General features: G+C 42.7%; 6 protein-coding genes across 12 annotated transcripts in view; 5 read left to right on the top strand and 1 right to left on the bottom strand.

Moving 5' to 3' along the window:
• Positions 1–23,243: 23,243 nt before the first annotated feature.
• On the bottom strand, positions 23,244–44,688 carry LOC311133309 (WD repeat-containing protein 1-like). The gene is made up of 15 exons (XM_084166810.1): positions 44,566–44,688; positions 43,677–43,798; positions 43,375–43,465; positions 42,940–43,087; positions 42,076–42,256; positions 34,939–35,016; positions 34,329–34,409; positions 31,809–32,042; positions 31,206–31,293; positions 30,515–30,671; positions 29,373–29,460; positions 29,069–29,179; positions 25,195–25,368; positions 24,779–24,923; positions 23,244–24,171 (listed from the first exon to the last, which is right to left on the bottom strand). The coding sequence occupies exons 1-15, from the start codon at positions 44,579–44,581 to the stop codon at positions 24,065–24,067; spliced, it is 1,821 nt and encodes a 606-aa protein (XP_084022936.1). The 5' UTR covers positions 44,582–44,688; the 3' UTR covers positions 23,244–24,064.
• Positions 37,016–38,866, top strand: LOC311133577 (neuroepithelial cell-transforming gene 1 protein-like). Its single transcript, XM_084167085.1, has one exon. The coding sequence runs from the start codon at positions 37,142–37,144 to the stop codon at positions 38,807–38,809; it is 1,668 nt and encodes a 555-aa protein (XP_084023211.1). The 5' UTR covers positions 37,016–37,141; the 3' UTR covers positions 38,810–38,866.
• A 2,414-nt stretch (positions 44,689–47,102) lies between the features above and the next one.
• LOC311133949 (isocitrate dehydrogenase [NAD] subunit beta, mitochondrial-like) lies at positions 47,103–58,332 on the top strand. 2 transcript variants are annotated; one of them, XM_084167577.1, is made up of 11 exons: positions 47,103–47,173; positions 47,976–48,155; positions 49,509–49,629; positions 49,743–49,803; positions 50,866–50,998; positions 52,095–52,228; positions 52,328–52,430; positions 52,517–52,663; positions 52,786–52,880; positions 52,963–53,023; positions 57,907–58,332. In XM_084167577.1, exons 1-11 carry the CDS (start codon positions 47,129–47,131, stop codon positions 57,982–57,984), a joined length of 1,158 nt encoding a protein of 385 aa, XP_084023703.1. In that variant the 5' UTR covers positions 47,103–47,128; the 3' UTR covers positions 57,985–58,332. The 2 variants fall into 2 exon arrangements, with proteins under 2 accessions (XP_084023703.1, XP_084023702.1); XM_084167576.1 differs by lacking the exon at positions 57,907–58,332 and adding an exon at positions 54,234–57,411.
• A 4,705-nt stretch (positions 58,333–63,037) lies between these two features.
• On the top strand, positions 63,038–112,090 carry LOC311133213 (receptor-type tyrosine-protein phosphatase alpha-like). 5 transcript variants are annotated; one of them, XM_084166699.1, is made up of 24 exons: positions 63,038–63,394; positions 90,119–90,165; positions 90,453–90,543; positions 90,824–91,261; positions 91,400–91,420; positions 93,463–93,547; positions 95,047–95,120; positions 95,718–95,854; positions 96,269–96,359; positions 96,969–97,045; positions 97,270–97,326; positions 97,450–97,486; positions 97,854–97,951; positions 98,317–98,436; positions 99,477–99,643; positions 99,804–99,939; positions 100,499–100,648; positions 100,984–101,077; positions 101,238–101,314; positions 101,886–102,020; positions 106,774–106,899; positions 107,458–107,609; positions 107,697–107,832; positions 111,923–112,090. In XM_084166699.1, the coding sequence occupies exons 2-24, from the start codon at positions 90,145–90,147 to the stop codon at positions 111,995–111,997; spliced, it is 2,595 nt and encodes an 864-aa protein (XP_084022825.1). In that variant the 5' UTR covers positions 63,038–63,394; positions 90,119–90,144; the 3' UTR covers positions 111,998–112,090. The 5 variants fall into 5 exon arrangements, with proteins under 5 accessions (XP_084022825.1, XP_084022824.1, XP_084022823.1 ...); XM_084166698.1 differs by having other exon boundaries at positions 98,281–98,436; positions 100,987–101,077; XM_084166697.1 differs by having other exon boundaries at positions 98,281–98,436.
• Positions 112,091–123,054: 10,964 nt separating this feature from the next.
• Positions 123,055–124,237, top strand: LOC311133356 (progonadoliberin-2-like; the record flags this gene model as incomplete). The annotated part of the gene is made up of 3 exons (XM_084166857.1): positions 123,055–123,192; positions 123,299–123,382; positions 124,199–124,237. The coding sequence occupies 3 exons, from the start codon at positions 123,055–123,057 to the stop codon at positions 124,235–124,237; spliced, it is 261 nt and encodes an 86-aa protein (XP_084022983.1).
• A 1,411-nt stretch (positions 124,238–125,648) lies between these two features.
• Positions 125,649–141,529, top strand: part of zmat1 (zinc finger matrin-type 1) — a 16,689-nt gene continuing 808 nt past the window's right edge. Inside the window, exons 1-7 of one of the 2 annotated variants that reach the window (XM_084166771.1) lie at positions 125,649–125,805; positions 128,953–129,056; positions 129,338–129,412; positions 129,722–129,869; positions 139,859–140,128; positions 140,359–140,449; positions 140,593–141,529. The exon at positions 140,593–141,529 is cut by the window's right edge and continues 808 nt beyond it. In XM_084166771.1, the coding sequence (XP_084022897.1) occupies positions 125,664–125,805; positions 128,953–129,056; positions 129,338–129,412; positions 129,722–129,869; positions 139,859–140,128; positions 140,359–140,449; positions 140,593–141,529 (1,767 nt within the window). In that variant the 5' untranslated portion in view covers positions 125,649–125,663. Of the gene's footprint in view, positions 125,806–128,949; positions 129,057–129,337; positions 129,413–129,721; positions 129,870–139,858; positions 140,129–140,358; positions 140,450–140,592 lie in introns of both variants that reach the window. The other variant, XM_084166770.1, reaches the window with a different exon arrangement.

Here is a 141,529-nt window from a genome sequence, read left to right as displayed (position 1 = left end):
GGCAGACCTTAGTTACCCTATTCTTGAACCCTCTATGATTAGACCTATAGTACAGGACAGTCATTATAATGCTGCCATGATATTGACATAGTACTAGTAGGTCGGTGTCATAAGCCATACTGTATACAGCTGAAATGAGCTATAGCGGCTGATTTTACATTGTCAAGACACAAAACACAAAAAGAGGCTGTCCTTACGATGTACTTGGTTGAGAGAAGGTAGTTAACAAAGCCAGACGACAGACTTTGCTTCTGTCAATTACTACTACGTTGTGTGTAGGTAGCTTAGTGGGTAAGAGCGTTGTGCCAGTAACCGAAAGGTCGCTGGTTCTAATCCCCGAGCCGACTAGGTGAAAAATCTGTCGATGTGCCCTTGAGCAAGGCACTTAACCCTAATTGCTTCTGTAAGTCGCTCTGGATAAGAGCGTCTGCTAAATGACTAAAATGTAAATGTGTGTGTCATTTCCTTCCCTCTACAATACAAGCCTGTAATCAAGGCTGACACTGATCTTTGGTTTTCTCAGGCCCAATTATCAGAGGAACCCCACTATTCTGGGACAATCAGGAGGTGCCTCTTGGGCTTTCTTTCATACTCTAATTACTCTATGATGTTTCCTGTTATCAAGGAAATTAAAAGGTATGTTTGCACCACTGTATCTAAATTAGCAGAGGGAAGCTGTTAAATAGGGCCAATATAATGGCGCCGGAGGGGATGGCTGCCGTTTTATGGGCTCCTAACGAACTGTGCTATTTTGTGTGTTTTTTCGCATTGTTTGTAAGTTATTTTGTACATAATGTTGCTGCTACTGTCTCTTATGACCGAAAAGAGCTTCTGGATATCAGAACAGCGATTACTCACCTCGAACTGGACAAAGATATTTTCTTTAATGAGTCCGACACGAAGGATATACTGTTTCTCCAAGACCAGGCCCAAATCCCTGTCATTGGCGTGAAGAAAAGACGGAGGTACAGGGGGCGGAGATAGGGGAGCCTTGTGAGAATTTGTCGGCGAGTGGGTAACCTGCCTCTACCATCCGTTTCTATTGGCCAACGTGCAATCACTGGAGAATAAACTGGGTGAGCTCCGTTCGAGACAATCCTACCAACAGGACATTAAAAACTGTAATATTTTATGTTTCACCGAGTCGTATCTGGGTTTTCCATGCATCGTCAGGACAGAACTGCCACGTCCAGTAAGACGAGGGGTGGTGGTGTGTCAAGGTCAGGGTGAGACCCAGGGGTATTCTGGCAAGGACAGAATTCCCTTGACAGAGAATTTTAGTGCTTTAAAACCAACCATCAGGTCAAGTCATTGCCAACATATGGATAATAAGCACATGTGCAACGTGACAAGGGTTAGGTTCTGTTGAGTAGACAGATCTACAGTACTGTATGTCTAGAAGACTAGAACATTGCACTGTTATATTACTGTCACTGTGACAGAATGCAGTGTATCCCCATAGGGATGATCAAACCTTGCAGCTTTTACAAACTAATTCAGTTATAGCTAAAAATATTTAGTACAGTTATAGCTCTTCATTATATTGTTATCTCAATTTAATCAGTGGACCATTACATCAAAACCTTTTGGTTGCTTATTCATTCTGGGTAATCTACTCCTCACAGCCATATTTAAAATCCCCATAGAGATTAAACAACTAAAAACTCAACCTAACAATGCATGTGGATAAATCACTCTTTTGATTATAGCACATGTACAATAGATTGGTGGCTATATATTTGTCTACAAATCACACAAATTACAAGGTTCCTCACAGTCATCTGATCAGCAAGTGAAACCCCAGAGAAATGTTTGCAGGAAAGCAAATCATTGCCCCTCTCTGTTTTTGGCTGAATGGATTTCTGACATCTTCTTCAACTCCAAGAGCAATACTCATCAAGTGTATGAGCAGAAATGTATCTGAATCTCAGAAGGATGAAATTAGGAATTACATCCGAACCATGAAAGGGGGACAAAGGAAGAGTGCTAACAAGTGCGCTTGGGCTAATCTTTCAGTTGGATCTGACAGAGACATTCTAGGTGTGTATGGAATATGGAATTCCATTACATTCCGATAGACATTTAGAATCTGTATTTTTTACATTACAGTGAACTAATTTCTTGTGAAAAATGTTGCTTAGTTCTTGTGGTTACACTTGAGTTAAGCATAGGGCAATTGCTTCACTGCAACATGGGAATAGATTTTTCTAATAATTTTTTTTATCTCTGCTTGCTGAGGGAGAGAAGTTGAAATACACTATACAAAAGTATGTGGACACACCTTTAAATTAGTGGATTTGGCTATTTCAGCCACACTCGTTGCTAATAGGTGTATAAAATCGAGCACACAGCCATGCAAACATTGGCAGTAGAATGGCCTTACTGAAGAGCTCAGTGACTTTCAACGTGGCACCGTCATAGGATGCCACCTTTCCAACAAATCATGGTTCGGGCTAAACAGTAGCTTAATGCTAACAAAGGAGCTAAAGAATAATAGTATAATGCAGTATAATGCTTCTAGAGGGAAATGGACAAATGCATAAGGGAAATAGAACGCCCTATTCTAAAATAGGGCCTAATGGCAGATTAGACAGTGTGTGCGTTCGTGATGAGTGGACATAAATCCACATTGTCACAGTCACAGATAAGCATTTTTTAGGACCTTTCTTCTTATCTTTTTAACAACATATTATAGAAACACACTGTTTTCACATAATGTAGACACTGGTTTGGTGCTGGAGATAATGAATATGAGGTTGAAAAGTGGCGGAATTGCCCTTTAAATGCTGTACATTTGGAAAGAATAATAAACTGATGGTAAAATATACTCTATTTTGTTTCAAATGGCATCTTGAACATGTATTTATTTCACAGTGGGTTACAGAAATAGAGTCCATTGTGCTTTCTGTAAATGGCCATAAAATATAATGGATGCTAGTGTTTGACAACAAATAAAAGTCGCTTTTGGAAGTGTCGAGAAAAGCTTGCTTGACAAAGCAAAAGTTGCATGCATTCTGAAGAAGGCCAGAAAGGCTGAAACTTCAACGCTTTCCATTCTTTTTGAACGGGAGTAAGTATCAGACAAGAATACATGCATGCAACATTTAAAATGACCAAATTGTTACTGGGTGATGTAATTATTATATCCTCGATATCCAATGAATTAGGGTATATTCACTTTATATCCACTGAATGGTACTGCATGAATTGACCCTCACAACTGGCAAAGATGGCGAGCAGCAGGGCACGTAGACTCATGCTTCCTGCTTGAAATGCTCTAAGCAACACGATTCCTCTGGTGGAATCAGCACTTTGAACTTGTACATCAAGGACAATCTGTCTGTTTCCGTCCGGATCAAACATGGTAATATAGATTCTTAGAAGAACAGGTGGGGTTACAGTGCTTTCAGAAAGTATTCATACCCCATGACCTATTCCACAATTTGTTGTGTTACAGCCTGAATTCAAAATGGATTTTAAAAATATATATATATAATCTCACATCTACACACAATACCTCATAATGACAAAGTTAAAACGTGTTTTTAGAAATGTTTGCAAATGTATTGAAAATGAAATACTGAAATATCTCATTTACATAACATAAGTATTCACACCACTGAGTCAGTACATGTTAGAATCACCTTTGGAAGCGATTACAGCTGTGAGTCTTTCTGGGTAAGTCTCTAAGAGCTTTGCACACCTGGATTGTAAAGTATCTTCAAACTCAGTCAATTTGGTTGTTGATCGTTGCTAGACAGCCATTTTCAAGTCGACTTAATTCAAAACTGTAACTAGATCACTCAGGAACTTTCAATGTCGTCTTGGTAATACACTCCAGTGTATATTTGGCCTTGTGTTTTAGGATATTGTCCTGCTGAAAGGTGAATTTGTCTCAGTGTTTGTTGGAAAGCAGACTGAACCAGGTTTTTCTCTAGGATTTTGCCTGTGCTTAGCTCTTTTCCGTTCCTTTTTACCCTAAAAAACTCCCTAGTCCTTGCCGATGACAAGCATACCAATAACATGATGCAGCCACCACCATGCTTGAAAATATGAAGAGTGATGTGTTGTGTTGGATTTGCCTCAAACATAACGCTTTGTATTCAGGACATAAAGTTAATTTCTTTGCCACATTTCTTGCAATTTTACTTTAGTGCCTTATTGCAAGCAGGATGCATGTTTTGGAATATAGATATTCTGTACAGGCTTCCTTCTTTTCACTCTGTCATTTAGGTTAGTATTGTGGAGTAACTACAATGTTGTTGATCCATCCTCAGTTTTCTCCTATCACAGCCATTAAACTCTGTAACTGTTTTAAAGTCACCATTGGCCTCATGGTGAAATCCCTGAGCTGTTTTCCTTCCTCTCTGGCAACTGAGGATGCCTGTATCTTTGTAGTGACAACAAAGGGGTTGTCAAAAGTTTTAGAACACCTACTCATTCAAGGGTTTTTCTTTATTTGTACTATTTTCTACATTGTAGAATAATAGTGAAGACATCAAAACTATGAAATAACACATATGGAATCATGAGGTAACCAAAAAAGTGTCAAACAAATCTAAATATATTTTATATTTGAGATTCTTCAAATAGCCACCGTTTGCCTTGATGACAGCTTTGCACACTCTTGAATGAGTAGTTCTAAAACTTTTGACCGGTAGTGTATATATATATATATATATATATATATATATATATATATATATATATATATATATATATTACTTGTGAAACAAAATCTCTTTCTCTGAGCAATTGTTTTAGCATGCAATACAGCTCAGCATTTCAATTATTTATATTATACAGTCATTTTTATCAAGCGTGTCAATAATTTCCTACCCCACTGTATGTATGGAGACAAGCAGTATGGTAAGGAAAGTTATTTTAGGGAAGTAGCTTGTGACTTAACATGGGAGTTTAAATGTGCAAGATTAGGTGCAAGAAGTTTCTATTCAATCAAAGCTGGAAGTTTCTGGGTGAAGATAAGCTGCAAGCATGCACAATTTAATCAATGTCCTTCTAAAATAAATTATTAGTATGTGCAAGAGGAACAAAAAGAAACTCAACTGGATACTAACTCAAATATGATCACTCACAGCATGGGCTGAAGAAAGAATATTGAGCTTCCCTCATCCTGGAAACGTCAAGAAGCCATTTTTGATTTAACGGGATCTGTAGTAGTGGACTGATGATGATCCATATCAAACTACCTAAACTGTATAACACGGTTCTAAAAATAGCCAACTGAACCACACAGTCCCTGGTTGCTCAGTGGTTGACAAGGAATGGATGAAGAAATAGAGGTAAAGTCAGTCTGCCATCTGGTGGTGGACATTATATTTCACTTCTCAGAGTTCCTTACTTTCTGACAGATTGTGTGGAATGTATTCATGAAATTGGGAGGTATAAGATGACACACCTCCCATGGGAGATATGAGATGACACATCTCCCATGCTGCTTCCTATTACTTTAGTGTAAACTGAAGAACTGCCATCTTATGGGACGTTGGATTTTGATGCACACCCACAGCCGTCTTAACACCCATGCATATAGACAGCCTTGCATGTTTTACCACAACTCTAAATGCAAAAATCTTTACATTGATACTCAGACAATAATTATTCATTGGATATAATAATGTAGGCTACTGTAGGTCCCGTCCTCAAAACCCTGACAAGACTATGTATTTAAGATAAGCGACAGCGGAAATACTTCAAAATATAAAACACGTCTAAATAACATGTCTAAATAACTGATAAGACTAGGAAAATAATTATGCAGTTACTTTGAACTCCGACCTACATTAAACAGAGGGAATGATAGCCAATGGTAGGCATTCGCTCAGGAGGTTTGAGTTACAGTGGGGAGAACAAGTATTTGATACACTGCCAATTTTGCAGGTTTTCCTACTTACAAAGCATGTAGAGGTCTGTAATTTGTATCATAGGTACACTTCAACTGTGAGAGACGGAATCTAAAACAAAAATCCAGAAAATCACATTGTATGATTTTTAAGTAATGAATTTGCATTTTATTGCATGACATAAGTATTTGATACATCAGAAAAGCAGAACTTAATATTTGGTACAGAAACCTTTGTTTGCAATTACAGAGATCATACGTTTCCTGTAGGTCTTGACCAGGTTTGCACACAGGATTTTGGCCCACTCCTCCATACAGACCTTCTCCAGATCCTTCAGGTTTCGGGGCTGTCGCTGGGCAATACGGACTTTCAGCTCCCTCCAAAGATTTTCTATTGGGTTCAGGTCTGGAGACTGGCTAGGCCAGTCCAGGACCTTGAGATGCTTCTTACGGAGCCACTCCTTAGTTGCCCTGGCTGTGTGTTTCGGGTCGTTGTCATGCTGGAAGACCCAGCCACGACCCATCTTCAATGCTCTTACTGAGGGAAGGAGGTTGTTGGCCAAGATCTCGCGATACATGGCCCCATCCATCCTCCCCTCAATACGGTGCAGTCGTCCTGTCCCCTTTACAGAAAAGCATCCCCAAAGAATGAAGTTTCCACCTCCATGCTTCACGGTTGGGATGGTGTTCTTGGGGTTGTACTCATCCTTCTTCTTCCTCCAAACACGGCGAGTGGAGTTTAGACCAAAAAGCTCTATTTTTGTCTCATCGGACCACATGACCTTCTCCCATTCCTCCTCTGGATCATCCAGATGGTCATTGGCAAACTTCAGATGGGCCTGGACATGCGCTGGCTTGAGCAGGGGGACCTTGCTTGCGCTGCAGGATTTTAATCCATGACGGCGTAGTGTGTTACTAATGGTTTTCTTTGAGACTGTGGTCCCAGCTCTCTTCAGGTCATTGACCAGGTCCTGCCGTGTAGTTCTGGGCTGATCCCTCACCTTCCTCATGATCATTGATGCCCCACGAGGTGAGATCTTGCATGGAGCCCCAGACCGAGGGTAATTGACCGTCATCTTGAACTTCTTCCATTTTCTAATAATTGCGCAGACAGTTGTTGCCTTCTCACCAAGCTGCTTGCCTATTGTCCTGTAGCCCATCCCAGCCTTGTGCAGGTCTACAATTTTATCCCTGATGTCCTTACATAGCTCTCTGGTCTTGGCCATTGTGGAGAGGTTGGAGTCTGTTTGATTGAGTGTGTGGACAGGTGTCTTTTATACAGGTAACGAGTTCAAACAGGTGCAGTTAATACAGGTAATGAGTGGAGAACAGGAGGGCTTCTTAAAGAAAAACGAACAAGTCTGTGAGAGCCGGAATTCTTACTGGTTGGTAGGTGATCAAATACTTATGTCATGCAATAAAATGCAAATTAATTACTTAAAAGTCATGCAATGTGATTTTCTGGATTTTTGTTTAAGATTCCGTCTCTCACAGTTGAAGTGTACCTATGATAAAAATTACAGACCTCTACATGCTTTGTAAGTAGGAAAACCTGCAAAATCGGCAGTGTATCAAATACTTGTTCTCCCCCACTGTCAGTACATACACACAAAAAGTAGGTCACATGGGGAGAGGCTTTGTGCCGTGATGTGTTGCTTTATTTGTTTTTTGAAAGCAGGTTTGCTGTTCACTTGCGCTATATGAAATGGAAGGGAGTTCCATGCAATCATGGCTCTGTATAATATTGTATGTTTCCGTGAATTTGTTCTGGACCTGGGGACTGTGAAACAGTGGAGGCTGCTGAGGAGAGGGCTCATAATAATGGCTGGAATGGAGTCAATGGTGTGGTATCAACGACATGGAAACCATGTGTTTGATACCATTCCATTGACTCCATTATTATGAGCTGTCCTCCCCTCAGCAGCCTCTACACAGTGATGATTTTAGCATGTAAATCTTAGTGGGGTAAACTCAACATTATTTTACTTTTTTTGATGCATGCCAGCAAAGCCACTACACAACACTAAACAATACATTAATTGCACTATAACGGTGACAAACAGTGCCCACAAACTGTTAGGGCCTACATAAAGAGCAGAGCTTTCTTTTCAGTACCATGGCTGGCAGCGAAACAGTTAATTCAGCCTCAAATCAAATCAAATCAAATTTTATTGGCCACATGCGCCGAATACAACAGGTGCAGACATTACAGTGAAATGCTTACTTACAGCCCTTAACCAACAGTGCATTTCTTTTTAACAAAAAAAGTAAAAATAAAACAACAACAAAAAAAGTGTTGAGAAAAAAAGAGCAGAAGTAAAATAAAATAACAGTAGGGAGGCTATATATACAGGGGGGTACCGGTGCAGAGTCAATGTGCGGGGGCACCGGCTAGTTGAGGTAGTTGAAGTAATATGTACATGTGGGTAGAGTTAAAGTGACTATGCATAAATAATTAACAGAGTAGCAGCAGCGTAAAAGGATGGGGTGGGGGGGCAGTGCAAATAGTCCGGGTAGCCATGATTAGCTGTTCAGGAGTCTTATGGCTTGGGGGTAGAAGCTGTTGAGAAGTCTTTTGGACCTAGACTTGGCACTCCGGTACCGCTTGCCGTGCGGTAGCAGAGAGAACAGTCTATGACTAGGGTGGCTGGAGTCTTTGACAATTTTGAGGGCCTTCCTCTGACACCGCCTGGTATAGAGGGATGGCAGGAAGCTTGGCCCCAGTGATGTACTGGGCCGTACGCACTACCCTCTGTAGTGCCTTGCAGTCGGAGGCCAAGCAGTTGCCATACCAGGCGGTGATGCAACCAGTCAGGATGCTCTCGATGGTGCAGCTGTAGAATCTTTTGAGGATCTGAGGACCCATGCCAAATCTTTTCAGTCTCCTGAGGGGGAAATAGGCTTTGTCGTGCCCTCTTCACGACTGTCTTGGTGTGTTTGGACCATGATAGTTCGTTGGTGATGTGGACACCAAGGAACTTGAAGCTCTCAACCTGTTCCACTACAGCCCCGTCGATGAGAATGGGGGCGTGCTCAGTCCTCTTTTTTTTTCCTGTAGTCCACAATCATCTCCTTTGTCTTGGTCACGTTGAGGGAGAGGTTGTTGTCCTGGCACCACACGGCCAGGTCTCTGACCTCCTCCCTATAGGCTGTCTCATCGTTGTCGGTGATCAGGCCTACCACTGTTGTGTTGTCGGCAAACTTAATGATGGTGTTGGAGTCGTGCCTGGCCATGCAGTCATGGGTGAACAGGGAGTACAGGAGGGGACTGAGCACGCACCCCTGAGGGGCCCCAGTGTTGAGGATCAGTGTGGCAGATGTGTTGTTACCTACCCTTACCACCTGGGGGCGGCCCGTCAGGAAATCCAGGATCCAGTTGCAGAGGGAGGTGTTTAGTCCCAGGATCCTTAGCTTAGTGATGAGCTTAGAGGGCACTATGGTGTTGAATGCTGAGCTGTAGTCAATGAATAGCATTCTCACGTAGGTGTTCCTCTTGTCCAGGTGGGAAAGGGCAGTGTGGAGTGCAATAGAGATTGAATCATCTGTGGATCTGTTGGGGCGGTATGCAAATTGGAGTGGGTCTAGGGTTTCTGGGATAATGGTGTTTATGTGATCCATGACCAGCCTTTCAAAGCACTTCATGGCTACAGACGTCAGTGCTACGGGTCGGTAGTCATTTAGGCAGGTTATCTTAGAGTCCTTGGGCACGGGGACTATGGTGGTCTGCTTGAAACATGTTGGTATTACAGACTCAGTCAAGGACATGTTGAAAATGTCAGTGAAGACACTTGCCAGTTGGTCAGCACATGCTCGGAGTACACGTCCTGGTAATCCGTCTGGCCCTGCGGCCTTGTGAATGTTGACCTGCTTAAAAGTCTTACTCACATCGGCTACGGAGAGCGTGATCACATAGTCATCCGGAACAGCTGGTGCTCTCATGCATGCTTCAGTGTTGCTTGCCTCGAAGCGAGCATAGAAGTGGTTTAGCTCGTCTGGTAGGCTTGTGTCACTGGGCAGCTCGCGGCTGTGCTTCCCTTTGTAGTCTGTAATAGTTTTCAAGCCCTGCCACATCCGACGAGCATCAGAGCCAGTGTAGTACGATTCAATCTTAGTCCTGTATTGACTCTTTGCCTGTTTGATGGTTCGTCGGAGGGCATAGCGGGATTTCTTATAAGCGTCCGGGTTAGAGTCCCGCTCCTTGAAAGCGGCAGCTCTACCCTTTAGCTCAGTGCAGATGTTTCCTGTAATCCATGGCTTCTGGTTGGGGTATGTACGTACGGTCACTGTGGGGACGACATCATCGATGCACTTATTGATGAAGCCAGTGACTGATGTGGTGTACTCCTCAATGCTGTCTGAAGAATCCCGGAACATGTTCCAGTCTGTGCTAGCAAAACAGTCCTGTAGCTTAGCACATTTACTGCCTTTAAAAAAAAACATAGCTGATATGGCTGACTTGCTTAAACAAATGTGGTTTCTACTGACAATTGAGATGTACAAACTATGGCATAAAGGAACGATGAGCGGATAAGAGGCAATCCATAATTTCTATTAAGATATTGAGTGAGCTAAATACGGACGTAGTCAATATAACTATTTGTTCAGCACTTTTGAAATGTACAGTGACAGAATTCAGAAAATGGGCCGTTCTTACAGTATTCTCCCTGTACACCAAGTCAGAACCGTAGGATAAATAAAGGGGACATATAAGCAGACAATGAAAGCTCTTACAATATTCGATGATGACATTTCTCTAAAACAGGCTATAGGCTACATGTGCACCACCAAGTCAGAACAGTAGGCTAAGTTATGAGGGTGAAAGGGACCAAATTATTAGGGTGAGGCACATGGGTTACTAACAGCTTACTACACAACATACACTTAGTATCATTTCTTAGCTACAGTATACATATCTCCCTGGCATATTACATCATTTATGCAACAGCATATAAGACATTTCTGGACTCACTGTTGTTCTGTGCTCACTTTAACAAGAAGGTGGCGTAGTGGTCCTTCTTGTGGGCAAATTTTGTCATGAAACTTTGTCATCAAAGTCTGGCATTCTCTGGAACAAGGTCGAATCATGACGTCAGTGATCTTCAGGTCGAGGCTCTAGAAAGAGTCCAGAGTTCTCGATTTGGAATTCCGAGTTGGATGACCGTTCAAAACCTATTTTCCCAGTCGGAGCTCGTTTTTTTTTCAGAGTTCCCAGTTGTCTTGAACTCACTGAAGTCAGAGATTCCCAGTCCTGAGTTTCCAGTTGTTTTGAATGCTTAGAAGTCATGCTGATTGACAGCATGGCCAATGTATTCAACCTTTTCTGGCCCATGGTGTTGCGTCTGAATATTTATCCTTTTAAGCTTGGAAAAGAGACCCTTAACCCAGACTTGGACCACACACCCTCTCCACCGAATAGCACGGGAAGCAAAATAGGGATTGCTTTGCATAGTTTGCAGTTAGCCACTGATTCCTTCCAAACCACTCATTGTTGAATTTGCGATTTCCAACTTGTGTAATGTTTATGTCCAATGGCCGATGAGCACCAATACCTGTTATCTATCATTTCTCTTCATATGACAAGGGTTGAAAAGGATTTGCTAGTAGATTGTCGACTTGATTCATGATGATGACTGCTTGTCTAGCTTGCTAGCTAAGATTTTGAAAGTATGATGTTGACATGATCAGTCCAATCAAAGCTACGGTAGATATAACGTGATTTGACCTCATTTTATCTGTGGCCAATGACCTTGAGCCTTCTTAGATGGGCACTTCTAATGTAAATCTATGGCAGCACCCAATAGGACTTGAACTTTCTAGCTCTCCCTGTAGATTTTGCGGTGATGTAGTGTCTCCATGAGTGACAGAACACTGAGCCAATCACGGCGCAACTAGAAAAGATTACCAACCCCTATGCTCTGTATTTTCCGCTGGCTGCCCCACCACCACAGAAAGCACTGAGCTAGGCTGAAACACCTGCATTTTGGAGCTGCCTTACTCAAGAAAGCAAAAAAGAGACCATGTTTGTATGCGGCTTTATTAAGTCAATATATTATTATTTTTACATTGTTTGCAAACTGATATGTGACACGTATTAATGCCAAAATAACATGCAAAACAGGCAACAAAAAAATAATAAAAAATTTGATTTTTAAGCTAAACAGGTGGGGCTCAAAACAGGTGGGCCACCTGCCCTGAATGACGGTTCGCCACTGCTAAGTTGGTGTAGTGTAGCTTGTTCTTTATTAAATGCCTTTATTATAGCTAATAATTAGGTTAAGGAAAGGCCAGTAACACTTCATTAAGAAAACACAAATAAAGTGTTACCAAAAAGTAATTCGGCACAGAGACTGTACCACACCAAGCCACAAAATATAACTTAAGACAAGAGGCTATTTTTTAGGAAATCTGATTTGTTGGTAACATAGGCCCTTTTTCAATAATGCAGAGCTCAAGGCATGGCGCTCATCCCATTCCTCGATGGTAGCTAGGTGACTCCCTGTTGGAGGTCTGAAAGGTCAGCAGTGGGATAAAAGGCTGGAAATTGAATTTACACACAGAGACAGGTTGGATGTATTGGCCAACCAGCTCAGGGAATTCAATGACACTTGCAATAAACAACATACTCACAAAGCCACCAATATAACCTCTGGTCCAATATAAACCTGGCTTACTTCAAGTCCCCGGGAAGGGGCCCAGTGACCACCACATGATACTAACGTTAGCAGTTTATGTTATTCTTCAATAACACAGACCCCAAAGCAAATCAGGGGGAGAAAAATATATTTATTCAAAGAGAACAAATCATAGTTGTTATGCTGGGAAGTAGATGGTAGATGTTCATTATTCCCTGTTCTCAATGTTTCTCCACTGAACAAAGAGACAGGACAGGATGTACTTTATAGCCTCAAGCCTAGCATGTGGCTGACCAATTAGAATTCCTTGCAATAAAATTGGGCCAATGGCCAACCCCCCAAGTATCCTGTTTCAGGCTCAATGTATAGACCATTTGGATCAATGAAAACCTGCCACATGTAGCTATGAATCCCCGGTTGGAACCCCTACAAAGATTCTAAACAGATGTTGAACTGAAAAACTACTATTTCCATTGATCGTTAATTCCCTCTTGACCTCTATTGACCAATAGTCCTCTTGACCACTAGTCCTCTGCGTTGTGTGTATTTATCTTCTAATATTATTACACTAACTTGTCCATCCGCTACATCTACTGCCGCGTTCAAGGCAACTCGGAAACTCCAAGTAAAAAGTTGCATCTGTTTTTTGCGATGAGCTTTCTATTGGTTGATTCTGATACTTTAAGTGGGAAACTCAGACCTCATCTTTCTACAAGTTTCCAAGTCAAAAATGTCCGTTTCGATATAATTTTGGGATTCTGTCTGCGAAAGAATTACCATGATCTTAGAGTTATGGTCATACAGCTTATTGCAAATGCACTTTTGACTTACTTCTACAGGGATAAATAAAATCAAAACAAGTCACATTTTTCAGCCAAAAATGTTCCTTAGCCCAGGACACTGGCATGTAACAACCCCAGAAAAAGGAATAAAAAGGAGCACTCAGTGTTTGATCTCAGTGGAATAGATCAATATTGACAGATAGCGTGCATGCCAAAAAATATATTCTTACCGTATTTTTAAAAGGAAGGCATCCCAAACTTTGTCCAGGTTAACAGAATATGTATTAGAAATGCTAATGTTGCATAGTAATGGTTGCATAGTAATGGACATTAGTCCCTCCAACAAAGGTGCTTCAGAAGGAGCAAAAAGCTGCAGTTCAGGCACTTCCGAAGTGGCATTTTCCATCTGTCTGAAAAGGGTATAATTTGATATAAATATTTGTTTTTGAAGGCAGTCTGAGATTGAATTTAAAGGAGTAGTTTTTTACAACTTGATGTTAGATGGTTTCTCACCCTGAAAGTAGTCTATGGGCCAGGAGAAACTAATCCATGTTTCAGAAAGGGTAGAATTAGAGGCTGAAACAGTAAAACTCTTAACTACAGGTTTTAGCCTTGAGAATTGTCACAAAAGATTATAAACCTTTGAGTTGACTATCACAGTGGGGCTTATACAATCATGAAATGTGAAGTTGACAATGATTAAGAACTGCTTTAGTTATCTTTTAAATACAATACTTATGTGTGATCACAGTCCCAACCGGTGCAGTTTCCAGCAAAACCATAGTTATCATACCAGCCCCTGATCTGATGATTACATTGATGTAGCTACTGATTAAGCAGCAAACACATTTACATACTTCATAAGCAGCGATGAAAGTACTACCCTTGGGATAGTGGGCTAGCTTAATTTCCATCCCTGTTCATAGAGTAAGCACACACACAACATGCTACAGACTTCTACTTTTCCCAATCTGAATCCTGCTGAGAAATCTCTCTTGGACAAAAAAGAAATCCACCTTATTTAAATCCCAGAATTCCTGGGATCCTGATTAAATTCCTTATTTTTTTTTATATATATTTTTTTTTGTCATTTAGCAGACGCTCTTATCCAGAGCGACTTACAGGAGCAATTAGGGTTAAGTGCCTTGCTTAAGGGCACATCGACAGATTTTTCACCTAGTCGGCTCAGGGATTAGAACCAGCGACCTTTCGGTTACTGGCACAACGCTCTTACCCACTAAGCTACCTGCCGCCCCCTTATCCCTTTTGGTCAACTTTACAGGTGTCATTAGCTCTTCCCTGCAGTCAATTACCAAAAGCGCCCTCTTTGGCCGAATGTTAATATTTTTCATCAAATCAAATTTTATTTGTCACATACACATGTTTAGCAGATGTTATTGCGGGTGTAGCAAAATGCTTGCGCTTCTAGCTCTGACAGTGCAGTAATATCTAACAAGTAATATCTAACAATTTCACAACATATACCCAATATACACAAATCTAGTAAGGAATGGAATTTAAGAATATATACATATATGGACAAGCAATGACAGAGCGGCATGGACTAAGATACAGTAGAATATTATAGAATAGAATATAGTATATACAAATGAGATGAGTAGTGCAAGATATGTAAACATTATTAAAGTGACTAGTGTTCCATTTCTTAAATAAAGTTACATTTCATAATTAACAAAGGTTTGTTTAACAACAGAAATCCAGTGTTTCTAACCGTTTTGTTATATTTCAATCTTCTGTGATGTATATAAAGTGTAATATTGGGATGCAAACTCAAAATAGAATACATTTCAACTCTCTCACATGGTACAGGTATCTTTTTTTAAGCCCATTACCACGTGTGTGAGGTGTATACTTTTAAACAAATCTACTTTGAAACGACTACCAAGAATCACTCTGTATGACCCTGATTTTGCCCATATCCTAGTCGCTAAGATTCTAATAGTTCGCTTAATTTCAGCTTGTGACAAAATAAGCGTAGTGTAGCGATTCATTGTACCATCTAAACCGTTGTGAAATGTATTTTCAGCTGTTTGAAGCTGGTGTACAAAATCGGAAGTAAAAGACAAAAACTAAACTGAATAACGGGAATCATAGAAATAGTGCACATAGAACAGATCTACCGCTTCTTAAACTTGATTTCAATGAGAATGACAGATCTACAGTATAGCACACTTATGTGAATTTGGTCGAGTCACCCAAAAAGTTACATATTGCAGCTTTTTCACCTAGTGGTTCACCCAGTGATGTCACAGAGCAATTGAAAGAAACCAACTGTTTTTCAGAATGTCTCTGCAAATGCACATCAAAGTAGTTAAAATTTAATATAATATAATATATTTATTACTTTGGTTGTTAATAGGCTACTGGGCAGTTGAGTTGTTTTGTAACAGTTATTTGGCCTGTTAAAATGTTTCATACACTCCCTTTAAACAAGTCAGATAAAAACTTTGTATGAAATCTTAGTCTACCTCTGCTATAATTTTTTTTAAAATCAGAACAGAAATTTCTACCAATCAAATGATGTCGCTGTTTTAGTAACCACATCAACTACATTTTCTCAACCACAAAGAAAAATAGACAACTGATATTTGTTCCACTTTCCCAACAAGTCCGTCAAAAACTTAATGTATGTAATCTTGGTCTACTTCCCTGCCATTCAAATCTGAAATCAGAACATAAATATCTACTACCAATCAAGAGGTACAGCGGTTTTAATAACCACATCAACTACTTTCATTAAGCTAACTTCCCACTGTTGAATTAAATGCCATTGAACTTTCAGGAATTTCAAATTACAGCACTGGGGGAGCACATTCTAAGAATGAGACAATTAGTAAACAATGACTTTTGACACAAATCAGCTACTTTATTTTTGTCTAACTTGTTGGGAAAGTGGTCAGTGTATGAAATCTTAGTTTACTACGCATGGGCCTTTGTAAAAAAAAAATACAATAAAAGCATAGTGTGGGTGTGGGCACAAAAATCAGAGTGCTGAATTTGCCATCATGTTGAAAGAGCCTGCATGCTGGCCGCTCGGATGAACTCTCAATCTGCCACTCAAATCAAATCAAATTGTATTCATCACATGCGCCGAATACAACAGGTGTAGACCTTACAGTGAAATGCTTACTTACAAGCCCTTAACCAACAATGCAGTTATAAGAAAGAATACCATTTAATTTTAAATACTATATAAAATACAAAATAAAAGTAACAAATAATTATTATTATTATTAAAGAGCAGCAGTAAAAATAATAGCGAGGCTATATACAGGGGGTACTGGTACTGAGTCAATGTGCGGGGGCACCGGTTAGTCGAGGTAATTGGGGTAATATGTACATGTACAGTGAGGGAAAAAAGTATTTGATCCCCTGCTGATTTTGTATGTTTGCCCACTGACAAAGTATTGATCAGTCTATAATTTTTATGGTAGGTTTATTTGAACAGTGAGAGACAGAATAACAAAAAAATACAGAAAAACGCATGTCAAAAATGTTATACATTTATTTGCATTTTAATGAGGGAAATAAGTATTTGACCCCCTCTCAAATCAGAAAGATTTCTGGCTCCCAGGTGTCTATTATACAGGTAACGAGCTGAGATTAGGAGCACACTCTTAAAGGGAGTGCTCCTAATCTCAGCTTGTTACCTGTATAAAAGACACTTGTCCACAGAAGCAATCAATCAGATTCCAAACTCTCCACCATGGCCAAGAACAAAGAGCTCTCCAAGGATGTCAGGGACAAGATTGTAGACCTACACGAGGCTGGAATGGGCTACAAGACCATCGCCAAGCAGCTTGGTGAGAAGGTGACAACGGTTGGTGCGATTATTCGCAAATGGAAGAAACACAAAATAACTAAATCTCCCTCGGCCTGGGGCTCCATGCAAGATCTCACCTCGTGGAGTTGCAATGATCATGAGAACGGTGAGGAATCAGCCCAGAACTACACGGGAGGATCTTGTCAATAATCTCAAGGCAGCTGGGACCATAGTCACCAAGAAAACAATTGGTAACACACTACGCCGTGAAGGACTGAAATCCTGCAGCGCCCGCAAGGTCCCCCTGCTCAAGAAAGCACATATACATGCCCGTCTGAAGTTTTCCAATGAACATCTGAATGATTCAGAGGAGAACTGGGTGAAAGTGTTGTGGTCAGATGAGACCAAAATGGAGCTCTTTGGCATCAACTCAACGTGTTTGGAGGAGGAGGAATGCTGCCTATGACCCCAAGAACACCATCCCCACCGTCAAACATAGAGGTGGAAACATTATGCTTTGGGGGTGTTTTTCTGCTAAGGGGACAGGACAACTTCACCGCATCAAAGGGACGATGGACGGGGCCATGTACCGTCAAATCTTGGGTGAGAACCTCCTTCCCTCAGCCAGGGCATTGAAAATGGGTTGTGGATGGGTATTCCAGCATGACAATGACCCAAAACACACGGCCAAGGCAACAAAGGAGTGGCTCAAGAAGAAGCACATTAAGGTCCTGGAGTGGCCTAGCCAGTCTCCAGACCTTAATCCCATAGAAAATCTGTGGAAGGAGCTGAAGGTTCGAGTTGCCAAACGTCAGCCTCGAAACCTTAATGACTTGGAGAAGATCTGCAAAGAGGAGTGGAACAAAATCCCTCCTGAGATGTGTGCAAACCTGGTGGCCAACTACAAGAAACGTCTGACCTCTGTGATTGCCAACAAGGGTTTTTCCACCAAGTACTAAGTCATGTTTTGCAGAGGGGTCAAATACTTATTTCCCTCATTAAATTGCAAATCAATTTATAACATTTTTGACATGGGTTTTTCTGGATTTTTTTGTTGTTATTCTGTCTCTCACTGTTCAAATGAACCTACCATTAATATTATAGACTGATCATTTCTTTGTCAGTGGGCAAACGTACAAAATCAGCAGGGGATCAAATACTGTTTTCCCTCACTGTAGGTAGAGTTATCAAAGTGACTATAAACAGAGAGTAGCAGCATTGTAAAAGAGGGGTGGGGGGGGCAATGCAAATAGTCTGGGTAGCCATTTGATTAGATGTTCAGGAGTCTTATGGCTTGGGGGTAGAAGCTGTTTAGAAGCCTCTTGGACCTAGACTTAGCGCTCCGGTACCGCTTGCCGTGCGGTAGCAGAGAGAACAGTCCATGACTAGGGTGGCTGGAGTCTTTGACAATTTTTAGGGCCTTCCTCTGACACCGCCTGGTATAGAGGTCCTGGATGGCAGGAAGCTTGGCCCCAGTGATGTACTGGGCCGTACGCACTACCCCCTGTAGTGCCTTGTGGTCAGAGGCCGAGCAGTTGCCATACCAGGCAGAGATGCAACCAGTCAGGATGCTCTCGATGGTGCAGCTGTAGAACCTTGAGGATATGAGGACCCATGCCAAATCTTTTCAGTCTCCTTAGGGGGAATAGGTTTTGTCGTGCCCTCTTCAGGACTGTCTTGGTGTGCTTGGACCATGTTAGTTTGAGTCATTACTTAAGAACTACAGATGTATGAAGTCAATTAAGTGTTATTTGCATGTGGAAATGTCATGGGATGCATTTGCTCAATTGTTAAATTTTTTGTTGGTGGCCCAGTCTGAGGGTATTCACAAAGTAGCGTGACAACATGACAAAAAACAGACAGTATTTAGATAGCAGTGAGGTCAAATACTGTACATAGCAGCATCTAATGTACATCAGGAACATTGAGTGACACTGAGTGAGGGTTGAGTGACAGGCTGATGGTTGGGCAGAAACCCCTGCAGGCAACAAGTTCAAGTTAAGTTTGTGTCGTGAACACAGTTTAATGAAATGCTCTTGCAGGTTAACCTCTAGACAATGCGACAACAGAAAATAAATAAAAATAGCTCAATGGAATAGAAACAGAATACAAATGTAGAAAGGCAACAAACAAATGTACAGTCCTATATTTACACGTCTGCCGGGAAAGGGGGAAATGGAGAGCAAAGTGTTTTGTGCAATATTTTAGCATAGGAGTCCAATAGCAGCAGTCGTGTAGTGTGTAACTTGTGAAAGTCTACACACCCCTCGTACAGTTGTTACATTTTGCTGCCTTCCAAACAACGCAAATAGAGACTGCAAAGCTGTGGTTGGCTAGCCAGCTAGATCATTGAGACTGCAAAGCTGTGGATGGCTAGCCAGCTAGATCATTGAGGCTGGGCTTGTTTTTATTTTGATTGATTTTATACAACATGCAAAATACAATATGCAAATTACCTGGAAGGTCTCCCGTCCCATCCGAAAGTGAGCCCGAAAGGGGAAAAGGTTGCTTTATGTCGGGATCACCTCCTCCACAAATCTGTATTTTCCCGAACTCATCATCAATAGTGACTGCTAGTAGGGGAAGCAGCGCTTCAATAGAACCAGGACCAAAATAAAATAAAATAAAAATCTGCTCCAGCTGCTCTTCTTATCCATTTCAGTTTTGCCAAGAACAGAAACTAACAGAAATTGAACATTCATGTTAAAAAACTTTCAAAAACATAATAATTGCCATGAGCATTCGCAAACAGAAGCTTTGAATGTACCTCTGGTCTGACAAACAGTGCTGTAGCTCTGCCACTTTCCACCGCAGATACGGAAGGCAGACATTTGCGGATGTGGGGGATTGAGACGCAGCCCATGCAAAAAACATATCTCTAGCTTAAAACAGACACATTTTTATGTTTATTTTTTTCTTGTGCTAGATTGACACAAGGGTGCGAACTAATCCCTTTGAAAACGACCTGTGGCATCGATACGAGTCAAACATTTATTCCAGTGTCAAAATTGACTAAAGTGTAAATAGGACATTTTTTGTCATAAAGCCAGTCATGTCTAAAAAAAAGAGTTTGGAACCTGAGTGCGTCACGAGTAAATGAAGGTTGGGTTTGGATTACAATTATGTCAACAATTCACACACCCTTTTGCCAAGCTCCATGTGCAAATCGCCCCGTCGTCCACTTCGCATCCCTTCATTGAATGGGGTTCTGTTGTTTCATAGCCCCTAATGCATTCAAAGGTTCACGGCTGTTTGAGACTCCGGCTCAACAATGCACGCTTCCAGTAGGATGCAAAGCCAACTATGGTTTGCATGCCCTGCCGAAGACCCTACCATGTGGAATAGGTGGCTGGAGTTCATTGGTCCCCAATGATGGAGAGTATACCGGTAGCTAGACCATAGATTGCTGGTTATGTATATTTTGATAATCATTATCATCACCCTAAGCATAGCTGACTTTCGCTGACCCATTATTTGCGCTGATTTTCTACTTCTTAGGTGCACATAACATCCAGGGCATAACTTAGGCTGGTGGAAACAGCCTGATCGCTATGTTAACCATTCGATTTCACTTCACATTTTATGATATCTTAAGTGAAATAGAAAGGTGAACGCAGTGATATTGGTTGGTTCCACCAGGCTAATCATAACCACCATTGATAATGTAATCAGTGTTGTGTGTGTGTCCGACCTGTATCTTTGATGAGGAGTCAGGAGCTGATCTACGCTGCTATGCCCATCAATGGGGCTCTGGCAAAGACCTCACCTCCAGCCTCACCTCTTGCCTGCTCACCAATGGTCATCAATGGGGAGAACAGAATTACATAGGTTTAATCTGACCTGTTCAAACTTCAACATAGTACCTGTGTCAGATATCACCTATTCTAAATGCCATTGATAATAGAACATTTACTGTGTGTATGTGTTCACAGATACCTGTATGGAGCCAGCACTTGGGAGACTTGCAAGATGTGATGGAGTACAGACTGACAGACGGGCTTGATGCGGATGTCTCGGAATGGAGAGAGACCTTGCACTCAATGAAATTATGCGTCTATTACTTTTCATATTATTGAATCAAATGGTACTCTCAATGGGGAGGAAATGGGACATCATACAGGAACGTATGACGACTGACATGTTTGGCAAGGTAGCCCCAGCACACCTAGACAAACTGTTGATAGGTACATTATCTGTTGGCAAGATGGCGCCGACGGATGTCGCCTCACCCCTACTAAACATTGCATGTTTCAATTTTTTTTCTCAAATTTTCTCACTCAGTTTGTTTCGTGCCACGATGACCACTAACATCCCCATGCCCAAGAAAGGGAAAGTAACTGAACGGCTACAGTCCCGTAGCACTCACCTGTCATCATGAAGTGCTGAGACGCTAGTCTAAGACAACATCACCTCCACCCTCCGACACAAACTACCCTCTCCAATTCGCGTACTGCCCTGACAGATCCACAGATGACGCAATCGCCATTGCACTGCACAGCTTCCTCACCCACCTGGACAAAAGGAATGCATGTGTGAGGATGCTGTTCATCGACTACAGCTCGGCCTTCAATTCATTAGTGCTCTCTAAGCTCACAGCCCTGCGACTGAACTCATCCCTATGCAATTGGACTCCTGGACTTCCAGCGGGCCACCCCCAGGTGGTGAACGTAGGCAACACGGGGGCCCCACAAGGGTGCGTCCTCAGTCCCCTCCTGTACACGCATGACTGCGTGGCCTCACGCAGTTCCAACTCCATCAAGTGGAGTTGGAATTGTGCCAGGTAAAAACAACCTGTCCCTCAACATCAGCAAAACAAAAAAAAGGAGCTGATTGTGTACAACGGCCCCGTTGATGTACTGGGCATGCCCCCATCCTCATCAACGGGCCGTTGTGGAAGATTCCTCAGTGTGCACATCTCTGAGAAGAAAAAAATGGTCAAACCACACGGCCACCGTGGTGAAAGAAGAAATTACACCCAGTCACTACAAACGACACAGGCGTCCTTCCTAACTCAGTTGCCAGAGAGAAATTTTAAAATCAGTTAGAGTTAAATGGCTGTGATTGGAGACAACTGAGGATGGATCAACATTGTAGTTACTCCACAATACTAACTTAAATTAAAGTGAAAAGGAGGAAGCCTGTGCATAATTAAAATATTCCAAAACATGCATCCTTTTGCAATAAGGCACTAAAAGTAAAATTGCAACAAAAAAAATGTGGCAAAGAAATTACCTTCATGTCCTGAATACAAAGCATTATGTTTGAGGCAAATCCAACACAACTCTTCATATTTTCAAGCATGGTGGTGGCTGCATCATGTTATGGGTATGCTTGTCATCGGCAAGGACTATGGAGTTTTTAGGATAAAAGAAACAGAACTAAGCACAGGCAAAATCCTAGAGGACAACCTGGTTAGTTTGCTTTCCAACAGACACTAGGAGACAAATTCACCATTCAGCAGCAATAACCTAAAACACAAGGCCAAATCTACAATGGAGATGCTTACAAAGACGACATTGAATGTTCCTGAGTGGCTTAAAAATCGGCAAAAAGATTATATGGCAAGACTTGAAAATGGTTGTCTAGCAATGATCAATAACCAACTTGACAGAGCTTGAATAATTTTAAGTATAATGCGCAAATATTGTATAATCCAGGTGTGCAAAGCTCTTAAGAGACTTATCCAGAAAAGACTCACAGCTGTAATCACTGCCAAAAGGTGATTCTAACATGTATTGACTCAGGGGGTTGAATACTAATCTAATCAAGATAAACCCCTATTTTTCTTTTACACAAATGTTAAGGATTTTTTCTTGTACTTTAACGTGAGTATTGTGTGTAGATCATTGACATAAAATGACAATTAAATCCATTTGATCTATTTTAATCCCTTTTTAGATTTATTTTAAGGCAGCATAATGTGAAAAATGTTAAAAAGGGGCTGTAGACTTTCTATAGGCATTGTATGTGAAAGTAATTGAGATATTTGAAATATTATCTGAACCCAGGTCTGGTACCTGTTGACTTAAATCATTCCACTAAAGCTAGTTGGCATTGGCTAGTGAAACTACCGCTAACTTCCTTCCTACTGCACGCAGAGACATAAAAATGGTATCCACCATTAATTGCCAGAACCTCGCAGTATCCCTTTAAACAAGAGCAGCACGAAATGGACAAGTTGCTAGAAATGAATATTTTTTTATTTATTATTGTCAATAATATTATGAATCATATCCACTCTTAGGAAAAAGCGGAAGCATCAAAAAAATAACAAGTGAGATACGGGAGCATTGTGAGGCAAAACGAAAAAGTACAGGAGCTTCATTGAATACACAGCATTTCGATTGTACACATGATTAATTTAGCGTTTTAAGTTCCTACATTGCTCCCCCAATCACATCTGTTCCAACTAGAAATCATTCTGAATGACATTGACGTTATGTGTCAAAGAAAGACGAGGCAAAAAAAGCTAAATACTCACTCCCATACAAATGGTAACATCAACCTCGGCTGAAACCATGAACTAATAGGCAAGCACAATCGGAGGGCCATTCATTCTCAACTCAATCCCATTCAGGAATGCAACTGAAACATACCTCCATTTTTCAATTATTTTTTCCCCATAAATATTCTTTCATTCAGAGTTAGAGTTGAGATGAAATGTCCCTCCAACCACACAGACAGGCATTTCAGTTTGAACTGAGATAAGGCTGTTGCCTCTGGAATGTTGAGCTTACAATTGGTTTTCTTGACCAGAATCAATGCTGCTTTTTGGGTTCTTTTTCTTTGTTCGTGCATGAGTGAACCGTTTAAAAGCATCAAAGAAAAAGATTGCGTTGGGATTCTTGTTTTAGATAAGCTTTTCCCTGCAATGACCGACAATTGACAATTTCAGGGGTTGCTGACAAGAGACCATCAATTAGATACATAAAATATTATACGAGTAAGAGGGAGAGAGAGGTCTACAGTAGTCCTTGTCCCTAATGATCCGGTCTTGCACAGATCAGAATTTAAGAGTCCACTGCTTGATGCTGGCGTCATGGGAGGTGGTCACTAGAGTGTGCGCATCTAGCCAGGCCAGGCCACTGACATGGTGCAACCTGTGGGCGTCTGAAAAAGGATGGGAGAACAGTCATTTTACAGTGACACTAGCTATCAAGAGATGTGATGAGACTAAAATTTTTGAATTGGCCGTGAATATACAGTATGTGTTGCTGCTAAAACTAGAGCATGTGGTTTTCAACTGGAGAGTGTGAGCATTTGAATGTATTCCTAGAATAATGGTGTCCAAGCAGGCTACTACCATCTAGTGGTGGTGAAAATAATTACATTTGGGAAAATTCTGCAGCAATGGTAATACAAGATAAGATACTTCATCAATTGTCACAGAGACACTGAAAATGTGAATTTTTATATTTTCCCAATACCACCCCCCCCCCCCTTTTTGTAATGTTAACATTTGCTGTCCTGACAAAAATCTAACTACCCGCACAAAAAGGTAGATTTAGCTACCAGGTCAAAATGGTTGCTACAGAAAGATCAGCAGTTTAAAACCCCATCCCACAGTCGAGTGGTGACACATTATCCCTTCAACACCTTCAGTTTCCATGATTTCAAATATCTGAAAATGATAACAGAGAGGATTTAAATAACTCCAGACACTTCTCTCTGTGTGCGCACACCCCCTTTTCTCTCGGGATGCTATTTTGGCCCTCACCTGGGATCTTCAGCCTCTTGTCTGCGTCATTCACTGTCCAAACGTAGACCATCATGTCCATCCCACCGCTGGCAAAGTGTTCGTTGTCGGGCGACCAGGCCAAGGTGACTACTTTCGCGTGGTGTCCATAAAAATCATTTTTCACCTGTAAAAAGGGGATAAACAGAAATGGATGCAGAATCCAACATGTAAAATAAAAAAAGTCTCCACTCACACTCAAATTGATGGGATGATTGTATGCATTACACTACCACCGATTGATATTGATAAACCCAGATGGCATTTGCTGTTCATTGGGCTTTAGGAATACATTTATTGTAAGATAATTCTAGCATTCAGGACAATCAATATGGCACATGTTAATATTAGGCTCTTTTTGCAAGTTTTGCTTGAGATGGATGCGCGAGACTGCATACCGAGTAATCATCCGCCACTGTGAAAACTGTGACGACCTTCTTCTCGTCAGTGACGGCCAGGTAGGCTCCGTCTTTGGAGTAGGCCATGTCTGTGACTGGCCCCTTGGCCTCCACGCTCTTCCCCTCATCCTTCAGAGTATTGCCTTGGACGGAATACAATCGGACCTTCCCATCCTGCCGGGAGGAAGGAGAGAGAAATACTAAAGGACAAGGGGAGATATTGAGTAGTTGGATCCGACCCACACCTAAATAAAACCAGTGATCAGTTGAACAACAGTGTCAGTTCCGAAGAGTTTCATAGCACTGGTTTATAGTGCGGAGTGGCTGTGGATCCGACTTGTTGGGATCCTTAGTCAGCTGCACTAAAAGATCCGGAGCTTCTGCACATCACGTTAAATGCATGTGTATATCAGGCTACTCAGGCAAACGGTCATGGTGCTCGTTTGAGTCAGCTTTGATCTAACTTGAATGTCTGCAAGATCACACAATGAACACAGTATTCATAACAGAACCAAATAGCATAGTTTAACGTTATTGTAAGACACAGACACCACATTTCACTCTCATTTGGCCAAAACCCAACAGCGCGCCACTAGGCAAAATACTCAGGTAGTCGGCTATGCTACAGTTGTTAACGCCAATCTGCTCTAAAACTCGTTCACTTCATAATTCGAAACACTGTTTAACTCCAAGAAGATCTAAATGCATATCCCCATAAAACTGATTGCGATCAAATGGTTACTATGCAGAATGATGCTGCATGGATGTTTTACCAGCAGAACTTGAAGAATTATCCTGCCCGATTGAATGCGGTGGTGTTTTCGTCTTACATTAACGTAAAACTATGCTATTATATTTGTTTCTGTTATGAATACTGTGATCCCTATTAGAGCTGTAACGGTGACCATATTACCGCCACACGCCAGTCATGACCGCAGTAAAATTGCACATGACCGTTGAGGCCTAATGGCCTGGTACTCAGGGCTCTATTGTCCCTCTAATCACTGACATCAACGCAAATGCAATCAAAAATCACAAACTCTTATCATCAAAACAGTATCGTGCTTTTAAAACTCACCTCACTGTGATGATCAATTTGAAGAAAACATTTCAACAGCAGGTTGAAACAGTGTAAAACATGGTCTTTGTGGATGTTTCTAAAGGTGATGATTAATTCCAAAACAACCATATGCATATTAGAGCTTATAAATAGGCTTACAATTATTAGTGAATTTGTATTTGATTTTGAATAATAATAGGGCATTTAGTATCATTAATTGGGTGACATTACCTTTAGCTACAGAATCTCTCACCACCGTGCGTTTCCATCTCCTCCTTGCTCTCCTTTATTCCTTTATCGAGCGCGTAGAGGCGCTGTCAAAAGTTTAGTGAAAAGTTTAGTTGCGAAAACATCGATGTTCCCGAACAGATTTCACTTGGTTTCCCAAATGAAGCACTGAGTAGCTGCAGGAATAGGGTTGAGATCCCATGGCATAGAGTTTGGGGCGGAATATCACCTGTCGCGCTGCGAGACCATGCTCCTCAAACAGTGGTTAATGCTTATTATACAACGGGTGGGTCTAATCCTGATTGGTTAAAACAGCGTTCCAGCCGGTGTCTATTCCACAAATGACCACCAGCTAAATCTATGATGTTAAAATGCCTATTTACACTGTTCTGTCTGACTGCGCAATCCACTGTCATCAACCCAGTCAGGCACTTTATAAACTTGATCTCCACTATAAAAAGCATCTAGACATTATCTCACATTTCTTTTAGACTAACATTTAGTTTTCAACATTGGAGATTTGTATAAACCTTGCTGTTTGTCTCTCCGACATTTGCAACATTGTTTCAATATTCAAATTCGATCTCCTGCTGTCCCATAGTATTGAACGTGTCGGGAGTCAGGACGAGACAGAAAGGCGTTTCTCAGCCAGTCGAAATCATGAATCAGCTGGCATCATTTTTATGGATATATACAATAAAAATGTCCATTGAAAAAAGGTAAAACAAAAACGCAGCTAATGTGCAGTCTTTCCAGCTTCAGTTTGAAACGATTGTGTTACTGTAGCTGTGTTGTTGGCTAGCTCCTCTGAACAACAGTGTCCTGACGAGTGAGCACATTCTCTATGCCAGGCGAAATCACACCTCATTAGCTCATTGTTATGGATGTATCCAAATAAATGTCACTAGAAAAACAGCTTAAACAAATGCAAATGGAGCAAGCAGGCAAGGGATAAGAACGTTGCCAGCCAGTAGGGCAATGGAACATTTAGAATGAATGACTGGGTCGCGTCTCTAGTAACCCTAGATGTGTCGGGACTATGTCTTGTGGAAGGATGAAATGGTACGAATAGATTAATCAAAATAAAGTTAATTAAAATATGTCAATCATTATTTGAATATGTTGGTAACCCATTGTATAAAAGTGATAATGCCATCGAAGCCGGTGTTTGTTGGATATATTGGCAAGGGTGTTGTTAGGCCCGAGACAAAGTCGAGGGCCGACAAACCGTGCCAATATATCCAACAAACACCGGCTTCTCTGGCATTATCACTTAAGTGTTAAATAAGTGTTCTTACATTTATTTCTCAGCTGCTCATATTAAGCACATGCTCCGCTATAAAACCGAAGAAGCCTACCCAGCATCATTGAAAGACGGACCGGTGGGAATGCGCGCCCCTCATTCACTATTCGAGTGCAAACGGATTATGTATTTTTTCACAGTGCCCCTGTTTCTGCCCCTTTGTTAAGGGGCCATTCTAAATAGAAACACATTTTACATATTAGTAAAGACAAGATTCAATTGAGAATAATCTGTTGGGTGAAAATATAAAATCACTTGATGAGTGAACAGCTGTGCAGCCTGAGGCAAGGAACAGAGCAAGCTTTTTTCTTTGCCTATAGTCGCATCATGCAGCCCATACACGTTTTGATTTCTAAGACATTCTAAGGTTTGTATCATTCACAACTAAAGTTGCTAAATAACTCTAAATCCAGCATATAGGACCTGTTTCAAATGATCACTTACGCTCAACATAGCCACTTCATATGCGCAATCGCTCTGGAATGGGAAAAATATCCTTTCTATTTTATTCAGTTAAGTTCAATTCTGTTCTTCTTACTATAAAACCATATAATATAAAATGGCATGAGCCTTATAAGCATATCTTGTCAGCTAAATGAACAAGCCTACAGCCTATGGCATAGAGCATATCCAGATAACATACAGTAGGCCAACTCATATTCGGTTCTTCTGAAATACATTTTCTTCATATCATAATGTTTCTTTAGACCTGACTACAATAAATAATGGAATTATTGTGATGGTGTATATTACATTTATTTATTTGACCTTTTTTTTTTTTATGTAGATGTTCCAAAGGCATGCGTGGAGGCCTGGAGATGCTAAACGTGTTTATGTTAATTAACAGTCAATTACCATGAGACCGGCAGGCTTTCGCATGACAATAGCCGGCCGACAAGATTATGACCACCACAGCCCTAATCATTATGTGATCTTGCAGACACTGATTCAGCTTTGATCTAACTTTATTAAAAACGAGCACCATTTGCCTGAGTAGCCCATTCTCTGAGTAGAGAACATACACATGTGCAGGAGGGTCAGGAAGCTCAGGTTCTTTGAGTGTGGAGGACTTAAGATGTCGAAAAAGTCAGAGCCGCAGCCAAGGCCTTAATAGCGCCCGATGCAAGTTCTTAAACATAACGTTAGAATGCATGACGAAATATAACTCAGGGCATGGTCAAATAGACCTTGACATTCTATTCTTTCGGATCCCACACTACTTCTGATCCAACACTAAGCTATAATAGTTCCAGTTCAAATGAAGTTGCTATATGTAGACTTACTGCCCCACCCACTGCCACAGTGCTGCCCCCTGGGTGGATGGCTCCCGCTTCCGGCTCGTAGTCCAGACTGTCCAGCGTGAACACCTTCTTCTGGTCCTTCAGCAACACCACCTGACGACCGCACACAGTCAATATTAACACTATCCAGAACAGACAAGCCACAGGCCCATTCTGACAGTAAATGTAATTGTGTCACCCATTTATGAATGACATGACTTATTTATTTTGGACACCCAACACTGTCTACCATACTATGATGCCTGAATGACAGATGAGTTGGCACACATTAGGAGAGGACTTTTACCTGTCCGATGCACACGGCCAATGCGAGCCCCCCTGTTGCTACGGAAACATGTTTAGGCTGGATGTCCATCTTTACCAGGTTAGAAGCACTGCAAAAACAAACTGTTAGTAACCACATTTCCATCCACAGTACCCTTTCCTTTTCAATCAAATGTATTTATAAATCCCTTCATACATCAGCAGATGTCACAAAGTGCTTATACAGAAACCCAGCCTAAAACACCAAAGAGCAAGCAACGCAGAAGCACGATGACTAGGAAAAACTCCCTAGAAAGGCAGGCTCCTAGGAAGAAACCTAGAGAGGAACCAGGTTATTCTGGCTGTGCCCAGTAGAGATAAGAGTACATGGCAATTAAGGCCAGATCGTTCTTCAAGACGTTCAAACGGTCATAGATGACCAGCAAGGTCAAATAATCAGTGGTTATAGAGGGTGCAACACGTCAGCACCTCAGGAGTAAATGTTAGTTGGCTTTTCATAGCCACGCATTCAGAGGTCAAGACAACCGGTGAGAGCGAGAGGTTCGAAACAGCAGGTCCAGGACAAGGTTGCATGTCCGGTGAACAGGCGATGTCAAATACAATGCATTCGGAAAGTATTCAGACCCCTTGACTTTTTCCACCTTACAGCCTTAGTCTAAAATGGATTAAATAAATAAAAATTCCTCAATCTACACGCAATAACCCATAATGACAAAGCGAAAACAGGTTTATAGAAATTTTTGCACATTTCTTAAAAAATAGAAAACTGAAATATCACATTTACATAAGTATTCAGACCCTTCACTCAGTACTTTGTTGAAGGACCTTTGGCAGTGATTACAGCCTCGAGTCTTCTTTGGTTTTGATTACATACATTTTTTCCAGAATGCACTGTATACATGTCACTACTGGTTTACAAATGAACATACTGAAAGTACGACATCACAACTGCTCTAGCTTGTCCAATGACAGTGAACCTTAAAAGGAAGCAGTATTATTACAAAGCTACCCTCACTAGAATTAAGAGAGAACTAAGAAATTCAGAATAAATATTTCAGTGAAATCTCTCATGTCTTTTAATCTCATCAGCATAAGTCCCAAATCCCACACTATGCTAAGTGCGCTTGTGGTCTTCTACCCTAAGTAGAACACTTCTGGACCCACCTGTATTCTTTCTTGGTCATGCTTGTGAAGCGAACCGTGTCATCCATGCTGCAGGTCACCAGCTGGTCGGCCTCGTCCACCACCATCTTGGTGACCAGGTTGCTGTGGCCCTTCCCTGAGAAGCAGTCGTTCTCCCCGGTCTCTGCATCCCAGTAATGTGGAGGCCACAGTTAAGGATCGTCTGACTGACACCAGGAGAGGGCAGCGGAGCGGATCTTAACATGAGCTTAAATAACGCAAGGGACCATAACATTGATGGTGTGGGCCTCTTGTTAATAATAAATAATAATAATATGCCATTTAGCAGACGCTTTTATCCAAAGCGACTTACAGTCATGCGTGCATACATTTTTGTGTATGGGTGGTCCCGGGGATCGAACCCACTACCTTGGCGTTACAAGCGCCGTGCTCTACCAGCTGAGCTACAGAGGACCACATTAAACTAACAGACAAGGACATTAGCAGCAGTTATGTGCACTACATTTGTAGTGGAACCTAAGCAGACATGGCTATTACGTTTAATGTGAGTCTTCATTGTGACCAATTTATTAGCCTCCTTGCATTTCAAATGCCAACCACCTAGATAAGTCCCATTCATTCAGGGGAAATGGACTCTGCAGAAAGCACAGTTCATCATTAACAGGCCTCAGTGTTGACACAGCATGCCTTCATCTTCCCAGTGAAAGGATATTGATGTGCCCGTCATGGCTGCCCGAGTAGATGTAAGCCCGCCCCTCATTTTTGTGAACTGTCAAGGACTGAATGGATTTGCTGTGACCCTGTAAGGCACATAATGAGAGATTTATTGTTTAGCACACTGTCAAATAGTCGAGAAAAACATTAATTCTGTTTGACTCAAAAGCATCGCAGTTATGATACTTTGAGTTTTGGCACGAATTCAGCATTTCTAATCAATTAGAAATTTAATCGGTCTCCAGAAAACTGTCAAATGAACTATTGAATTTTGATGAATGCTGATAAAACCACTTGTATGCCATCTCCTTTCTTGTTACTGAACTACTTGCTTGTGTTGAGTAACAAGTGACCTGAAGACAACTTTATGGAAGATTTTGTGATCAGGATAAAGATAATGTTCATAGATAGCTTATCATGATAAGTCAGCTAGGTACCATTTCTGGACAGAGCGTCAATATCAGGAGATTAAGCCTGCCAGTTGTGTCCAAATTGTTTTTTTTGTGGGGTTTTTAAAACTGGATCCCCAACTCTAAGATGTTCACACTACACTATATTACATTCTGAAAACAGTGTAGTGTGAAAGAAGCTTTAGGCGGACCTTGATGGTGCGGAGTGGCCGGTCGGGGTTGCTCTTGTCCAGGTAGTTGATGTAGCCCGACAGGGAGACGCTGAGCAGGTGGTCCTTCTGCCACAGGCAGCCCAGCTGCTGGTCCATGACGTCGGCGCCCATGTTGAAGGTGGTGAGGGCCGTGCTGGTGCCCACGTCCCACAGCTTCACAGTCTTGTCACCTGAGGCAGAGATGAGCTGGGAGCTATCAGGGCTCCAGCTCACCTGAAGGAGAACAGAGGGAAGGAGTGGACCAGGGTTCACAAATGGGAGGCATCGCGTCACTGTCGGTTATCACAATGCTTTCAGAAGAAACCTGTGCCGCTATAGTTTCTCTTTGGTAATGCAAAATGTACAGTCCCATGCATTTTATTTAGCAGTTGGCTAAGTAAGCATCACTACGGTCTTCCTGAGACCTGAAGTACAGTCACCCTGGAGCTAGACATTCCAACACTGCATTGCAGAGTATGTCATGTTGTGGGTTAGAATCCCGGGTCCGATATGCCAGTGACGGGCTACATTATATACAGTTGAAGTCGGAAGTTTACATACACTTAGGTTGGAGTCATTCAAACTCATTTTTCAACCACTCCACACATTTATTGTTAACAAACTATAGTTTTGGCAAGTCGGTTAGGACATCTACTTTGTGCATGACCAGTAATTTTTCCAACAATTGTTTACAGACAGATTATTTCACTGTATCGCAATTGCAGTGGGTCAGAAGTTTACATACACTAAGTTGATTGTGCCTTTAAACATGTCATGACTTTAGAAGCTTCTGATAGGCTAACTGACATCCTTTGAGTCAATTGGAGGTAGACCTGTGGATGTATTTCAAGGCCTACCTTCAAACTCAGTGCCTCTTTGCTTGACATCATGGGAAAATCAACAGAAATCAGCCAAGACCTCAGAAAAAAAATTGTAGACCTCCACAAGTATGGTTCATCCTTGGGAGCAATTTCCAAACGCCTGAAGGTACCACGTTCATCTGTACAAACAATAGTACGCAAGTATAAACACCATGGGACCACGCAGCCGTCATACCGCTCAGGAAGGAGACGCGTTCTGTCTCCTAGAGATGAACGTACTTTGGTGCGAAAAGTGCAAATCAATCCCAAAACAACAGCAAAGGACCTTGAAGATGCTGGGGGAAATAGGTACAAAAGTATCTATATCCACAGTAAAACAAGTCCTATATCGACAAACTGAAAGGCCGCTCAGCAAGGAAGAAACAACTGCTCCAAAACCGCCTTAAAAAAGCCAGACTACGGTTTGCAACTGCACATGGGGACAAAGATCGTACTTTTTGGATAAATGTCCTCTGGTCTGATGAAACAAAAATATAACTATTTGGCCATAATGACCATTGTTATGTTTGGAGGAAAAAGGGGGTTACTTGCAAGCCAAAGAACACCATCCCAACCGTGAAGCACGGGGGTGGCAGCATCATGCTGTGGGGGTGCTTTGCTGCAGGAGGGACTGGTGCGCTTCACAAAATAGATGGCATCATGAGGAAGGAAAATTATGTGGATATATTGAAGCAACATCTTAAGACATCAGTCAGGAAGTTAAAGCTTGGTTGCAAATGGGTCTTCCAAATGGACAATGACCCCAAGCATACTTCCAAAGTTGTGCCAAAATGGCTTAAGGACAACAAAGTCAAGGTATTGGAGTGGCCATCACAATTCCCTGACCTCAATCCTATAGAAAATGTGTGGGCAGAACTGAAAAAGCATGTGTGAGCAAGGAGGCCTACAAACCTGACTCAGTTACACCAGCTCTGTCAGGGCCAAGATTCTCCCAACTTATTGTGGGAAGCTTGTGGAAGGCTACCCGAAACGTTCGACCCAAGTTAAACAATTTAAAGGCAATGCTACCAAATACTAATTGAGTGTATGTAAACTTCTGACCCACTGGGAATGTGATTAAATAAATCATTATATTATTATTCTGACATTTCACATTCTTAAAATAAAGTGGTGATCCTAACTGACCTAAGACAGGGAATTTTTACTAGGATTAAATGTCAGGAATTGTGAAAAACTGAGTTTGAATGTATTTGGCTAAGGTGTATGTAAACTTCCGACTTCAACTGTACACACAGTCTAATTATGTCGTTATACTGCTTCACCAATTCAAATTCCTGGAAATCAAATATTGTTGGGGCATGCTAAGTGAAATTTCGAGGAGTGATGTTTTAAAATGTGGGGGATACAAGAAAGTCTCGCTTCTTTTTCACAGGAACACATTGCACTTCTAATTTGAAAAGGAAAGCATCCATTTAGTTTGTTTACGTTCAAGTCCTCTAGCAACTGCATGGCAGCTTTAATCTTGACTGGGTGTTCACCCCTCTCAGCAGTGAAGCCTGACGAGTTATGCTGAAGGATCAAAAGACTGAAGTTTCCATTCTCAGCAGGCTTAAGTAAAAAACCCATGACTACAAGTCTCAAACCACCAGGCAAAGTTGAACGAAAAGAGAAACTCCACAAAAGCTGTGGAGATACTTACGGCATAGACTCCTCCTTCGTGGGCCTTCGCACCGCCCAGAGCCCCAATCTTCTCGCCCGTCTTTCCGTCGTATAGGAAGATCTAGGAAAACAGGGTAATGTGACACTTCTAGTAAGAACCAGTACTGTAGGGTAAAATTGCATTTCAACATCCAGGTAGAAACACATCTGTCTACTACTGACCTACAGTCAGCAATTCTTGTGGGTTCACTAGAAAATCTCTGACGTAACGTGCTAATTCACAGCTGATTTCTACTGTACTTCTATTCCCCTCCACCACACACACTAAAATATACTGATCATGCCGTTTAATCAGCTTCTTGATATGCCACACCTGATGGGGTCATCTTGGCAAAGGAGAAATGCGCACAGAATTTGAGAGAATAAGCTTTTTGTGCATATGGAACATTTCTGGGATCTTTTATTTCAGCTCATGAAACATGGGACCAACACTTTACGTGTTGCGTTTATATTTTTGTTCAGTATAAAATAAAATTCTAGAAGAATTGAGACAGGCTGTCAATGTTCTACCGTCGGTCGTGGGTTCTGAGACCACCTTAGTGATGCTGGGTTCCTGACCATGGAGCAGCTCTGGTAGCTATTGGACTCACCTGACCATCAGCGCCAGCCGTACAGAAACGGTTCCCGTCTGGAGAGAAACGCACGCAGTTGACAAACCGGCTGTGGTCCTAGGATGGGAGAGATCGTTAGATACTTTTGGGCTTTTCCAAAACACAGGACTATTACTTAAGCCAGCTGCATAGAACTCTTGATTTTCTGGTTAATTTAAGAAAGCTCAATTTGTAGATTGGTTGTTGTCAAGCAATTATACCAAGTCTTTCTTGAAAATATGAAGTTACATGACTAACTCATTGACCCAGCTTTCTACAACTCCCTTCTCTTTTAAAGAGAATATACACAAACAGAAGGGACAACCTACTTCTGGAGACCCTTAGCGGAAATTCTTCTGTTGTTTCGTTACATAAGGCTCCCTTTTCAACCAGCAGTGACACCCATATAGTAGATCTCATAGAAGTCTCACTTGCCGTGTAGTCTCTGATGAAACTTCATGGGAACAAGCCTACACGGAGCTCAGACTGGCACCAACAAACCCAACAAGTGTTTTCAGCAGCAAGTCGGCGCAGTGCCAAAATACTTGATCTAAACGCAATGCTCTTATGGGACTAGTTGAATTAGATGTGCTTGAACAGAGACTGCAACATTCTGACAAACTGATAACACATTATCTTGCCTTGTTTGACTATTGAGACCACATATTAAAATTACTGATTGAAAGGTGTATCCCATTTGCGTCCTAACTAATAGACCAAATGGTATAATGTTCAGCACTACCATCTCTACAGCAGAAGAAATGTAATCTCTACTAGAGTGAGGTTGTGTGTTTAATAAAGTACCCGTTACAGGGGAATGTAAATGCTTTTTTGGGGGGGCTGGATCATGTTGTTGAATTGTATTGTAGTATGTTTTAATTCTGTAACGTATTGATTGTTGCTGCCTTCTTGGCCAGGTCTCCCGTGAAAAAGAGAGACTCTGGGTCTCAATGGGCTTTTCCTGGTTAAATAAATAATGACAGTAGAGTAAACGGGCCTATGAACAGTGTGTTTGTTTATTTTTCAGCTCATTGCTAGGGTTTCCGTGATTTGTGAATATAGGCCAAAGCCAGCCATTTAGCTCTACCCAAATTAAACAAAAACATTTATTTTTATTGGGGCCGTCTCCCCCCTTACCATATTTTTTGCTAAATTGGCCTATAGGACTAAAATGTAAATTTGTAAGCACTGAATGTGTATGGCTTGGCCCAAGGTGGTAGCCTGTAGCGAACCCAAGTCAAGACACACAGCATTCCAAAAGTTTCTTGCTAAAAAGGGCATTTTGTGGGAAAGCTGACTGCTCCAAAACAGGTAGTGTTTGATAGGCATAATGCACCGAAAAGTTTTCGAAAAGGATGTTTATTTAATAAATTGAGGTCGTAGACTGTACTTCCCCTTTTCACGCTTTCAAAATGTAGGAATGCGGTTGACAATTAAACCCTGATTTTCTAGGGGACGTGGATTATGTAACATGTGAATGTACATAAAACACTGATACTGTGAAAACAAACTGAGAACCATTAAAAAAAAGTAGCCAAGAATATACAGTGCATTCGGAAAGTATTCAGACCCCTTGACTTTCCACATTTTGTTACGTTACAGAATTATTCTAAAAAAAGATATTACTTTTTCCCCCTCAATCTACACACAATACCACATAATGAAAGAAACAGGTTTTTAGACATGTTTGCACATTTATCCCCCCCAAAAAATGAAATATCACATTTTACATAAGTATTCAGACCCTTTCCTCAGTACTTTGTTGAAGCACCTTTGGCAGCGATTACAGCCTCGAGTCTTCTTGGGTATGACGCTACAAGCTTGGCACACCTGTATTTGGAGAGTTTCTCCCATTCTTCTCTGCAGATCCTCTCAAGCTCTGTCAGGTTGGATGGGAACGTCACTGCACAGCTATTTTCAGGTCTCTCCAGAGATGATCGATCGGGTTCAAGTCTGGGCTCTGGCTGGGCCACTCAAGGACATTGAGACTTGTCCCGAAGCCACTCCTGTGTTGTCTTGGCTGTGTGCTTAGGGTCGTTGTTGTTGTCGTCGTTGTTGACCAAAGTCTAGAATGAGAGAGCAGTAGTGTGTGGAGTTTTCTGAAGTCCCATAGCGGAGCAAGAAGAAGAGGAATAGAGGGGGACATCATTTGAAGACTAACTGGATATAGCAGAAACCTTGTTGGATTTTTTAACTCAAAGCTATGGTGGCTTACGATGAACTGGGTAGCTTGGTGACTATCAAACGGACTCTACAAGCTATAGACGGTCAGAACCAAGCCAACAAAGAGTCCGAGGAACCCAGCAACAAGCTTGTCCGTCCTCTCGGCAGGGTGACCTCGCTGGCTAACCTCATCTCCCCCGTGAAGAATGGGGCCGTCCGGCGCGTCGGCCAGACCATCCAGTCCATGTCCTTCCGGGGCGATGGCAATGGTGGCAAGACGCCGGGCGTGCCCCAGAAGCCATGCAGCAAGGCGGCGGCGCCCACGCCGCCCAAGAGACGCAACAGCACGCTGTGGTCGGAGACATTAGACGTCCACCAGAAGGGCACCTTCTCCACCAAGGAGATCAAGAGACAGGAGGCCATATTTGAGTTGACTCGCGGAGAACAGGACCTGATTGAGGACCTCCAACTCGCACGCAAGGCGTACCACGACCCCATGCTGAAGCTGAGTATCATGTCGGAGGAGGAGCTGACCCATATCTTCGGGGACCTGGATGCCTACATCCCCCTCCACGAGGACCTGCTGGCCAGAGCCGCCGGCCCCGACGGCACCGTGGGACAGATAGGACAGATCGTCGTCAGCTGGTTGCCAGGGCTGAATGCATACCGAGATTACTGCAGTAACCAGGTGGCGGCCAAGGCCCTGTTGGACCAGAAGAAACAGGACCGGAGGGTGCAGGACTTACTGCAGCGCTGCCTGGAGTCTCCCTTCAGCAGGAAGCTGGACCTGTGGAGCTTCCTGGACATCCCCCGCTCCCGTCTGTTCAAATACCCCCTCCTGCTCAGAGAGATCCTCAAACACACAGCGCCCGAGCACCCCGACACGCCCCGCCTGGAGCAAGCAATCACCATCATCCAGGGTGTGTTGTCTGACATCAACATGAAGAAGGGGGAGTCAGAGAGCCAGTACTACATAGACAAACTGGAGTATCTGGACGACAGGCAAAGAGACCCGCGCATCGACCAGTGCAAGAGTCTGTTGTGTCACGGCGAGCTACGCAACAAGAGCGGAACAAAGCTGCACGTGTTCCTGTTCACAGAGCTGTTGGTAATGACCCGGTCTGTGACGAGGAACGAGCACCACTGTTTCCAGGTGTACCGGCAGCCAATCCCGGTGCAGGACTTGGTGCTGGAGGACCTACAGGATGGAGACGTCAAGATGGGTGGCTCCTTCAGAGGAGCATTCAGTAACTCCGACAAAGCCAAGAACATCTTCCGTGTGCGTTTCCATGACCCGTCTCAGGGCCAGTCCCACACGCTGCAGGTCAATGACGTCTTCCACAAGCAGCAGTGGCTCAACTGCCTGCGCAGCGCCATCTCCGTCCACCACCCCGCGGACGCCGCTGTCACCACACCCGCCTCCTCCCCGGCAGCCGACGCCCACTCCAAGCGGCGCTCCTCCAAAATCTCCGCCATCATCCACACGGAGGAGACCGATGAGAACTGCCCTCTGACGCCCCCAGGTGCAACGTCCGCCCCCAGTTCGCCATGCGGGGACGAGACCCCCAGCCCCACCTCAACGTCTCCCTCCTCCCGCTCCTCATCCTCCTCTTCATCACCACTATCCTCCCCGTCGCCCAAACACAAAACCAAAAAGGACAAGCGCTCCCTCTGTGCCTTAGGGAAGAGGAAGGAGACCATGGTGTAATTAGAGGAGGGGAGAAAATGGACTCCTGGGCGATCGGACAATATGTTTGTACATAAGGAGGGGGGGGGGGGGGGGGCTGGGTGTCCCCTCCCCGTGGGACTTTTATTTGTGTGTCTGTTTATTATTACAACAGTGTTTTGTGTTACTGTCCCCATTGGCAGCTATTTACTTTACCCTTCCATCCCTCCACTGTTTGGTTCTGTCCACAAAGGGGCTAAGTGCATACCATTCAGTATTCTGGAGAGGCCTGCTTGGCTTTCACTAATTCTATAAGGGAAGCATAACAAGAAGCAAACACACTCATGTTTTGGAGAGAAGTTGTGCATCTAGTCCTGTTTACTGTTTGATTTGTATTAAAACATTATTTTAGAATCATTTTTAAAAATTTAACTTTAACTCCTTTTATTTTATCAATCTGAATCTTACTGTAGCTCTATGTTTTAAAACAGCACTGTTTCTAGCTTTTAGCTGAAGTTATTTAAATGTTTTTGGGGATGTGGAGGTGGATAGAAGGGTAGAGTTCCCACAAAAGATGAGATGCATACGAAACATTAATTTGTTTCTTCCAGTTATTAGAACTGTTAAGGTCCCCTGGATTGATGAGGAATTGAAAAACTGTGTAGTTGAGAGAAATAAAGCAAAGGGAGTGGCAAATATGTCTGGCTTCACATCTGATTGGCAGACATATTGTAAATTATGTGACTAAACTGGGGCCCCATGTAGCTCAGTTGGTAGAGCATGGCGCTTGCAACGCCAGGGTTGTGGGTTCGTTTCCCACGGGGGGCCAGTATGAAAAATGTATGCACTCACTAACTGTAAGTCGCTCTGGATAAGAGCGTCTGCTAAATGACTAAAATGTAAAATGTAATGTAAAATGTTGTCCTGTTGGAAGGTGAACCGTCACCCCAGTCTGAGGTCCTGAATGCTCTGGAGCAGGTTTTCATCAAGGATCTCTTACTACTTTGCTCCGTTCATCTTTGCCTCGATCCTGACTCGTCTCCCAGTCCCTGCCACTGAAAAACATCCCCACAGCATGATGCTGCAACCACGCTTCACCGTGGGGATGGTGCCAGTATTCCTCCAGACGTGAAGCTTGGAATTCAGGCCAAAAGAGTTCAATCTTGGTTTAATCAGACCAGAGAATCTTGTTTCTCATGGTCTGAGAGTCCTTAAGTGCCTTTTGGGAAACGCCAAGCGGTCTGTCATGTGCATTTTACTGAGGAGTGGCTTCCGTCTGGCCACTCTACCATAAAGGCCTAATTGGTGGAGTGCTGCGGAGTTGGTTGTCCTTCTGGAAGTTTCTCCCATCTCCACAGAGGAACTCTGGAGCTCTGTCAGAGTGACCATCGGGTCCTTGGGCACCTCACTGACCAAGGCCCTTCTCCCCCCGATTGTTCCGTTTGTTCGGGCGGCAAGCTCTAGGAAAGGACTTGGTGGTTCCAAACATCTTCCATTTAAGAATGATGGAGGCCACTAGGTTGAGGACATTCAATGCTGCAGACATTTTTTGGTACCCTTCCCCAGATCTGTGCCTTGACACAATCCCGTCTCTGAGCTCTACAGACAATTCCTTCAACCTCATGGCTTGGTTTATGCTCTGACATGCACTGTCAACTGTGGGACCTTATATAGACAGGTGTGTGCCTTTCCAAATCATGTCCAATCAATTGAATTTACCACAGGTGGACTCCAATCAAGTTGAAGAAACATCTCAAGGATGATCAATGGAAACAGGATGCACTTGTGTTCAATTTCGAGTGTCATGGCAAAGGGTCTGAATACTTATGTAAATAAAGGTCTGTTTATTTTTAATAAATGTGCAACATTTTCTAAAAACCTGTTTTCGCTTTGTCATTATGGGGTATTGTGTGTAGATTGAGGAAAAATATTTATTTAATCCATTTTAGAATAAGGCTGTAATGTAACAAAATGTGGAAAAAGTCAAGGGGTCTGAATACTTTCTGAATGCACTGTAAATATATAGGCCCAAGACCAGAGTGTACTTCACCTTGACCACAATATGTTGGTTGCTGTTCTGGAACCCTCTTTAAAGTAGTGATGGGGTAAAAAAAAAAAATACAGTAGGATATTATTTTTGGGCTAGTCGGACGTACCTGCACCAAAACTCCAGTATTTGTCCTTCATAGCTTGCTCTCCATCTTCTTTTTAAATAGTGAGCCAATTTGTTTAAGCACTTTTATTTCCATGACTGATCAAAACTTGCTTTCTCATGGCTCGCTCTTGTCCCTCAGGAAAAACATATGGTGAGCAATATGTTTTGAACAACAAATCGCAAAATAAATGTGCAGTATCGAGTCGCAATACATAGACTTGTGTGAATCGTGATAGTCGAAATACATATCAGCACTAAAGTATCGTGGTAATATCCTATCATGAGGTCCCTGGCAATTTCCAGCCCTACATTAAAGCCTCAGAAATACTCAGCTTTTGTGTTTTAATAGAGAAATTCTGCAACATGTTGACCAGACTAATGCCACCAGCTCAGCACCACGAGCTAAGTGACCGAGACAGTGAAAATCTCCTTTCGCTCTTTTACAAGAAACCAAAGTTGCCTTGACTCCTACACACTGATGCTTCCATGGTCATCAAATGTATAGCTTCCGTCTGTGCTCACGACAGGGCTAACCAAGTGAATAAAGGTACATAGTATCAAAAGGCAATACTCATGAAAGAAAAAGGAAAAAACACTGGAGACCTGTAGGCAATTCTCTCCCAACCACATACCCCGATGGGACATTCAGAACAGATTCCCAAATTTCTTCAGAAACCTCAGACACATTGGCCTTTTCTAATTTGGGAAAAAGTCCGTAACCCGACAACCGATAAGTGGTCAAGTGGCGTGTCAAATAGTTAATAGGCAAACGGAAGACAGTCCTTCCCTCGTCGATAGCCTCCTTTTGGCGAGGAAGCGCAAGTATATCCTACCCGAGTCCTTTTGCGGAAGAGTTTTGAAATCTGCCACACCCCTTTGAAATCAGCGAATCGTAAATGCAAACATTTAAAAACGATATGCTACTAATCCTTTTATCTATAAAAATGTCTTGCACAACTAGCAACATTTATTACTTTCTACATTTATTTTGGGATTACACAATGTAATTTGCCTGATGATGCGCAATTGGAGTAATTTCATGCAAGCACATTTTCGTCCACTTTCCCTCTCCACCTCTGCTTGATTACCTTTTTCTAGGAGGAGGCCAGAGACGCACGAGTTGAGAATATCTCATTGAGAAAAGGCCACTCACTGTGCTTGAGAACTTGAACTTGAAAGGCGGTCCCTCGAAGAAGGCCCCACAGTTGTCATCACTGCCGGTGATGAGGCGGTAGGGGCGAGTCTGCTTGATGTCCACACTGTTGATGATTTTGGAGTGGCCTGAGATCTCTCCCACTGAGGAGCCAGTGTCCCACAGGAACACAGCCCCGAACCTGGAAGGAAGAACACACATTTACAAAGTGGGACAGGACGCGATGAACAACGTGCAGCGATTCACTAGACAGAAGCAAATAATTCACAAGTGTATAGGTGAGAGACATGCACCTTATCCAAGTTTTAGGGGAGTTATGAAAATCTGGGGTGAATGTTGTTTTTGTATTCATCTTCTGACATGTCCTGAAATCTCATTTTAAGGGGGTTCAAGCAATGATCAAGTCAAGTAATGGAATATTCAATTCATGTCAGATACTGGAATGTTCACAACAGGGTTAGCCACTAGGGTTCTGAGAGCTGTAGCTTTTGTTCCAGCCAAGCCCCAACATGCTGGGGACATGTTCAGAAGACACAAAAATGGGAGGAAACAATTTTAACACCTGAACAAACCCATTACGGATGTTAATTTTAGTTTCAGTCTTATGCCTACTGAACAACCCTGATTCGGCAGATCATGATTCCAGAATGTTATTGCTGATGTGGAACAAAGACCTGCACACACTGTAACGTGTTGTTGACATCTGACCTAAAGCTTATACAATCCTCAATGATGTACAACCACTGTTCGCCAAAGTGTAAATGCTGCACCGTTAGCAGGACCAGAGAGCTTATTTGGAAGATAACGGCGCAGACTCCATGTCCCTGTCCTGCTTGAGGTCTGAACTAGGCCCTACAGACTTACTTCTCACGTCCCTCTCCCACACAAGCAATCCTTTTGCTGTCCTCAGTCCAGGCAATGTCCTTGATTTTCCCCCCGAAAGGCTGGTACTCGTACTTCAGAAGGTGCTCCTTCTGGGTAGTGTCCCAGATACGGATCTTACCAGACACATCTGTAGGAAACATTATATTTGAACGTTGTGGATTTGGCATCACTACCATGAAAATGATCTCTGCCCATTTGGCTCTCTGCAAATGAGATATGTTCTCCAAAGAACCCACATGCATGAGAAGACTAGGTACAGGTCACTCTAGGTACAGGTCTTGTCACCATTCACAATTAAGACAAATCCATTACAAATTTACATACATTAACATGTAGTGTCTGTGCGCGGATCTATCAGTTACACATACATGTCAGTACATACACACAACAAGTAGGTCATAAATATCTAGCTACCTCCAGATGCAATATAGAAGCCACTGGGAGCGTACTTGGCAACAGTAACTTGATGAGGGTGCTCGGTGTAGATGTCAGCTATGGCAGGGTTCTGTCAGAGATTAAGGCAAAACTCTAACGTTAGTGCAGGTTCTCACACACAATATAGACTGGGAAAGAGGTTATATCCTTTAATAAATCTGACCAGCCCAGATCACACGTTTTACTGTACATGAACCCACCCAAATATAGGCCTATGAGTTTCAGGTTATCAGCTGCCAACAATGTGTCAGGTGATATGTTCATTAGATTTAAGGACTTACATCTATGTTCCTGATGATGACACTCTTCCCATTGGTGTAGAGGAAGTTGTTGCCTTTGGGATCCCCACCAAGGACTTTGGCGACTCCTCGTTCCATCTGCGGGAGGCTGGCAAATACATGCTCTGTGTGAACGACATGGAAGTGTATTATTATTATTATTATTATTATTATTATTATTGTCTAGGTTAGTCTAGGCATTGACCTATTTGGTTGGTAAATAACCCACACATCAAGATCAGCCTACAGTGGCTGTAAAAACGGACACAAATAAGAACTGTACTTCAATCAATTAATACAAACTAAATTGCACTGTAGCTTGTATTATGTAAGATGCCAGGCCATCGGAATGCATAGCAGACGACCTGTAAATAGCCTTCTGTCTCAAAGACAATACATAGGCCGACATCTACCTCTGCTTTTAGCTGATTAACTATCTACACGTTAGCAGATAAATGTATACTGTAAATTGTGTGCGACTGTGTACTCTACTTGCTAAAAGCACGCACACCCACCCACATTCTGTGACATGTCAACAATGCGTTGCATATTTCGTGCAGAAATTGAGATTTTGTTTATAGGAAATATGGCTATTTCAAAACCGAGTAGGTTCCCTTGCCAGCTCCATCCAATAAGAGGAAAGGCATCTCAATTATGAATGCGTGGCTATTTACCTAGTAACAGAAGAACACTAGCAGCGGCGTGATGTCTCAAGACAAGAAACGAGATTGAAAATTCAGAATGGGCGAGGTTAGTGTTTACACACGTAGTTAGCTAGCTAGCAGTTTCTCTCTGTGGTGAAGTACTTTATTTGTACTGATGAAACGATTAAAATGTCCATCTTTAATGTATATTCTTTCAAAAAGGAAAATAACTAATAAAAACGACTTACTCAATTCATAGGACATATTCGCTGATTTTGTATTAATTCCTCCGAATGAATGAAACGCCAAACCTCCCTTATCCACCGGCTGGTCTAGACTCTGCTAATCGCACAAACACGGAAGCGAACGCCACTCTCGGTATGCCTGGCTTTGCCCATATATAGTAAACTCGGCTTCGACGGGAGCAGCTGTCGCCCACTAGACTTGCGCTCACTTGCCTGTCGAGGAAATGACGTTTACTTGAATAGTCAAGTAATTCAAAGAAGACACCCAACAAGGAAAAACACACTTTACCTGAGGTTATGGAATCAATGTGATGACAAATAGGTAAAAATAATTATTTTAAAACCTAACACACTCACGCAGCTATGCAAGCATCAGCACTGCGGGAATGTGGGATCCCCAGCACAGGCGGCACCTTAATTTGGGAGGACGGGCTCATTGTAATGGCTGGAACGGAATTAATGGAATGGTATCAAACACATGGTTTCCATATTTTACATTTGAGTCATTTAGGATAGGGTCCTGGGGCCCCCCCTGGGTGCACGTTTTGGTTTTTGCCCTAGCACTACACAGCTGGTTCAAATAACCAACTCATCATCAAGCTTTGATTATTTGAATCAGCTGTGTAGTGCTAGGATAAAAAAAACTAAATGTGCACCCAGGGGAGGGCCCCAGGACCGAATTTGGGAAACCCTGATTTAGCAGACGCTCTTATCCAGAGCGACTTTACAGGAGCAATTAAGGTTAAGTGCCTTGCTCAAGGACACGTCGACAGATGTTTAATCGGCTCAAGGATTTGAACCAGCGACCTTTCGGTTACTGGCCTAACCCCTGTTTTCATACTATTCCATTCACTGACCAGTGGAGGCTGCTGAGGGGAGGACGGCTCATAATAATGGCTGGAACGGAGCGAATGGCATTAAACACATGGAAACCATGTGTTTGACGTATTTGATACCATTCCACTTATTCTGCTCCAACCATTACCACGAGCCAGTCCTCTCCAATTAAGGTGCCACCAACCTCCTGTGATTCACTCCATTCCAGCCATTGGTACCCAGCACATTCCAATGTGGGATCCCCAGGTATCCCTTTTGGTACCCAGGCCAGTACTAGCTCTTCTGCCTTCTCCCTACAGTTCTCAGCCATTAGCTTCACCCACGACTGCCTCATGTGAACTACAATCCCAAAGCTGTGTTTTAACGTCAAAAATCATTGCTTGTGATACGGCTTTCATCAGCGAGAAATAATCCTTCAAATAAAAAAACTTACTGTAGCAGTTTTGCACAGATCCATACAGCTATGGATGCCTATATCCGACGAAACTACACTTCCACTAGACTTCCCGAGTTACGCTTATGTAACACAGGTGTTTGGAGCATGCTAAATACAGTGAGCTCCAAAAGTATTGGGAAAGTGACACATTGGTTGTTGTTTTGTCTCTGTACTCCAGCACTTGGATTTGAAATGATACAATGACTAAGGTTAAAGTGCAGACTGCCGCCAGCTTTAATTAGAGGGTATTTTAATCCATATCGTGTGAACCGTTTAGAAATTACAGCACTTTTTGTACGTGTCATTTTGGAGTCACTTTTATTGTAAAAATATTGTAAAAATAATATATGTTTCTAAACACTACTACATTCATGTGGATGCTACCATGATTACGGATAGTCCTGAATGAATCGTGAATAATGATGAGTGAGAAAGTTACAGACACATAAATATCATACCCCCAAAACATGCTAACCTCTCACCATTACAATAACAGGGGAGGTTAGCATTTTGTACGTGTGTTTGCGAGGCAGATGTCCCGAGTTCGAGCTAGGTATGATGAGCCGTATTTGGGGGAAGTGGTACTACTACTCGCTAAGAAAGCAGCGTGATGTCCTTTACAATGGTGCTGTGACCCGGATCTGCAGTTGCGCTCAGATCAACCGCGAGTTTGGGAGGTGAATGTAGCAGATGGAGTGCGGTCACGCGTTTGCCAGGCAGATGTCGAAAGTCCGAGCCAGGTATGAGCCTGATCGGGAGGAACTGGTCCTCGCTAAGCAAGCAGCGTGACGTTCTTTATACGCAGACCATAAGACCGATTACTGCTCCCGAAGGGAGTTATCGTTCTTGGAGCAGTGCAGTGAGTCAGGCTCTGCTGGACCCTAGGGTGCCATGTTCAAATCACGCCTCGGAATCTTACACTGGCTCTACATCATGCATTATTGCAACCCTCCAGGAACAGGGTTGATTACCTACCCTTACCCTAGTGCCAGGGTTTGTGGGACCATAGAAATCTGTTGTGTAACCACATCCCTCTTGGTCTCAAATTTCTGTGAAGAAAGCCAAATATTTGCCCCTACCAAAGAGGTCTCCTTGGCCCTACTAATTTGACTGAACTGTCTACTCTGCTGAAGCTGAAAATATTAGGACGAACTGCAACTCCAATCCACTAGGTGGCGTCTGTATCTCGCTCATAAGGTTGCTCTGTCCAACTATTCCACCAAAGAATAATCAACGTTTGTAGCAGTCAAAGACAAAGTTCATTTCGTCCACATTCTCGTTGGTTTGGTCATCATGATGGCTGCTGCCTTGAGAGGGAGCCTTGTAACATTGGCCAAGGTTAGTCGGTAGATAATGTTTACAGCCATCAAATTGTGGACAAAGTGTTTCGTGTAAAACCTTTCGTTGTTGGTATTGGGGACAACCGTATTGTTAGAAACTGCTTGATATAAATTCATTTCATCACCAATGCTATAGGAATAGGAGGATGATAGCTGGCGTTAGCTAACTTAGCTAGCTAGTAGCTACTGGTAACGTGAATTAACTTAGCTAGCAATCTATAACAATCAAATGTAGTTAACTAAAAGACAGGTTGAAATTGAATGGCTGTAGCATTCACATTCCATTGTATGTTGTATCTAACCAGCAAGGTAGCTAACGTATCAAAGAACCCACTAACTAATTGGCGTCAACGAACGTCCTGTATATACTGTAGAACAATCCAAATCTTTGACACTAATGTTATCTGTGATGGTGTGTTATCAGCTTCAGACCACACAGTGGCAGTTAGCCTAAACCACATGTCTGTGGGCTGTCTTCTGATACGAGAGACCGGCATAAAGTTAGTTAGCGCAAATTGATTATTATAGCCTGTCCCTACATAGTTTAAAACGTTCTGAATTATGTCTCCCTTATCCTATCATCAAGATACATTACATTTATTCAGAATGTTCTTCCTGCCTGAACACGGTCCAGTTTTCTAGTGGAATTGGTGGGGGGACCATGCTTATGGTCTAAGCAACCCCCATTGTCTTGAAGTTGTATTGACACTGTGATGCTAATGGTGATGCCATCAGATGAGACATTCTGATAATGCCTACTTTGTACGGTAGAGCTAATTTACTACTGTGTCCTGTTCTAGTGCCTGACTGGTACTGGCCCGCGGTGGCAGCAGCTGGCTTCCCGGCCCCTCAGTATGACGGCCTGTCTGGGTGGGCCTGAGGCGCCGCCAGCCCGCGCCGACGCCACCTTCAAGGTCACTATGGTGCCTGGGGACGGAGTGGGACCTGAGCTGATGACTGCTGTGAAGGAGGTTTTCAAGGTATGTACAGTATGGGGGCTCCCCTTTCTCAAGGCTGACCAGGAGAGACGATGTGTCTAAGGTTTAGTTCGGTTTCCTGGAGCGTTAGTGAGAATTCTACAAAATACGTTTTGTTTTCACAAGTCTTGAAAATAACCGTTTCAGGATGCGATTTGTGAGATGTGCATTCTACATGACATTAGCAAGCTCGCTTGTTTACAATGGGCAAAAAGTTCTGCGCTGCTGCATCAAAATACCTGGTACTCTGGATCTTGTACCTGCTACTCACGCAGGTCAAGCATTCGTTTCAGCCAGGGTTCGTTTGTGTTTCACACATGCTTTATAGCGCAGATTAAGATGCCAACTGCTCCAGGATCCGGATTATACAGAGATATGTGAAAGCGCCTTAAGAGTGCATTGGTGTGGATGTCTGGTCCCTCTGTTGACATTTAGCTAACTAACTCGTATCCTTGGCACATTCCACTCCAGGTATCCTGTTACTTAAGCCTTCACCGCACCTCACCCCCACGCTCATGACCCTCTCTCGGCAGCCCCCCACCCACACACTCAAGACCGGATGGTCACTTTTCCATCAAAACAGTGTGCAGTCAACACACACATTAGTGGGTTCCGTTCCCACACGGGCCACATATTTTGTTATTTTTTTTTTAAATTTTTAAATTTCACCTTTATTTCACCAGGTAAGCCAGTTGAGAACAAGTTCTCATTTACAACTGCGACCTGGCCAAGATAAAGCAAAGCAGTGCGATAAAAACAACAACACAGAGTTACATATGGGGTAAACAAAACATAAAGTCAAAAATACAACAGAAAACATATATCTTGATATTGCCTGCACATTTACATTTAAGTCATTTAGCAGACACTCTTATCCAGAGCGACTTACAGTTAGTGAGTGCATACATGTTTTTTTTTCTTTTTGTTGTTGTTTTTTTCATACTGGCCCCCGTGGGTATCGAACCCACAACCCTGGCGTTGCAAACGCCATGCTCTACCAACTGAGCGACATCCCTGCCGGCCATTCACTCCCCTACCCTGAACGACGCTGGGCCAATTGTGTGCCGCCCCCTGGGTCTGGATTCGAACCAGGATCTCTAGTGCCTTAGACCACTGCGCCACTCGGGAGGCTCTGTCTGCACCATGCTTCAAGCGTGCTCTGAGCTCAATCCAATACTTTCTGTGTATATTGATAACTGAATATGCAGGACTAATTTATAACATTTATTGTAGCCCATTCATTCGCTCACTCCTTGATTCATACATCTTCAATATGTCCATCCTGTTTCTCGTCCCCTTGTTTCATCTCCTTGTTTCTACCCTTAACCCTGCCTATCCCTTTCCATCCCCCTCCAGGCGGCTGACGTCCCAGTGGAGTTTGAGGAGTTTCACCTGAGTGAGGTGCAGCACATGGACAGCGACGAGAAGCTGGAGCAGGTGTTGGCCTCCATGAAGACCAACAGGGTGGCCATGAAAGGTAACAGACTTCCTTGTCTCCTCTCATTTCCTATGCGGGAGATTTGCTTTTGTCTGCTTTTATCAGATCAGTGTGTTCTGACTGGGTTTTCTTTTCTCTGTGTGTGTGTGTAGGAAAGATTAACACCCCCATGGAGTTCAAAGGGGAGCTGGCCGGCTTTGAGATGAAAATCAGGTAAGGCCATATTAGATCTAACGCCACCACAACTCTTACTGGAGCAAGCCAACATGAATCCAACACAATCAATGCAATTGTAAGGTAATGGGAACTCCTAGTGCATGGGGTACTCAACTACTATTTGGGAAGGTCCAGTCACACAAATGTCCTAGGTGGCAAAGGTCCGCATGGATATTGTCTTTATTGACATGGCAACAAACCCCCACTTCGCGACCCCAAACTGTTCACACCCCCTTTTGTTGGAAATTTTAAAAAAGTGCAGTTTTTAAGCTAATTTCCTGCACTTATACACATTTTGCCATGTCTTATTTTACATTTTAGTCATTTAGCAGACGCTCTTATCCAGAGCGACTTACAGTTAGTGAGTGCATACATTTTTTTTTCTTCATACTGGCCCCACGTGGGAATCGAACCCACAACCCTGGCGTTGCAAACGCCATGCTCTACCAACTGAGCTACATCCCTGCCAGCCATTCCCTCCCCTACCCTGGACGACGCTGGGCCAATTGTGCGCCGCCCCATGGGTCTCCCGGTCGCGGCCGGCTACGACAGAGCCTGGATACGAACCAGGATCTCTAGTGGCACAGCTAGCACTGCGATGCAGTGCCTTAGACCACTGCGCCACTCGGGTGCCACTCTTATGTGTGTTCATATGATACCTGAGTGAATCAACAAAATCAATGTGGGCCCCTATGGGCACATCATCTGGCCATGATAACTACAATATTTAGATAGGCTATCTTGCCCACCTAGGTAACATGGGCTAGTTGATCAACTGGGAATTTCTGACAGGAAATAGCTCTTTAAGGTCTGTCAGTGAATGGCATAACAAGAGGAAACCTGCCCATGCACTAACACATTTCAAAATTGCATCTTGTGCATTCTATTATTACAACTTTCAACCACATTCATTTGAAAGCCAGACTTAAGTTCCCTTCGATTATTAACCCCGTTCTGGTTCCGGATCCGGGCCACGGTCCACATGTTGTATGGCTGTCATAGTGTGTGTGTGTGTGTGGCTGGCTGGTTGGCTGTTCTCATTAGTGAAGCTCTCCTCAGGCGTAGGCTGGACCTGTTTGCCAACGTGGTCCACGTGAACAGTCTGCCTGGCTACAGCACCCGCCACAACAACCTGGACCTGGTCATTATCCGAGAGCAGACCGAGGGAGAGTACAGCTCTCTGGAGCACGAGGTACATCACCACATATTGCCACTCAACCAAACAATGGGTGTGTTTGTTTTAGCTCACCTAGGGCGCCAGTTGGGTGGATTTTGCCCATTTTAGACCATTTCATTGGTAGTGCTGAGCGATTAACCTAAATGTCTGTTATTTTCAGTTTTTTAAACAACTAATGGACCAATGTCAGTAAAAATATTTTAAATCAGTTTTTTTACATTTGTCATTTAACAGACGAACGGTGCGATGTAGTAGGGAGTTGTAGTTTCCAGCAGGCCAATATTTGACAGTTTAGTACAGAAACATGGTAATTAACTACAATGACAATAATCCATTGCGTGCCTACTTATCCAGTCTGTTTCTTTTACGCCTGCTATGTTAGGTTAGTGTGGGCCAGATGCAGAGAGAGGAGACAGAAGAATGCACGATCGAGAGGGATAGAGAGCAGTTGCTTCGAGGTATCTACCTGAAAATAAATGATCTATATGATTGATGGTTGGTATTCAGCAGTCCTAAAAGTATGCCTTATTTACTTTGAAGAATAACTAAAATAGTGATTTTGTCAGACAGCATAGGCAAGCTCTATAGAGGTGAGATGATGAATTGGAATGAAATAAGTCATGAAATAAAACAAATGTAATATTTGATTAAATAATGTGAATAAATGATGGTTAATAAGTGATAAGCAGTAATGGGCAGTCACTACCATCATGGGACTTTTATTAATCGTTTTATTCTGTGTTACAGCATTCAACCCACATAATGCATAGTGATTATTTTTTAAATAATCGAACCGAAACCGAACCGACTTCAAAAAGCACTAATCGCTCAGCACTATTCATTGGTCTTAAAGGGAAATATCCACTCACCCTGGGGGGCCTGGCTAACTAAAGTCAATTGACCTGGTCCTCATGGAAATCTACCATGTTTTTGATTAGTTTGTTGTATGACTAATACACATTGAAATCATGCATAACAACATGCATGAGGCATTGTACACTGGAAAGAACACGACCACGTATGACCACACATAAGCGCTCTAACACCATGGTCAAACCACGGTCTGATGGAAGTTTTTCCTGATCTGAACTCTGTGCTCTCTGTCTCGCAGAGTGTGCCTGGAGTGATCGAATGTCTGAAGATCATCACCAGGGAGAAGTCTCGGCGCATCGCCAAGTTTGCCTTCGACTACGCCACCAAGAAGGGTCGCAGCAAGGTCACGGCGGTCCACAAGGCCAACATCATGTGAGTCTCGGTGCCAGAAAAAACTTATTTTTTTAAAGGCTTCTACACATCTTATCCAACTACAGCCAACTGATTTTGTCTCCTTCTGCCTTTCTACAGGAAGCTTGCAGATGGCCTGTTCCTACAGTGCTGCGCCGAGGTGGCAGAGCTGTATCCCAAGATCAAATACGAGAACATTATCATAGACAACTGTTGCATGCAGGTACGCCCCTCTCTCGCTCTTGCTTGCGCACACTCACACACACTCACTCACACAAACATGCACTCACTCACTGCTTCTCTCTCTAGCTGGTCCAGAACCCATACCAGTTTGACGTGCTGGTGATGCCCAACCTCTATGGCAACATCATTGACAACCTGGCAGCTGGGCTGGTTGGTGGGGCAGGAGTGGTGCCAGGAGAGAGCTATAGTGCAGAGTACGCCGTGTTTGAGACCGTGAGTGTCTGTCTGCCTGAGATCCAACTTAACCAGTCTGCTGCAATCGTACAGTTGTTACATTACAGACCCAAGCATAGGTAAAATGGCATGAGAAGTTTAATGGCCTCTCTTCGTCTCAGGGAGCGCGGCACCCCTTTGCCCAGGCTGTGGGTAGGAACATCGCCAACCCCACGGCCATGCTGCTCAGCGCTGCCAACATGCTCCATCACCTCAAGTGAGTGGGCACCGCTTCCAATGGGATGTGTGTGTGTGTGTGTTTGTGTGCACTAACCTCAACTGACTGTTTTGTGTTACAGCCTGGAATACCACTCCAACATGGTGTCAGACGCTGTCAGGAGGGTCATCAAACAGGGCAAGGTAAGAGAGTGTGACTATATTGAATCAACACTATTAAATCCTGTTGGTTTGTGTGCATGTACTAATTCTACAGTTGGATGGGAGAGCACACGGTTGAGTTTTTGCGATATGTATATGCGTTTTGTGCATCAAATCTAAAAATAATTTTTATGGATGAAAAGTGTAAAAACATACTCTGATCAAAACATAATTTCCTGACCCTCAAATTGCATTTACCAATGAAAATACACCTAATAAGCAATAACCCATATCCTTGTGTGTGAGAGAGCCTTTTCTTTTGATTGTGCATGTTGACGTGGGTGGAATCCTGTACACCACTCTGTGTGTGTCCTGCTGTACAGTGTTCTTGTGACCATAGAAACTGACTGGTAACAAAGATGGACTAACTGTAGTCTGCGCTCCAGCCCGTATTAGGACTAATAGCAGCAGCTCTAACCCTAACTAATACCATGGTTCCTAGGCAGGTGCATGGGCAACACACCATGGTGCAGAGTGAATGTGGGAGAAAATATATTGTTTGTCAATTCACTAGTGCAGGGATGGGCAACTCCAGTCCTCAGGGGCCAGAGTGGTGTCACACCTTTCCCCCGTCCCTAGCAAACGCATGTGATTTTAAACCAATTGCATTCTAAACTGAAGATCATGATTAGTTGATTATTGGAGTGAGTTGTGTTAGCTGGGGCTGGGGCCAAAGTGTGACACCAATCAGACCCCAGAGGACTGGAGTTGCCTATCCCTGCGCTAGTGTCTGAACCTATCCCTGCACTAGTGTCTGAACCTATCCCTGCACTAGTGTCTGAACCTATCCCTGCGCTAGTGTCTGAACCTATCCCTGCGCTAGTGTCTGAACCTATCCCTGCGCTAGTGTCTGAACCTATCCCTGCGCTAGTGTCTGAACCTATCCCTGCGCTAGTGTCTGAACCTATCCCTGCGCTAGTGTCTGAACCTATCCCTGCGCTAGTGTCTGAACCTATCCATGCGCTAGTGTCTGAACCTATCCCTGCGCTAGTGTCTGAACCTATCCCTGCGCTAGTGTCTGAACCTATCCATGCGCTAGTGTCTGAACCTATCCCTGCGCTAGTGTCTGAACCTATCCCTGCGCTAGTGTCTGAACCTATCCCTGCGCTAGTGTCTGAACCTATCCCTGCGCTAGTGTCTGAAGTATTCTCATCCTATTCCCCTGCACCCTGTCTGTGTGTGTGTGTCCCAGGTGCGGACGCGAGACCTGGGCGGTTACAGCACGACCGGGGACTTTGTGCAAGCCGTTGTGGGGAACCTCCGCCACCGACCCACGTACTAAAGAAGACCCTGCCCTTTACCCTAAACTGGACGGCCAACCAAATATAATCTGGATATATTGAACCCCATAGTGCCATATATCCCCTAATAACTTTGCCACAGCTATTTTGCTCACTGTCCCACTAAACTAACACTCCTTACCTCCTTACGTCACTCTAGGCAGCTCTCGTTCCTCCTCACAACACGCTCTGCGTATCCTCTATAAAGTTTTCTGTTTCCTGTTCAAATTTGAATACCCTCGATTCAGCCAAAGCAATTAATTCTCTCTGCATTTAATCTTATTTTTTTATTATTGGTTTTTACCAAATCGTCCATTTATGCTGCTGTGGCCTTCTCTATTTTGTCCCAGTCTTTTCCTTGCGGAACCCTTTCTCCAACTCCATGTCAACCGGTTCTTTTGTACTACCTCTGCTGTTTGCTGCACTCTTCTCTCAGCTAGACTTTTCTCTACTACCTCTCTATAGTGTTCTCTGTATCTGTCGGCTACCACCTCCTTCACTTTACTCTCCAACTCTGCCTTCTCTCTACACTGTTTCCTTGTTTGTGCTGTGGACATGCATATGATTTTATATGAAATTGATCACCGCTAGTCTAGCCTTGCAGTCCGCACTGGTTGCGCTGCAGGTTGTTCAGCAGTATTGGTCAAGCTGGTTTTGTGCCACGAGGGCAATTTACCAACGCCAAAGCAAGTGAAATCTTTATCACTGCATAAGTGGACTTTCAGGTCTTCAATTTCACAGCAATGAGTTGTGGCAGGCCTTGTTCATAACTCTGACTATGTGCAGCGTGTCCATAGACAAAGGATACCTTGGTACCAACTGTATTCCTTAACTGGCCTTTTGCAATAACAGCCTTACAGTCACCTCAAGAAAACCTGTTATTGTTAAAAAAACAAAAAAACACATCTAGACTGGTTTCCACTGAGTCATCATAAACGTGAAAGTGTTTCTCACTAACGCATATCACCGCCACTGTCTTAAAATCAGCAGGATACGGAGGTCATTCCTGAGAAGGGAGAAAATGTTCACCATTTAAAATCAATGTTTTCATATTGTTGTGTTAGCAGGGATGCTAACAAGCCGAACTGTGAAATTGGCTAAATTAATTTAACCTTTCTCACTCATACTCTAGTCATAATCACTAGTTACTAAAAGAGAATGAATGTCTTAATATTCTGTCTGCTGTGTATGCTGTAAAATGCACACAGTGTATCGTAAAGGTCACTATCTTGGGAGCCCTTTGCTGGAGTTGGAGTTCCATTGTGTGTGTCTATTCAAAGCTAAGCTTTTTCAACATTACATTTGACAAACGAACAAGCCAGTGTAACCCGAGCCTATGACCTGCTTTGCCTGAGTTCACAAGGGAAACCATTTGATCATGTCAGACCATTGACTTTTCTGTTTTTGTACTGTATATGCCAAATGTCAGTTCCATGATATATTGGTTATGATGATGATATCAGAGTGGTGGCATGCTACTGGCGACTTAGACTGGCATGCGTCAGCCAGTCATTGGGACTTCAAATATATTGGCTTTTGGTAAGATACTTTTGGTCATGTAGTGTATGTGGACACCTGCTCGTCGAACATCTCATTCCAAAATCATGGGCATTAATATGGAGTTGGTCCCCCCTTTTGCTGCTATAACAGCCTCCATTCTTCTGGGAAGGCTTTCCACTAGATGTTGGAACATTGCTGCGGGGACTTGCTTCCATTCAGCCACGAGCATTAGTGAGGTCAGGCACTGATGTTGGGCGATTAGGCCTGGCTCGCAGTCGGCGTTCCAATTCATGCCAAAGGTGTTCGATGGGGTTGAGGTTCTGTGCAGGCCAGTCAAGTTCTTACACACTGATCTCGACAAACCATTTCTGTATAGAACTCACTTTGTGCACGGGGGCATTGTCATGCTGAAACAGGAATGGGCCTTCCCCAAACTGTTGCCACAAAGTTGGAAGCACAGAATCGTCTAGAATGTTGTTGTATGCTGTAGCGTTAAGATTTCCCTTCACTGGAACTAAGGGGCCTAGCCCAGACCATGAAAAACAGCCCCAGACCATTATTCCTCCTCCACCAAACTTTATAGTTGGCACTATGCATTGGGGCAGGTAGCATTCGCCAAACCCAGATTCGTCTGTCGGACTGCCAGATGGTGAAGCATGATTCATCACTCCAGAGAACGCGTTTCATTTTTTAAATTTTTTGTCATTTAGCAGACACTCTTATCCAGAGCGACTTACAGTTAGTGAGTGCATACATTTTCATACTGGCCCCCCTTGAGAATCGAACCCACAACCCTGGCGTTGCAAGCGCCATGCTCTACCAACTGAGCTACACGGGGCCCACTGCTCCAGAGTCCAATGGCGGCGCTCCACCACTCCAGCCGACCCTTGGCATTGCGCATGGTGATCTTAGGCTGCTCGGCCATGGAAACCCATTTCATGGAGCTCCCGATGAACAGTTATTGTGCTGATGTTGCTTCCAGAGGCAGTTTGGAACTCGGTAGTGAGTGTTGCAGCTGAGGACAGACCATTTTTACGCGCTTCAGCACTCGGCGGTCCCATTCTGTGAGATTGTGTGGCTTACCACTTTGCAGCTGAGACGTTGTTGCTCTTAGACGTTTCCACTTCACAATAAGTGCACTTACAGTTGACTGGGCAGCTCTAGCAAGGCAGAAATTTGACGAACTGACTTTCTGGAAAGGTGGCATCCTATGATGGTGCCACGTTGAAAGTCACTGAGCTCTTCAGTAAGGCCATTCTACTGTCAATGTTTGTCTATGGGTGTGGCTGAACGGGTGTGGCTGAAATAGCCGAATACACTAATTTAATTTAAAGGGTTGTTCACATACTTTTGTGTATATATAGTGTATGCTTCAAAGTGCTGTTCTGGGTACGTAAAAGTTTATGTATAACTTTTATAATGGTTATGGCTATTGTACTGGGATTATAATATTGGATCTTTGAATTAGCACTTGATAACACGCCTACCTGGTTCCCTAACTGTTACAATGGCTGACAGACCTTTTGTTGTTATTAAAGATGTTATCATCATGGTCAAATACTAAAGAAGAATAAAATATGGAAAAATGTATGTTGGCCTATATGTTTCTCAAAAGGGGTAGAATGCATATTTATTTTAAATCAAAGGCATGACACACACAATGTTACATTTTTTAGTGCTTGGATGAGTGGTGGAGCAAAGGTAACTTTCAAAATGCACAAATCCTCCCTATATGATGCATTTTGCAGTTAGGAACAACTGCATTTTGCATCATACGGGGAGGATTTCTGTATTTTGAAAGTTACATATCGAAAATGTGATTGCTGACAAGCAAATCATTTTGGGACTGTCAGCAATGGACTGACGAAACAAAAATGTATTTTTTGGGGTGGAATTTTCCTTTAAGTTGCTTCAAAATAACCCAATATTCCCCTATATTAATATGTCTGAGTTTGGTGGTGAGAAAGGCTCTCTTACACACTAGTCATGTTTGTATGGGTTTGTGAGGCCATTTGCCTGTGTGAATGGACCAGATGCATATGTTGCAGCAGTGTGTGTGTGTAACACACTTTTTATTTGTGGCAGGTGCGCACAGGAGACCTGGGGGGCTATGCTACAAGCGACGAGTTCACCAGAGCTGTCATTGCCAACCTAGCCGTCTGAGCTAGCCTCATACTGGCATCTCTCTGCAGCTCGTAAACGCATATATACACTACCGATATACACTACCGTTCAAAAGTTTGTGGTCACTTAGAAATGTCCTTGTTTTCGAAATAAACAATTTATTTTGTCCATTAAAATAACATAAAATTGATCAGAAATACAATGTAGATATTGCTAATGTTGTAAATGGCTATTGTAGCTGGAAACGGCTGATTAAAACAAATATGGAATATCTACATAGGCGTACAGAGGACCATTCTCAGCAACCATCAGTCCTGTGTTCCAATGGCATGTTGTGTTTGCTAATCCAAGTTTATCATTTTAAAAGGTTATTTGATCATTAGAAAACCCTTATGCAATTATGTTAGCACAGCTGAAAACTGTTGTGCTGATTTAAAGAAGCAATAAAACTGGCCTTCTTGAGACTAGTTGAGTATCTGGAGCATCAGCAATTGTGGGTTCTATTACAGGCTCAAAATGGCCAGAAACAAATAACTTTCTTCTGAAACTCGTCAGTCTATTCTTGTTCTGAGAAATGATGGCTATTCCATGCGAGAAATTGCCAAGAAACTGTACTGCGTTGTGTACTACTCCCTTCACAGAACAGCGCAAATTGGCTCTAACCAGAATAGAAAGAGGAGTGGGAGGCCCCGGTGCACAACTGAGCAAGAGGACAAATACATTAGTGTCTAGTTTGAGAAACAGGCGCCTCACAGGTCCTCAACTGGCAGCTTCATTAAATAGTACCCGCAAAACACCAGTTTCGACGTCAACAGTGAAGAGGCGACTCCGGGATGCTGACCTTCTAGGCAGAGTTGCAAAGAAAAAGCCATATCTCAGACTGGCCAATAAAAAGGAAAGATTAAGATGGGCAGTCTGAGATATGGTCACTAATCATAACCTTTCTATCTCAGACTGCCCATCTTAATATTTTCTTTTTATTGGCCAGTCTGAGATATGGCTTTTTCTTTGCAACTATGCCTAGAAGGTCAGCATCCCGGAGTCGCCTCTTCACTGTTGACGTTGAGACTGGTGTTTTGCGGGTACTATTTAATTAAGTAGTACACAGCGTTGTACGAGATCTTCAGTTTCTTGGCAATTTCTCGCATGGAATAGCCTTCATTTCTCAGAACAAGAATAGACTGACAAGTTTCAGAAGAAAGTTATTTGTTTCTGGCCATTTTGAGCCTGTAATCGAACCCACAATTGCTGATGCTCCAGTTACTCAACTAGTCTCAAGAAGGCCAGTTTTATTGCTTCTTTAATCAGCACAACCGTTTTCAGCTGTGCTAACATAATTGCAAAAGGGTTTTCTAATTATCAATTAGCCTTTTAAAATGATAAACTTGGATTAGCAAACACAACGTGCCGTTCGAACACAGGACTGATGGTTGCTGATAATGGGCCTATGTAATATTCCATAAAAAAATCAGCGGTTTCCAGCTACAATAGCCAATTACAACATTAACAATGTCTACACTGTATTTCTGATCAATTTGATGTTATTTTAATGGACAAAAAAATTGCCTTTCTTTAAAAAAAAATAAGGACATTTCTAAGTGACCCCAAACCTTCGGACGGTAGTGCGTGTGTATATATATATATATATCTCTTTTATTTATTTACCTTCTGTCAAACTAATCTCTCTGTATTGACATCCACGCAACAAATTAAATTCTCCAGACCATGCGCAACAATAGTTTACACCCATGGCAGTATACTCAAAATATATGTAAAATACACACAATGAATTGGAGGACCTGCTATGTAATTGAGAACCCAATATAGGGACCGCCCATTGTCTTATAAGCAGTACCAAAATAAGAATGTTTTCTTATGCGACAGTACAGTCCTATAAAACTTGTAAGTCACATTCCATATTCTGTACCAGTGTTCTTTCTACTTAACAGTTCTTCAATGACTGGACCTTGTTTAGATATTCATACATGTACTATATCAGTATATTTGTTTTATTTATTTGCTTCAAGTGTTATGCATTATTGACTTGTTAATTCATGAGCCGTAATAAACCTATTACTATATCTGATACTCTGTTGTATGGAAAATCGGTCTTAACATAAAATGTGTTGTAATTGAATATATTGAGTGGTATTAGTGCAGACAGTAATGTAATTTGTATTTAATCGTTTTTAATTTATATTGCATAAATATTGAATTGGAACAGTGTGATGCTGGGTTTAAAACTGGTTTGAACCTCCAGTAAAATCAATATAAATCTTGAAAACGTTTGAAGTGATCTGGAAGTGAGTTCCAGAAATGATCCCTTTTTAGAGAAGAAAAAAAAAAAGCTGATTGGGACATTGCTGTTTTTAGATCTTAAAACTTGTAAGTTTTGACAGAGAAACATATGCACCCTTGTGGCTTTGGTAAAGCCTCTTGCAGCGTTTGGTCAACCAAACGGTTGGTCCTCCTGAGTCCTAGACCAGTGGTTCCCAACTCCGGTCCTCGAGTACCCCCAACAGCACACATTTTTTGTTGAATCAGGTGTAGTGCTAGAACAAAAGCCTGCACCCTCTATAGCAGTGGTTTCCAACTCCGGTCCTTGAGTTCCTTAACAGTACACATTGTTATTGTAGCCCCGGACAAACAAAACTGATTCAACTCATTGAGGGCCTGATGATTAGTTGACAAGTTGAATCAGGTGTGCCAGTCCAGGGCTACAATAACAATATGTACTGTTAAGGAACTCAAGGACCGGAGTTGGAAACCACTGCTATAGAGGGTGCAGGCTTTTGTTCTAGCACTACACCTGATTCAATTAAACATCAAGTCTCAATACCTTGATCAGCTGAATCAGGTGTGGTACTGCTGGGTTTATTGGGCTGGAACAAAGCCTGCAACCTTAACCAACAATGCATTAAAAAAAATTAAAATAAAAATGTAAGTGCTTATAAGTAAGCATTTCACTGTAAGGTCTACACCTGTTGTATTGGGCGCATGTGGCAAATAAGATTTGATTTGATTTAACCCAGGACCAGAGTTGGAGACCACCACTGGCCTATGTTGACAGAAAGCCAACTAAATGGGATTGTGTGCCCAGGCAGCCTATGGGCAATTAATAAACACGTCCAATATTCGTCTGTGTATGTAACAGAAATGACCAGATGGTGGACTCGTGGAGTGAGGTGGCAAGGTCTTGACCGACTGAGGGGTGGAGCATGTCGTCTTCAGCGAAAAGACGAGCAGTTGGAAAGGGAGTAAGTCCCGATGATAGTGAGGATAACAGCTTGGATGAGGGATCGGAAGACAATGGTGATTCAGGAGAGGAGGACAGCGGATCAGAAGAGGAGAGCAATGAAGAGGTCAAGGCCGAGGATAGAATAGATGCCGGAAGGGAAAGGAGGGGGAAAATGGAGTCCTTAGAGAAGGCAAGAAACGGATATAGGTTTGGAGAAATGCAGTATTATCATAAGGAGACGTATACTTGGATGAATGAGGAGGAATGGAGGGAAAAAGAGAGGCAGAGGAGGTCTAAGAGAGATGGAGGAAGATTGTGAGTTTGAGTCAGTTAAAAATGGCGGGAAAAATGGAGTAGGTTTGTTAAAGAGTGGTAGGAAATGTAAGCAACGTGAGCTGAAGACAGGAGTAGAAATGGAAGTGAATGAGGGTGATGTATCGGAGGTGGAAGGTGTGGTGAAGTACTCGGAGCCCGAGGATTGCACAGCGGGTCAGGATAAAGATGAGTCTGTGACAGTAGGAGTGAAGTATGTGGAAAAAATGGATCCTTGCCTTTTGGATGATCCAATTGTGGTTTCAAGATGGGTGAAAAGAGCGTTGGGTAAAGTGGAATCGGTGAGGGTAACCAGAAGTGGTCTAGTGATAATTGTTTGTGTTTCTGTTGGGCAGAGGGAGAAGAATTGTGAATTGTTTCGCTCTTAAGAAAAGGGCGCCATTGAGAGGAGTGATTACTGGAGTAGCAGTGAATGTAAAAGTGGATCAACTGAAGGAGATGATTCCCGGTGTGTGTGATGCTCGTCGTTTGGTGCGACGTAAACAGGGTGGCGAGAGTGGGGAAACAGAAGAGTCATTGGCTGTTCTTTTGAGTTTTGAAGTTGAGTCTTTGCCTGAGAAAGTGAGGTTAGGATATATGTTATCCAGTGCGAGCATATGTGCCGAATACCTTAAGATGTTACAGGTGTCAAACTTATGGGCATGTGGCAGCAGTGTGTAGGAGGGAGATTCCAAGGTGTGAAAAGTGTGCAGAAGGGCATGAGACAAAGGAGTGTGAAGCAGTGGGGAAAGTGGTGGTGTGTGCTAATTGTAGGGGTGGCCATGGGGCTGGGGATCAGACATGTCCAGTGCGAGAGAAGCAGGTTGAGGTATCCAGGGTAAGAGTAGAGAAGAAGTTGTCATATGCGGAGGCAGTGAAGAAAGTAGAGGAAGATGGGTCAAGGGGGAGGGATCCTGAGAGAAATGGTGTGAGTAGTAGAGATGTACCAGTACAGAGGGATAAATCAAAAAGTGATATATGGTTCAGCAAGATTGGATTTTTAGCGTTTATAGCAATGGTTATTAATTGTACTGCAGGGATGGAATGCAAATCAAAGAAAATTGAGGTGGTGGTGGCAGCTGCAGAGAGATATTTGGGTGTGCGAGACTTGACAGCAGAAGAGTTACAGGGAGAGTTAAGTGGTGATGTCCCATCAATTCAGGTTGAGGGCATGAGTGAGTGTATTTAAACAGTGGAGAAGGGTGGGGTTAATTATTAGTTGTAGTGTTGAAGTTGTGAGTGTAGTGTTAGATAGTAGGATATTTATTTGCTTTGGTTTATTTTATTTTTCAAGGAAAGATAAGGGAGTTGAACTCCAGTCTAGTAGGTGACGGTAATGCAACAAATTGGATGCCAACCGCCGTTAAAACTCATTGAAGAAGAAGAAGAAGAAGAAGAAGAAGGTGGACTCTTGCTCTTCTGGATAGGGCTGCTGTTGACTCCGTCTCATGACGATGCTCCAGATTCACCGCCAGATGGCGCTGTGGAGGGAGGGGGAGGAGGGGCCTGGGAATTCTCTGCTTCCCATTCCTCTTATTGCAGGCACAACATGGCGGACTAGAAGAGGCGGCCGACTCCCCCGGATACAACGAATAAACTGTGGGACTCACGTCCCCCTATGCCTCGAGGAAGACGGAGAGACACCTTTGGTAACATTGAGGAATGTTTGGGAGGGTTCTAGTCACTCGTTAGGATAAACAGACTTGAGATCTTTTGCCTCCAAATTGACTGTCCCAGATCGTTCCTATCACTGACCCAGCCCCCCCCCCCCACACACACACACACACTCTTGGTTACTGGAGTGTGGAGACGGGCTGGGGTTGAGAACGTGTGAAAAGGAAGAAAGGAATTTCACTACTGTAGATATTCAGGATTGTATTAAACCAAACGGGAGTCGTGGTGAGTTTTGTTTTTATTCTGCTGTAAATTGTTACGGGTAGCGTGCTTAATTTCGTTGTAATAACGTCTGGCTACTTGTGTCACACAAATAAGCACTTTTGGTTTGTCCTACATCATTATAAGAGTGAAGTATTCCACGGCTAACATCGTTTCGGTGATGAGAGAGATAAGGCAGAGAGGGAAGAGGTTGTTTTTATGTAACGTTCCATGGGTATCATGGGAGCGCAACCAATTATATGTTTGTAGCGACACGGAACATTTACAGAATGAGCTTGGAGGCAGGGAGGAAACATTTTGCGAAGGGGGAGAAAGAAGAGTGCTACAACATACATTTTATTAGAAGTCAGTCTGATAGATTTCCTGAGTGTGAGCGTGTTCTGTGAACGCATACATTGTAACAATGAGAAATGGAAACAATGGGAGGTCCAGTGCGTTCTAACTGAAAAGTACATATTGATCATCGCTTTGTTGCTACATGTTTCGAGAAGGTTGGGGTGGGGGGGGATAGGGAGCTTAGTGGGAACAGCCCAGGAATTAGGTCGCTTTAGACAGACGGGCCTTCAAATCATAGCAGATACTCTTTACATTTTTGTCTGACAAGTATACTGCTTGACTCTGCCTCGCACTCCATTTCCTCTTCTCATACTAATTATTCTGGCTTGACTGGATACTTAGTCTAGCCTAAATATAGTTATGCAATGTGAATCTTAGCTAATTATGCACTGGTGTCACAACTGGTGACCCCCTTAACCCTGTTTATAACTATAATGTAATGTATAAACATGGCTTGTGTCCCAGGCAGGCTGGATTCAAAAAGTTTATTTCAGTGCAGGCCCTCAGTGTTTACATACCACATACTGTAGTTGGTGTGCTGTGACAAAGCTCCCTCAATGATTCTAATCAATAAAAGTTAATGAGCATAAAAAATACATTTGGCAAAGCAGGAGTCATCAAGGAAAATGTACCACATTTTGTCAGCTGAGCGATTAGTGCTTCTTGAGGTCGGTTTTGGTTCAATAATTTTGTTTAACAGTAAATGCACGATGCATTATGTGGGTAGAATGGTGTAACAACACAGAATAAAACAATTAAAGTCACTTGAGTTTCAAGTTTTAATGTCACATGCACAAGTACAGTGAATGCCTTTCTTGCAAGCTCTAAACCCAACAATGCAGTAATCAATGTAAGACTAAAAGTAACATAAGGTACAACAAAAACACACAAGGAATAATAACACAAAGTAAGAAGCTAGATACAGGGTCAGTTCCAATACCATATTTACAATGTGCAGGGATACTGGAGTGATAGAGGTAGATATGTATTAGGGTAAGGTGACTAGGCATCATGATGTACGATAAACAGAGTAGCAGCAGCGTAAATGAAGATTTGTATGTGAGTGTGTGTGTGTAGAGTCCTTTGAGTGTGCATAGAGACCGTGCAAGGTCCTGGATGGCAGGGAGCTCAGCCCCAGTGATGTACTGGGCTGTACGCACCACCCTCTGTAGCGCCATGCGACGGTAGTGACTGCCCATTATGCTTATCACTTATTAACCATCATTTATTCACATTACTTTACTTTAATAAAAAACACTGAGTGTACAAAACATTAAGGACACCTGCTCTTCCATGACATAGACTGACCAGGTGAATACAGGTGAAAGCTATGATCCCTTATTGATGTCACTTGTTAAATCCACTTCAATCAGTGTAGATGAAGGGGAGGAGACAGGTTAAAGAATGATTTTTAAGCCTTGAGACAATTGAGACATGGATTGTGTATGTATGTATGCCATTCGGAGGGTGAATGGGCAAGAAAAAAAAATGTATGTGCCTTTTGAACTGGTTATGATAGTAGGTGCCTGGCGCACCGGTTTCTGTCAAGAACTGCTATGCTGCTGGGTTTTTGACGCACAACAGTTTCCCGTGTGTATCAAGAATGGTTCACCACCCAAAGGAAATCCAGCCAACTTGACACAACTGTGGGAAGCATTAGAGTCAACATGGACTAGCATCCCGGTGGAAAGCTTTTGACACCATGTAGAGTCCATGCCCTGACGAATTGAGGCTGTTCTGAGGGCAACTAAATATTAGAAAGGTTTTCTTCATGTTTTGTACACTCAGTGTATATTACATTTGTTTTATTTGATAACTTTATTTAATTCCAAGTCATCTCTATAGAGCTGATGCCTATGCTGTCTGACAAAATCACTATTTTAGTAGTTCTTCAAAGTAAATAAGGCATACTTTTATGACTGCTGAATACCAACTATCAATCATATAGATCAGCATTTCTGACGGGGGGCAGGACAGAGTTTGGGAAACACTGACTTTTAGATCATGTATTTTCTGGTAGAGATACCTTGCAAAGCAACTGCTCTCCTCTCAATTACGCATTATTCTGTCTCTTTTACGTAGCTGGCGTAAAAGACACACAGACCGGATAAGTAGGCGCACAATGGATTATAGTCATTTTAGTTAATTACCAGGTTTTATGCACTAAACTATGTAGAATGTTGGTAACTACAACTTCCTACTACATCGCACAGTTCAGGCGTGGTCTGATTTATCCATAGAGAAACAGCACAATGTATGCATTGAGCTCACAGAAAGAAAAAAACGAACAAAATGTAATTTAAATAATTGAACTGAGCTCTGTCAATTAGTTGTTTAAAAACCGGAAAATAACTGAAATGTCGGTTAATGCTCAGGTCTTCAGACATGATTCAATCATAATGAAAGTAGAGACATTCTATGTATTGGCCTATGTCCAACACATCAAATATGGCCTACATAAAATATGGCCTACATAAAATATGGCCTGCTGCACATAGCCTAGCCTAGACCTTTATTATCAAAGCTACATGTATGCTCACTGTCAGTCTCATCCAGAAACATGGATAACATTCTCAAAAGCTTGTACAAGGGAAGAGACTAGTATTTGGGTCAAGAAGGAAGTAGGCCTATGGCAGAGCTTGGCGTGCCATCATATCTGAACTGAACTGTGTGCAGCTGTGTCCACCTGGAGCCTGACTCGTCATGTCTCTGGACTGCTTCAGGTTGCATTCCCCTGCTCAGAGGTTTCATGCATCAACCAATGGTTGCGTGCCACATCATCGACTGACAGATTGCTATAACATGATGTGGTTAGCTGATACTTAAAATACCTATCCAGACATTGTAAGATCTGGCATGCGTTAGCATCGCCTGGGCAGAGGAACACACCCTCCAAAAACTTTTTTATTTAGAACAAGGCCTGCAATTGGAAAAAATTATGTGTGCATTTATCTATATGCCAACAGTGCGAAACAATGCCACATTTATCATAACCATTACAGATAACAAATCCTAATTGCTAAATTGCCCCACATATATTCGGGCAATAAAAAAAACATTTATTGAAACCGTAATATCAAGACGCTCTTATTTCCTATTTTTATAGTAAAAAACATGATATAACAGAATAAAATAGAACAGTGCGAAGTGATGCACATCTTGCATCTGGAACAGTTATTCTCAGTGTGATCATTTGAAACTGGGTTCAATTTAGCAAGTTGAAAGACAACTAAAATGATGTTTTACAAACCTAAATCTGTCATGTTTTCGATATACAGACGTTCAATTTGGTTCATTCTGCCTGTTCTTTGGAATTTTCAAAATGGGTTAACAATTCCACATTGAACACTGCATGGGGATGAATTACAGCCACCACATCCGTTTGGTGAGTAGGACTAGGCTTAATGATTCTGAGGAAAATACACTCTTTGTCTTTATCAAAGTAATGTTTCTGCATATTTTCAGTGTGAACCTGTCTATGTTTAGGGGGTTATAGCCTAGGCTAACCAATTCTAAATGGCAGTAGCAGTTCGCAAAGTAGGGTTGTCACTAGTTTCCACAAAGTCATAAACCCTGCCTATTTCTACAATTTAACTTCTTAAATTCAGATTTTAAACCTAACCGTAACCACACTCCCAATTTTGACTTTGCGCTTGTGGTAACTAGTTACAACCGTAAAGTATCCTAAGCGGAAAATAGACAGACGCAATTATTCCAAAACTGCAGCTCTTTATTGGAATACATATTTCCCTACTTCAGTCAACCAGTCCATTTTGAATTTGTGATAAAACTGTTGTCATTTGGCAAGGATTGTCGCTATGTACCCCATCAATTACAGTGCCTTCAGAAAGTATTCATACCCCTTGACTTATTCCACATTTGTTTGCAAATGTATTGAAAATGAAATGCAGAACTATCTAATTTACATAAGTATTCACACCCCTGAGTCAATACATGTTAAAATCACCTTTGGCAGCGATTACAGATGTGAGTCTTTCTGGGTAAATCTCTAAGAGCTTTGCACACCTTGATTGTACAATATTTGCACATTATTCTTTTAAAAGTTCTTCAAGCTCTGTCAAGTTGGTTGTTGCTCATTGCTAGACAGCCATTTTCAAGTCTTGCCATATATTTTCAAGAGTTAAGTCAAAACTGTAACTAGGCCACTCAGGAACAATCAATGTTGTCTTGGTAATCAACTCCAGTGTATATTTGGCTTTGTGTTTAAGGTTATTGTCCTGCTGAAAGGTGAAAGCAGACTGAAACAGGTTTTCCTCTAGGATTTAGCCTGTGCTTAGCTCTATTCCGTTTATTTTTATCCACACAAAAAACTCCCTAGTCCTTGCCGATGACAAGCATACCCATAACATGCAGCCACCACCATTCTTGAAAATATGAAGAGTGGTACTAAGTGATGTGTTGTGTTGGATTTGCCCCAAACATAACGCTTTGTATTCAGGACATAAAGTTAATTTCTTTGCCACATGTTTTGCAGTTTTACTTTAGTGCTTTATTGAAAACAGGATGCATGTTTTGGAATATTTTAATGATGTACAGGCTTCCTTGTTTTCACTCTGTCATTAAGGTTAGTATTGTGGAGTAACTACAATGTTGTTTATCCATCCTCAGTTTTCTCCTATCAAAGCCACCATTGGCATCATGGTGAAATCCCTGAGAGGTTTCCTTCCTCTCCGTCAACTGAATTAGGAAGGAGGACTGTATATATTTTTTTGCCCATCTACCAATAGATGCCTTTCTTTGAGGCATTGGAAAATCTTTGTGGTTGAATCTATGTTTGAAATTCACTGCTCGGCTGAGTGACCTTACAGATAATTGTATTTGTGGGGTACAGAGATGAGGTAGTCATTCAAAAATCATGTTAAACACTTATTGCACACGGTGAGTCCATGCAACTTATTATGTGACTTGTTAAGCAAATGTTTACTACTGAATTTATAAGGCTTGCTATAATAAAGGGGTTGAATACTTATGGACTCAAGACATTTCAGCTTTTAATTAATTTGTTTAAAAAAATTAAAAAATCATTCCACTTTGACATTATGGGGTATTGTGTGTAGGCCAGTGACACAAAATCTAAATCGAATCCATTTTAAATTCAGGCTGTAACACAACAAAATGTGGAAACGTCAAGGGTGTGAATGCTTTCTGAAGGCACTGTAGATACGTTTTTATAGGCGTTTATTTCTGTAGACCTTAACGGAAGCTTATTAGCACACTCAGCAAGCGTGTGTAGAGGGAGCGGTCGGAACACAATTTGAGTGAGTGCAACACGTAGGGGAAAGGGAATTTAGGGAGAAGAACTGTTTGATTCTTGGCTTGGTTTCTTTTTTGTTGTGACCCACAAATGCACATGTACAAATGGAACACTAGAGTCAAAGCAAATTAACGTTGTCTTCAAGACAATTTAGACCAAATAGTTTTACTGTAAAAAAATAAGAGTTTTGACGTCCGTTCGAGTACTCAATTACTCATGCCCATCCCTAGTGAGTGGTTGCGTCGGTCTCGCCTCTTCACCAAGTTCGGCTTGTCATGTTTTGACTATTCAAGTGCAAAGCAGAAGCTGCTTACTTCGCTCTGACATTGACTCGTCATACCTGGACTTCCCTAGCGTACCTACAGGCCTGCCCTGACATCAGGTTGTCATGTCTGGGCTCATCACTGCTCCTCCAAAAGCGGTGTCTAGGTGTAAGAGCAACTGGGCCTCATCTAGCCTCCTTGCAACAGTTGGGAGATTCATGTCAATATTTAGGGAAAGCAATTTGGTTCTACCATGTCTTATCTGAATGTATCAGAGGTGGCTCTCATAACTTTGTTAATTTAGCCTAGTATTTCCACCAGAAAACGGAATATGTCGGCTAGGCTACTCTGTACGGGACAGCCTGTATGATGTTTTGTTTGGTGGGTGTTTTTAAATACCGGATATAGTATGCTGGGAAATTTTGTAATTTCTCTGTCCTGACACAATACAGTAAGAAAAAAGCCCTTTAGGTTGGAGCGGGGTGGGAGGCAGACAGACGGATAATCTGTTTCCACCAATGGAACACATGGAATATAATTTCTCAGTGTTACTGCATTGCTGCAGGCTGCAGCAAACATGTTCAGAGATGTTGTTTAAAAAAGTTGTTGTATACTGTAAATGTAGGCTATTATTGTTTTACGTTTTTTTGTCAGTGCAGTTGTAGCCTATATTTCAGTACTATAGTGATTGAAAGTGGTGGAAAGATGAAAACAATTGCCTACTTGGAGAAACAAGATGGAATCTGTCTGTTGCCTCCCACTTTCCCCTCAATATGTGTAGGATAACACGGTACACTGGCATAGGCCTAGCTAGTGACGCAAATAACATCAGATGCTTCAGTAAATCTTTATCTAACAACTAGGGAGGGGTGTTGTCTTTACAGTCCTAGGACCGTTTCTAGTGCCCCAGAGTCTAGACACGGGAGTAGCGTCATTTCCATGTAAAAGCACCCATGAGCACCAATGTGAAATTCATAGGATCATGTCGAATTGGTTTTCAAATGAAAGCTAAGAGTCAATATTTTGTAGAAATTAAGGCCTTCGTATTTAAAACATTAGGAACACCAGCTCTTTCCATTACATAGACTGACCAGGTGAATCCAGGTGAACGCTATGATCCCTTATTGATGTCACTTGGGGGGGGTGGGGGGCAACTCAATATTAGGAAAGTGTTGCTAATGTATGGTATACTCAGTGTATATATTATTCAACCATTTTCCATCCTAAAAATGAGGAATAAGCAAAGGCTTTGATTTATTGTCAACAGATGGAAAAGGGGTCTTAGAAAACATCTAGCAGAAAAAGTCTTAAAAGGTTTTAGAAATACATCAAAACACAATGTTGAAAGTAAAGACCCCTGCCAACTAATACCAACATTTATATTTAGTTTGGCGTAATGTTTTCTGCCTTCTGTAAGTTTAAGAAAACATTGCCTTGAGCCTTGAAATTCCGTCACCAAAAACCCACATACTTTATATTTAAGATATTTTCAAATGTATCTCCCTCATGAGGAGGGAGGATAATAAAAGTATACAGAAGTAACAAGTAAAGGTAGACTTATAAATTAGTTAGTTTTTACTGATATACATTTTGTTTATTAATTATTTACTGATTAAAAGCCGAAATTCTGTTACCAACTCAGTCAAATAATTTCCCCAAAATTGGTAACTGAATTTCTGCAATTGAATTGGCTACAATGAGAAATCATAGTAGTCACAAACCACAGTTGGGTCACCTGCTACTGTCCTCCCTTCCACTGGCATACTGCTATGATCAGCTGATAACTGTTTTCTTTCTCTTTCTATCATCTGGTGGTTGAAGAAAGAGTGTAAAACGTCTAGACAACCCCTCCCTCCCTGTCTCTCTCGCTCTCTCCAATTAATGTCATCTCTCCCAGCTCTTACAGACACCTACCAATGAGCCACCTCTTTCCATTTACTGTAACCAGCATCCTCACGCACTAAGCACCAACTGACACTGGACAACCGTGGACGTTGAAAATAAGTTTACATTTGGTCAGTCCGCCCTGGCCTAGATTTCAACGTTCACAGACGTCATTTTTTGTCCGATCCGGACCAGCCTTAATTTCAACGCCCACAGACATCTTGACCGGCCTTCATTTGGCCCAAACATAGACGTCCATGATTGGTTAAGATTTGTCCAGGACCAGACCAAATCTTAACCAATCATAGACTTCTTTGTTTCACAAGTTTGGACAGCACAGTAGAGTACAGTAAATTTAAAGTAGAGTATAGTACTGTACAATGGAGTAGAGTTCAGTACAGTACACAGTAGAGCTCACTAGTTGAGTACACTATAATGTACTCTACTGTATTGAACTATACTCTACTGTTCTGTGCTGTGCTGTACTCTACTGTCCTCCACTGAGCTCTACTGTGCTGTACTTTATGTCCAAACTTGTGAAACATAGACGTCGATGATTGTTTCAGATTTGGTCTGGTCCGGACCAACCAAATATGGTATTGTTTGGGGGCGGAGCTCATTAAAATAATAGCCTCCCGAGTGACGCAGCGGTCTAAGGCACTGCATCGCAGTGCTTGAGGTGTCACTACAGACCCGGGTTCGATCCCAGGCTGTGTCACAACCGGCCGTGACCGGGAGTCCCATAGGGCGGCTCACAATTGGCCCAGCGTCGTCCGGGTTAGGGTAGGGTTTGGCCGGGGGGGCTTTACTTGGCTCATCGTGCTCTAGCGACTCCTTGTTGCGGGCCGGGCGCCAGCAGGCTGACTTCAGTCATCAGTTGAACAGTGTTTCCTCCGACACATTGGTGCAGCTGGCTTCCTGGTTAAGCGGGCGGGTGTTAAGAAGTGCGTTTTGGCGGGTCATGTTTTGGAGGACGCATGACTCGACCTTCGCCTCTCCCGAGCCTGTTGGGGAGTTGCAGTGATGAGACAAGAACGTAATTGGATATCACGAAAAAAATAAAATAATAATAATAATAGCCAGTGTGTAAAGTAATACCCAATTATGCAAAGGAGGATATTGCATATTTCTACCTTTTTGTATACCTATTTAGGATACATAACCATGATGAGAATGACATTCATATCCATAATGATGCATTTCTGTGTAGTACAGACCAGGGACCCATGATGAAATTCAATTACCGCAATTCTGTTAGAGTGTAAATCCAATTCACTTAATGTAGTTCAATAACCAAAAATATTTTTTCAAACTCATGGTTGAAACCCCATTCTTTCTGCAGACATCTTTGAATCTTAATCAGATGAGATTTTACCGAAATTCTATTACCATCTGCATAGTTCTTCCAGTAAATGTGTGTTTGTAAAATGTTCAGTGTAAATTGTTAAAAGTAGTAATTGTGCATAGAGTGAGAAGTAGGGTTGGGCGATATCCAGATTTCCATACCTTAATACCATGCCTGTGCCATCCCGGGATATACGGTATTACTGGTAGTGCACACAAGGGGCACATTTATTTTTTCAAGCGTAAAGAAATACTCAGAAACATCACTTACCAGAATGCTAACAAAATGCTAACAAGTACTAAGGAATTCTCATAGCGGATATAGGTAAATGCTAACAAGCGCATGCAGACATTTACTACTAGGACAGACAACCCAGCTCATAAAGTTATGCCAAGTATCTCAAAACACAGTTTGCAGCATGCACAAAACAAATATTATCTTAATCCAGGAGGGGATTGTCTCTGCTGCTGTTACCAAGAAGCTTGATCTTGCATGCAGAAGTTAGCAAAACCTAGCTGGAAATAATTTATTTGGCACATCTTAGGTAGTTAGCTTAATAGTTATAAGATATATAGCTGGCAAACAGTAGTGAAGTTTATACAAGTGTAACTTGATCACCTCACTTAAGTTACTCTGCAGAGATGACTCACCTCACAAAGCTCCCATTTGGCTTCTTTGTAAACAAACACACGTTACTGGCTCAAACCACTGTTTTGGGAAATTAGTACCGGTAAGCTTCATAATGGAAAAAGCTTCATAATGAAAAATTATCTAACGGGCGAAATGAACGCAATCTGCTTCATCTATTACCTACTTTACATCTGCATAGTTCTTCTGGTAAATGTGTTTTTGTAAAATGTCCAGTGTAAATTGTTAAAAGTAGTAATTGTGCATAGAGTGAGAAGTAGTGTTGGGCAATATCCATATACTAAATTACCCCGGTATACGGTATACCGGCCAAGCCTAGTGAGAAGGAAATGCAAACTTTGCGAGGTGGAATTGAAGTACAGTAATGGTACATGTGTGAAAAATGTATGCACTCACTAACTGTAAATCGCTCTGGATAAGAGCGTCTGCTAAATGACTAAAATGTAATGTGGAATGCTTAACCATCTGAAAGGGATGCACCGTGATACCCAAACCGTTGCTTGCAGCAGCGCAGCTGCATTGTGAATTCACGTGAATTGTATTAATTTTTCTTATCGTTTTAACAGAAAACCGCTAAAAAATATGGCCATTTGTCACGTCCCTGGTCTCAGCGGAATTCATCTACCGTGGAATTGCCCGTAGCAGCTCATTGAGCTCTGTAGCTCTGAGCTCTGTAGCTCAGCTGGTAGAGCATGGCGCTTGTAACGCCAGGGTAGTGGGTTCGATCCCCGGGACCACCCATCTTAATATTTTATTTTTATTGGCCAGTCTGAGATGTGGCTTTTTCTTTGCAACTCTGCCTAGAAGGTCAGCATCCCGGAGTCGCCTCTTCACTGTTGACGTAGAGACTGGTGTTTTGCGGGTACTATTTAATGAAGCTACCAGTTGAGGACCTGTGAGGCGCCTGTTTCTCAAACAAGACACTCTAATGTATTTGTCCTCTTGCTCAGTTGTGCACCGGGGCCTCCCACTTCTCTTTCTATTCTGGTTAGAGACAGTTTGCGCTGTTCTGTGAAGGGAGTAGTACACAGCGTTGTACGAGATCTTCAATTTCTTGCATGGAATAGCCTTCATTTCTCAGAACAAGAATAGACTGACAAGTCTCAGAAGAAAATTATTTGTTTCTGGCCATTTTGATTCTGTAATCGAACCCACAATTGCTGATGCTTCAGATACTCAACTAGTCTCAAGAAGGCCAGTTTTATTGCTTCTTTAATCAGCACAACAGTTTTCAGCTGTGCTAACATAATTGCAAAAGGGTTTTATAATGGTCAATTAGCCTTTTAAAATGTTAAACTTGGATTAGCAAACACAACGTTCCATTGGAACACAGGGCTGATGATTGCTGAGAATGGGCCTCTGTACGCCTATGTAGATATTCCATTAAAAATCAGCCGTTTCTAGCTACAATAGCCATTTACAACATTAACAATGTCTACACTGTATTTCTGATCAATTTGGTATTTTAATGGACAGAAAAATTGCTTTTCTTTCGAAAACAAGGACATTTCTAAGTGACCCCAAACTTTTGAACGGTAGTGTACATATTACCTCAATTACCTCGACTAACCTGTGCCCCCGCACATTGACTCTGTACCGGTACCACCTATATATATATAGCCTCGCTACTGTTATTTTACTGCTGCTCTTTAATAAAACAATTTTTTTGAGTTCTACAATTTTCACTTAACACTTATTTTTCTTAAAACTGCATTGTTGGTTAAGGGCTTGTAAGTAAGCATTTCACTGTAAGGTCTACACTTGTTGTATTCGGCGCATGTGAAAAATACAATGTGATTTATCTTGCATAGCTACGGGAGTGGAATGGTCTCAGCAGAGGTTGGTCAGTGTGCCCAGTCACATAGGCCTGGAGTTTACGGGTGGGGCTAGTCCTTTGAAAATGTAATGTATGCCTGATTTGGCGCACTGGGTAGGCGGGTGACATTTTTCAAAAAGGGAAAACTGCTTACCTGGTGTGCCAAACAAGCTGAATCAAGCTGATGTGCACCTATATTTTAATGCCCGCCTGCCTGGTATTCCTGTTCTGTGGTCAGTGGCGAGAGAGAGGGAAATGGAAGTAGGCTAATGCCAGCAAAATTGTATGACTTCCTTCAAGCAGTAATGAGACTACCCATTGCAATTTACAACTCTCAGGCCACCATTTTTAATCCCAACTAATTCAGCACATGAATTGCCATGTAAGCAATACTAACTAGGGCTGTTGCGGTGACCATATTACTGATAGTCAAATTCCATGTGACCGCTGAGTCATGGTAATCTCCTCCTATTCTGCGCTCTGTACATGAATGGTGCTGATGCGTTGGTAGTACCCAACTTGCTAACGGCCCTCAGGTCGCTAATGGCCTGGGATTCTGTGCTCTATTGTTCCTCTAATCAATCATCAATGCAAATTAAATTGAAAATCACATTAAACACTTCATGACTGAATTTGAAAATCTGAATGATGAGGATAACTGGTGATGGGAGATTTTTTTTAATCAATGGTGGTCTAATTATTTAGGCTGGGTGGGAGTATCATGCTTTTAAAACTCACCGTTACATTGTTTGACATCACTGTGATCAATCAATTTGAAGACATTTCAACAACAGGTTTAAACTTAGTGGAAAACATGGTTGTTGGGATCTTGTTTCAAAGCCAAACATAACCGCAGCCAAGTTCACTCTACTCTACTGAACCTTGTGATATAGTTTTGTGTGCAGGGCAATACATGGCAGCCCGCCGCCTCTACATTGGGCTGGTAGAGGGATTGAGTGTGGGTTTTGTGGCCTTCAGCCCTCCTCTTGGCCCTACACCACGCTCACGGGTCACAGTGGCTTTGGAGGAAGGCCGCTGCTTAGTGCCGCCACATCCTCTCCTCTGTGTGATGTGGGCAGACTGTAGAGGTCCCTGGTGAGCTCTGTGAGAAACCTCACAACAAAGCAGGAGCAGCCTGCCTTGCACAGCCTGACTGAGTCAACATGTTCACTCACTCACTGGGACGAGTTTGCGCTTGGTCCTTCAAGCCGGACACGATCGAGCTCAAGCAAGCTTCGGCTGACGGACACTGAGGTTGCTCTGCACATTTTGCCTTGGCGCTAATCCTGCATCCTTCCCTCCATTTGGGCAATTTACTGTCTCATATGAATGAGTTGAGTGAACACAGTCACAGAGCATACTAGGAGTAGTACTAGCCCTACAAAGGGAAAGCCAGAGGATTGTGGGTGATGCATGTGCCGTTGAGGATAAATAATCTGTGGTCTGTGTTGGGGGTGAGGGAGAGTTCTCCTCTGAGCCCTTGGCATGGCCTACTTGAGCCACCATGAAGAGGGGCATTCAGAGTATTCCTGTCACAGTGGACCCCCTCAGGACACAGGCAAAGTATTAATATGCCATGAATGGGGACAGACAGACTGTCATTATCTCTCCCCGCGACGACTCGTGAAGCAGTGCACCCTCGAGTGAGTGAGCAAGGAGAAGTTTGCGCTGTCTGTGGAATGGGAGAATACCCAGACATCCTCCTCTCATATTTGCTTGCCTTGCTGGTGTCATTTCATCAAGGCCGTTGGGCTTCTTATCAGCGAGGCTGCTGGCAAGCCGTTCTGACAATCTGAGCTACTCACCCTTGATGAACTAGAGTTGATGGCATTTGGCACGCATGTACCCTTATGAGCTGGTTTGTTTGAGCTGTAGAGGGTGACTCAGTCAAATGTAATTGTAATTCAGTATCTGTATCAACTGCAGAGAATGTAACAGGACGTTAGAGAATTAGTTGAAATCCACTGAGTCTAGTGCTCTGCTCAGATTGATGTTATAAAGTGCAAACAAGACAGGAAGAAGAGGATTGGCAATCGGCGATCAATGTGGGCCTACTTATTATGAGCATAGACTAAACCCAAAGCAGATGGGAACAAGTGGGAGGATCTATCGTACAGCTAAAATGTATTGTGGTTTAGCTGTTTTATTTTCATGATGATATTTTGTGGGTGGATGGACAAGAAATATGAAACAAATGGTAAAATGCCCTTTAAAGATGCACTATGTAGAAATCGCTCTGCCATTTCCTGGTTGCTAAAATTCTAGTAGTTCGCCTAATTTCAGTTTATGTGATTAAACAAGAGATTAATTGTACCATCTAAACCGCTGTGAAATATATTTTCCATAACCAAAAATATTGTATTTTCAGCTGTTTGAAGCTGCTTTACAAAAACAAAAGTAAAAGAGACAAAAACAAAACTTTAAAACGGAAAGCATAGAAATTGCGCACATACAACAGATCTACTGCTTCTTAGACTTGCTTTCAATGAGAATGACCGATCTTTAACTCAAATTTCTATAGAATTGTGTTGGGTCGCCCAAAAAGTTACATATTGCAGCTTTAAGTAGCCTAAATCTCTCACGCTTCTACCCTCCGTTCTATTGGCAAACGTGCAATCACTGGAGAATAAACTGGATGAGCGCTGTTTGAGATTATCCTATCAACCTTTTCTGAAGAACTGTAATATCTTGTGTTTCTCTGAGTCGTGGCTGAACAAGGACATGGTAAATATGAATCTTGCTGGTTTTTTAATAATAATAAGGATGTCTCAAGGTTCTGCTCGCCTGAGTTAGAATAGCTCATGATAAGCTGTAGACCACACTATTATTTTTCGTAGCTGTCTATTTACCACCACAAACCAATGCTGGCACTAAGGCCGCACTCAATTACCTGTATAGGGCCATAAGCAAACAAGAAAATGCTCATCCAGAGGCATCGCTCCTAGTGGCCGGTGACTTTAATGCAGGAAAACTGAAATCCGTTAACCTAATTTCTACCAGCATGTCACCTGTGCAGCTAGAAGCGAAAAAACTCTAGATCACCTTTACTCCACACACAGAGACCCATACAAAGCTCTCCCTCGCCCTCCATTTGACAAATCTGACCATAACGCTATCCTCCTGCTTACAAGCTAAATCTCAAACAGGAAGTACCAGTGACGCGCTCAATATGGAAGTGGTCAGATGAAGCGGATGCTAAGCTACATAACTGTTTCGCTAGCACAGAGTCAAATATGTTCCGTGATTCATCCGATGGCATTGAGGAGTTTTAGGGCTGTCCCCGACAAAAATCAAATATTTGTCAACTGAGAGTCGTCCTGTTCTTTCGACTAAGCGATTGGTCAAAATGTTTAACCTTATTTTTCGATATATAGACAGACACACCCTATGTGTTTGAATAAAATGAACTACATATGCACTGAGCTTGTCTGATGTGTTAAGCACAATGTTTGATTAAATAATTTAGACACAAATGACTCAAGAAAAGACCCGATGGTCACACTGTTAAAAAATTGACAGCGAGTGCCTGTGTGACTGGTGCATGTTGTCTCGCTCTCCTCCCTACTGCAGTGAAAAGGCACCATAGCACAGCAAGTGGTTGTTGCGCTGTCCTGCTGAAGCTGCAACATCATTTCAGCCATTTAGTTTCTTACTTGTTTCTGACTGAAAAGTTCTGTTACCGAAATCCCTGATTTGTTTAGGAAAAACTTTCCCTATTCCCTCAACCCTTGCTGTCTTTACGTGAAACATGTAAGCATTGCATGCATGTGACCAATAGGGCCTGACCTATAGCCTATCATAATCACATCAATAAATTGGTTACTACAAACTCCGAACACAGTAACACGTGACTACAAAATGGATGTGGAGGACGTGAACCTCGAAACAACAAAATGTTTACTGGTTGCTCAGGAGGGAAAGGGGAAGTCAGATCTGTGGAAGACATTTGACTTAGTTGTGGAAACTACTGGAGCTCAAGAAAAAGGAGGGTATAGGAGCAAGCGTTGCATGAGTATTATGTGTGCCAAACGGTTGCTGTTAGAGTACAATATTATTACTTTTTCTGACCATTTGGAACAGTGTAAACAACACTAAATAAATAAGTGTACCAGAGTCTGTTCTAACAAAAAATATTTATACGCTACCGGTCAAACGTTTTAGAACACCTACTCATTCAAGGGATTTTCTTAATTTTTACTGTTTTCTACATTGTAGTATAATAGTGAAGACATCAAAACTATGAAATAACACATATGGAATCATGTAGTAACCAAAAAAGTGTTAAACAAATCAAAATATATTTTATATTTGAGATTCTTCAAATAGCCACCCTTTGCCTTGATGACAGCTTTGTACACTCTTGGCATTCGCTCAACCAGCTTCATGAGGTAGTCACCTGGAATACATTTCAATTAACAGGTGTGCCTTCTTAAAAGTTAATTGTGGAATTTATTTTCTTCTTAATGCATTTGAACTAATCAGTTGTGTTGTGACAAGGTAGGGGTGGTATACAGAAGATAGCCCTATTTGGTAAAAGACCAAGTCCATATTATGGCAAGAACAGCTCAAATAAGCAAAGAGAAACGGCAGTCCATCATTACTTTAAGACATGAAGGTCAGTCAATCCGGAATATTTCAAGAACTTGAACGTTTCTTCAGGTGCAGTCGCAAAAACCATCAAGCGCTATGATGAAACTGGCTCTCATGAGGACCACCACAGGAAAGGAAGACCCAGAGTTACCTCTGCTGCAGAGGATAAGTTCATTAGAGTTACCAGCCTCAGAAATTGCAGCCAAAATAAATGCTTCACAGAGTTCAAGCAACAGACACATCTCAACATCAACTGTTCAGAGGAGACTGCGTGAATCAGGCCTTCATGGTCGAATTGCTGCAAAGAAACCACTACAAAAGGACACCAATAAGAAGAAGAGACTCGCTTGGGACAAGAAACACGAGCAATGCCCATTAGACCGGTGGAAATATGTTCTTTGGTCTGGAGTCCAAATTTGATATTTTTGGTTCCAACCGCCGTGTCTTTGTGTGACGAGGTGTGGGTGAACGGATTATCTCTGCATGTTTATTTCCCCCTGTAAAGCATGGAGGAGGAGGTGTTATGGTGTGGGGGTGCTTTGCTGGTGACACTGTCTGTGATTTATTTAGGATTCAAGGCACACTTAGCCAGCATTCTGCAGCGATACGCCATCCCATCTGGTTTGGGCTTAGTCGGACTATCATTTGTTTTTCAACAGAACAATGACCCAACACACCTCCAGGCTGGGTAAGGGCTATTTTACCAAGAAGGAGAGTGATGGAGTGCTGTATCAGATGACCTGGACAAATTGAGATGGTTTGGGATAAGTCGCACCGCAGAGTTGAAGGAAAAGCAGCTAACAAGTGCTCAGCATATGTGGGAACTCCTTCAAGACTGTTGGAAAAGCATTCCAGGTGAAGCTGGTTGAGAGAATGCCAAGAGTGTGCAAAGCTGTCATCAAGGCAAAGGGTGGCTATTTGAAGAATCTATATCAAATATATTTTGATTTGTTTAATACTTTTTAGGTTACTACCTTTCTTCTTTTTTTTTTTTTTTCTTTTTTTTTTGCAGATGCTCTTACCCAGAGCGACTTACAGTTAGTGCATACATTATTTTTTAATAGTACAAATAAAGAAAAACCCTTGAATGAGTAGGTGTTCTAAAACTTTTGACCGGTAGTGTATATGTGTGTGTGTGTGTGTGTGTATATATATATATATATATATATATATATATAATTTTCTTTTTTTTTTTTTTTACTAAAATGCTTGATTACATTTCAGAGCATGAATGTCTCATATGCTGTGTGATGGAATGAATGATTGATTGATGATGCAGTAGCCTATATATTGAAATATAGGCGTAAGTTACGGTATTAAGACTCAACAGAATGCGCTCTTAGGCTTACAGCTCGATGGTGGTTATACAAGGCTACTATACAAAGCCTACTAATGATAACGACAATACTTATTATTATAATGATGATCATAATAGTAATTGTAATAATAACAATAAGAAGGAGACCAAGAAAAAGGAGGGTATAGGAGCGAGAGCTGTGTGCATATTACGTGTGACAAACAGGTGCTGTTAGACTACAGTATTATTTTTCTGCCTGTTTGGAACAGTGTGAACACTAAATAAATTATAAGTAATACCAGTCTGTTCTAACGGAAATAAATTGTAAAGCCTTTATTACATTATAGCAATGATTAAAAACAGCCGAATCTGTGAAATTGCTTGATCCAACATTTTGCCGTTGCATGAGGCTTGGTGCTCACGGAATCAGTATGCTGGTTAACTTTGGTAAAGGGTAGGTAAAGGTGCCAATTCTACGGCGCACTGAAGATTATGTTTCATAACTGCGGAGAGCGACCGTATACAACGCGGGAGAAAGCACATTTGTTATAAAATAATATTAGATTTATTAGTGTTGCACCATTATCTTTACATAATATAACCATATACAATTTCATATCACATGACTTAGAGTGATGGACTGTGCCTTCCCCGTGGCCTCCGCAATAGATTAGTCCACTAAAACAGGCGCGAATCAGATGGGTGTCTTGTTCACCATGAAAGAAACAATATATGCAACTGCTCGACTAAAGAAATCTCAGTCGACCAACAATCTATTGATCAAACAATCTACCAGTCGACTAAATGGGTTCAGCCCTAAGGAGTTTACCACATCAGTCACAAGCTTCATTAATAAGGTGAAATAAAAAATAAAATAAAGTGCATCGACAACGTCGGCCACACAGTGACAGTATGTCCATATCCCAACCCGAAGCCATGGATTACAGGCAACATCCGCCCTGAGCTAAAGGCTAGAGCTGCCGCTTTCAAGGAGTGGAAGACTAATCCGGACTCTTATAAGAAATCCTGCTACGCCCTCCGACAAACCTTCAAACAGGCAAAGCGTCAATACAGGACCAAGATCGAGTTCTACTACACTGGCTCTGACACTCGTCGGATGTGGCAGGGCTTGCAAACTATCACAGATTACAAAGGGAAACCCAGCCACGAGCTGTCCAGTGACGCAAGCCTACCAGATGAGCTAAATACCTTCAATGCGCGCTTTGAGGCGAGCAACACTGAACCATGCATGAGAGCACCAGCTGTTCTGGACAACTTTGTGATTACGCTCTCCGTAGCCGATGTGAGTAAGACCTTTTAAACAGGTTAACATTCACAAGGCTGCAGGTCCAGACGGATGACCAGGACGCATACTCCGAGCATGCGCTCCCTGCTATCCAGGACCTCTATACCAGGCAGTGTCAGAGGAAGGCCCTAAAAACTATCAGACTCCAGACACCCAAGTCATATACTTTTCTCTCTGCTACCGCACGGCAAGCAGTACCGATGCACCAGGTCTGTAACCAACAGGACCCGGAACATCTTCTACCCCCAAGCTATAAGACTGCTAAATAGTTAATCCAGGTAGCTATTGGTTAACTATTTAACTATCTGCATTGTCCCTTTTTGCACTAACTCTTTTGACTCATCACATACGCTACTCTTACTGTTTATCTATCCCGTTGCCTAGTCACTGTATCCCTACCTATATGTACAGTGGGGGGAAAAAAGTATTTAGTCAGCCACCAATTGTGCAGGTTCTCCCACTTAAAAAGATGCGCGAGGCCTGTAATTTTCATCATAGGTACACGTCAACTATGACAGACAAATTGAGAATTTTTTTTCCAGAAAATCACATTGTAGGATTTTTAATGAATTTATTTGCAAATTATGGTGGAAAATAAGTATTTGGTCACCTACAAACAAGCAAGATTTCTGGCTCTCACAGACCTGTAACTTCTTCTTTAAGAGGCTCCTCTGTCCTCCACTCGTTACCTGTATTAATGGCACCTGTTTGAACTTGTTATCAGTATAAAAGACACCTACCTGTCCACAACCTCAAACAGTCACACTCCAAACTCCACTATGGCCAAGACCAAAGAGCTGTCAAAGGACACCAGAAACAAAATTGTAGACCTGCACCAGGCTGGGAAGACTGAATCTGCAATAGGTAAGCAGCTTGGTTTGAAGAAATCAACTGTGGGAGCAATTATTAGGAAATGGAAGACATACAAAACCACTGATAATCTCCCTCGATCTGGGGCTCCACGCAAGATCTCACCCCGTGGGGTCAAAATGATCACAAGAACGGTGAGCAAAAATCCCAGAACCACACGGGGGGACCTAGTGAATGACCTGCAGAGAGCTGGGACCAAAGTAACAAAGCCTACCATCAGTAACACACTACGCCGCCAGGGACTCAAATCCTGCAGTGCCAGACGTGTCCCCCTGCTTAAGCCAGTACATGTCCAGGCCCGTCTGAAGTTTGCTAGAGTGCATTTGGATGATCCAGAAGAGGATTGGGAGAATGTCATATGGTCAGATGAAACCAAAATATAACTTTTGTTAAAAACTCAACTCGTCGTGTTTGGAGGACAAAGAATGCTGAGTTGCATCCAAAGAACACCATACCTACTGTGAAGCATGGGGGTGGAAACATCATGCTTTGGGGCTGTTTTTCTGCAAAGGGACCAGGACAACTGATCCGTGTAAAGGAAAGAATGAATGGGGCCATGTATCGTGAGATTTTGAGTGAAAACCTCCTTCCATCAGCAAGGGCATTGAAGATGAAACGTGGCTGGGTCTTTCAGCATGACAATGATCCCAAACACACCGCCCGGGTAACAAAGGAGTGGCTTCGTAAGAAGCATTTCAAGGTCCTGGAGTGGCCTAGCCAGTCTCCAGATCTCAACCCCATAGAAAATCTTTGGAGGGAGTTGAAAGTCCGTGTTGCCCAGCGACAGCCCCAAAACATCACTGCTCTAGAGAAGATCTGCATGGAGGAATGGGCCAAAATACCAGCAACAGTGTGTGAAAACCTTGTGAAGACTTACAGAAAACGTTTGACCTGTGTCATTGCCAACAAAGGGTATATAACAAAGTATTGAGAAACTTTTGTTATTGACCAAATACTTATTTTCCACCATAATTTGCAAATAAATTCATTAAAAATCCTACAATGTGATTTTCTGGATTTTTTTTTCTCATTTTGTCTGTCATAGTTGACGTGTACCTATGATGAAAATTACAGGCCTCTCTCATCTTTTTAAGTGGGAGAACTTGCACAATTGGTGGCTGACTAAATACTTTTTCCCCCCCACTGTAGGCACCACTGTTGCTGTTTATAAGGAGGCACATGAAAATGAATATGTTTTGGCCCATACCCTTCCGCACTTAAACACCTGTGAGTATAATGGTCGCACTGCAGAGCCCTGTGTGACTATTAATGCAGTGACATGAAGGTTAATAAAATGTAAATGTAATAAAGAATGTCCTCCAATGTAGTCATCTTTTAATATATACTTAGTCTCCATTTATGTTAGGGCAGGGATGATACCAGTATCACAATTTTTTTTCCATGGCAAAAATGAAAACACAAAGCAGATTTAACTCTTTGGTCCTTTAAAAACCTGCTGTATGTAAAATATTGTGTGCTTGGAAAATAAATAAATGTGACTCGATGATAACATAATGATGTTTGTTTCCAACATTAGGACTGTTTTCCTAAAGAAGTTAAATCCTCTTTTGTTATGTTTCCTTGCCACGATACTAACTATTATCGCAATACTGGTATCGTCCCTAATTTATGTGGGTCGGAGTCAAAACAGTAGCCCTGTTGAACACCTTGTTAGTCAGTCTTGTAGTAGAAGAACAACATATTACATTTACATTTTAGTCATTTAGCAGACGCTCTTATCCAGAGCGACTTACATGAGCAATTAGGGTTAAGTGCCTTGCTCAAGGGCACATCGACATATTTTTCACATAGTCGGCTCAGGGATTAGAACCAGCGACCTTTCGGTTACTGGCACAACGCTCTTAACCACTAAGCTACCTGCCGCCCCACATATCACTGCCTGAATCGTTTAGCTTCCTAGAAATAGGTTGTTTGATGAGACTGCTCATCTCAGGGGGTTGCTGTGATGAAAATGGAGGATAATGCAGCAAGATATCAAAACATAGGAAGTGAGAAATGGGGCACTTTTGGAAAATGTATGCACATTCTGGCCCAAGTAAACCCAGGTGGAGTAACATTGATAACATGTTTTTAGTTCCTCATGAGCTGGCTAGAACGTTCTAGACAAGGCCTTAATCAATTGGATTTGCCTGTGTGTAACTAGGCCTTAGATATCAGAAGGTTGCGATCCGAAATTAAGCAGTGAGAGGAAGCCACTGTGGACCACGTCTTTGTTCTCTGGGGTAGCAGAATGTCTTGGTCGGGTATGGCTGTCAACAAAGCTTTCGCAACAGGAAACTGGAGAAACTGAGCAAGAGGAGCATTGCACGTTTGCAGTATAGTACAGGGTATCATGGCATACTAGGTTTAGAAGATGTTTGTGTTGTCAAACATGGATTGTTTTGGGTGCTAGGCTATATTTATTATAAGCTTAGAGTGATGAGGCTGAATATTCTCATGTGGATGGATGTGCATGATTCCGAGTCCCTCACATTCTACTGCTACTACAACCAGAGATTGTTCAGTAAGCTTTCTCTACGGTCTCTGCTATAACTAGGCCTATAAGCACTGATGCAGAGAGAGCCATCACTCCAAAGGGTGTTTGTCTCTTACTTGACTATAAAAGAGAGGACTTTGTTGTTGTGTTGAGTGACTGTAGCCTAGGTAGGCCTATGAAGTAGAAACACTTGACTAGTGCCTCTTGAATTAATAATTTCCTCTCTCCACTTAAGTCACTGGGACATGCCTCTCACAGTACCCACACCCCTCTGTGGACACACACACACACGCACACTCTCAGAGAAAGGGTTTGGGGACTGCTTAGGTGGACAAAACACATATAGCCGGGTCCCCATAGACTAATGCACTCAGACCTATAGATCAGACTGGTAGGCTACGCTTGCACACTACACTCACGGACTGCATCCATTGTGGCTACTAGCTCCGGTTAGCATTAGATGGCTTCACCTCACCACCATAAACACCCCGCCCCATAACATGGTGACAGCAGTGAGTCATATTATGCCCAAAAAGGTAATTTAGGCTCCCAGTGTTGCAAAGGCTGATTCATACAAGACAACAGATGCAACCATGCCAAATTTAAACAGGATGCTGTCTAACACAAATGTAATGTTGCTAATGTTAATGGGGGTGGTTGTGTCATAGCTGAATCATTTGGTTATGAGGATGCTTGCTCTGTGGGCCAGGTGAGGGGAGGCTGGGGCATTGGACAGGAAGGGTTCAAGGTTCAGAGGCTGGTTTCGGACGAGCAAGGGGTTTAGGGGACTAGCAGACAGACTGCAGGGGAAGGAAGCAATGTGCTGGGCTCTCACTGTTTTACAACTTTCCTGGAGTCTGAATCAGCTAGGGAGATGGCCTACTTGGGAGGGAGAAAAGCAGGGTTGGACATTTTTCAGTCAGACTTTGCTGCGTTCCATACTTCGTTTCTGCTCGTTAAGTTACTGTGGCAACTTTAAAATGAAGCAAAACACCATTTAAGAAGGAAGGAAATTTGCTCATGACATGCATAATCTACTATATTAAGTGTGTAGGCCTCTTTGTCGGTTGTTTTCCTTTTAGTTCTATCCTGGATTCAGGTCTTCAGTGATTAGTCTGCTTTAAGCGCAAAATCAAGTGAAACACTCGCAATGCACAAGGCCACCCTTTAAATTTAGAAACGCCTCTTCTATATTCTAATAGAGCACAGGGATGAATCCTGATTCCCTGTCCTCGTTTAGAGGTGGAAAACGGCACAAATGAAACATTTACATTATTGTCATTTAGCAGACACTTTTATCCAAAGCGACTTACAGGAGCAGTTAGGGTTAGGCCTAAGTGCCTTATTTAAGGGCACATCGGCAGATTTTTCACTTAGTCGGCTCAGGGATTCGAACTAGCAACCTTTTGGTTACTGGCCCAACGCTCTTAACCACTAGGCTACCTGCCGCCCAGGCGTGCCACAAAGTCATAAACCCCACCCTTATTAAAAAAGATTGCAGTCAGAGTGCAGTATAACTGCAGGACAATACTGCGTCCAAAATAACACTGTTTTTTTTTTTCCTGCAGTAATTTTGCAGTGTAACTGCAATTAGAGTGCAGTATAACTGCAGTTATTCTGCAATTACTGCATCCAAAATACCACAGTCGACTGCAGTTACTGCAGTTTTTCAAAACTGCAGTCGTTTTTTGTAAGGGCAACTATTTGTACATTTTCTCTTCTTAAAATTAGATTTTAAACCTAACTGTCACCTTAACCTTAACCACACCACTAGCCTAAGCCTAACCCTTACCTTAACCCTAACCTTAACCACACCACTAGCCTAAGCCTAACCCTTACCTTAACCCTAACCTTAACCACACCGCTAGCCTATGCCTAACCCTTACCTTAAATTAAGACCAAAAAGCTCATTTTTGTTTTCATGAATTTGTACAATATAGACCATTATGACTTTGTGGCTGTTTTTTATCTAGTGGAATCCCAAATGTAGGCTACAGAGAAAAGCTGTTTGGCTCTCAGACGACTCTCGAATAGGAAGGACTTTGCAGCAGGTGTTTCTGATTAATTAACATTGCCATGCTGGTGGGTGGTAACATTTTAAATAAAACCCAGGCCTGAAATGAAACGTAGGCTGAACTAAATGTGCTCGTCATCTCTTAGGAAAAGACATGTAAGACTCACGGAAACATCCGAAGTCACACATTCGGATTTGGCACTTCAAGCCCAAATATATCATACTTTGACTTATTGATGATGATGTATTGATTTGCATCGTTGTGTAACATCATCGGTAAGCTCTGGCCATCGTCTTTCAGCTCGAAAAAGTTCATTTCTACTGGTGTGGCATTTAATGTCATACATTTGATAGTGGATGAGTAGGCCAACAGGTCCCCATTTGGAAGTGTCCAACTGATGCTTGAACCGTCTCCAGGTTGAAGACCAGGGCTGGGAAATACTGGTCTAAACTAAGAATCACAGCCTATCCCCCTAGATACAAGTGGCACAGTAGCTGTTTTTTACACCCAATTCAGAGGTTCTGGCAGTAAATCCCTGATAACCAGGCGTTGTGTCTGTCTGCAGGCACCCCTGTGCGTGTGTGTGTGTGGCTAGATTGCAATAAAGAGAGCCAGACGGGCTGGATTATTCCTGGGTCAGGACCACGGGATTAGGCCAGGGATTATCACAGCTCAGTCAGTGAGACCGCACCCAGTGGACTGGTGGTATTACATCAGACAGTCAGCCCACCCTGCCTGCTCTCTAGGCCCTTCCCTACACACACATTTCAAATGAATCCTTTTCATTGTTGTTCGAGGTGAGCCCCACTGCAGTCAATGCAGAAAGCTATTACACAATAAAGACAATTTTGCCAAGTCCGTGTCCAAGTCCAAAATCTGAAAAAGTTGTCTCAATCCCGATTTGGGGGTCCTTCGCAGTCCCTAACTTCTCGATTTATTCCCAGAACTCGGGTAACTATGTCCCGTCTTGCACATAGGGCCAAGCCCAAGTTGAAATGCATACATAAAATGCTTGTTTCCCAGATTCAGTTCCCTTCACCGTGTCCCACTATGGTAATTTATTATTAATGTTACGGAGCAACACCTGGATACGAGACACATCCAGAACGAGAGAGAGAGTGTGACGGGGATTTAGCACACAGGGCTTCTATGTGCATCTGATGGCTCAGTTGGTTGGAGCATGGTGTTGGCAACAATGGGTTTGTGGGTTTGATTCCCACATGGGTCATAGTAGGGTTGGGCGATATGGCCTAAAAATCGTATCTTTTTTAAATGTATTTATTTGTTTTGGGGCTATTCACGATATATACACGACATAGCCAAAAGTATGTGCTGCTCGTCGAACATCTCATTCCAAAATTATGGGCATTCAAATGGAGTTGGTCCCCCCTTTGCTGCTGTAACAGCATCCACTCTTCTGGAAAAGTATTTCTACTAGATGTTGGAACATTGCTGCGGGAACTTGCTTCTATTCAGCCACAAGAGCATTAGTGAGGTCGGGCACTGATGTTGGGTGATTAGGCCTGGCTCGCAGTCGGCGTTCCTATTCAGGATTGAGGTCAGGGCTCTGTGCAGGCCAGTCAAGTTTTTCCACACCTATCTCGACAAACCATTTCTGTATGGACCTCACTTTGTGCACTGGGGCATTGTCATGCTGAAACAGGAAAGGGCCTTCACCAAACTGTTGCCACAAAGTTGGAAGCACAGAATCGTCTAAATTATATAGCGTTAAAATGTCCCTTCACTGGAACTAAGGGGCCTAGCCCGAACCATGAAAAACAGCCCCAGACCATTATTTTTCCTCCACCAAACTTTACAGTTGGCACTATGCATTCGGGCAGGTAGCGTTCTCCTGGCATCCTCCAAACCCAGATTCGTCCGTTGGACTGCCAGATGGTGAAGCGTGATTCAACACTCCAGAGAACGTGTTTCCACTGCTCCAGAGTCTAATGGTGGCAAGCTTTACACCCCTCCAGCCAACGCTTAGCATTGCGCCTGGTAGTCTTAGGCTTGTGTGCAGCTGCTCGCCCATGGAAACCCATTTCATGAAGCTCCCGACAAACAGTTATTGTGCTGACGAATGCTTCCAGAGGCAGTTCAGAACTCGGTAGTGAGTGTTGCAACCAAGGACAGAAGATTTTTACGTGCTTCAGCACTCGGCGGTCCCTTTCTGTGAGCTTGTATATGTTAAACTAACTGTAAGTCACATTGGGAAAAAGCTGCAGCTAAGTAAGCAGGTAAAATAAATGATGAGTTTATGCAGGCATTGTTTGATAACCTAACCGCAGAATATGTAGCGCATTCAGAGTTGTTGTGTTTTAAACTGAGGAGATGGTCAGATATTTGGGGGATAAATCACCACCTAGCAAGTTTGGGATCAGTCAATCCTTCTGGGAAAAATATGTTACCTTGACCATCCCTGAATGAACAGTCATCCTCCAATTTTTATGAAGTATTATAATTTTGATGTAAGAATTGTCTCAACATGCAAACGAATAATACAAAAGTAGTGAAACTAACAAGTGAACTATTTCTGAGTGTCTCTTTAAGATTCTAACAGTGTCTTCCTTTCTGTTTGGATCCAGGACTACACTGTGCGAATGAGTGATTGATGCCAACTTCGCTTCTTAAGGTAAGAGATCAACTCCTTGATCCACTTAAATCATGATTGTAAATGCATTTAAGAAGTTTTATATTTACTTGTACAAAAAAAAAGATTAGGCCCCCCCAAGAAATGTAAGCACCCACATTTAGTTGGATTATTCTGTAACAGTGATCACCCAGGATTAGGATTAGCCTAGGCCTCCAGTTACAAGTACAACACATCTGGATTAATAATCCAATCATCTGTTTGCACTGTGTAAGGGTCATTTTGTTGGTTGTCACTCAGTAATAAGGCATGTGTTCCGGTTCTCCCAGGGCAGTATGGGTGTGTGTCCCCTGCTCCTGCTGCTCAGTGTGGCCCTCGGGGTCTCTGTCTCGGCCCAGAGACCACCTCCCACCCCCACAGGTAAGAAGGACCCACATGACATCATCACCTGAACAGCCGGATCCCACCACTGACACCATTTGACATATTCAACGCTATTGTTCAAAATACTTCTTTGTATCACTGCAACTCTCCTGAAGCTGCAGTTGAGGCAAAATGACTCAACAGAAATAGCCGAAATAAAACAAATCTCTCTCTCTCTCTCTCTCTCTCTCTCTCTCTCGCTCTCTCTCTCGCTCTCTCTCTCTCTCTCTCGCTCTCTCTCTCTCTCTCTCTCTCACACCTTACCTTTCATCCCTAGGAGGTCCAGTCCCCACTGCCAAACCTAAGGAACCTTCAGCCACCACCCTCCTCAATGTTCCCTTGACAACAACAACAACCACCACCACCCCTCTTCCTCCCCCTCCAACAACCACAGCCCCGAAGGTTGCCGTGACGACAATGACAACTACCACAACCGTGGAGGGGGTCATATTGACAGCAGGCCCCAGTGGTGCCACACCTATGCCCGCCCCCCCTCCACCACCCCCTGGCCCAACTGAAGCCCCACAAGTCCCCACGGGGGTGACCCCCACCCTGCAGCCACCCCCTGCTCCGACCACAGTCAGTCAGGGAGGGGGAGGGGAGAATGGGACCACACCCTCTGTTCAAGAGACTCAGTCACCAGACAATGCCACCAACACAGACACAAAACCGACGGTGGAAGCAACGTCAGCCACTAGCAGTGCTACTGTTCCAGGTGTGTGTCTGTGTGTTTATTGTATGTTGGTGTCTGGTGGAGTGTGTGTGAAAGTCAAGAAGTTAAGTGTTGTGGGGGGTTGTGGTGTATGGTTTTTTAGGTTTGATAGTAATGAGACTCTTGTTTTATCCTCCTCAGGTGGTGGAGAAGAAGACACCGGTAAGACTGTGTGTGCGTGTGTGAGGTGTTGATGTCTGGAGTTACAACGGTATGCCAAACGGTCATACAACCGTACTGACATTAGCACAATATAACAGATAAGTCATAAGCAGTCTTGGCAGTGATGTGCCAATAATTGAACTGTCGAACACACACAGTATTCAAGTCCTCCATTATCTCTCCTCTGTCTGTGGTTTCTGTCCATCCTCTATGCCCACGGTATGAGACATTGAAATGGAATGGTCCGAATAGTCCCCCTTCTCTACTCATCAGTTTCAATTACCTTCCTAACAACGTGGTGCAGCACCATTCAATGTGTACATTGTCCCTCAGAGAACACTGAAAATTCCACTGAAAAATGAACAACAATTAGCTGAAATAGCCAAGATGTCAGTCTGAACAACATGAAATCAAATGTGGCCCCCGTGTGGCTCAGTTGGTAAGAGTGGCTTAGTGCTAGCAATGCCAGGGTTTAGGGTTCGATTCCCACTGGGATCACAATCACTTGCTGTTGCTTTTATCCAAAGTATGCTAAATGGTATATAATACTTATTATTATTATTATTATTATTATTATTATTATTATTATGTTGCTTGGATTGGGACAGACTATATCTATAGCCTGTGTTTATATTGTAATCTATGATTGGCAATCCTTATCTATTTGGTTAACCCCTCTGCTTCTATAAAGTCGTGTCATTGTTTGGGTCATGATGACTGTAATCCAGATGCAAAAGCTGCTCTGTAACGATGGTTAATGACATCTCTGTACTGACGGTTAACCCCCTAAGGTCGATGTCCGCGCTCCCGTGGAAATCTAACTAGCATAATAAAAAATAGGATGCGTTTCAATCCACCTTATCCGCCGATGTAACACTGCCGCATCTGCGGTGAAAGGTGACAGAGCTAGAGCAGTGTTTGTCAGACCATGAGACACCCCGAAAATCGGTCTTCTCACAAAATCGTCTGTAGTGTCCAAATGGTTTGGCCTACAAACTATTATGAACCCTCTATGGAAAGATGAGACTCTCACGTTTTGCTCTACGACCCCCCACAAGCATCTTGGGTCTTGTCTGAAGTCGGTACAGCCAATCTGCAAACTTCTGTCTGTAGTGTCCGAACAGTTTGGTCTTCACACTAATATGACCCCTCTGTGTAAAGGTGAGACTCTCCCGAACAGGTACATGTTTTGCTCTAGGACACCCACAGGCCTCACAAGACTTGTCTATCTGTAGTGAATCTTTTATTCAATGCGTTTGTATGGGCTAATAGCAGTAAGGCCCAAAAAAAATGTATCCATCAAATCATTTTTGGTATATTTATTTGATACTTCAAAGGGTTGTAGGTTCGTTTCCCACGGGGGGCCAGGGGGGCCAGTATGAAAATGTATGCACTCACTAACTGACTTAAATGTAAATGTAAGCTGATTTGTGCACTTGATCAAGCTTGCTTAGCGCAGTGTGCCAACCCAAACCCAATTTGGCACTCCAGACAGGCTCAATCAAATGCCAAATCAGTCAAATACAGTTTGGACCCATGTCTGATGCGTACTGGGAACATATGTTAAACTTAGTTTCAGTGCCTGACACCAGCCTCCTGTCTTGTAGCCTATCATGTGTAAGATTGACTCTGCCTGCAATTAAATAGTGATGTATCCACACTGAAGGACTGTGTCCACGTGTACACTCAGCACGGCAATTTTTCTTAGAGAGCAAATCAAATATTAACACGTCAGGCACTTCCACCATCTTGCTTTTGTTGGAATCCCAGTGCTGGCGGGAAAATGTAGGCTAGTGAACCGGCAACCAGGGGGCTTCTGGTATCTCTTGTGCCCCACCGCCAACTACTGCCATTGTGCCCTTGTGCAAGGCAGAGTGCTCCAGGGGCGCTGCTCTGACGCTGACCCTGTGCTGCTCCCAGCCTGTGGTGTGTTTGTGTGGTGGGTCTTGTAATGTGACCGACAAAAGACAAGTAGTCATTGTAAAATGGATAGATACACTTTTAAAATATGTTGTGAATTATCTCTCTCCTGTCTCTCTCAGATGACACGCCCATCATCGCGGTGATGGTGGCTCTGTCGTCCCTGCTCGTCATCATCTTCATCATCATCATCCTCTATATGCTGAGGTCAGTCATACTCGCTCAGGTAGAAACCACCCACACCACTAACCCCGATCCACACCACTAACCCCGATCCACACCACTAACCCTGACCCACACAACTAACCCTGACCCACACCACTAACCCTGACCCACACCACTAACCCTGACCCACACCACTAACCCTGACCCACACCACTAACCCTGACCCACACCACTAACCCCGACCCACACCACTAACCCCGACCCACACCACTAACCCGACCCACACCACTAACCCCGATCCACACCACTAACCCTGACCCACACCACTAACCCTGACCCACACCACTAACCCTGACCCACACCACTAACCCCGACCCACACCACTAACCCCGACCCACACCACTAACCCTGACCCACACCACTAACCCTGACCCACACCACTAACCCCGACCCACACCACTAACCCCGACCCACACCACTACTCCTAACCCTAACCCACACCACTAACCCCAACCCACACCACTAACCTTAACCCCAACCCAACCCACACCACTAACCTTAACCCCAATCCACACCACTCACCTCAACCCACACCACTCACCCTAACCCCAACCCACACCACTCACCCCAACCCACACCACTCACCCTTACTCACACCACTCACCCTAACCCACACCAGTAACCCTAACCCACAACACTCTCCTGGCTCCTGTTCAGTAGGGCACACCGTAGCAAAACAATTTGCAACAAAGTGAAAATTGCATGAGTTCAGCTAGTACCTTGGCTAAATTCAGCTAGTACCTTGGCTAAGGTCAGCTAGAACCTGTCCTTTTCAAAAGTGTTCTCCCTACTGAACACATCCATGGGGTGGATTCCCTGAAAGCGTTGTGGCTAAAATGACAACCATGCCCCACAGCAGTGAGAGAGTCAGAATTGTAAAATCTTACGTTTGACAGTCAATCTTCTTAGCTTGAAGCGAGCGAAGTTCGCAAAATTAAGCCCTTTGCTGTTCTGCCAGGGGCCTGGGTCTATACTCTACGTCAGAGTGAGAAATAGTGCCACATTAGCTACGAAGCTTTAGAGGAACTCGCCCCAGGGTCGTGTTCATCAGCCACCAAACAGAAGAAAACGGACTGACACAGGGAGGGGCTACCTGAACTTGTCCATGAAGAAACACATACTACGTTTTGCTATGGTGCGCCCTAATGAATACAACCCTGGTTTTCTGCCCGACAGTAGCAGCTTCAGCCTGATGTCTCAGGCTGGCATATTTCAACTGAAAAGAAAAGTGTGTAGAGCTATACAATACTGAGACATGAGACCCGCGTAAAACACTAACTGTCTTGTACACCCAAAACTACTCCCACAATTCATTAAAGTTTTTCGAAGCGCAGAGCAGGAAATGGCTTGCTCGTCACCTTTCATACGGTCACACCATATTGAGGACAGTATTGATTAACCAAGTGTTACAGAAGTTACCATGGCAATGGCCGTGTGTGTCATTCTGGATATATTTATTCATGCATGCGTGTGATTGACAGGTTTAAGAAGTACAAGCAGGCCGGCAGCCATTCCAACTCCTTCAGGCTGACCAACGGTAGATCAGATGATACAGGTAAAATCACTGTGTGTGAACACATGTTTTGCCTGTGGTCGTACACTTACAGGGACTTGTAATGTATATCATAGCCAACTTTCTGCATTGTTCTCTGTTTCGATAAGATCACATTGGTTTTGTGGTCATTTACTGGGTCTCGGCCTATACTGTTGTTTCATGTATTGACTTGTGGCTCAATAGCAGTGTTGGATTGGTTTACGGCGCCCCCTTGTGGGCTTTTGTTACAGAACAGACAGTCAGTTTGGTGATGTTGTGCGTGTAGATTGGAATGTAATGTTTAGGACATGTAATATATAATACATTTTCTGTAGTGCATTGATTTAGTTTATAATCGTTGGTTGGTGAATGTGTCACTATCTGGCTCTTACAACAGCTTTTTGTAATTGTTTTTTACTGTAACAATTGTTAATAAATACTATTTATATAGTGTATATAAATAATTGTTTTTGTATAATTTATTGTAGGCAGTGTCACAACAATAAGGGTGTCTGTCTCTGTCTATCTCCTGTGGAACTCTATCTCTACCCATCTTTCCCCTCCCTTTCCTTCCCTCCTCTCTTTCTTCTCCATCTTCCCTGCTTCCTGCTCTCGCAGAGCTCCAGAGTGTGCCACTATTGGCCCGCTCACCCAGCACCAACAGGAAGTACCCTCCCCTTGTTGTCGACAAGCTGGAGGAGGAGATGAATCGTCGCATGGCTGACGACAACAAGCTCTTCCGGGAGGAGTTCAACGTATGGAGTCCCTATGCACGCACACACAAATGTGTGTGTGTGTGTGTGTGTATATTATATGCATACTCGCGCGCACACATTTACACACACACACACACACACACACACTTTAGTAATCTATGGGCCACATCAGGACAATGGGCAGGTTGTACTTGCATCTACAACCCTCTGTGTTTGTGTGATTCTAGCTACTGACTCAGATTGGAGTGGGATCCTATCTTACACAGCCTATGTCTGTGTCCCAATACTTCCTAATTCCCTTCCCTTAGCGTTCTTTCCTTATTTGCTTTATTTCCGTGTTCAGCGGGGCTGCTTTTGGAAAGAATAATATCCCCAATAGAAACATGCATCTCTGGTATTCAGCTAATATCAGTGTTACCTGTCTGTGTGTCTGATGGCTCGCTGTGTGTCCAGGCGCTGCCGGTGTGTCCCATCCAGGCGTCGTGCGACGCGGCCTCTAAGGAGGAGAACAAGGAGAAGAACCGATACGTCAACATCCTGCCATGTGAGTCCCTAAAGCCTGATTCCCCCTTTGGGACCAAACTGTACTGTGCTGGCTTGTATGTTTCCTTTCCAGCACTGTTCCCGCATCTATGGCGGATGCGTAACCACGGCAGTATAGCTCGGCTTGGATCGGTTTCGGCCCGATAGTCTGAATCGGGCACTAGTCTGTCAAACTACTCTTCCTGGAACAGACTTTAAAGGAGCTACATGTAACATTTTAGGCATACATTTGATTTCTTCATGTTTTTTTGATGGACACTGCTTAATAACACCTAACATGGCATAGTGGCTTCTTACCATTTGCAAAGACGTAATACGTTTTGCATTGCTAATGTTTTTGCTATGTTGTCAACCTTCCAAACGAGAACCAATTGTAATTCAGGAAGTCGTATACAACAGCTGGACCGGCTAGTCGCAGTAAAAAAAAAAAAAAAAAAAGAATTAGCAGCGTCAAGCGGCGTTCTGAAAAGTATGTTTTTACTCTCGTGGATTTCTATTATTTTGCTACTATTGGTATGTAATTGGCATTTGGCACTAGATGTAAATGTTGCATGTAGCTCCTTTAAAACAGGCTGGCGTTTCAGCTAATCAAGGTTCTGTTGTGTTTCAGATGATCACTCCAGGGTGCATTTGTCATCACTAGAGGGAGTTCCAGACTCCGACTTCATCAACGCATCCTTTATCAACGTGAGTGACGCCACAAGCCATCGACATCAATGACAGGCTCTGTGTATTTTTTTTATTTTTATTAGCTACCCCTTGGCCAGGTCTCCCTTGTGAAAGAGGTCTTCTGACCTTAATTGAACTTCTTGGTTAGATAAATAAATAAAAGGTTGCGTTAGAATAATGCAGTCTTTTTCATCACTCTCTCTCCCTCCCTCCCTCCCTCCCTCTGTCTATTTCATTTGTAGAACGCAGGTCCCACGCTAAATGACCATGAAGTAGAAACAACATCAATACATCAAAAAGTAGAGAAACATCGATGATACATCAGAACATTACCTAACAATGCAAGACATGGTCATTAAACCCGTTCAGCGATCAAATGTTTTTCTCACACTCTTCCTCTTCTGCCTTCCTCTTGTTCACAGGGGTACCAAGAGAAAAACAAGTTCATTGCAGCTCAAGGTAAAGCGGCTACTCTAGCCACAGGGGTAGGCTGATGTGATGAAATGCCATGAGCCATCTTGTCTTCGTCCCAAATGGCACCGTGTTCTTTATGTAGTGCACTACTTTTGACCAGAGCCCTATGGGTCCTGGTGCAAACGCAGTGCACTACATAGGGAATAGGGTGCCATTTGGGATGAAGACTTGAATGTCAATACGACCCATCTCTTGGTTCAATTCAATCCGTTGAGCTTTATTGCCATGTTAATATGACATCAGATTATATTGCCTAAGCAAACATACAATAACTTATTAAATCAATGATGATAATATACAGTAGATTATAATATCTCTTCTGTCTCTCTCTCTCTGTCTCTCTCTCTCTCAGGGCCAAAGGAGGAGACGGTGAACGACTTCTGGAGAATGGTCTGGGAACAGAACACAGCCACCATCGTCATGGTGACCAACCTGAAGGAAAGAAAAGAGGTAGGGGAGGAGGAGGTGGAAAAAGCGGGGGAGGGGTGACAACAGGGGTGTGTTCAGCAAGGTGGAACGTTCAGAATTTTGCAGATAGAAAGTATATTAAAACAATTGACACGACTGCCTACTCAACATGAAATGCATTTAAAACATCTGTTCTTCACAGTACAAAATCTATTGTAATGTTCCACCCTCCTGAACAGACCCCTACTAACTAGGTCTTTCATAGTAGTTGCTATATGACGATGATTGGGTATGTTCAGCATTTCAAATTTGCAATGTGAAAAGGCATATGAGTGTACGACTATGAGTGTTTGTTTCTTTTCATTTGAAAGAAATCCACACAGCGGCAATCTCTCTGTGTGTCTCAGTGTAAGTGTGCCCAGTACTGGCCAGACCAGGGCTGCTGGACCTACGGCAACATCCGGGTCTCTGTGGAGGACATGATGGTGCTGGTGGACTACACCATCCGCAAGTTCTGCATCCAACAGGTACCCTGCTCTTCTCTTCCTCTCTCCTTCTCCTGTCTTCTCTGGACATTCTTTCCTCTCTCCTCTTTATCCTCAGGGACTGTTCTCTCTCCTCTTTATCCTCAGGGACTGTTCTCTCTCCTCTTTATCCTCAGGGACTGTTCTCTCTCCTCTTTATCCTCAGGGACTGTTCTCTCTCCTCTTTATCCTCAGGGACTGTTCTCTCTCCTCTTTATCCTCAGGGACTGTTCTCTCTCCTCTTTATCCTCAGGGACTGTTCTCTCTCCTCTTTATCCTCAGGGACTGTTCTCTCTCCGCTTTATCCTCAGGGACTGTCCTCTCTCCTCTTTATCCTCAGGGAATGTTCTCTCTTTATCCTCAGGGACTGTTCTCTCTCTTTATCCTCAGGAACTGTCCTCTCTTTATCCTCAGGGACTGTTCTCTCTTTATCCTCAGGGACTGTTCTCTCTTTATCCTCAGGGACTGTTCTCTCTTTATCCTCAGGGACTGTCCTCTCCTCTTTATCCTCAGGGACTGTCCTCTCTCCTCATCCTCAGGGACTGTCCTCTCTCCTCTTTATCCTCAGGGACTGTCCTCTCTCCTCTTTATCCTCAGGGACTGTCCTCTCTTTATCCTCAGGGACTGTCCTCTCTTTATCCTCAGGGACTGTCCTCTCTCCTCCCTTTTTCTTGTCTTGTTTTCTCCTCTCACCACACCATCTATCAAACCCATGTGATGTGGATGGACACCAAGCATTCACTAATCAACAACACTATTTATGGTTATTCTTAGCAGCTCTACAGGTTTGGTACACTGATGGCAAAGCTCATGTGAAAATGTAAAAACAAAAATCATTTGAAGATAACATTAGGCTTGAATAATACTCCAAATCAGTTAGACTAATGGTGTCTCTGTCTCTACTCCTACCCCCCCTTCTCTCTCACTCATTCACTCACTCACTCTCTCACTCTCACTCTCTCATATATATATATATATATATATATATATATATATATATATATATATATATATATATATATATATATATATATATATAATAGGTGGGGGATGTGGGGGGTAAGAAGCCCCAGCGGCTTGTGACCCAGTTCCACTTCACCAGCTGGCCAGACTTCGGCGTCCCCTTCACACCCATCGGCATGCTCAAGTTCCTCAAGAAGGTCAAGACCTGCAACCCCCAGTACGCCGGCCCCATCGTGGTCCACTGCAGGTCAGTGAGTGTGTTATTGGTGGAGGTGGTCCGGTGACGCATAGATGCCAAGCTAATGCTTAAGCTTGGTGGGCTAACACGACCTAGGTTCAGTCACATACAACGTACTATCTTTATGTGCGTGCTCTTTTCTGACTCTCTCTGTCTGTCTGTGTGTCAGTGCTGGGGTGGGGAGGACAGGTACCTTCATAGTGATAGACGCCATGTTGGATATGATGAACACCGAGAGAAAGGTGGACGTGTTTGGCTTTGTCACACGTATCAGAGCCCAGCGCTGCCAAATGGTCCAGACAGACGTAAGTTGAACTGACCGCAACAAGAACTAACCACAACATTACCCTGACCCAAACCAGTACTCATTATTACCCTGAGCCAAACAATACCACAACAGTACTCTGACTGCAAGAAGACCACTTAACATTATTACCCTGACCTGACTAAGACCACATTACCCTGACCTGAATAAGATCACACACTCATATCATTATACTATATGAACAGGTTTCCATTCAAATCTCAATACTGGGAGTGTTCAGGGTATGTGGTAATTACCCATTAATGTTGTGTTGTCATCTGACTCCTCTTGTGGATGTATGATATGGGCATCACAAGTGCACTAAAAGTGTTACCAATTTCTCTCTCTCCCCCTCTCTATCCCCCATAACTCTCTCTCCCCCCTCTCTCTCTTCTCTCCCCTCTCGCTCTCTTCTCCCCCCGCTCCCTCTTCTCCCTCTCCTCCCCCCTCTTTCCACCCTCTCTCTCTCTCCTCCCCCACCCCCCCCTCCCTCTCTCCCCCCCCTCCCTTCTCTCTCTCTCCCCCTCCCCTCTCTCTATCCCCCCCCCCCCTCTCCACAGATGCAATACGTGTTCATCTTCCAGGCCATGCTGGAGCACTATCTGTACGGGGACACTGAGCTGGAGGTGACCTCCCTGGAGTCCCACCTGGCCAAGCTCTATGCCCCCTCCACCGCCGCTGGCTGTGGGGGCATGGAAGCGGAGTTCAAGGTGATTTAGTTTGCTTGGTACAATGGAACTAATGGAATAGTCCCAAAAGTGCAAAGCACAAGCTTAAGCAAGCTCACTTCACCTACGCTTAAATGTTTGATAGCCTATCTGTTTGACTCTGGGTCGTATTCATTTGGCACCAAGCGGAAGAAGTTGATGCATTGAAATTGAAACGGGGAGGGACTAACTGAAAATGCTTGTTTTTGTTTTCCTTGCAACATGTTTTGCTTTGGTGTGAACTAATGAATATGACCCAGGTCTAAACCATTGAAGTAGCACTCTGAGAGCTAAGTTGTTAGTTGTTTTAGAGCCTGTGGTTTTGTCTCCCCACACAGAAGCTGACTTCCATCAAAATCCAGAACGACAAGATGAGGACAGGCAACCTGCCGGCTAACATGAAGAAGAACAGAGTTCTCCAGATCATCCCATGTGAGTGACGGCTCCAAACCTTGCCTGAGACCTGAAAACTTGTGTTAGCTCCCTGAGCTAATGCCTAGGCTTTAGCTCAGCAGATTAACGCAGACTGGTGTTCAAACCAAGTCGGTCACATAACTCCATGTAATGTAACCTGTTTATTGGGGTCTCGTAGATGAGTTCAACAGAGTGATCATCCCAGTCAAGAGAGGGGAGGAGAACACGGACTATGTCAACGCCTCCTTCATTGACGTGAGTAGATGGAACCACTGTCAAACCCAACACCTGACTATGGCTCACTTCACCTGTGTTAGGAGTGTTTTTAAAACGTTAGCACAGATACAAGTTCGTCTTCACATAAAAGGTGAAAAGATGGTCCTGTGTAGCTCAGTTGGTAGAGCATGGCGCTTGCAACGCCAGGGTTGTGGGTTTGATTCCCACGGGGGACCAGTACGAAAATGTATGCACTCACTACTGTAAGTCGCTCTGGATAAGAGTGTCTCCTAAATGACTAAAATGTGAATGTAAGGAGATGCCTATCAGGAGATGTGGGAGTGATGATAGAGTAGAGACCCTTGGTAAGGGTAGACCCCTAGTGTACAAAAACAAGTGAAAACATCCAACATAGGAGATGAGTCTAATACAGGCAGAAATGGATCCTACAGTGGTTGTTGTGTGTATGTCTAAGCTGGCGCGTGTGTCTATGTATGTATGTATGTATGTATGTATGTATGTATGTATGTGTGTGTGTGTGTGTGTGTATATGTATGTGTGTGTGTGAACACACCTAACCTCTGTGTATCTCTACCTGTGTCTGGTGCAGGGCTACCGTCAGAAGGACTCGTACATGGCCAGCCAGGGCCCACTGCGGCACACCATCGAAGACTTCTGGAGGATGATCTGGGAGTGGAGGAGCTGCTCCATAGTCATGCTCACTGAGCTGGAGGAGAGAGGACAGGTAGAGAGGGATGGAGGGAGTAAATAGATAGGACAGGTAGAGAGGGATGGAGGGAGTAAATAGATAGGACAGGTAGAGAGGGATGGAGAGAGTAGATAGATAGGACAGGTAGAGAGGGATGGAGGGAGTAAATAGATAGGACAGGTAGAGAGGGATGGAGGGAGTAGATAGGACAGGTAGAGAGGGATGGAGGGAGTAGGTAGAGGACAGGTAGAGAGGGATTGAGGGAGTAGATAGAGAGGACAGGTAGAGAGGGATGGAGGGAGTAGATAGGACAGGTAGAGAGGGATGGAGGGAGTAGGTAGAGGACAGGTAGAGAGGGATTGAGGGAGTAGATAGAGAGGACAGGTGGAGAGGGATGGAGGGAATAGATAGATAGGACAGGTAGAGAGGGATGGAGGGAGTAGATAGATAGGACAGGTAGAGAGGGATGGAGGGAGTAGATAGATAGGACAGATAGAGAGGGATGGAGGGAGTAGATAGAGAGGACAGGTAGAGAGGGATGGAGGGAGTAGATAGATAGGACAGGTAGAGAGGGTGGAGGGAGTAGATAGAGAGGACATGTAGAGAGGGATGGAGGGAGTAGATGGAGGACAGGTAGAGAGGGATTGAGGGAGTAGATAGATAGGACAGGTAGAGAGGGATGGAGGGAGTAGATAGAGGATAGGTAGAGAGGGATTGAGGGAGTAGATAGAGAGGACAGGTAGAGAGGGATGGATGGAGTAGATAGATGACAGGTAGAGAGGGATGGAGGGAGTAGATAGAGAGGACAGGTAGAGAGGGATGGAGGGAGTAAATAGATAGGACAGGTAGAGAGGGATGGAGGGAGTAGATAGAGAGGACAGGTAGAGAGGGATGGAGGGAGTAGGTAGAGGACAGGTAGAGAGGGATGGAGGGAGTAGATAGAGAGGACAGGTAGAGGGGGATGGAGGGAGTAGATAGATAGGACAGGTAGAGAGGGATGGAGGGAGTAGATAGATAGATAGATATATAGATAGGACAGGTAGAGAGGGATGGAGGGAGTAGATAGGACAGGTAGAGAGGGATGGAGGGAGTAGATAGGACAGGTAGAGAGGGATGGAGGGAGTAGATAGAGAGGACAGGTAGAGAGGGATGGAGGGAGTAGATATATAGTACAGGTAGAGAGGGATGAAGGGAGTAGATAGATAGGACAGGTAGAGAGGGATGGAGGGAGTAGATAGATAGGACAGGTAGAGAGGGGTGGAGGGAGTAGATAGAGAGGACAGGTAGAGAGGGGTGGAGGGACTAGATAGATAGGACAGGTAGAGAGGGTGGAGGGTGTAGATAGAGAGGACATGTAGAGCGGGATGGAGGGAGTAGATAGAGGACAGGTAGAGAGGGATTGAGGGATTGAGGGAGTAGATAGATAGGACAGGTAGAGAGGGATGGAGGGAGTAGATAGGACAGGTAGAGAGGGATGGAGGGAGTAGATAGAGAGGACAGGTAGAGAGGGATGGAGGGAGTAGATAGATAGGACAGGTAGAGAGGGATGGAGGGAGTAGGTAGAGGACAGGTAGAGGGATTGAGGGAGTAGATAGAGAGGACAGGTGGAGAGGGATGGAGGGAATAGATAGATAGGACAGGTAGAGAGGGATGGAGGGAGTAGATAGATAGGACAGATAGAGAGGGATGGAGGGAGTAGATAGAGAGGACAGGTAGAGAGGGATGGAGGGAGTAGATAGATAGGACAGGTAGAGAGGGTGGAGGGAGTAGATAGAGAGGACATGTAGAGAGGGATGGAGGGAGTAGATGGAGGACAGGTAGAGAGGGATTGAGGGAGTAGATAGATAGGACAGGTAGAGAGGGATGGAGGGAGTAGATAGAGGATAGGTAGAGAGGGATTGAGGGAGTAGATAGAGAGGACAGGTAGAGAGGGATGGAGGGAGTAGATAGATGACAGGTAGAGAGGGATGGAGGGAGTAGATAGATAGGACAGGTAGAGAGGGATGGAGGGAGTAGATAGATAGGACAGGTAGAGAGGGGTGGAGGGAGTAGATAGAGAGGACAGGTAGAGAGGGGTGGAGGGAGTAGATAGATAGGACAGGTAGAGAGGGTGGAGGGTGTAGATAGAGAGGACATGTAGAGCGGGATGGAGGGAGTAGATAGAGGACAGGTAGAGTGGGATTGAGGGATTGAGGGAGTAGATAGATAGGACAGGTAGAGAGGGATGGAGGGAGTAGATAGAGAGGACAGGTAGAGAGGGATGGAGGGAGTAGATAGAGGACAGGTAGAGAGGGATGGAGGGAGTAGATAGAGAGGACAGGTAGAGAGGGATGGAGGGAGTAAATAGATAGGACAGGTAGAGAGGGATGGAGGGAGTAAATAGAGAGGACAGGTAGAGAGAGATGGAGGGAGTAGATAGATAGGACAGGTAGAGAGGGATGGAGGGAGTAGATAGAGAGGACAGGTAGAGAGGGATGGAGGGAGTAGATATATAGGACAGGTAGAGAGGGATGGAGGGAGTAGATAGATAGGACAGGTAGAGAGGGATGGAGGGAGTAGATAGATAGGACAGGTAGAGAGGGATGGAGGGAGTAGGTAGAGGACAGGTAGAGAGGGATTGAGGGAGTAGATAGAGAGGACAGGTAGAGAGGGATGGAGGGAGTAGATAGATAGGACAGGTAGAGAGGGATGGAGGGAGTAGATAGATAGGACAGGTAGAGAGGGATGGAGGGAGTAGATAGATAGGACAGGTAGAGAGGGATGGAGGGAGTAGATAGAGAGGACAGGTAGAGAGGGATGGAGGGAGTAAATAGATAGGACAGGTAGAGAGGGATGGAGGGAGTAGATGGAGAGGACAGGTAGAGAGGGATGGAGGGAGTAAATAGATAGGACAGGTAGAGAGGGATTGAGGGAGTAGATAGAGAGGACATGTAGAGAGGGATGGAGGGAGTAGATAGATAGGACAGGTAGAGAGGGATGGAGGGAGTAGATAGAGAGGACAGGTAGAGAGGGATGGAGGGAGTAAATAGATAGGACAGGTAGAGAGGGATGGAGGGAGTAGATAGAGAGGACAGGTAGAGAGGGATGGAGGGAGTAGATAGATAGGACAGGTAGAGAGGGATGGAGGGAGTAGATAGAGAGGACAGGTAGAGAGGGATGGAGGGAGTAGATATATAGGACAGGTAGAGAGGGATGGAGGGAGTAGATAGATAGGACAGGTAGAGAGGGATGGAGGGGAGTAGATAGATAGGACAGGTAGAGAGGGATGGAGGGAGTAGGTAGAGGACAGGTAGAGAGGGATTGAGGGAGTAGATAGAGAGGACAGGTAGAGAGGGATGGAGGGAGTAGATAGATAGGACAGGTAGAGAGGGATGGAGGGAGTAGATAGATAGGACAGGTAGAGAGGGATGGAGGGAGGGAGTAGATAGATAGGACAGGTAGAGAGGGATGGAGGGAGTAGATAAAGAGGACAGGTAGAGAGGGATGGCGGGAGTAGATAGATAGGACAGGTAGAGAGGGATGGAGGGAGTAGGTAGAGGACAGGTAGAGAGGGATTGAGGGAGTAGATAGAGAGAACAGGTAGAGGGGAATGGAGGGAGTAGATAGATAGGACAGGTAGAGAGGGATGGAGGGAGTAGATAGATAGAGAGGACAGGTAGAGCGGGATGGAGGGAGTAGATAGGACAGATAGAGAGGGATGGAGGGAGTAGATAGGACCGGTAGAGAGGGATGGAGGGAGTAGATAGAGAGGACAGGTAGAGAGGGATGGAGGGAGTAGATAGATAGGACAGGTAGAGAGGGATGGAGGGAGTAGATAGATAGGACAGGTAGAGAGGGATGGAGGGAGTAGATAGAGAGGACAGGTAGAGAGGGATGGAGGGAGTAGATAGATAGAGAGGACAGGTAGAGCGGGATGGAGGGAGTAGATAGGACAGATAGAGAGGGATGGAGGGAGTAGATAGGACAGGTAGAGAGGGATGGAGGGAGTAGATAGAGAGGACAGGTAGAGAGGGATGGAGGGAGTAGATAGATAGGACAGGTAGAGAGGGATGGAGGGAGTAGATAGATAGGACAGGTAGAGAGGGATGGAGGGAGTAGATAGAGAGGACAGGTAGAGAGGGATGGAGGGAGGATGGAGGCCATAGGAAGGAGGAGATGGGCAGAAAGGAGAGAGCGCAGTGAAGGATGGGTGCTGTTGAACTAATCTGACGACATTGTGTTCACTAAGCTCAGTCAAGCCAGTAAAGTATATTATAACTAAGAACAATGATTGGAAGAGGAATGTTTTCTTATTGGTCTGTTTCCGTCTCGTGATTAGAGGATCATTCTCTGTTAGTTTAAAGCCTGGTAAATGACTCCTCCGTCTGTCTCGATCTCTCCGTCTGTCTGTCTCTCTCACTCTCTTTGTTTCTCTTTGGGAAAGGGAAAGAGGGATACCTAGTCAGTTGTACAACTGAATGCATTCAACTGATATGTGTATTCCGCATTTAACCCAACCCCTCTGAATCAGAGAGGTGCGGAGTGCTGTCTTATTCGACATCCACGTCTTCGGCGCCCGGGGAACAGTGGGTTAACTGCCTTGCTCAGCGACAGAACGACAGATTTTTACCTTGTCAGCTCGGGGATTTGATCCAGCAACCTTTCGGTTACTGGCTCAATGCTCCTACCCGCCAGGCTACCTTTGTCTGTCTGTCTGTCTGTGAGTGTCTGTCTCTCGCTAATCTTTTTCTATCTGCCTCTCTCTATCTACCTTCCTCTCTCTCCATCCCTCTCCTCTCTCTCTCTGTAGGAGAAGTGTGCCCAGTACTGGCCCAGTGATGGGGTGATGGTGTGTGGGGACATCTCCATTGAGCTGAAGAAGGAGGAGGAGAGTGAGAGCTACACTGTTAGAGACCTCCTGGTCACCAACAACAGGGTGAGGACAGAGGCTGCCTCAAAAAACACTAGCAGTCAACATAACCCATTCAAAACTCTCCACACACACACACACACACACACACACACACACACACACCCCAAGCAGAAGTAAACTAGATTCGATTTGTCACTTCTATGTGTCTTCAGTGTGTGTTTGTATGTGTGGGCAGTGTTTACCCCTATATTATTTTTATCAGGATGGTAAAAAGTTTTCAGTGTAAACTTAAATGACTAAAACCAGGTATAAAGTATGTAGAAAAATAATGGCGCAATATATTTTTTAATCATCATTTTAGATGATACTAATAACTAACAACTACCTAAATAAAAACTAGACAGTCAGGGATTCCAAAAAAATTCAAAAAATGTAATTGCATGGGGCCCTCATTGATTTTGTTATAATGTTTGAGTCACTCAGATGGCATAAGAACACTGCATAAGACTGCCACTACCCCCCTACGCTAACTTTGCCACCGCTGCTGAAAAAACCCCTAGGGGAAACACTGGTGGTGGGTGTCTCTCTTCCTGTCTGACTCTTTCCTTTCTCACTCTTTAGGAGAACAAGGCTCGTACGGTGAGACAGTTCCATTTCCATGGCTGGCCAGAAGTGGGCATCCCCAGTGACGGGAAGGGCATGATCAACATCATCGCTGCGGTCCAGAAGCAGCAGCAACAATCTGGCAACCACCCAATAACTGTCCACTGCAGGTAACCTACACCTAACATTTTAACAATTTATCATATTGTGTGAGTATGTGTACCTAACCATAGCTAACCTTTGTGTGTGTGTGTCAGTGCGGGCGCGGGGCGGACGGGGACCTTCTGTGCCCTGAGCACGGTCCTGGAGCGGGTGAAGGCTGAGGCCATCCTGGACGTCTTCCAGACCGTCAAGAGCCTCCGGCTGCAGAGACCCCACATGGTTCAGACACTGGTGAGGACACACTATGTTACGCAACACCTAGATACAGGATGCAGACTGTTACACTATCTCAAATGGATGTTGCAGTTTCACCAATTAAGGATTTCAGCTTTAATGATGTGTGTTATAATAATGCAATTATTCAACCTGAGTTTAGCCAACTGTACAATGCACGTGATGCAATTGCGAGTTGCAAGCTTAGGAACTTGCATTGAATAAATATGCCTTCCTGTATTTTGGAAATTTGACGGTTATTTTTCGATCACTGCTCACTGCCAATTGCTCACGCTAAATGTCCCCCTATGTGAAAAATATGGAAAGTATTGTGAAAACGGTGCTGGCTAAAGTTTCTACCTAGAGCTCAACCAATATTTGATTTGATATGTAATTTTTTGGGTCCGATGCCGATTTTTTGGGGGGGACAAAACTTAGTGATTCCGATATCTTTTTACAGCGGGGAAATGAAAAAGTGTAATTTTTCCACACTGAATTCTCATCAATTGCAATCCATTGTGATAATGGCGCCGGAAGGGATGGCTGCCGTTTTACAGGCTCCTAACCAACTGTGCTATTTTGTGTGTTTTTCCGCATTGTTTGTAACTTATTTTGTACATGTTGCTGCTACGGTTTCTTATGACCGAAAAGAGCTTCTGGATATCAGAACAGCGATTACTCACCTCGAACTGGACGAAGATTTTTTCTTTAATGAGTCCGACGCGAAGGATATACTGCTTCTCCAAGACCGGGCCTAAATCCCCGTCATTTGTTTGAAGAAAAGACGGAAATACAGGGGTCGGAGATCGGGGTGCCTTGTGAGAATTTGTCGGTGAGTGGGTAACCCGCCTCTACCATCCGTTCTATTGTCCAACGTGCAATCACTGGAGAATAAACTGGATGATCTCCGTTCAAGACTATCCTACCAACGATTAAAAACTGTAATATGTTTCACCGAGTCGTGGCTGAACGGCGACACGGATAATATACAGATGGCTGGGTTTTCCATGCATCGGCAGGACAGAACAGCTACGTCTGGTAAGACGAGGAGTGGGGGTATGTGTCTATTTGTCAATAACCGCTGGTGCGCGATGTCTAATATTAAGGAAGTTTCGAGGTATTGCTCGTCTGAGGTAGAGTACCTCATGATAAGCTGTAGACCACACTATCTATCAAGAGAGTTTTCATCAATATTTTTTGTAGCCGTCTATTTACAACCACAAACCGATGCTGGTACTAAGACCGCACTCAACGAGCTGTATAAAGCCATAAGCAAACAAGAAAATGCTCATCCAGAAGCGGCGCTCCTAGTGGTCCGGGGACTTTAATGCAGGCAAACTTAAATCTGTTTTACCTCATTTCTACCAACATGTCACGTGCAACCAGAGGGAAAATAACTCTAGACCACCTTTACTCCACACACAGAGACGCATACAAAGCTCTCTCTCGCCCTCCATTTGGCAAATCTGACCTTTTTTTTTTTTCACCTTTATTTAACCAGGTAAGCCAGTTGAGAACAAGTTCTAATTTACAACTGCGACCTGGCCAAGATAAAGCAAAGCAGTGCGATAAAAACAACAACACAGAGTTACATATGCAAGCAAAAACTAAAGCAGGAAGTACCAGTGACTCGCTCAATACGGAAGTGGTCAGATGACGCAGATGCTACACTACAGGACTGTTTTGCTAGCACAGACTGGAATATGTTCCGGGATTCATCCAATGGCATTGAGGAGTATACCACCTCAGTCACTGGCTTCATCAATAAGTGCATCGACGACCTTGTCCCCACAGTGACCGTACGTACATATCCCAACCAGAAGCCGTGGATTACAGGTAACATCTGCACCGAGCTAAAGGCTAGAGCTGCCGCTTTCAAGGAGCGGGACGCTAATCCGGGCGCTTATAAGAAATCCCGCTATGCCCTCAGACTAACCATCAAACAGGTAAAGCGTCAATACAGGACTAAGATTGAATCCTAGTACACCGGCTCTGACGCTCGTCGGATGTGGCAGGGCTTGCAAACTATTACAGACTACAAAGGGAAACCCAGCCGCGAGCTGCCCAGTGATGTGAGCCTACCAGACGAGCTAAATGCCTTTTATGCTCACTTCAAAGCAAGCAAAACTAAAACATGCATGAGAGCACCAGCTGTTCCGGACGACTGTGTGATCACGCTCTCCGTAGCAGATGTGAGCAAGACCTTTAAACAGGTCAATTTACTGCCCACAAAGCTCATCACTAAGCTAAGGACCCTGGGACTAAACACCTCTATCTGCAACTGGATCCTGGACTTCCTGACGGTCCGCCTCAGGTGGTAAGGGTAGGCAACATCACATCTGCCACGCTGATCCTCAACACAGGGGCCCCTCAGGGGTGCGTGCTTAGTTCCCTCCTGTACTCCCTGTTCACCCACGACTGTGTGGCCAAGCACGACTCCAACACCATCATTCAGTTTGTTGATGACACAACAGTGGTAGGCCTGATCACCGACAACGATGAGACACCCTATAGGGAGGAGGCAAGAGACAGCAACCTCTCCCTCAACGTGAGCAAGACAAAGGAGCTGATCGTGGACTACAGGAAAAGGAGGGCCGAACACGACCCTGTTCACATCGACAGGGCTGTAGTGGAGCGGGTCGAGAGTTTCAAGTTCCTTGGTGTCCACATCACCAACAAACTATCATGGTCCAAACACACCAAGGCAGTCGTGAAGAGTGCACGACAACACCTTTTCCCCCTCAGGAGACTGAAAAGATTTGGCATGGGTCCCCAGATCCTCAGTAGCCCCAGATCCATCGGTAGCATCACCGCCTGGTATGGCAACTGCTCGGCATCGGACCCTAAGGCGCTACAGAGGGCGTACGGCCCAGTAATTCACTGGGGCCAAGTTTCCTGCCATCCAGGACCTATATACTAGGCGGTGTCAGAGGAAGGCCCAAAAAATAGTCAGACTCCAGTCACCCAAGTCATAGACTGTTCTCTCTGCTACCGCACGGCAAGCGGTACCGGAGCGCCAAGTCTAGGTCCAAAAGGCTCCTTAGCAGCTTCTACCCCCAAGCCATAAGACTGCTGAACAATTAATCAAATGGCCACCTGGACTATTTACATTGACCCCCTCCCCTTTGTTTTTACACTGCTGCTACTCGCTGTTTATTATCTATGCATAGTCACTTTACCCCTACCAACATGTACAAATTACCTCGACTAACCTGTACCCCCACACATTGACTCGGTACCAGTACCCCCTGTATATAGCCTCGTTAGTTTTATTGTGTTAGTTTTTATTTTATTTTTTACTTTATTTTATTTAGTAAATATTTTCTTAACCAACAATGCAGTTCAAGATATTGTTAAGGGCTTGTATTTGGCGCATGTGAGAAATAAAATTTGATTTGATTTGAAAAGAGCAATTGTCCAATAACTATGCTTAAAATGTTGATTTCATACATTGTGACGTTTATTTTTTATTTATTTTTACATTTTAGTCATTTAGCAGACACTCTTATCCAGAGCGACATCGACAGATTTTTCATCTAGTCGGCTTGGGGATTCGAACCAGCAGCCTTTCGGTTACTGGCCCAACGCTCTTAAGCGCTAGGCTACCTGCAATAATGACACATCATGAGAAGGTCGCAAGTGTTCAGATAAGCATGAGATTCCCTTTACTCATCCTATTTATTGAATATCGGTTATCGGTTGAATTATGGGCCGATAATATCGGTTGGACTCTATTGCTACCATACCAACTTTGTTGTCAACAACAAATGTAAACACAAACAAGAATGTATGAACTCCTCAACGAGCTCTTGGCTCACCCAGTCAGAAACTCACCTCTGTCCACTTTCTTTTTCCCCCATATTTCCTTCCTCTTTTTATGTGATCACCGCCAAATGAGATACTGTGTATGCGTGTGTGTGTGTGGTTTTGTTCACATACACAATTTTCTCTAATGTCTTTTTGGACAGCATTTAAAACACAACTTTTTCAGTGACTTAGAATAGTTTTGCAATTCCGTTTGTGTGCAAATGAATTGATCTTGGTTGTATAGTTAGTAGTATCCTTTATAATCATCATTGTGATGTTCTCCTCTCTCTCTCTGTTTTAGGAGCAGTACGAGTTCTGCTACAAAGTAGTCCAGGAGTATATTGATGCCTTTTCTGACTATGCCAACTTCAAGTAGGGACAGACCCACACATGGGACGGACATCCATATACAGTCATAAAAACAAAGCAAACACACACGTACCCGACGGAAGCAAAGAAACTGGTTAAGGCTTAGATGACTGGACAGCCTGCGTGCATGAAGGAAAAGGGAATGGAAGTCTTGTGACAGAGCAAAGTGCAGCGCTGCAGTGTACCGGAGGGAGTGAATATCAGAGATGCCTTCTTGAATATTTTGTAATATTGATCTTGTTAATATGGCTCCCCATCCAGACAACCCCCAATCATGTACATATACTTAGCCTGTCACATTTTGTTGTTTTGTTTTTAAGACCTTTTTTTTTGGCTGCATTTTTAGGGTGACATTTATAATGTATTTTATTGGTTTATATAAATATATATGAATATAAATCGGACGCTTTAGAGGCTTATGTCAAAAATCGAGAATTGAGGGAATGGTGTTGGTATTTTTTTATTTCTCTTGTCTTTTGGTTTTTACAGTTCAGTGACTGAGACTTACGTGGTTGATGGCTTCATCTGATTCAGGCTGCAACTTAATGCTGATAGGTCAACCTCAGAGGAATAGATTTACACAGCCAATCAGAATTAATCTGTTCACACGAACGCACACACGCTACAGCTAGCCAGGAGCATATCCAGAATTGGCCACGATGGCTTTGCTAATCACATGGTCCAAACCCTTTCGACTAGTTTTCCGTTGAGTTCACAGATCACACAGAGGCCAATGAGTCATGGCATTTGCTAAACCCACCGTTACACAAGTGCGTAGCACCCCAGAGCCGATTTGAATTCTCACAGCACAAACAGATTGTTTGTGTGTGTGTGTGTGTGTTTTTAAAAGGGAGCCGTGAAAAGTCTGGCTGGAGGGGGGACACTGTTTCCCCTGTGTGCCAAACAGTCTCCTCAGGTGAAGAGTAAAGTTGCTCCTTGACCCTGGTCTTGGGTCAGTTTTGCGTTTCCCTCACTAATAGTTAAGATTAGGATTTGGGGAGCTGATCCTAGATATGTACCTAGGGCCCACTCTTCACCTGAGAGGCAGGCCTATGGCGTAGCTAGCCACATATCTCTCACACAGTCCAACACATTGTGGCTTTGCTGCGTTTGTGTTCAAATACCTAGGAAACACTGTAATTTAGGTGGACATGCACATGCTGGGTGTCACAGAGGATTCTATGTGTGTAGAACGTTTAGGGAAGTTGAAGTATATTGAAATGTAAGGAGCGTGTTGAAGATTTGGCCGACAATGCATTCAAAATAGCCTTTGCATAATAATGATGAGTATATGAGGTCCATATGTTGCCACAATATAATGATTATTTCAGAATGACCATATATAAAACTATGTAGATTATGGGTGTATGTCCATATATCTCAAAATATAGTAACCATGCAATTACTGTGCATTTCCTATCATTTGTTGCATCATGGAAATGAACCAATTCTTATGTATGTTTTCATATATTTAATTGCTTACAATTAGAATGGGGGAAAACATTTCCTATCTATTATTTACGTATCATTCCATTTACTTGTTTGTAATCTATTGGGTATATTTCTTTTTGGTATAGGTTGGTTGAGAAGATGACATCAAAATGTGAAGACCCCCCCCCCCCCCCCCCCCCCCCTCTCTCTGTTTTTCGACTTGGGCCTATTCAGGGTGATGAAACGTTACAGAATGTTCAGATAGAAATGTATTGTGTAGAACATATGTGGTTGTCATATAGAATATAAATTGTCTGCTCTATTCATTCTATTTCTATCTGCACCATTTAGAAAGTCTATCTGTTAGTGTTTTATTGAAATATAATTCAACTCCAATGTCACTAAAACTAAGAATGTTTTATACTTTAATGCTGTTGCTTTGATACTCCCACCCCCAAATTGATAAATTTGTACTTTTATTGCTAAAACGTGTGACATGATGGAATGTTTGCAGTGATTTTTTTCCTCTTCAGAATGGCTGCCTGTAAGGACAGCTTGGCTAGAAACACACACTATGGGTTTGTGGATGAGGCCACCCTCGGGCGTACCTCGGTCTTTAGTTGCGATTGTAATGAAAGGTAAATGTCAGTTAGCTAGCAACAAGGTTGAGGTCAATTCCATCTCTGCCTGGTCAACTCAGGAAATGACTTAAAATTGTCAGGGAGGGTGGGTTCCTGTACGGGTTCTTTCAATGTATATAAATTACATTTCAGTTTGTCTACTTAGTTGGTTGAGTGCAAATGGAATTGACCCTGCCCCTGGTCCGTTAGCCAATCACAGCTACCAATTGCCCTCAAAGGATTGTAATAAACAGTATAATAGTGTGTGGGGGGCATGCCGTATGGTGTGTAGTGTGTATGATTCCCACCCACTTCCCTGTGAACTAATGTGTGAACCCAAACCCTACCACCCCACTCAATTGATATCTGCAAGGTTTGAGTGTATGAGGGGTAACTGACATGAGGCTTTAGCTGTCAGTTGTGATCGGGGATTATTGGTCAATTATAAGAGCTGCCATGTTGATCCCAGTTTCTCCATTGGTCTGTGGAGTTAACATCACAGGAGGCTGCTGAGGGGAGGACGGCTCATAACAATGGCCGGAACAGACAAATGGAATGGCGTCAAACCATGCGTTTGATGTATTTGATACCATTCCACGAATTCCGCTCCAGCCATTACCACGAGCCCGTCCTCCCTAATTAAGGTGCAACCAACCTCCTGTGGTTGAAAGGTATGCTAGAGATCTGCCAAGCTAGTCGATACCAAACGCATTCTCTTATACACAGATGGCCCTATTTTTCCGGTCATAAAGGTTTAGCGTTGTTTTGTCATTAGGACATAAGGAAAGCCCACAGTGTGTAGAAAAATACCTGCCCAACCCTTGCTGTTCAGGAGTTCGAATGGATTGGTTTAGCTTCTCCCTTTATATATTATTATAGGCCGAAAGGAAGGAGCACAATCCAGCTCTGTCGTGCTTGAATCATATGGGATCAGGAAATTAGAAATAGTCTCTGAAACTCCACAAAAAAAGCACCAGTATTGAGAAGTTGTTATTGTTGATTGTTCGAATGCTTGTGCTATTTGCACCTAAAAAAATATCAGAACCAATGATGCAAAGGCCAGATGGGTAACATGACCAAGAGATAGTAAATGACTTTGCAGCTAGGGTTGCAAAATTATTTTATTTTTTATCTTGGTTGAAGAATTCCAGGTGGGAGGATTCCCTCGCAGCTTATTCCCTTCTGATTCCCAAAAATCCTCCAACCAGGATTTTTTTTTTTAAACTGGATTTTTTATTAAATTAATAATTGCAACCATAATGTCAACATTGAAGATGCCTTTTAAAAGACTCTGGTTATGGCCTCTAGTTAGGCATCTAGTTCTGACTGGTTCTCTTGGGTTAAACCACAGGACATGGATAGCTAGTTAGAGATCTTCAAACCGGATGTCTCACTTAGACCAGTCACTTAAATACTGTCAACGTCATTTCAGACCGTGTTCCATTCCAAAGCATCTCAAGTGCCCGTGTGTTACGATTGGTGCCGTTTTGTTTTCCTTCCTGGATGTTTGGTTGTGTCGGATCTTTGTAATCGTCAGGGTGGGCGTTGGTGTGTGTGGAGAAGCGAGGCTTTTACTCTTCTCTTGAGCCAGAAGGTTTGCTGAATGTAATCACCTGTCCCCAACGACACTGTGCCAACACCCAACCCTAGTGACTTAAGGCTTTACTCTAGAAAGTGCCTCACAGGTTGATTTTATATGGAAAATAAGTTCACTGCACCTCTCCCTCTGGGAGTTGATTGAGTGTAGGTGTATAGACGCTTGGTAAACCAGTATCACCCTACAGATTAGTACATCTATTTGGCCCCTCCCCTTCCCACTACTATTTTTAGCCGTTGTAGATAACTTTATCGACAAAGACCCTAAAGCCGTAGCAGTCGCTTGGCTTTGTAACACAGAGACCAAGATCAGGGCCTTTTATTCTCCTGTTCAAATTCATGCTCCACCAGCTTCCTTTCCATTTCATGCTGTAACGCCGGGTTCCATTCCAATCCAACTCCATTCCTTTGTTTTGAACCAGCTTTGTTTTGGCTCCATGTCTTCATTCCATTCCACTGAAGTGCTGGACCCTTGACTATTCCTTCATTGTGGTCCCTTGTCGGGTACTCTACCCTGAGTTACTCCAACCACAAATCACAATGGCATTGTTTACTGGTTATTACAGAGGACAGCTAGGTGCATCTGGGCCCTTGTTCCACACCCCTGCTGGCTGCCAATAGAAATGTGACGCAACACCCCAGTAATGTAATGTCCCTGTCTGAGCAACAGGGCACACCTTTCTTCAGAGAAAGAGAGCGAGACAGACTGGAGGAGTGGGGCTTCTTAGGGTTCAACCAGTCTCTCTCCATCTCTCCCACCCCTAAACTCGTCTTCTTAGGGTTCAACCAGTCTCTCTCGGTCTCTCCCACCTCTAAACTTGTCTCTCCCACCCTTAAACCTGTCTCTCTCTTCCATCCCTAAAGCTCTCTCACCCCTAAACCTGTCACTCTCTGTCGATCCCACCTCTTAACCTGTCTCTCTCTGTCTCTCCCACCTCTTAAACCTGTCTCTCTCTGTCTCTCCCACCCCTAAATCTGTCTCTCTCGGTCTCTCCCGCCCCTAAATCTGTCTCTCTCTGTCTCTCCCACCTCTTAAACCTGTCTCTCTCTGTCTCTCCCACCACTAAATATGTCTCTCTCTGTCTCTCCCACCACTTAAACCTGTCTTTCTCCTCCTGATCCTGTTTAGCTGTCCCTTGGATGTGCCCAAAGATCTCTCTCTCTTTTTCCCTTAACTCCCATCTCCTTCTTCTCCCTCTCTTGTTCTATTTGCCCCTTGGGCTGGTTTGGTCTCCCCTATATCCGGCACTGCCCCACTCCCTTCTGAACATAATTTCATTCCTGTCTGCTGCCTTGCTTTTTAGTTTATGTTTTATTTTTATTTTTTTGTACATTAACTGTACTGGGACCATTTAGAGATGAATGAGATATTTTGTGTTTTTCTTGCTATTTTTAATTTGGTATTATTATTGTTTTAAGAAAATCCTATATTTTATTTGCATCTGTTTTGTTTTCTAGTGTTTTGTTATAAAAAATAAATTGAATATATGTATATATAATTATATATATTATAAAATTATATATAATTATATAATGCCAAATGGCCTTTCTAAGCAAGATATTGTTTAAACCTAATAAAATGCTTGAGATTTTGTGTTATTTGTTTATTACCTACAGCATTATCTGGTGAAATCTGATGTTCAGTAGTAACACCAATCCCAACATTGATACTATTATCTTCAATACTGGAATTGAACCAAGTCTTCTAACATGTGTTCTGTTCAGTAGGGCAAGTCACAGCAAAACTTTTTATAATGGAAAATGGAAATCTGTGATTTGAGAAGGACAGGCCTCCCCATTTTAATGCCATTTCGAAATGATTTCTCCCTACTGAACACAACCCTGTTCTGAGACTAATTACACTGCATGATGATGACTGATATGTGCCCCAATGCACATCCAGGTTATGCACTGTTATTGAGGGTTTGTCTGGACTTGCTTTTCAGTTAAGAGTTTAACCCTTACCCTCAATCAAATATTCATGCTGCATTTCTCATTACATTACCCACTGCAGCAGGGGTTGTGTTGGAATGTGTGTAAAGACAGCGATAGAAACAATATTTGAATGTTATAATAGTCCATAACATTGGAGACTGCTGAGGGGAAGACAGCACTTAATAATGGCTGGAACAGAGTGAATGGAATGGCATCAAACCCATGGAAACCATGTGTTTGATGTATTTGATACCATTCCACTGATTCCGCTCAAGCCATTACAACGAGCCCGTCCTCCCCAATTAAGATGCCACCAACCTCCTGTGGTCCATAACCAGATAATACATTATCTAGATTCTACAGCTTGGAGTAAGCACTTGATTGAAGCTAGTCCTGCAGGGATGGGAGGATTCTGGACCTGGAAGCAGAGGCGTCATGCCCACAGGGGCATGGTCCCCTCACATTTTTAAACAGGACAAATATATGTTTTGTTTTTGTTTCTCTAATACTACTAGCCACATAGCAATTTTATGAAGTTGGCTTTAGCTAGCCCAGATAGGTTCCCAACCTCGTAACTAGCTACCAAGAAGCCATTTCAGGCTATCAATCAAGTTAGAGTAGCTAGCTTGTCTAATTTAGCTGGCATGCCTGCTGGCAAGGTTGGTAGACTTTAGAAAAGCGAGCAATAACTAAATGTACTGATAAGACTCACATTCCTTTCAATCTCTTACCCAGATTTTAGCAGAGATACAGAGAAGCATATTTAGTTTCTTTAAAAATATAACCACTAGACAGTTCGAGGTATGCTTAGATATGCAGAAAAATAAACATATTTTTGACAGAAGTAAGCATAATGATTATGACTAGGTTGCAGGAAAATACTTTCAGGTGTTAGAACATTTCTAAATTCTCCAACTTCCACCACCCAGCCATCCTTACATACTTTGTGCCCCCCTTAGATTTTTGGGGTGCATGACGCCCCTGCCTGGAAGGCCACTCGCAGTGCTGATCCAACTAATCATGGTCTAATCTGAAGATTAGGATTAGTGATTAGCTAAATCAGGTGTGTTAGCGCTGGGCTGGAACAAAAGCCTACACACCCTGTTACAGCCCTCTCCAGGACTGGAATTGTCCATCTCTGCAAGATCCAACTTGACCGTCCCACACCCTTGATAAGGTCCAGGGCCCCTATTCACAGCGTCTAAGAGTAGGAGTGCTGATCTAGGATCAGGTCCCCCCTCTTCATTATGGTTTAAAAGGCAAAACTGATCCTAGATCAACTGAACCTACTCTAAGACATTTTGTGAATACGGCCCAGGTTCTCCGCTTCCGTTCGCGGGCCGCATCTCAGGAAGGTTTGGCGGGCGAGACTAATTCTCCTCGGTGACTCATGCAGCGCTCCGTCATGTCCTCCTGCTTCCTGCGCCCCCCTCATGCTGGCATCCCCGTGTCAGTCAGCAGATTAACTAAGTCAACGGCAAGAAGACACACTGTCAATCAACCGCCCGATAGGAACACCCCTATGCATTTTAAACATTAACATTTGCCAGTCCCCAATTGATACCCCCTCACCCAAGTCAAAAAGGCCTGTCAGACTGGAATAGAGAGAGATGGTGGCAGCTGGTGTGTTTACCCGTGGTCGTGTTTGCTTGTCATCCGGTGTCCCCATGGTCAAAGTGTCCTGGCGGTCACTCGGGTGTGATGGAGGGCGCGTGACAGGCCACGGCACCACTTTAAGCAGGGGCAAATACAGAGGAAATGGGATTTGGCCTAGGTCAGTGATCCTCAACCCCCGGTCTGCAAACCAACACTGGACCCTAGGATGTTGTTGACCGGTCCCACAGACTGTTAGCGAAATTACACCAATTTGTCAGTTCTCAAGTGCTAGTTGTAGGTGTCCCTCTAAGCAGGAAGGACAACCGGTTGCCAGTCCCTGGTAAAGTAAGGACCATAGCTTGCCGGTCCCTGATATAACAAGGTTGAGAAACATTGAAGATTCGATGTGTTCAATCTTCGTTAGTCTCAGGTTTTGTCAGATTGTCTGTGTCCTCCACAGTTCTGAAATCTGAACGCAATTGACAAAATCTGAACGCAACTGACAAAATCTGAATCAGTCCAGTTGAAATTTGTCTTCCAATAAATGTTTCCATGAATGTGATGTGTAAAGAAGATGTGAGAAAGTCATGAAGTGACAGAACGGGATTCATCCAACCGCATGATGTTTATAGTAAACCACGTCAATGTATTGATTTTGGTGGCTGGGAGCAGGCTGGCTGGGGGGTGTAATGGAGGGGGGTGGGGGGGGGGGGGGGGGGGGGTATTAGGTACAGACAGGACGAACATCCCAGGGGAGGTCAGGACTATTTGGAGATGATAATTGGAATTGAGCGGATCTTACGCACACCCCACATCCCTAAACACCGCTGAGCTGACCGCTGGGAGGGAAAGGAGCAATGGGGTCAGCGATGGGCGGGGCGAGGGGAGGTAGGGTGAGGGAGGGGAGGGGAGGGTAGTAGGGGCATTTGAGGTGGGGACATAAATTGAGGAGGAAGAGGAGGCTTACAACACTCATCGTCGCCTCAGGAAAAGTGATTTGTCACTGAGTTGCTGTATACCAACAGGTTAATAATAGGCAGAAGTGAACAGCGAGCACACATAGACAGACTTGGTGGACATCAACAGTGATAACCGATTCCATACAACAGGTATTATCAGACTGAGGATCTAAGGTAAGGATTGCTATGATTTTTGCTATTTGGTATAATGGGTTAAAAAGTTAGCTCTTGGAAAGGATTTTAGCATTTCCTTTAGGTTTGATGCTTTGTATGAAGTATACATTAAACCCATAGACAGCTACATTTATTGGTTCCATTGTATGGTGAATGAGTGGTGGCAGTACCAGTATATATTTTGGAGTTAGACGTTTTTAAAACATCCTAACATTACACTGTTAACGTGCCTTTCTAAGTGGAATCTTGAGAAGAAATTACCACAACAATTGCCAATGAGAAACTGATCTTTGAAACCCACTGTGAACTTTACTGTATATCTTATTTTATTTTAATTTTTAAAAAAATTAGGGGGTAGATCAGCTTTAATATTGCAGATAGATTGTAACTTCCATCAATGTAATTGTCTGCATCACTTCCAATCCCCCATATATTTTTTTCGCTAATATATATGTACATACATACACACATACATACATACATACATATACACATACATATACATACATATATATACACATCCTTCTTTTTTAATATAGTTTCCTTAATTACTTTCCAACCCCACCACCCCTCCCCTAATTGGAGTAAACTAGTGAACAACAACGCTTAGGCCTCTACTTCCAGCATATACATACTATATACATTTTATGGACAGTCAATTTTACAATAGTTCTATTTTGTCTGTTTTTACTCCTGAACTTCCTCTACCCTCAACCTCTCCGATCATTTTCATGATGTCCATCCGGTTTGCTTCTATATGCCATATCTTTCAAACTGTGCTCTTTCACAAAAGTTCTCAACCTATAACCTATTTTTATTTATTTTTATTTCACCTTTATTTAACCAGGTAAGCCAGTTGAGAACAAGTTCTCATTTACAACTGCGACCTGGCCAAGATAAAGCAAAGCAGTGCGATAAAAACAACACAGAGTTACATATGGGGTAAAACAAAACATAAACATGTATATACTTATTATGGACACAGTATGTTTTACATGAGTTATCTTGTTGTTATTAGTTGTTATTAGTCCCAACCCCCAACCCCTCCCATCTATCTCTTAACACTTAATATTGGATTTCTATTTGCCATATATTTTTTAACTGGACTGTGATGTTTCACAAAAGTTCTGAACCGTTCTATTCTCATTGTTACTACAGATTGTAAATTTAAAAAATAAACATTTTTGCTAAAAGTATTATTATATTATTGATCAATTGATCACCCAGTAGTGCTATCTGCATTCCTGGACCTGTGACCAAAAACAAGCTACAAATGGACAGTACCAAAATAAATTATCTAATGATTCTGTCTCTTCGCAGCAAAATCTGCAGAGCTGGGAAGATTGTATTCCCCATATAAATAACATTCTATTGGTAGCAAGAATTTTGTATAATAATTTAAATTGAAAAATTCAAGTTTTGAATCCGGCTTCGTTTTACGTATCAGTTCATAAACCACTTGCCATCGAATCGGTACGTCAAAAATCTCTTCCTAACTATTTTGCAATCTATATGGGACTGCTGTCAATCCTTTGGTCCTTAAATGAAACTGGTATACTTTTTTATTTATCACAATTTTCTTTAACCAATGATGGTCTATGAACTTTACTGTATTTGTTTGTGGAGATTTTTTTCCCTGTGTATAAATATGATTAATGTATTGGATTAAATATTTATCGTGCATAAAATGAAGTTATGAGCTGCACACAAAAAAACTTTAAGGCTTGTTGTTGCTTTTTGCTGTTTGCCTCTCCAATCGTGCCTCTTCACTAAGATTTGAATAATTACCCTCATTTGCCTGGCAGATCAGACGCCGCCGTCACACTTTTGACACCAATGTAGCGACCATGTAGCAGTAGGTACGGCCACAGGGGATGTTCAACCCCCGGTTGTCTAACCCCAAGGCAAGCAGACAGACGGTTGCCTCCCACAAGGTATCCAATGCTACTGTTGCCCAGTGGTGTAAAGTACTTAAGTAAAAATACTTTAAAGTACTACTTAAGTCGTTTTTTGGGGTATCTGTACTTTTCTGTTGATATTTTTGACAACTTTTACTTTTACTTCACTACATTCCTAAAGAAAATAATGTACTTTTTACTCCATACAATTTCCCTGACACCCAAAAGTACTAGTTACATTTTGACAGGAAAATGGTCCAATTCACACACTTATCAAGACAACATCCCTTGTCATCCCTACTGTCTCTGATGTGGTGGACTCACTAAACACAAATGCTTCGCTTGTAAATGATGTCTGAGTGTTGGAGTGTGCCCCTGGCTATCCGTCAATAAAATTAAAAAAAAGAAGGCATTTGAAATGGTTTATGCTTTTACTTTTGATACTTAAGTACATTTTATCAATTACATTTACTTTTGATACTTAAGTATATTTACTTTACTTTTACTCAAGTAGTATTTTACTGGGTGACTTTCACTTTTACTTGAGTCATTTTCTATTAAAGTATGACAATTTAGTACTTTTTCCACCACTGCTGTTGCCTAGGGTCAGGTTTACGAGACTAAGGCAAGCATGTAGTTCCAAGTGAATTAATTCCCTTGAGAGCTCTAGGGTCTTCACAGTATTCTCCCCCCTCTCTATCACTTTCTCTCGTTCCCGAGGCATGAATAATGATCCCCCATCCCTCCCTTTCTTTCCTTGTGAAAGGTGTGCAAGCCTGACAGGTGTCTCATGCTCTCTTTCCCACACCCTCCCGCTCCTTACATCTCTCCATCCCTCTCTCTCCAGCTCCAGTGATGGTGAGTGTGGCTAGGCTGGTGTTGATGCTGGGGCTGCTGCTGTGTCTGGGAGCCCAGCTGTCCTCCTCCCAGCACTGGTCCCATGGCTGGTACCCAGGAGGCAAGAGGGAACTGGACTCATTTACCACCTCTGAGGTGGGTCACAATACTACAATCGCAATGACTCAAATAGATATTACATCTGCGTAAAACACACAGTAGCCATTTGTGTCACAATCATTCTATTATCTCTCTCTCTCAGATTTCAGAGGAGATTAAACTCTGTGAGGCAGGAGAATGCAGCTACCTGAGACCACAGCGAAGGAACATCCTTAAGAACATTCTTGTGAGTGCAGGGGCGCCCTTACGAAAAAAAGTCAAAGTGAAGTATAACTGCAGTTAGAGTGCAGTATAACTGCAGTATGCAGCAAATACTACGTCCAAAATAACACCATTTTTTTACTGCAGTAATTTTGCAGTGTAACTGCAGTTAGAGTGCAGTTATTCTGTATCCAAAATACCACAGTTGACTGCAGTTACTGCACTTTTACAGCAGTTTCAAAACGGCAAGCTATTTTTGTAAGGGCGGGAAGGCAGTAGTACAGTAATGTAATGATAATGTATCAGGTGGCATTCATATAGGCCAGGGAATTTGAATCCTTATTCAATGTGTCAGAGAGGCATGTTTATTGTACATAATGTATTTCTATCTGAACGTTCCATAATAATATGTTTCGTTGTCACATACAGCGAAATGTGTTGTTTTACAGGGTCAGCCATAGTAGTATGGCACCCCTGGAGCAAATTAGGGCTAAGTGCCTTGTTCAAGGACACATGGACATCTTTTTCACCTTGACTGGTCGGGTATTTGAACCAGTGACCTTTCAGTTACTGGCCCAATGCTCCAACCGCTGGACTACCTGCCACCCTTTAATGTTGTGCCCTACTGAATGCCTGTGTCAAAGGAGAATAATAAAAGGCCAGTAGTGTGTGAGCATAGTATTTATTTGTATAAATGTGTATTGTATCTACAGGTGTTACAATCATGCTGCATAGAGGTGGAAATGGGGGGGGGGGGGGGGGGGGGGGGGGTGAATAGTGGAGGAAAAATGTATATTGCACATGTAATTCATGTCTTCATGTGGTGTTACTCTCTTTGCAGTTGGATGCTCTGGCCAGAGAATTCGAGAAGAGAAAGTAACCTATCAACTGTGGTTGACTTAAATCCTTCCTTGTCTATCTGTTTATTTCATATGACCTCTATTCTAATCTTATGTCCTTTGATCCAATTTCGTGGTTTATCCATTTTGATAATAATGTAGCATCACTCCTTTACCCTTGCACCCTCTTTATTGTCCCTTTTTTCTGCTGTAGACTCAATTACAGATGTAACATCATACACATGCCATTTCCTGTAATAAAGTATCTATTTTGTTATTAATGTCTTCATCTTTGTCCTCTTCAATTGATTTGATTCAAATAAAATAATAGGTGTGGTCCTCTGTAGCTCAATTGGTAGAGCATGGCGCTTGTAACGCCAGGGTAGTGGGTTCGATCCCCGGGACCACCCATACGTAAAAATTAATGCACACATGACTGTAAGTCGCTTTGGATAAAAGCGTCTGCTAAATGGCATAATATATTATATTACTGAACAAAAATATAAACGCACCATGCAAAGTGTTGGTCCCATGTTTCATGAGCTGAAATAAAAGATCCCAGAAATTTTCCACACAAACAAAAAGCTTATTTCACTAAAATGTTGTGCACAAATTGGTTTACTTCCCTGTTAGTGAGCATTTCTCCTTTGCCAAGATAATCCATCCACCTGACAGGTGTGGCATATCAAAAAGCTGATTAAACAGCATGATCATTACACAGGTGCACCTTGTGCTTGGGAAAATAAAAGGCCTCTCTAAAATGTGCAATTTTGTCACACAACACAATGCCACAGATGTCTGGAGTTTTGAGGGAGTGTGCAATTGGCATGCTGACTGCCGGAATGTCCACCAGAGCTGTTGCCAGAGAATTGAAAGTTCATATCTCCACCATAAGGAACCGCCAATGTCTTTTTAGAGAATTTGGCAGTACGTCCAACCGGCCTCACAACTGAAGACCACGGGATTGGGGTGCTGAGGAGTATTTCTGTCTGTAATAAAGCCCTTTTGTGGGGAAAAACTCATTCTGATTGGCTGGGCCTGGCTCCCCATGGATCAGCCTAGCTCCAACGTGGGTGGGCCTATGGCCTCCCAGACCCACCATTGCTGCGCCCCTGCCCAGTGATGTGAAATCCATAGATTAGGCCTTATTGAATTTACTTAAATTAACTGATTTCCTTATATGAACTGTAACTCAGTAAACATTTGGAAATTGTTGCATGTTGCGTCTATATTTTTGTTCAGTATATATAGAGTAACAATACCTCTTTTGAAAACATGATTTGAAAATACAAATGAGCAGAAAAACATAAACAATAGAGTAAAAGGTTCTCAGTTATTATATTCAAGTTGAGCACACAGAATTCCAGTCAAACCAAAACTCTAACTTTACAGAAAGTAAAGAAGGTTCTCATGTTCTGCGAACATTTATCGACACATTGCGCATGCGCTGCTCAGATAGGAAGAAAGATGGAGGAGCGATGTATCTGTGCCCCGCTGCTAGCGGAGTCAGATACTGAAAATAACATTATTTTGACTCATAACGTTGCTTCTGTATCAGATGCTGACACAGTAATAAACACTAATAATACCAATAGTTCACAGATTGAAGGTGAGTTCATTAAGAACGTGAAATTACAGCGTCTGGTGAATTGATGCCCAGTTCGTAGCAAGCTAGCTAGCAATGCTGACGTTAGCTAAGGGCGTTCTCAAAGTTAGCGAGCTAGCTAGCTGTTAAATGTCGAATTAGGCACTTTAGCCTATGGTGAGATCAACTTTAACTAGCTAGTTATCCGATAGGACTACTTTCCGTCAGTTAACAAGCGTGTCTTTCCCATTTGAACGTCGTTTTGCGCATATCCTTGTAATCACTCTGCTATCTAACTATTAGCTATACGTTCGTTAGCTAGCTAGGACCCACTGGACTGGGAGGCCCTAAAATAGCTGCCATTGCATTGAAGCCAATTTGCTAGCACAATCCCCCCACTACAGTTGCTGTCACATTGGATGGGTTAGCACGAAATGATTAACTAGTTATTCAACTCCTATTCAATCAGAACCGGTGCATGGGTTAAGAAACTAGCTACTATACACAGCAAGGAAAACATTTTTTGTCTTGCCTGGGTCACCAGTCTTGAAATAGGGTATTGGCTAATTTATTCAAAACTTTGCTGCCTAACTAGCTAAACAATGTTACAGCGTGTTACCTCTTGTGAAACTTTTTGACTTGTGTAGTATTACATTCAATTACATTATTAGGCATAGCCTAGGCTATCTCTACACACAGTGCTCAATATGACTGTCTGGAGAGAGTATGCAATACCAATAGGTTGTCAACACCAACAAACAGCTGTTTTCATTCCATTGCTATACTTTTTAGAAGTATACTTAATATAACTATATAACTTGTGCAGTAGTAAATCGTAGTAAGGGACTTTAATGCAATTTTTGTCAATTCACATCAGCCATATTGAAAATGCCCACACGCTGGTGTTCAAACCTTCTGAACATCAAGTTCTGTTCTATTTCTGCTATCTTGTTTACCATCACTAAAGGGTGCGGTTAACATTTGGTAAGTACTGTACTTTAAAGTAGTATATGTGTGTAGAAATCCAGTTTCTTTATTGGACATTTTGAAAGTGAAGGTTGTGGAAGCAATAGCCATTGTGAGTTCTAGAGGCAGCAATAGCACTAAGTGCACTTAGTTCATTCTCCATGAGATTGTAGATGGTTTTGAAACGAAGATTTATAACTCCAAGATTCAAGCACTGGCATGCATCAATGAACCTGGGATGTAGCCTGCCGGTGAATCATTGTTCTCCATGCAGTCATCTCAAAATTAGGAGAGCCAACAAGTGGGAAAGGAAACATAGCTGATTTAGAAATTAATATTTCAGCGTGTGAGAATGCTTTAGAGATGCTAGTGCAAATGACGTGTTGGTTTGACACAGGCATGAATTAATCATCATATTGTATGTCAGTGAGTGTAGTCAAGGCAAAATATGGGCACTTTATAATCAAGACAGATAAGTTATCAGTAACATTATGAGTAGTGTTTTTAAGGCCTACTTTACGGTTTATGATCGGGATACAGTTAACATTATTTGTGACCAGGCAGAGGAACAGTGCATTGTCCTCACCCAAAGTTACAGCCACATCTGTTAATTCAATTTCAGACCTTCCTTCTAAAGGAAGATGGTAGTGTACATTATACATTGTCTGCATGCAGTATTTTTTGCTTTCTGTTATTATATTTCAGAATGAGCCTTGACAACATTTGGAATGATCAATTCAGTAAAAGTGATAGTGAGTAAGAGTGTTATGGGTTCCGACAGCTGACACTTGGAATATATTATGTAGTGAAGAAGATACTGTACATGTAATGAACTGATCTCTCACCCTACGCAATCGACACAGTAGGTTAGACTCACTGATTTTCATACCAGTTTATCGCATTTTTTTATTTTATTTTATTTTTTTCACCTTTATTTAACCAGGTAAACCAGTTGAGAACAAGTTCTCATTTACAACTGCGACCTGGCCAAGATAAAGCAAAGCAGTGCGATAAAAACAACACAGAGTTACATATGGGGTAAAACAAAACAAAGTCAAAAATACAACAGAAATACATATAATATACAGTGTGCAAATTTAGCAAGTTATGGAGGTAAGGCAATAAAATAGGCTATAGTGCAAAATAATTACAATTAGTATTAACACTGGAATGATAGATGTGCAAGAGATGATGTGCAAATAGAGATACTGGGGAACAAATGAGCAAAATAAATAACAATATATGGATGAGGTAGTTGGGCAGGCTAATTTCAGATGGGCTGTGTACAGGTGCAGTGATCAGTAAGGTGCTCTGACAACTGATGCTTAAAGTTAGTGAGGGAGATAAGTGTCTCCAGCTTAAGAGATTTTTGCAATTTGTTCCAGTCATTGGACGTCTCAACACTTGTGTTTAAAGGGGCACCACTTTCTAACCTCACATTCATGATCTCCAGCACCATATCAGTGTCTACATTATGTGGAAGCGGTGATTTGTCTACGTTCTGTTGTAAAAATTATCAGAAGAAAAGGTCCTAATGACCCCCGAATTACATTACAACTTATCAATCTAATATGAATCAAAGTAGTGCATTAGTGTTACTGTAGGTCACACATGAACATTTAAACATTAGTGGGGAAATTCACTTGCAACAAAGACTGACGTTGATATATTGCAAGACTCAGGTTTGGCAGTCGTTGGGTCGAGAAAATTGTATTTGAGTAGTGAGGTTGGTTCTTTATAGTTGTACTTCATAGTTTCAGTCTCCCCACGAAATGGTCACATTTCCCTACTCTTACAACCTGCCCTCTCCATTCTGTCAATGTCCAAACATTTTCTCATTCATCTGCACACATGGACTAAGATGTTGACTTGAGTGAAGACCTATGGTCACTCTTAACTCAGATGCTGCTTTCAATAACCTCAATGTTTCATAGTTATTTTATTTTTGGCTTGATTATGTCCCAAGTTCTCTTTTGTGTTTTCTTTCAACTTTATTATCCATTTCACACAGTGATTCATGCAATCATAACATCAACAGATATGCTCTATTTTTCACAGCATGGTACACTTGAAAAAATATTTATCTTCTGTTTTGAGGGTTTCATTTGTCTTGTGAATATATTGCCTTTCATCCAGGCAGTTTTTTGTTCAGAATGTTCTCTGAACATTCAAAAATGTTAAAGGAGTGTTCTCTGTTCCCAGCAGACTTGGGAGAAAGTGACCTCCTGAAGGGTCTCTTCACGGACAGCCACTGCCATGTGTGTGAGGCTTCTCTGCTGTTCGTGTCCCAGAGGATTGCACACTACGAGGTATGTGAGTGTGTGTCCGTCTTCCACGTCTCAACACTTGTGTTTTAATTATGATAACCAATAACATTTAAACAGTACATTCCTTTAGGTCTCAACGCACTTGACATTGTTTGGGGGTAACTCGCTCCACCCGCCACCAATGTGTCTGTCTACCCACCAACCCAAGTTTAATTCAACAGAAACCATCTATCTTCCTCATCATATTTTAGTGTGTTCATTTTACGAGTTGAATGTCTTACTGTTAGCCAACTGTACAGTTTGAGCTCCTCCTCTGAATGCAGGGAAAGAAGCATGCCCAGAAAGTGAGACTCTACGTGCAGACCAAGAAAGATGAGAAACGAAGTAAAGACTTCCAGGTAAGACTTTGATGGAACAGATGCCTTGACACAATGTTATTTGCATTGGTGTGTGTGTGTACATCCAGCTTCTAGTAACAATTGTATGAACCCAATCACGATGAAATCACAACTAGGCATTGTGTTGACGTTCCAACCATCAGAATGCCATGATCGTAACCCTAAAGTGTTATAGTAAAGGGTCCAACACGATCCAGGTGAAATCGATAAGCTTCTAGAGAGCATTATTGTTACTTCCTCTGAAGGGTTAAGGACTATCATGTTATTGTTACCATTATGAGTGTGGGCGTCTGATGTTGTGTTGAGCAGAGAGGAATCACTATGGACAAGGACCGCTTCTGTGAGCTATGCAGCATGGTGTTCAGTTCTCCGGTGGTGGCCCGCTCCCACTACGACGGCAAGGTCCACGCCAAGAAGATGAGGAGAAAGGGCCTCTATCCCACCACCCAGCCAGCAGGTTAGTACTGCCTACGTATATCACACTATCTAATAGACAGGTTAGTAAAGCCTATATCACTGTCTAATAGACAGGTTAGTACAGCCTATATCACTCTGTCTAATAGACAGGTTAGTACTGCCTATATGATTATCTAATAGACAGGTTAGTACTGACTATATCACTCTGTCTAATAGAAAGGTTAGTACTGCCTATATGATTATCTAATAGACAGGTTAGTACTGACTATATCACTCTGTCTAATAGACAGGTTAGTACTGCCTATATCACTCTGTCTAATAGAAAGGTTAGTACTGCCTATATGATTATCTAATAGACAGGTTAGTACTGACTATATCACTCTGTCTAATAGACAGGTTAGTACTGCCTATATCACTCTGTCTAATAGACAGGTTAGTACAGCCTATATCACTCTGTCTAATAGACAGGTTAGTACTGACTATATCACTCTGTCTAATAGACAGGTTAGTACTACCTATATCACTCTGTCTAATAGACAGGTTAGTACTTCCTATATCACTCTGTCTAATAGACAGGTTAGTACTGACTATATCACTCTGTCTAATAGACAGGTTAGTACTGCCTATATCACTCTGTCTAATAGAAAGGTTAGTACTGCCTATATGATTATCTAATAGACAGGTTAGTACTGACTATATCACTCTGTCTAATAGACAGGTTAGTACTGACTATATCACTCTGTCTAATAGACAGGTGAGTACAGCCTATATCACTCTGTCTAATAGACAGGTTAGTACAGCATATAACACTCTGTCTAATAGACAGGTTAGTACAGCTTATATCACTCTGTCTAATAGACAGGTTAGTACAGCCTATATCACTCTGTCTAATAGAAAGGTTAGTACAAGCCTATATCACTCTGTCTAATAGACAGGTTAGTACAGCCTATATCACTGTCTAATAGACAGGTTAGTACTGCCTATATCACTCTGTCTAATAGACAGGTTAGTACAGCCTATATCACTCTGTCTGATAGACAGGTTAGTACTGCCTATATCACTCTGTCTAATATACAGGTTAGTACAGCCTATATGTCTTTCTAATAGACAGGTTAGTACTGCTTATATCACTCTGTCTAATAGACAGGTTAGTACTGCCTATATGACTGTCTAATAGAAAGGTTAGTACTGCCTATATGATTATCTAATAGACAGGTTAGTACAGCCTATATCACTCTGTCTAATAGACAGGTTAGTACAGCTTATATCACTCTGTCTAATAGACAGGTTAGTACAGCCTATATCACTCTGTCTGATAGACAGGTTAGTACTGCCTATATCACTCTGTCTAATAGACAGGTTAGTACAGCATATAACACTCTGTCTAATAGACAGGTTAGTACAGCTTATATCACTCTGTCTAATAGACAGGTTAGTACAGCCTATATCACTCTGTCTAATAGACAGGTTAGTACAGCCTATATCACTCTGTCTGATAGACAGGTTAGTACTGCCTATATCACTCTGTCTAATAGACAGGTTAGTACAGCCTATATCACTCTGTCTGATAGACAGGTTAGTACTGCCTATATCACTCTGTCTAATAGACAGGTTAGTACAGCATATAACACTCTGTCTAATAGACAGGTTAGTACAGCTTATATCACTCTGTCTAATAGACAGGTTAGTACAGCCTATATCACTCTGTCTAATAGAAAGGTTAGTACAAGCCTATATCACTCTGTCTAATAGACAGGTTAGTACTGCCTATATCACTCTGTCTAATAGACAGATTAGTACAGCCTATATCACTCTGTCTAATAGAAAGGTTAGTACAAGCCTATATCACTCTGTCTAATAGACAGGTTAGTACTGCCTATATCACTCTGTCTAATAGACAGGTTAGTACAGCCTATATCACTCTGTCTAATAGACAGGTTAGTACTGCCTATATCACTCTGTCTAAGAGAAAGGTTAGTACTGCCCATATGATTATCTAATAGACAGGTTAGTACAGCCTATATCACACTGTCTAATAGACATTATGTTAATTCAGCCTATATCACTCTGTCTAATAGACAGGTTAGTACAGCCTATATCACTCTGTCTAATAGACAGGTTAGTACTGCCTATAACACTCTGTCTAATAGACAGGTTAGTACAGCCTATATGATTATCTAATAGACGGGTTAGTACAGCTTATATCACTCTGTCTAATAGACAGGTTAGTACAGCCTATATCACTCTGTCTAATAGACAGGTTAGTACTGCCTACGTATATCACTATCTAATAAACAGGTTAGTACAGCCTATATCACTCTGTCTAATAGACAGTTTAGTATAGTCTATATCACTCTGTCTAATAGACAGGTTAGTACAGCCTATCACTCTGTCTAATAGACAGGTTAGTACAGCCTATATCACTCTGTCTAATAGACAGGTTAGTACAGCCTATCACTCTGTCTAATAGAAAGGTTAGTACAGCCTATATCACTCTGTCTAATAGACAGTTTAGTATAGTCTATATCACTCTGTCTAATAGACAGGTTAGTACAGCCTATATCACTCTGTCTAATAGACAGGTTAGTACAGCCTATATGACTCTGTCTAATAGACAGGTTAGTACTGCCTATATCACTCTGTCTAATAGACAGGTTAGTACAGCCTATATCACTGTCTAATAGACAGGTTAGTACAGCCTATATCACTCTGTCTAATAGACAGGTTAGTACAGCCTATATCACTGTCTAATAGACAGGTTAGTACTTCCTATATCACTCTGTCTAATAGACAGGTTAGTACTGCCTATATGACTCTGTCTAATAGACAGGTTAGTACTGCCTATATCACTCTGTCTAATAGACAGGTTAGTACTGCCTATATCACTCTGTCTAATAGACAGGTTAGTACTGCCTATATCACTCTGTCTAATAGACAGGTTAGTACAGCCTATATCACTGTCTAATAGACAGGTTAGTACTTCCTATATCACTCTGTCTAATAGACAGGTTAGTACAGCCTATATGACTCTGTCTAATAGACAGGTTAGTACTGCCTATATGACTCTGTCTAATAGACAGGTTAGTACAGCCTATATCACTGTCTAATAGACAGGTTAGTACAGCCTATATCACTCTGTCTAATAGACAGGTTAGTACAGCCTATATGACTCTGTCTAATAGACAGGTTAGTACAGCCTATATCACTGTCTAATAGACAGGTTAGTACAGCCTATATGATTATCTAATAGACAGGTTAGTACTGACTATATCACTCTGTCTAATAGACAGGTTAGTACTGCCTATATGATTATCTAATAGACAGGTTAGTACTTCCTATATCACTCTGTATAATAGACAGTTTAGTACAGCCTATATCACTCTGTCTAATAGACATGTTAGTACTGTCTACGTATATCACTATCTAATAGACAGGTTAGTACAGCCTATATCACTCTGTCTAATAGACAGGTTAGTACAGCCTATAACACTGTCTAATAGACAGGTTAGTACAGCCTATATGACTATCTAATACACAGGTTAGTACAGCCTATATCACTCTGTCTAATAGACAGGTTAGTACAGCCTATATGTCTCTGTCTAATAGACAGGTTAGTACAGTCTATATCACTCTGTATAATAGACAGTTTAGTACTGCCTATATCACTCTGTCTAATAGACAGGTTAGTACATCCTATATCACTCTGTCTAATAGACGGGTTAGTACAGCATATATCACTCTGTCTAATAGACAGGTTAGTACTGCCTATATCACTCTGTCTAATAGACAGGTTAGTACTGCCTATATCACTCTGTCTAATAGACAGGTTAGTACTGCCTATATCACTCTGTCTAATAGACAGGTTAGTACATCCTATATCACTCTGTCTAATAGACGGGTTAGTACAGCATATATCACTGTCTAATAGACAGGTTAGTACAGCTTATATCTCTCTGTCTAATAGACGGGTTAGTACAGCATATATCACTCTGTCTAATAGACAGGTTAGTACAGCCTATATCACTCTCTCTAATAGAAAGGTTAGTACTGCCTATATGATTATCTAATAGACAGGTTAGTACTGCCTATATCACTCTGTCTAATAGACAGGTTAGTACATCCTATATCACTCTGTCTAATAGACGGGTTAGTACAGCATATATCACTGTCTAATAGACAGGTTAGTACAGCTTATATCTCTCTGTCTAATAGACGGGTTAGTACAGCCTATATGTCTCTGTCTAATAGACAGGTTAGTACAGTCTATATCACTCTGTCTAATAGACAGGTTAGTACATCCTATATCACTCTGTCTAATAGACGGGTTAGTACAGCATATATCACTCTGTCTAATAGACAGGTTAGTACTGCCTATATCACTCTGTCTAATAGACAGGTTAGTACTGCCTATATCACTCTGTCTAATAGACAGGTTAGTACTGCCTATATCACTCTGTCTAATAGACAGGTTAGTACATCCTATATCACTCTGTCTAATAGACGGGTTAGTACAGCATATATCACTGTCTAATAGACAGGTTAGTACAGCTTATATCTCTCTGTCTAATAGACGGGTTAGTACAGCATATATCACTCTGTCTAATAGACAGGTTAGTACAGCCTATATCACTCTCTCTAATAGAAAGGTTAGTACTGCCTATATGATTATCTAATAGACAGGTTAGTACAGCCTATAACACTCTGTCTAATAGACAGGTTGGTACAGCATATATCACTCTGTCTAATAGACAGGTTAGTACAGCCTATATCACTCTGTCTAATAGACAGGTTAGTACAGCCTATATCACTCTGTCTAATAGAAAGGTTAGTACAAGTCTATATCACTCTGTCTAATAGACAGGTTAGTACTGCCTATATCACTCTGTCTAATAGACAGGTTAGTACAGCCTATATGATTATCTAATAGACAGGTTAGTACTTCCTATATCACTCTGTATAATAGACAGTTTAGTACAGCCTATATCACTCTGTCTAATAGACAGGTTAGTACAGCCTATAACACTGTCTAATAGACAGGTTAGTACAGCCTATATGACTATCTAATACACAGGTTATTACAGCCTATATCACTCTGTCTAATAGACAGGTTAGTACAGCCTATATGTCTCTGTCTAATAGACAGGTTAGTACAGTCTATATCACACACTATCTAATAGACAGGTTAGTACAGCCTATATCACTCTGTATAATAGACAGTTTAGTACAGCCTATATCACTCTGTCTAATAGACAGTTTAGTACAGTCTATATCACTGTCTAATAGACAGGTTAGTACAGCCTATATCACTATGTCTAATAGACAGGTTAGTACAGCCTATATCACTGTCTAATAGAAAGGTTAGTACTGCCTATATGATTATCTAATAGACAGGATAGTACTGACTATATCACTCTGTCTAATAGACAGGTTAGTACTGCCTATATCACTCTGTCTAATAGACAGGTTAGTACAGCCTATATCACTCTGTCTAATAGACAGGTTAGTACAGCCTATATCACTCTGTCTAATAGACAGGTTAGTACAGCCTATAACACTGTCTAATAGACAGGTTAGTACAGCCTATAACACTGTCTAATATACAGGTTAGTACAGCCTATATCACTCTGTCTAATAGACAGGTTAGTACAGCCTATATCACTCTGTCTAATAGACAGGTTAGTACTGCTTATATCACTCTGTCTAATAGACAGGTTAGTACTGCCTATATCACTCTGTCTAATAGACAGGTTAGTACAGCCTATATCACCCTCTCTAATAGACAGGTTAGTACAGCCTATATCACTCTGTCTAATAGACAGGTTAGTACAGCCTATATCACTCTGTCTAATAGACAGGTTAGTACAGCCTATATCACTCTGTCTAATAGACAGGTGAGTACAGCCTATATCACTCTGTCTAATAGAAAGGTTAGTACTGCCTATAACACTGTCTAATATACAGGTTAGTACAGCCTATATGTCTCTGTCTAATAGACGGGTTAGTACTGCCTATATCACCCTCTCTAATAGACAGGTTAGTACAGCCTCTATCACTCTGTCTACTAGACAGGTTAGTACTGCCTATAACACTGTCTAATAGACAGGTTAGTACAGCCTATATCACTCTGTCTAATAGACAGGTTAGTACTGCCTATATCACTCTGTCTAATAGACAGGTTAGTACAGCCTATAACACTGTCTAATAGACAGGTTAGTACAGCCTATATCACTATGTCTAATAGACAGGTTAGTACTGCCTATATCACTCTGTCTAATAGACAGGTTAGTACAGCCTATATCACTCTGTCTAATAGACAGGTTAGTACAGCCTATAACACTGTCTAATAGACAGGTTAGTACAGCCTATATCACTCTGTCTACTAGACAGGTTAGTACTGCCTATATCACTCTGTCTAATAGACAGGTTAGTACAGCCTATATCACTCTGTCTAATAGACAGGTTAGTACAGCCTATATCACTCTGTCTAATAGACAGGTTAGTACAGCCTATAACACTGTCTAATAGACAGGTTAGTACAGCCTATATCACTCTGTCTAATAGACAGGTTAGTACAGCCTATATCACTCTGTCTAATAGACAGGTGAGTACAGCATATATCACTCTGTCTAATAGAAAGGTTAGTACTGCCTATAACACTCTGTCTAATAGAAAGGTTAGTACTGCCTATATGATTATCTAATAGACAGGTTAGTACTTCCTATATCACTCTGTATAATAGACAGTTTAGTACAGCCTATATCACTGTCTAATAGACAGGTTAGTACAGCCTATATCACTATGTCTAATAGACAGGTTAGTACAGCCTATATCACTGTCTAATAGAAAGGTTAGTACTGCCTATATGATTATCTAATAGACAGGATAGTACTGACTATATCACTCTGTCTAATAGACAGGTTAGTACTAGCTATATCACTCTGTCTAATAGACAGGTTAGTACAGCCTATAACACTGTCTAATAGACAGGTTAGTACTGCCTACGTATATCACACAATCTAATAGATGGGTTAGTACAGCCTATATCACTCTGTCTAATAGACAGGTTAGTACAGCCTATATCACTCTGTCTAATAGACAGGTTAGTACAGCCTATATCACTCTGTCTAATAGACAGGTTAGTACAGCCTATAACACTGTCTAATAGACAGGTTAGTACAGCCTATAACACTGTCTAATATACAGGTTAGTACAGCCTATATCACTCTGTCTAATAGACAGGTTAGTACAGCCTATATCACTCTGTCTAATAGACAGGTTAGTACAGCCTATAACACTGTCTAATAGACAGGTTAGTACAGCCTATAACACTGTCTAATAGACAGGTTAGTACAGCCTATATCACTGTCTAATAGACAGGTTAGTACAGCCTATATCACTCTGTCTAATAGACAGGTTAGTACTGCTTATATCACTCTGTCTAATAGACAGGTTAGTACTGCCTACATATCACACTATCTAATAGACAGGTGAGTACAGCCTATATCACTCTGTCTAATAGACAGGTTAGTACAGCCTATATCACTATGTCTAATAGACAGTTTAGTACAGTCTATATCACTCTGTCTAATAGACAGGTTAGTACAGCCTATATCACTCTGTCTAATAGACAGGTTAGTACTGCCTATATCACTCTGTCTAATAGACAGGTTAGTACAGCCTATATCACTATGTCTAATAGACAGGTTAGTACAGCCTATATCACTCTGTCTAATAGACAGGTTAGTACTTCCTATATCACTCTGTCTAATAGACAGGTTAGTACTGCCTATATCACTCTGTCTAATAGACAGGTTAGTACTGCTTATATCACTCTGTCTAATAGACAGGTTAGTACAGCCTATATCACTCTGTCTAATAGACAGGTGAGTACAGCCTATATCACTCTGTCTAATAGAAAGGTTAGTACTGCCTATAACACTGTCTAATATACAGGTTAGTACAGCCTATATGTCTCTGTCTAATATACAGGTTAGTACTGCCTATATCACCCTCTCTAATAGACAGTTTAGTACAGTCTATATCACTTTGTCTAATAGACAGGTTAGTACTGCCTATATCACTCTGTCTAATAGAAAGGTTAGTACTGCCTATAACACTGTCTAATATACAGGTTAGTACAGCCTATATGTCTCTGTCTAATATACAGGTTAGTACAGCCTATATGTCTCTGTCTAATAGACGGGTTAGTACTGCCTATATCACCCTCTCTAATAGACAGTTTAGTACAGTCTATATCACTTTGTCTAATAGACAGGTTAGTACAGCCTATATCACTCTGTCTAATAGAAAGGTTAGTACTGCCTATAACACTCTGTCTAATAGAAAGGTTAGTACTGCCTATATGATTATCTAATAGACAGGTGAGTACAGCCTACATATATCACACTATCTAATAGACAGGTGAGTACAGCCTATATCACTATGTCCAATAGAAAGGTTAGTACAGCCTATATCACTCTGTCTAATAGACAGGTTAGTACTGCCTATATCACTCTGTCTAATAGACAGGTTAGTACAGCCTATATCACTCTGTCTAATAGACAGGTTAGTACAGCCTATAACACTGTCTAATAGACAGGTTAGTACAGCCTATATCACTCTGTCTACTAGACAGGTTAGTACTGCCTATAACACTGTCTAATAGACAGGTTAGTACAGCCTATATCACTCTGTCTAATAGACAGGTTAGTACAGCCTATATCACTCTGTCTAATAGACAGGTTAGTACAGCCTATAACACTGTCTAATAGACAGGTTAGTACAGCCTATATCACTATGTCTAATAGACAGGTTAGTACTGCCTATATCACTCTGTCTAATAGACAGGTTAGTACAGCCTATATCACTCTGTCTAATAGACAGGTTAGTACAGCCTATATCACTCTGTCTAATAGACAGGTGAGTACAGCCTATATCACTATGTCTAATAGAAAGGTTAGTACAGCCTATATCACTCTGTCTAATAGACAGGTTAGTACAGCCTATATCACTCTGTCTAATAGACAGGTTAGTACAGCCTATATCACTCTGTCTAATAGACAGGTTAGTACAGCCTATATCACTCTGTCTAATAGACAGGTTAGTACAGCCTATATCACTCTGTCTAATAGACAGGTTAGTACAGCCTATATCACTCTGTCTAATAGACAGGTTAGTACAGCCTATAACACTGTCTAATAGACAGGTTAGTACAGCCTATATCACTCTGTCTAATAGACAGGTTAGTACAGCCTATATCACTCTGTCTAATAGACAGGTGAGTACAGCCTATATCACTCTGTCTAATAGAAAGGTTAGTACTGCCTATAACACTCTGTCTAATAGAAAGGTTAGTACTGCCTATATGATTATCTAATAGACAGGTTAGTACTGACTATATCACTCTGTCTAATAGACAGGTTAGTACTGCCTATATCACTCTGTCTAATAGAAAGGTTAGTACTGCCTATATCACTCTGTCTAATAGACAGGTTAGTACTGCCTATATCACTCTGTCTAATAGAAAGGTTAGTACTGCCTATAACACTCTGTCTAATAGAAAGGTTAGTACTGCCTATATCACTCTGTCTAATAGAAAGGTTAGTACTGCCTATATCACTCTGTCTAATAGAAAGGTTAGTACTGCCTATATCACTCTGTCTAATAGACAGGTTAGTACAGCCTATATCACTCTGTCTAATAGAAAGGTTAGTACTGCCTATAACACTCTGTCTAATAGAAAGGTTAGTACTGCCTATATGATTATCTAATAGACAGGTTAGTACTGCCTATATCACTCTGTCTAATAGAAAGGTTAGTACTGCCTATATCACTCTGTCTAATAGACAGGTTAGTACTGACTATATCACTCTGTCTAATACACAGGTTAGTATTGCCTATATGACGGTAGTGTGTTCATTGTGTTAAAGTTTATTTCACTCTGCCTAATAGACAGGTTAGTACAAGTAATCTAATACTCTTATAGTCAGTGGTTAAAACTGAACCCACACATATCTCTTTTGCTATCAGACACTCTCTCTCAAAGGGGCCACGGGTTGGTCCTACCAGGCCCACTCCAGGCCTCTGCCACCGACCAGGGAATGGGCGAGGAGGGGGGGAAGGGACCCCAGAACACCTCAGAGACTGTGGACCTGAGTGACCCTAACAAGCACTGCCGCCTGTGTGCCGCCTCGTTCAACAACCCCCACATGGCCCAGCAGCACTACGCTGGCCGCAAGCACCAGAGGAACCACTCCCGCCAGCAGCTGCTCAAAGACCTGGGAGAAGACCCAGCACAAGGTACCCATGCCCTACGCTGTCAGTCTGTCTGTGGTCATGGACCGGTCAATGAAATGGGTGGAAAGGAAAGCATGCCAGTAAAGGAAAGGAAGCAATTGTCCGAGAAATTGGGCCAAGGCTTTTAACCCCTCAAATAGCTCTGTCTCCTCCCAAAATGGGTGTGTGTTGTGGGTTTCTGTCTCCTCTGAGGAGTAATTATACTATTCTGTCCACTTTTCCTCTGTCTGCAGCCAACTCCTTTACATGTCCGGTGTGTAACATTAAGCTTGACTCTGTGGAGATGTACCACGCTCACATGCAAGGAAACAAGCACCAGATCAAGTAAGAGGACAACCACATTCATTTTGACCTCATACATTTTGTTCACTTTGTTTCCCCAAAACAGATCATTTTCACTATAAGTTATCATCTCTGCACTATGTCAAAATATGTAACCCTTTGGCTCTCACCCTGTGCCCCAACAGAGAGAAGAAGGTTGTTGACCTATGCAAGTCTCAGAAGAAGGTGTATGATTCATTCGCAGATGAATTGGCTGACTACATCCACGTGCAGAAGGCCCGCGGGATAGCCCCAAAAACCAGCTTCGGGGCTACCGAGGAAGAGGAAGAGGGAGAAGGAGAAGGAGAAGGAGCGAACCTTGGCAAGGTTGACAGTCAGAATAAAACCACCTTGGGCATTCCTCCTTCTTCCCGCTCTCCTCTTCCTCTCACCTCTCTGCATCCTGCTTCTACCTTTTATCCTCCTCCCCTTTGGTGCCCGCCCTATCAGGCTCCTCCCACTCACTTTGGGTTCAGGGGGAGCGCCTATGAGCAGACAGCCTGGGGCCACACTTTCCCTCAGCCCTTCCTCCCCGGATCTGCTCCAGCAGGCTTTATTGGCTGGCCTAAAGCCAGGGGGAGGGGCAAGGAATGTTCAAGCTCTTCCTCTTCCTACACAAGGTCCTCATCTTCCTACAGCAGCAGCAGTGACAGTAGTGACAGCAGTGACAGTGACTACAGGCACAGAGAGAGGAAGAAGAGGAAGATGAGGAAGGAGAGAGGGAGGAGGGCGAGAGAGGAGGACTCGGAGGAGAGGAAGAGGAGGAGGAGAGGGAAGAATATAAGAGACGACGACACAGAAGGGAGAAGAGGAAGAGAGCATGACGAAGAAGCGGAGGAAGAGAGGAGGAGGAGGAGGAGGAGGAGGAGAAAAAGACTGCACTATAGTAGCAGGAGTCACAGGGAGGGACACAGGGCAAAGAAACGCCGGGAAGAGGAGGAGGAGGAAGAAGAAGAAGAAGAAGGAAGGAAGCAGGAGAAAGAAGAGAGTACAGAGGAAAGGGTGGGAGGAGAAGGAGAGGAGAAGGAGGTGCATATTCAGGCTGAGATTCAGGAAGAGATGGAAGAGAGGGAACAGGCCAAG

The sequence above is a fragment of the Coregonus lavaretus genome (genome assembly GCF_964263955.1).
Source record: "Coregonus lavaretus genome assembly, chromosome: 8".
Classification (NCBI taxonomy): domain Eukaryota; kingdom Metazoa; phylum Chordata; class Actinopteri; order Salmoniformes; family Salmonidae; genus Coregonus; species Coregonus lavaretus.
This window is presented reverse-complemented; position numbering and strand designations above follow the sequence as displayed.

Excerpts from the sequence above, each read along its gene's own strand:
- LOC311133949 (XM_084167576.1), top strand. The coding sequence starts at position 47,129 with ATGATGGCTGCTGCCTTGAGAGGGAGCCTTGTAACATTGGCCAAG. Across the intron at positions 52,664-52,785 it reads AGTACGCCGTGTTTGAGACC|GGAGCGCGGCACCCCTTTGC; the intron begins GTGAGTGTCTGT and ends TCTTCGTCTCAG. Across the intron at positions 52,881-52,962 it reads AACATGCTCCATCACCTCAA|CCTGGAATACCACTCCAACA; the intron begins GTGAGTGGGCAC and ends TTTGTGTTACAG.
- LOC311133213 (XM_084166697.1), top strand. The coding sequence starts at position 90,145 with ATGCCAACTTCGCTTCTTAAG. Across the intron at positions 97,046-97,269 it reads TCAACGCATCCTTTATCAAC|AACGCAGGTCCCACGCTAAA; the intron begins GTGAGTGACGCC and ends TTTCATTTGTAG. Across the intron at positions 106,900-107,457 it reads TCCTGGTCACCAACAACAGG|GAGAACAAGGCTCGTACGGT; the intron begins GTGAGGACAGAG and ends CTCACTCTTTAG.
- LOC311133309 (XM_084166810.1), bottom strand. Across the intron at positions 43,088-43,374 it reads CTTCTATATTGCATCTGGAG|ATGTGTCTGGTAAGATCCGT; the intron begins GTAGCTAGATAT and ends TGTTTCCTACAG. Across the intron at positions 24,172-24,778 it reads CAAGAGGCTGAAGATCCCAG|ACGCCCACAGGTTGCACCAT; the intron begins GTGAGGGCCAAA and ends ATCCTTTTTCAG.
- LOC311133577 (XM_084167085.1), top strand. The coding sequence starts at position 37,142 with ATGGTGGCTTACGATGAACTGGGTAGCTTGGTGACTATCAAACGGACT.